The sequence below is a fragment of the Lithobates pipiens genome, unplaced genomic scaffold (assembly GCF_037356315.1).
Source record: "Lithobates pipiens isolate NorthernLeopardFrog02 unplaced genomic scaffold, aLitPip1_a1.2 Scaffold_23, whole genome shotgun sequence".
Classification (NCBI taxonomy): domain Eukaryota; kingdom Metazoa; phylum Chordata; class Amphibia; order Anura; family Ranidae; genus Lithobates; species Lithobates pipiens.
Window position 1 is genome coordinate 333,587,209 of NW_027507785.1, and position 144,179 is coordinate 333,731,387.

The 144,179-nt window shown below is 47.9% G+C and overlaps 3 protein-coding genes, 1 long non-coding RNA gene, 4 other non-coding genes and 1 pseudogene across 9 annotated transcripts in view; 2 read left to right on the forward strand and 7 right to left on the reverse strand.

Annotated features, from left to right (window-relative positions):
• The first annotated feature begins 840 nt into the window (after nt 1-840).
• CCDC24 (coiled-coil domain containing 24) lies at nt 841-97,068 on the forward strand. Of its 2 annotated transcripts, none has more exons than XM_077450741.1 (9): nt 841-1,124; nt 7,586-7,774; nt 22,957-23,132; nt 36,278-36,418; nt 39,319-39,423; nt 85,634-85,688; nt 93,425-93,488; nt 93,560-93,671; nt 96,398-97,068. In XM_077450741.1, the coding sequence occupies exons 2-9, from the start codon at nt 7,607-7,609 to the stop codon at nt 96,876-96,878; spliced, it is 1,302 nt and encodes a 433-aa protein (XP_077306867.1). In that variant the 5' UTR covers nt 841-1,124; nt 7,586-7,606; the 3' UTR covers nt 96,879-97,068. The 2 variants fall into 2 exon arrangements, with proteins under 2 accessions (XP_077306867.1, XP_077306866.1); XM_077450740.1 differs by lacking the exon at nt 841-1,124 and adding an exon at nt 6,645-6,877.
• On the reverse strand, nt 17,876-25,826 carry LOC143926736 (uncharacterized). Its single transcript, XR_013262143.1, has 2 exons — nt 25,596-25,826; nt 17,876-18,190 (listed from the first exon to the last, which is right to left on the reverse strand). It is a non-coding gene; the product is annotated as an uncharacterized LOC143926736 (long non-coding RNA).
• On the forward strand, nt 40,832-40,915 carry LOC143928568 (U2 spliceosomal RNA; annotated as a pseudogene).
• A 6,142-nt stretch (nt 97,069-103,210) lies between the features above and the next one.
• LOC143928687 (small nucleolar RNA SNORA35) lies at nt 103,211-103,339 on the reverse strand. Its single transcript, XR_013262515.1, has one exon. It is a non-coding gene; the product is annotated as a small nucleolar RNA SNORA35 (small nucleolar RNA).
• Nucleotides 103,340-103,504: 165 nt separating this feature from the next.
• On the reverse strand, nt 103,505-112,450 carry RPS8 (ribosomal protein S8). Its single transcript, XM_077450757.1, has 6 exons — nt 112,337-112,450; nt 110,403-110,509; nt 109,945-110,044; nt 106,108-106,283; nt 104,188-104,317; nt 103,505-103,663 (listed from the first exon to the last, which is right to left on the reverse strand). Exons 1-6 carry the CDS (start codon nt 112,338-112,340, stop codon nt 103,554-103,556), a joined length of 627 nt encoding a protein of 208 aa, XP_077306883.1. The 5' UTR covers nt 112,341-112,450; the 3' UTR covers nt 103,505-103,553.
• LOC143928649 (small nucleolar RNA SNORD38) lies at nt 105,957-106,027 on the reverse strand. Its single transcript, XR_013262481.1, has one exon. It is a non-coding gene; the product is annotated as a small nucleolar RNA SNORD38 (small nucleolar RNA).
• On the reverse strand, nt 110,118-110,222 carry LOC143928650 (small nucleolar RNA SNORD46). Its single transcript, XR_013262482.1, has one exon. It is a non-coding gene; the product is annotated as a small nucleolar RNA SNORD46 (small nucleolar RNA).
• Nucleotides 110,598-110,671, reverse strand: LOC143928635 (small nucleolar RNA SNORD55/SNORD39). Its single transcript, XR_013262470.1, has one exon. It is a non-coding gene; the product is annotated as a small nucleolar RNA SNORD55/SNORD39 (small nucleolar RNA).
• Nucleotides 112,451-132,371: 19,921 nt separating the features above from the next.
• KIF2C (kinesin family member 2C) overlaps nt 132,372-144,179 on the reverse strand; it is a 31,747-nt gene continuing 19,939 nt past the window's right edge. The window contains 9 exon segments of the mRNA XM_077450761.1: nt 132,372-133,305; nt 135,598-135,721; nt 136,137-136,250; nt 137,232-137,343; nt 137,463-137,530; nt 138,546-138,656; nt 140,920-141,124; nt 141,547-141,689; nt 142,746-142,837. Of these exon segments, the coding sequence (XP_077306887.1) occupies nt 133,220-133,305; nt 135,598-135,721; nt 136,137-136,250; nt 137,232-137,343; nt 137,463-137,530; nt 138,546-138,656; nt 140,920-141,124; nt 141,547-141,689; nt 142,746-142,837 (1,055 nt within the window). The 3' untranslated portion in view covers nt 132,372-133,219.

The window sequence follows — 144,179 nt, forward strand, 5'->3', positions numbered from 1 at the left end:
CAGCTTCTGACCTGCTGCTGTCCTTCTTCTAACCAGCTTCTGACCTGCTGCTGTCCTTCTTCTGACCTACTTCTAACAGTTTTTTGTCCTTCTTCTGACTTTTTTGTCCTTCTTCTGACCTTCTTCTAATCAGCTTCTGACCTGCTATTGTCCTTTTTGATTAACTTCTAATGCCACGTACACACGACCGGATGAACGGACTTGGCCACACACAATCACACCAAAGTCTGACAGATTTGAACTTGGTGACGTACGACCGGACTAGAATAAGGAAGTTCATCGCCAGTAGCTGCCCTAGCGTCGGTTTTTGTCCATCGGACTAGCATGCCCACGAGTGGATTTCTCTAAAGGATCTGGGTCCGATGGAGTTCCGGCCCAAAAAATTTGAAACATGTTCTGTTTCTAAAGTCCGTCAAATTTTTCGACAGCAAAGGTCCGATGGAACCAATCCCTCTGACAATTCGATCGTGTGTGGGCTCCATCGGACCTTTGCTGTCCAAAAATCTGACGGACTTTAGAAACAGGTCATGTTTCAAATTTTTTGGGCCGGAACTCCATCGGACCCAGTTCCTATCGAGAAATTCACTCGTGGGTATGCTAGTCCAACGGACAAAAACCGACGCTAGGGCAGCTACTGGCGATGAACTTCCTTATTCTAGTCCGGTCGGTCATACGTCATCACGTTCAAATCCGTCGGACTTTGGTGTGATTGTGTGTGGCCAAGTCCGTTCATTCGGCGTATTTAGGAGAGTAATGTCAGTGGTTCTGGGCTCCACCCCTCCGAGGAGTCCATGTGGTTGCATTAGAGCAGCCAGAGGTGTGCCCGTCTGCATGGTGCAGTCTGGGAGAGGACAGAGGCCTGAGCTAGAGGAGAGAGCGGCAGGCGGTGCAGCGTTTGTAGACGAGCTCAGGAATGTTGTGTTAGATGGTCAGGAGGACTGAGGCACCGGGCCTGAGTAGCGGTGATACTAAAAAGAGCCAGGAGGCTGAATGTTACTGTGCTCAGTGTTGATGGTGGAAACCCCTGCGAGGGAGACTCACTGCACGGAACGTTTCCTTTGTGTTTCAATAAAACTGGCCAACAGGCCCTAAAAAGGCAGATCTGGTGTGTGCCGGACCCACTGGTGAGCAAAAACCTCCTACATCACAGGACATCATGTATATCATTGAGGAAGAGTCACCGGAGGGGGGTCACATAATCTGCTTCTCTCCTTCTTATGGCCTACTTCTCTCTTTCTTATGGCCTGTTTCTGTCCTTCTAACCTACTTCTCTCCTCCTCCTGACCTACTTCTCTTCTTCTTATCACCTGTTTCTGTCCTGACCTACTTATTTCCTTCTTATGGCCTGCCTCTGTCCTTCTTCTGACCTGTTTCTCTCCTTCCTCTGACCTACTTCTCTCCTTCTGACCTACTTCTCTCCTTCTTCTGACCTGTTCCCGTCCTTCTGACCTACTTCTCTCCTTTTTATGGCTTGCTTCCATCCTTCTTTTGACTGTTTTTTTATCCTTCTTCTGACCTACTTCTCTCATTCTTATGGCTTGCTTCTGTCCTTCTTCTGACCTACTTCTGTCCTTTTGAACTGCTTCTCTCCTCCTTCTTTCTGCTTCTTCTGAACTGCTTTTGTACTTCTTCTGACCTACTTCTCTTTTTCTTATGACTAGCTTCTGACCCATTTCTGTGCTTCTTCTGACCTACTTCTCTCCTTCTTCTGACCCGTTCCCGTCCTTCTGACCTACTTCTCTCCTTGTCGTGGCCTGCTTCCATCCTTCTTTTGACCTGTTTTTTGTCCTTCTTCTGACCTACTTCTGTCCTTTTGAACTGCTTCTGTCCTTCTAACCTGCTTCTCTCCTTTTTCTGACCTGCTTCTGACCTACTTCTCTTTTCTTATGACCTTTTTCTCTACTTCTTCTGACCTGTTTCTGTTCTTCTTATGGCCTGCCCCTGTCCTTCTTTGGAACTATTTCTCTCCTTCTGACCCAATTCTGTCCTTCTTCTGACCTACTACTCTCCTTAGTACCTGCTTCTTTCCTTATGACCTGCTTTACTCCTTCTTTCTTCTGACCTGCTTCTCTTCTTCTTACTTCTGACCTAATTCTCGCCTTCTTCAGACCTGCTTCCATCCTTCTTCTGTCCTACTTCTCTCCTTCTTTTGACCTGTTTCTGTCCTTCTTCTGTCCTACTTCTCTCCTTCTTTTGACCTGTTTCTGTCCTTCTTCTGTCCTACTTCTCTCCTTCTTTTGACCTGTTTCTGTCCTTCTTCTGTCCTACTTCTCTCCTTCTTTTGACCTGTTTCTGTCCTTCTTCTGACCTACTTCTCTTCTTCTTATAACCTGCTTCTTTCCTTCTGACCTGCTTTACTCCTTCTTTCTTCTGACCTACTTCTCTTCTTCTTATAACCTGCTTCTGTCCTTTTTCTGAATGGCTTCCGTCTCAATTATCTTCCTCTTATGACCTGCTTCTTTCTTCCCTTCTTCTGACAGGGGTTCTAATTTCTCGCCACTCCATCCAAAACTAAATAAAAAAAGTGTTTCTGTCAGATATACTTTAAATGCTGAGAAAAGTTTAAAGCTTTCTCTTTGCAGAAAAAAAATATTGAACAAGAAGTGTGTCAACAAGGGCCCCAAAAGGGTCCGCCTGACAATCCTGGTAGGACATTCTCCAGGGACTAATTGGGGCCCTTGAGGACACATCTCGGCCCTCGGGGGGTGGCTGTTTTTATTTTCTTATTTTCATCACATCCGTTATTTTGTAACAATGTAACGAGCAGAGGAGACGAGGTGAGGAGACGAGCAGAGGAGACGAGGTGAGGAGACGAGCAGAGGAGACGAGGTGAGGAGACGAGCAGAGGAGACGAGCAGAGGAGACAAGGTGAGGAGACGAGCAGAGGAGACGAGCAGAGGAGACGAGGTTTGGAGACGAGGTGAGGAGACGAGCAGAGGAGACGAGCAGAGGAGATCAGGTGAGGAGATGAGCAAAGGAGACGAGGTGAGGAGATGAGCAGAGGAGACGAGCAGAGGAGATGAGCAGAGGAGACGAGGTGAGGAGACGAGCAGAGGAGACGAGGTGAGGAGACGAGCAGAGGAGACGAGCAGAGGAGACGAGGTGAGGAGACGAGGTGAGGAGACGAGCAGAGGAGACGAGCAGAGGAGACGAGCAGAGGAGATCAGGTGAGGAGATGAGCAGAGGAGACGAGCAGAGGAGACGAGCAGAGGAGATCAGGTGAGGAGATGAGCAGAGGAGACGAGCAGAGGAGACGAGGTGAGGAGATGAGCAGAGGAGACGAGCAGAGGAGACGAGGTGAGGAGACGAGCAGAGGAGACAAGGTGAGGAGACAAGGTGAGGAGACGAGCAGAGGAGACGAGCAGAGGAGACGAGTAGAGGAGACGAGCAGAGGAGACGAGGTGAGGAGAGGAGGTGAGGAGACGAGCAGAGGAGACGAGGTGAGGATTTCTGGCAGAGGCTCTGAACTCGCCGCGGGATATTTTCTGGATGTGGCGCTCGGCTCCTCATAGATCTCGGACCCTGATGAAGGTTTCCTGTGCGGGAAGGCGGTATGTATTCGGTGAGTCTCCGATGGGTCTGGACTTGTCTTTGTAGGAATGAGAGGACCTCGTTGGGTCGATGGACGCCCCCAGCGCCAAGCCAGGAATCTGGGACACAATGCCAAAAACCTCATCTTCCCAGAAGTCACTGCTCTGATTAACTCTTCCACCCGGGAACATGCGCCATGACGTCACCCGCCTGGCCGGGAACACCTTGCCTTGTGACCAGCCTGTGCCAGCCAGGAAAGTCGCACCGAGCTGCCATGTTATTAAATCTTCTTTCCAGGAATCGAATGTCTCCATGATCAGTCCCCCCCTCAGCACACTGTACATTAGATCTCGCCTTCCCTGGTAACCCCCTATACCCAGAGCTACAGAGAGTCTTGTGTCTCCAGAGCTACAGAGAATCTTGTGTCCCCAGAGCTACAGAGAGTCTTGTATACCCAGAGCTACAGAGAGTCTTGTGTCTCCAGAGCTACAGAGAGTCTTGTATACCCAGAGCTACAGAGAGTCTTGTATACCCAGAGCTACAGAGAGTCTTGTATACCCAGAGCTACAGAGAGTCTTGTGTCTCCAGAGCTACAGAGAATCTTGTGTCCCCAGAGCTACAGAGAGTCTTGTATACCCAGAGCTACAGAGAGTCTTGTGTCTCCAGAGCTACAGAGAGTCTTGTATACCCAGAGCTACAGAGAGTCTTGTATACCCAGAGCTACAGAGAGTCTTGTGTCTCCAGAGCTACAGAGAGTCTTGTATACCCAGAGCTACAGAGAGTCTTGTGTCCCCAGAGCTACAGAGAGTCTTGTGTCCCCAGAGCTACAGAGAGTCTTGTGCCTCCAGAGCTACAGAGAGTCTTGTGTCCCCAGAGCTACAGAGAGTCTTGTGCCCCCAGAGGTACAGAGAGTCTTGTGTCTCCAGTGCTACAAAGAGTCTTGTGTCTCCAGAGCTACAGAGAGTCTTGTGTCTCCAGAGCTACAGAGAGTCTTGTGTCTCCAGAGCTACAGAGAGTCTTGTGTCCCCAGAGCTACAGAGAGTCTTGTGTCCCCAGAGCTACAGAGAGTCTTGTGCCCCCAGAGCTACAGAGAGTCTTGTGTCTCCAGAGCTACAGAGAGTCTTGTGTCTCCAGAGCTACAGAGAGTCTTGTGTCTCAAGTGCTACAGAGAGTCTTGTGTCCCCAGAGCTACAGAGAGTCTTGTGTCTCAAGTGCTACAGAGAGTCTTGTGTCCCCAGAGCTACAGAGAGTCTTGTGTCCCCAGAGCTACAGAGAGTCTTGTGCCCCCAGAGCTACAGAGAGTCTTGTGTCTCCAGAGCTACAGAGAGTCTTGTGTCTCCAGAGCTACAGAGAGTCTTGTGTCCCCAGAGCTACAGAGAGTCTTGTGTCCCCAGAGCTACAGAGAGTCTTGTGTCCCCAGAGCTACAGAGTCTTGTATACCCAGAGCTACAGAGAGTCTTGTGTCCCCAGAGCTAATAACTAATCCCCTCAAAATAACTCAACACACAGCCATTAATGTCTAAACCGCTGGCCACAAAAGTCAGGACACCCCCTAAGTGAAAATCTCCAAATTGGGCCCAAAGTGTCAATATTTTGTGTGGCCGCCATTATTTTCCAGCACTGTCTTCACCCTCTTGGGCATGGAGGTCAGCAGAGCTTCACAGGTCACCACTGGAGTCCTCTTCCCCTCCCCCATGATGACATCACAGAGCTGGTGGATGTTGGAGACCTTCCCCTCCTCCACCTCCCGTTTGAGGATGTCCCACAGATGACCAATAGGGTTTAGGTCTGGAGACATGCTTGGCCAGTCCATCACCTTTACCCTCAGCTTCTTTAGCAAGGCAGTGGTGGTGTTGGAGGTGTGTTTGGGGTGGTTATCATGTTGGAATACTGCCCTGCGGTCCAGTCTCTGAAGGGAGGGGGTCATGCTCTGCTTCACTATGTCACAGTACATGTTGGCATTCATGGTCCCCTCAATGATCTGTAGCCCCCCCCAGTGCCGGCAGCACTCATGCAGCCCCAGACCATGACACCCCCACCACCTGACTGTAGACAAGACACACTTGTCTTTGTCCTCCTCACCTGGTTGCCCCCACACACGCTTGTCACCATCTGACACCAAATACGTTTATCTTGGTCTCATCAGACCACAGGACATGGTTCCAGTAATCCATCTCCTTAGTCTGCTTGTCTTCAGCAAACTGTTTGTGGTCTTTCTTGTGCATCATCTTTAGAAGAGGCTTCCTTCTGGGATGACAGCCATGCAGACCAATTTGATGCAGTGTGCGGCGTATGGTCTGAGCACTGACAGGCTGACCCCCCACCCCTACAACCTCTGCAGCAATGCTGGCAGCACTCATACGTCTATTTCCCAAAGACAACCTCTGGATATGACGCTGATCACGTGACCTCAACTTCTTTGGTGGATCATGGCGAGGCCTGTTCTGAGGGGAACCTGTCCTGTTATACCGCTGTATGGTCTTGGCCCCACCGTGCTGCAGCTCAGTTTCAGGGTCTTGGCAATCTTCTTATAGCCTAGGCCATCTTTATGTAGAGCAAAAATTCTTATCTTCAGATCCTCAGAGAGTTCTTTGCCATGAGGTGCCATGTTGAACTTCCAGTGACCAGTATGAGAGAGTGAGAGCGATAACACCAAATTTAACACACCTGCTCCCCAATCACACCTGAGACCTTGTAACACTAACGAGTCACATGACACCGGGGGGAGGGAAAATGGCTAATTGGGCCCAATTTGGACATTTTCACTTAGGGGGTGTACTGACTTTTGTGGCCAGCGGTTTAGACATGAATGGCTGTGTGTTGAGTTATTTTGAGGGGACAGGAAATTTACACTGTTATACAAGCTGTACACTCACTACTTTACATTGTAGACAAGTGTCATTTCTTCAGTGTTGTCACATGAAAAGAGAGAAGACATGTGACTGAGGGGTGTACTTACTTTTGTGACATAGAACGCCCCCTATAGGAGGGGGAGGGGAGGTCACATTCTCTGGGTATCTATGGGGGGCCCTCACTGGTAGAGCTCCGTACATGGGGGGAGGGGGAGGGGTCTCCACAGGCTCCCGGGATAATCCCATGTTTAGCTCCCCGGTCATGTGATCACGGTAAGTACCAGGGATGGGGGAGGGGCTCCGGCTGGAGATCTGAAGGTCCCCGCCCCTCTCCGTGACGTCACTGTCTGTCACCCGGACCCTCCGTTGTGCGAGTGTTAGAAGGCGGGACCAGCATCGGCGGGGGGGGCGTGTCCGGTTTCCATGGTGACGGCAGAGTTTACATCAGAGAGAGAAAACCAGGAGGAGAGTCACGTGACCGGAGGGGACACCGGGTGTGTAGAGACCCCTCCCCCACCCTGCACCCCTCTACTACCCCCCTCCCCCACCCTGCACCCCTCTACTACCCCCCTCCCCCTCCCTGCACCCCTCCTCTACTACTACCTCTCGCCCTCCCTGCACCCCTCTACTACCCCCCTACCTGCACCCGTCTACTGCTCCCCCTCCCTGCACCCCTCTACCACTCCCCCTCCCCTGCTCCCCCACACTGCACCCCTCATCCCCTCCCTGCACCCCTCTACTACCCCCCACCCCCTCTACTACTCCCCCTCCCCCACACTGCACCCCTCTACTACTATCACCCCTCCCCCCCACACTGCACCCCCCACCCCTAACCTCCGCTCAATCTCCCCCTCTACTCTGCACCCCAATACCCACCTTCAGCCCCCTCCACCCCAAACTCCACCCTCCCCCCCCCCCCACCATATACAGTCACATCTCAGGGTTCTCCCATAGAGAGTTTTGCATGTGTCTCCCAACCAGCCAATCAGATGGCAGCTCTCACTCCTCCTGGGATTGGTTGTTTGGGGCCACGTGATTTGCCCCCCCCCCCCCCCCCCATGGCATTGATACATTACAGAATATTATAAGTCAAATACGTGACCGGTGGGGGAAGATTTAGGTCGGGGTTCTGCTTTGTGTCCCCCATTATATTCTGTCATACTGGAGCCCCCCACTAACTGTCTTCATTCCCCTCCCCCCAGGTCCATGTGGAACCCTCTGACATGTTTCAGGCACTGAGTGACCGGGACAGCGGCTATGGAGAGATGGGTGACCCCCCGCCGTCACTCTGGAGGATGGTGGAGGACCAGGTGCCCCCCGGTGAGCGGGCCGAGATGCGGAGGATTCTGGGAGAGACCGCCGTGGACCTGAACCTGGACCTGCACGCCGAGGTGTGTGACCACTGATATCACCATGGCAACCCACCGGAGAGGGTGGGGCCAAGCCCAGGGGCCCCAAGGTGGAAGGGGTGATTGGTAGAATGAGGGTCAGGGGTCCTCCTGTCCCGGTGACACCCGCACCCCACATTTCCTGTACAGGTGTCACAGGGACAGGAAGTTAAAGGAGATGTTCCTGATGGGGTCACCTGCAGAAATAAAATGGCTGCTCCACCCAAAACCGAAAAATCTAAAACTGAGTGACAGAAGAACAGATGACTCTATACGTAAAGCTCCGCCTCCTCGCCCAGTGCATTGTGGGAGGGACAAAAGGTTGGACTGACTTTTCTTACTTAAAGCCCCACCTTCTTACCCGAGGCATTGTGGGAGGAGCAGTGGGCTCAGCTGGCACTTTAGGCCGGGGGTAGGAAACCTTAACCACTTGACCACCGGGCACTTAAACCCCCTTCCTAACCAGACCAATTTTCAGCTTTCGGTGCTCTCACATTTTGAATGACAATTACTCAGTCATGCAACACTGTACCCATATGAAATGTTTGTCCTTTTTTTCACACAAATAGAGATTTCTTTTGGTGGTATTTAATCACCGCTCGGTTCTTTATTTTTTGCCCTATAAATCAAAAAAGACTTAAAATTCGGTAAAAAAAAAAATTATTTGTTTCTGTTAAATTGGCAGAGTATAGGCAAGTATTGACGAGTATTGGCAGAGTATGGGCGAGCATTGCAGAGTATGGGCGAGCATTGCAGAGTATGGGCAAGTATTGGCAGAGTATAGGCAAGTATTGACGAGTATTGGCAGATTATCGATGAGTATTGGCAGAGTATGGGTGAGCATTGCAGAGTATGGGCAAGTATTGACGAGTATTGCAGAGTATTGGCAGAGTATGGTCAAGTATTGGCAGAATATTGCAGAGTATGGGTGAGTATTGGCAGAGTATGGGCAAGTATTACAGCGTATTGGTGAGTATTGCAGAGTATGGGCAAGTATTGACGAGTATTGCAGAGTATTGGCAGAGTATGGTCAAGTATTGGCAGAATATTGCAGAGTATGGGTGAGTATTGGCAGAGTATGGGCAAGTATTACAGCGTATTGGCGAGTATTGCAGAGTATTGGCAAGTATGGGCGAGTATAGAAGAGTATTGGCAGAGTATGGGCAAGTATTGGCAGAGTATGGGCGAGTATTGGCAGAGTATGGGTGAGCATTGGCAGAGTATGGGTGAGCATTGCAGCGTATTGGCAGAGTATGGGTGAGTATTGGCAGAGTATGGGTGAGTATTGGCAGAGTATGGGCGAGTATTGCAGAGTATTGGCAGAGTATGAGTGAGTATTGGCGGAGTATGGGCAGGTATTGCAGAGTATGGTCAAGTATTGGCAGAATATTGCAGAGTATGGGTGAGTATTGGTAGAGTATGGGCGAGTATTACAGCGTATTGGCGAGTATTGGCAGAGTATGGGTGAGCATTGCAGAGTATTGGCAAGTATTGCAGAGTATTGGCAGAGTATGGGTGAGTATTGGCAGAGTATTAGTGAGTATTGGCAGAGTATGGGTGAGCATTGGCAGAGTATGGGTGAGCATTGCAGCGTATTGGCAGAGTATGGGTGAGTATTGGCAGAGTATGGGTGAGTATTGGCAGAGTATGGGCGAGTATTGCAGAGTATTGGCAGAGTATGAGTGAGTATTGGCGGAGTATGGGCAGGTATTGCAGAGTATGGTCAAGTATTGGCAGAATATTGCAGAGTATGGGTGAGTATTACAGCGTATTGGCGAGTATTGGCAGAGTATGGGTGAGCATTGCAGAGTATTGGCAAGTATTGCAGAGTATTGGCAGAGTATGGGTGAGTATTGGCAGAGTATTAGTGAGTATTGGCAGAGTATGGGCGAGTATTGGCAGAGTATGGGTGAGCATTGGAGCGTATTGGCAAGTATTGCAGAGTATGGGCGAGTATTGGCAGAGTATGGGCGAGTATTGCAGAGTATTGGCAGAGTATGGGTGAGTATTGGCGGAGTATGGGCAGGTATTGCAGAGTATGGTCAAGTATTGGCAGAATATTGCAGAGTATGGGTGAGTATTGGTAGAGTATGGGCGAGTATTGCAGCGTATTGGCAGAGTATTGGTGAATATTGACGAGTATTGCAGAGTATTGGCAAGTATTGGCAGAGTATGGGCGAGGATTGCAGAGTATTGGCAGAGTATGGACGAGTATTAGCAGAGTATTGGCAAGTATTGGCAAGTATTGGCAGAGTATGGGCGAGGATTGCAGAGTATTGGCAGAGTATGGGTGAGTATTGCAGCATATTGGCGAGTATTGGCAGAGTATTGAGTATTGGCAGAGTATTGAGTATTGGCAGAGTATGGGTGAGTATTGCAGCATATTGGCGAGTATTGGCAGAGTATTGAGTATTGGCAGAGTATTGAGTATTGGCAGAGTATGGGTGAGTATTGCAGATTATTGCAGAGTACTGCAGAGTATTGGCACTGAGAAGCACTGTGGGCACTACAGATCCAGCCCACAGCGCCGCTACAAACGATCTCTCCCCTCTCCCCTCGCACTGTACAGGTACAGAGAAGGGAGTGATCACGTGGTAAATGGCCGCTACCAGCAGACATTTACAGTGATTCGTGATGCGCCGGGTCTTCTGGACCCGGTGGACGCCCTCCCAAAATACGCCGCCCGTGCTGTGGCCGTCTTTTGGCTACGGCCCGGTGGACAGGTGGTTAAAGAGGTGGAGATCTACCTGTACAACATGGGAGAAGATCACCGGGCACAATCGGACGGCAAGCACGGGTTTAAATCAGGTGGTGAGAAGGCGACATATTGTCTCCTCACCACCTGTCATACACACTCAGAACGCTTTTCAGAGGAGCAGCGGTGCCTGCTTCACTTGTGAATGAGTTGCATTCGGCAGCGGCCCCTTTGATGCTCATTCACACGTAAAAGTTGGCGGTGGCAAAACCCCCCTTGGTTGAGTTGTAATTTTACCGCCCCCAATCAAAGGCGTACGTGAGGTGCAACAGGAATTAAGCCCCCCCCCCCGTTGCTTTTTACCACCTGCCAATCACACCCAATTAAATTAGGCCACTCTGCAGCTAAAGAGGGTGCGGTTGGGGAAGGGGTGATAAAAACACATCTTAATTATGGTGTTTTATCACCCTCCACACTGCAATATATAAATAAACCCTTACTGTTCTGAGCCCTTTTATAAGGTTTCTTTCATACTAATGTGCTGCGGTTTACCTGCACCGCCGGGGCAGCGCAGTGCATCTGCAACCTTCCTGGGTTAGCTGCACTTTGCCATAGACTTCTATTCTATCCCGCGGGTGTGGTGCACTTTCTGAATGCGCACCGAAACTCAGAAAGTGCAGCAAACCCCGAAGGATATAATAGAAGTCTATGGCTAAGTGCAGCAAATCTGCAGGAAAGCTGCAGGTACAGTGCGCCCGAGGTGCGGGTAAGGCGCAGCAGATCAAGGTGAAAGCAGCCCTATGTTATTATACTCAGTGTATTGCTTCACACTGACCTGAAGATCTGAATAAATGAAATACTTGTATAGCGCACAATGCGAACTGAATCGCCTCTAGGCGCTGTGGCGAGCTTTGATCATCTGCTAAAAGAGGAAGGTCTTGAGTTTTTTCCTAAAAGCCAGGTGATTTTCTTCCAGGCGGATGTTGATTGGTAGAGCATTCCATAGCCGAGGCCCTTGGACAGGGAATCTCCGATCCCCCTTGGATTTATACCGGGCTTTGGGCACGAGGAGGAGGTTTTTGTTGGCTGATGGAAGACTGCGGTTTGGTGTGTAATGATTTATTTTCTCCATTAGGTATTGCGGAGCTTCTCTATGCACGCCTTTGTGGGTGAGGCACAGGGTCTTGAACGTGATCCGATTTTTTACGGTTAGCCAATGTAAGCTCCTCAGTGAAGGAGAGATGGATTCCCAGGGTTTTTTTCCTGTTATCAGCCTTGCCGCCGTGTTTTGGATCAGTTGTAATCGCGCAAGTTGATATTGTGGTAATCCTATGTAAAGCGAGTTTGCGTAGTCCAGTCGTGAATTAATGATTGTTCCAACTACCACTGCTTTGTCATTCTTTGGGATAAAAGGGAGGAGTCTGCGGAGCATGCGCAGCAGATGGTGAGATCCACTGACTACAGATCCTATTTGCGCATCCATTGACATTTGTGCGTCTAAAATAACCCCGAGACTCTTCGCTTTGGTCTTTGGGGAGATAGTCTGCCCAAAGACGGTTGGTGGAGACCAGGAGGTTTTGGTTGCGGGCTTATGATTTGGGTGTAAGATAAGAAGCTCTGTCTTTGATTGGTTCAGCTGGAGGGAGTTGGTGGTCCTCCAGTCCTCTATTGATTTGAGGCAGTTTTCAAGTTGTTGTTGGTGATCTTTTTTTCCATTGATCCGGAAATAAAGTTGCGTGTCGTCAGCGTAAGAGTGGAAGCCGAGATCTGAGCATCTGATGATTTAAAGGAGTGGGCGAATGTAAATGTTGAAGAGAACGGGTGACAATGGAGAGCCTTGAGGGACTCCGCAGGTGACTGCCCGAGTTTCGGAGAGGAATTTTCCTAGTTTCACTGTCTGTGACCGATTTCCTAGGAAGGACGTGAACCATTGGAGATCTATGTCTTGGACTCCGGCTACTTCTGTGAGGCGGACGAGTAGAGTATTGTGATCTACTGTATCAAACGCTGCACTTAGGTCTAGCAGTACGAGGAGACACGGCTCTCCGTCATCTGCCGCTTCGAGGGCGTCATCCCAAATCTTGAGGAGAGCTGTTTCTGTTCCATGACCCGGGCGGAAGCCTGATTGCAGCGGGTCCAGGAGTTTGTGAGTATCCAGGTGAAGTTGTAGCTGATGTACTACAGCTTTCTCCATGATCTTAGAAATGGTGTTGAGGCTTGTAATCGGCCTACGGTTGTTTGGATCCTGAGGGTCCAGGTTTGGTTTCTTGAGTAGAGGTTTGACGATGCCTTGTTTGAGGATGCTGGGAACAATCCCTTCGTGGAATGATCGGTTTATGAGGTGGGTTATGGTTGGAGCCACGATGTCGGAGCATTCTTTCAGTAGTTTTGTGGGGATGATGTCAATAGGTGAGGTACTGTCACGCAGTTTATTAATGATGTTTTTTGCGGTGTCTACGGTAATTGGGGATAGTGAAAATTTTGGCGGTTGCGGTATGTTGGTGCGGACATCCTCTTTATGTATTTGCTGGCTGAGGTTGGATGTTTTCTTCTGACAAATTGTTTCCCTGATGGTTTTGACTTTATCGATGAAAAAATCTGACAGTTTGTCACAGTAATCCTGGGATTCGCTTTCTGGGGGTTCTAGGCACACCGGATTCATTGATTGATTAACCAGTTTAAACAGTTCCCGTGGTTGGTTTGCGGCCGTTGAGATTGTATATGAGAAGTGATCCTTTTTGGCTTTGAAGATCTGAACAACCCTGTGGGGTGAATTGGGAGGCAGATGGTGAGCCAGATCTTTTTTTGGTGCCCAACATGTGAGCCAGGTCTTCTCACTCATCCAACAGCAGTACCTGACCTGACAACTGGGCACAAATTCCCACAGACACCCTCCAAAACCTTGTGTTAATTCTTCCCAGAAGAGTCGAGGATGATGTAGACACAAGGGGGAGGGGCAACTTTATATCACTGGCCATGGAGGGGGGTTAAAGCGGAGCAATTTTAGTGTGAACCCCCCCCCCCCCCCCCGATGTCACATTTGGCACCTTTCGGGGGGGGGGGGGTTCAGATACCTGTCTAATACACCTATTTTCACCCACTTCCGGGCATAGACTCTATGCCTCTTTCTGTCCTGCCGTGCCATCTGCTGGGCCACACACGGGTCCCAGAGACAGCGCGGACCATTCGGATTCCTCCGCACGACTCGCGCATGCGCAGTAGGGAACCGGGAAGTGAAGCCGCAAGGCTTAATTTCCTGATTCCCTTACCGAAGATGGGGGTGGCAGCACCCGAGGACCAAGGGAGGGTTTGGTCTCGGGTGCCGACATCGCTGGACCCTGGGACAGATAAGTGTCCTTATTTTAAAAGTCAGCAGCTGCAGTATTTGTAGCTGCTGACTTTAAAAAAAAGATTTTTTTTTTGCGGGACTCCCGCTCTAAATCCTTATTATTGGCCATAGTTTTGGCTCGAGACGTCCACCGAGCTCATATAGGTGTGATGGTTGGGCGTCCGCTGGCAGACCATTGTGTGTGTGTGTGTGTATATATATATATATACAGTGACGAGCCAAGTGACCCTCCTGGTGTATTTGTGGAGGTTTTCTTGCTGGTCTCTGTAGTTCCTCCATCGGACCCCCGGGGACCAGCCTGGCTGAGATATGGAGATGGTGGAGGATGATTGGTTTAGTGTGCGCGGATTTCTGCATTGGCCTCCAGCTATACATAGAACTGCAAACAGTCCGGATGTTCTCTAACAAACTTCACATTGTCCGACCCCCCCCAACCCCCCACCCCCCGAAACACCCCCCAGCCCCCGATAGGGGTAGTAAAGTTAAATAACTCATCCTAATGGGAGTGTAAACAAGTCATGTCGTCCTACCAAACATTGTACCAGCTTTGTCCTCATCCCAGAGCCCCACAGTCCTCTACACTCATTGTGGTCCCAACAATTCACCAGACCCTCTACTTCTATCCTGCCTCTTTCACTTCTCTCCAAGTCTCTTCTCCTTCCCTTCTATCCCAGTCTCTTCTCCTTCCATCATTCTCTCCCAGTCTCTCTTCTCTTTCCCTTCTCTCCCAGTCTCTCTTCTCTTTCCCTTCTATCCAAGTCTCTTCTCCTTCTCTTCTCTCACAGTCTCTCTTCTCTTTCTCTTCTCTCGCAGTCTCTCTTCTCTCTCAGTCTATCTTCTCCTTCCCTTCTCTCCCAGTCTCGTCTCCCTCGCTTCTCTCCCAATCTCTTCTGCTTCCCTTCACTCCCAATCTCTTCTCCTTCCCTTCTCTCCTAGTCTCTTCTCTTTCCCTTCTCTCCTAGTCTCTTCTCCTTCCCTTCTCTCCCATTCTCTTTTCCTTCCCTTCTCCTCTCCCAGTCTCTTCTCCTTCCCTTCTCTCCCAGTCTCTTCTCATTCCCTTCTCTCCCAGTCTCTTCTCATTCTCTTCTCTCCCATTCTCTTTTCCTTCCCTTCTCCTCTCCCAGTCTCTTCTCCTTCCCTTCTCTCCCAGTCTCTTCTCATTCCCTTCTCTCCCAGTCTCTTCTCATTCTCTTCTCTCCCATTCTCTTCTCCTTCTCTTCTCTTCCAGTCTCTCTTCTCTTTCCCTTCTCTCCCAGTCTCTTCTCCTTCTCTTCTCTCCCAGTCTCTCTTCTCCTTCCCTTCTCTCCCAGTCTCTTCTCCTTCCCTTCTCTCCCAGTCTCTTCTCTTTCCCTTCTCTCCCAGTCTCTTCTCCTTCTCTTCTCTCCCAGTCTCTCTTCTCTTTCCCTTCTCTCCCAGTCTCTTCTCTTTCCCTTCTCTCCCAGTCTCGTCTCCTTTGCTTCTCTCCCAGTCTCTCCTCATTCTCTTCTCTCCCATTCTCTTCTCTTTCCCTTCTCCCCCAGTCTCTTCTCCTTCCCTTCTCCCCCAGTCTCTTCTCCTTACCTTCTCTCTCAATCTCTTCTAATTCTCTTCTCTCCCAGTCTTTCTTCTCCTTCCCTTCTCCCCCAGTCTATTCTCCTTCCCTTCTCTCTCAGTCTCTTCTTCTTCTCTTCTCTCCCAGTCTCTTCTCCTTCCCTTCTCTCCCAGTCTCGTCTCCTTCCCTTCTCTCCCAGTCTCGTCTTCTTCCCTTCTCTCCCAGTCTCATCTCCTTCCCTTCTCTCCCAGTCTCGTCTCCTTCGCTTATCTCCCAATCTCTTCTCCTTCGCTTCTCTCCCAGTCTCTTCTCCTTCCCTTCTCTCCCAGTCTCTTCTCCTTCCCTTCTCTCCCAGTCTCTTATCATTCTCTTCTCTCCCATTCTCTTCTCCTTCTCTTCTCTCCCAGTCTCTCTTCTCCTTCCCTTCTCTCCCAGTCTCTTCTAATTCTCTTCTCTCCCAGTCTCTTCTCCTTCCCTTCTCTCCCAGTCTTGTCTCCTTCGCTTCTCTCCGAATCTCTTCTCCTTCCCTTCTCTCCCAGTCTCTTCTCTTTCCCTTCTCTCCCAATCTCTTCTCCTTCCCTTCTCTCTCAATCTCTTCTCTTTCCCTTCTCTCCCAGTCTCTTCTCTTTCCCTTCTCTCCCAGTCTCTTCTCCTTCCCTTCTCTCCCAATCTCTTCTCCTTCCCTTCTCTCCCAGTCTCTTCTCTTTCCCCTGGTTGGGGGTTAAGCGATTCAGAATTCACATGAATGGTTCTCAGAATGAATTTGCAGCATTTTCCTAGAAGAAGCCCTGAAACCTGACACTGCGGAGGTCTGTAGTGACGGTTCCCGTATACAGGGGCTCCTGTACAGGTAATCCCTTCCCCCACCATGGGCTTCTCAGACCACACACAGCCTGTGCGCCCAGTTCCCATTATATGGAATGAAATCCGGAGGAACCGCTCACTGGAAACCCAGCATGTCCTACCCACTGTAAGGACCATGGGCCTCCTCTCCTGGACTTAAATGGCTTCCTCTAATTTCCCCCGCACACTGTGAGCTTCTCACAATGTGCATCAGAAGCTGCAGCCAGTCAGAGCCCCACCTCATTTCCTGGCAGGAGAACATCCAGCATCATCTAGCCCTTCATTCCCCTGTCTGACTTTCCCTGGCCACGCCCCTTTCATTCATTGGATTTCAGTTCCTGCAATCGTGCAGGCTCAGCAACACATGTGGTGGGCGTTACCTATGCAAATTCAGCTTGCCTAGGAACGCCCACTCCTCCAGACTGACACCCACTCATCAACCAACTGTGATAATTGGCTAAAGTGCCAGCTGAGCCCTCTGCTCCTCCCACAATGCACTGAACAAAAAAGGGTGGGGCTTCAGGTATATGATGACAGCTGAGCCCTCTGCTCCTCCCACAATGCACTGAACAAAACTCCTCCCACAATGCACTGGGAAAAAAAAGGTGGGGCTTCAGGTATAAGATGACAGCTGAGTCCTCTGCTCCTCCCACAATGCACTGAACAAAACTCCTCCCACAATGCACTGAAAAAAAAAGGTGGGGCTTCAGGTATAAGATGACAGCTGAGTCCTCTGCTCCTCCCACAATGCATTGAAAAAAAAGGGTGGGGCTTCAGGTATAAGAGAACAGCTGAGAACTCTGCTCCTCCCACAATGCATTGAAAAAAAAAGGGTGGGGCTTCAGGTATAAGATGACAGCTGAGTCCTCTGCTCCTCCCACAATGCATTGAAAAAAGGAGGCGGAGCTTCAAATATAAGATGACAGCTGAGCCCTCCGCTCCTCCCACAATACACTGAAAAAATAAGGCGTGGCTTTAAGTATAGAGTCCTCTGTTCTGGGGTCACTTCTGGATTTTTTTCAATAACATTTGAAGTGTGGCCCCACTCAGCGACCAGACCGGTCCCTGGCTCCACCCATAATATTCATTGGATGTGGGCGTCACCTATGCAAATACAGCCTGCCTAGGAACGCCCACTCCCCCCAGACTAAACACCCACCCATCAACGCTAAAGTGCCAGCTGAGCCCTCTGCTCCTCCCACAATGCACTGAGAAAAGGGGGCGGGGCTTCCCGTATAGAATGACAGCCAAGCCTTCTGTACCTCCCACACTGAGGACAGGAGGCGGAGCTTCATCATTTCACGCTTTTCTCTCCCGCCCCTTTCATTCATAGTTACATAGTAGGTGAGGTTGAAAAAAAAGTCCATCATGTCCGACACGTGTGTGTGGATTGGATTTTACTTTCAATCATGGAAGCTCAACACCACATCTGGGCGTTACCTATGCAAATACAGCCTGCCTAGCAACGCCCACTCCTTCAGACCGACCCCGCCCATCAAGGCGTTTTGATATTTGCATAGGTCCTTCAGGACTGAGGAGTACTGAGGCAGGGCCCTTTGATGTTGTCAAGAAGCTCTATTCCGCCCCCTGCTGGCTCCACCCACCAGCTATGATCTGCCTGCATTGCATAGAGAAGCACAGAGACCCGGTGATGACATCACCAGGACTATAATATAGCATGCAATGTAAATGCAAAGATTTAATTATATAAATGCAATTATCACATCGATGGAGGAGGGAGGGGCTGTGGATTCTGAACTCTCATGGACCCGCTTCATCTTCACGCTCTAATTCTTCCTTCTTCTTTCACACTCTGTAGAGAAGGATAGAGATCTGTCTGAGAATTCGCTGGACTGACGTTTGTTTTGTCTGCTGACCGATGGGAGCCGCGTCCTCCATGGACACAGACCCCGTCTGTGTGGATTCCAGACCCGTGTGCAGGAAATGACTGGCTGGGGGGATGGAATCTCCAATTAATGAGCCAATTCTTTACCGCAACTCCTGAAAAAAATAAAATAAACCCCAAATGTTGGCTACTTAAAGCAGAACTCCAGACAGAAACATTCCCGCCACTTACCGGGGTGGGGGGGGGGGGCGACTGGGCAGCTCAATAGCCGTAAATAATATAAATGTATTTCATGTGCATCGAACGTCTTTACAATCCCAAAATTCCAGGAGCATCAAAGCCAACGCAGGTTTACACTTCATTTCCTTCACCACTTGCTGGCCCCGCCTTCTCTAACACTTGTTATTCACATACATCATTTTTTTTTTTTTCGCTTGAAAATTACTCAGAACTCCCAGACATTTTTAGCAGAGACCCTAGAGAATAAAATGGCATTTTTTTGCTTTTTGTCACCGTTTTTGCACAGCAGTTTTTCAATTGCAATTTTTGGGAAAAAAAAAAGACACTTTAACTGCTTGACGCCCGCCCCGCCCTCAAATGACCAGCAAAGGCCCCCGCGGCGCTGCAATCGGCATTGCTAGGACACGGCAAAGATAAAGAGGCATGTCCGTGGCTCTTTAACCATGCGATTGGCTGTGTCCAATCACAGCCGGTCACATGTAAACCTGGAGATGCCGGTAATTGTCTCTCCTCACCTCACTTTGACAGAGTGTGTGGTGATAAGAGCTGCTCAGCGGCATCTCCACACAGGGGGAGGACATCTAGGAATGTAATCAGGGCACTAATTACAATAAAGCAATACAGTGTCACCAATCAGTGCCCACAATCGCCCACCTATGCCAGCAATCAGTGGCCACCGGTGGCAGCAATCAGTGCCCACCACTGCCCAAAAGTGCCACCAATCAGTGCCCATTAGCAATGCCAGTCAGTGCTGGCAATCAGTGCCGCCTATCTGTGCTGCCCATCACTGCTGTCAATCAATGCCCATCAGTGCCCATCTGTACCGCCTATCCGTGCTGCCTATCAGTGCCCATCAGTGCAACCTAACAGTGCTCATCAGTGCCGCTTATCAGTGTCCATAAGTGCAGCATATTATTGCCTCCTCATCAGTGCTACCTCATCAGTGCCCATAAGTGCCGCCTCATCAGTGCCCATCAGTGCTGCCTCATCAGTGTTCACCAGGGCTGGACTGGGACGAAAATTTGGCCCTGGACTTCATCCAGACTGGCCCACTTTAATTTTGCAAACACGCAAAAAACAGTAGATAAACTGTACGCAATTGCGCAAAAAAGCCCCCAGAGAGCCCCCCTTACATCAGGGTCCCCATATAGCCTTCCCCTTACATCAGGGTCCCCATATAGCCTTCCCCTTACATCAGGGTCCCCAGAGAGCCCCCCACTTACATCAGGGTCCCCAGAGAGCCTCCCCCTTACATCAGGGTCCCCATATAGCCTTCCCCTTACATCAGGGTCCCCAGAGAGCCTTCCCCTTACATCAGGGTCCCCAGAGAGCCTCCCCCTTACATCAGGGTCCCCATATAGCCTTCCCCTTACATCAGGGTCCCCATATAGCCTCCCCCTTACATCAGGGTCCCCAGAGAGCCTCCCCTTACATCAGGGTCCCCATATAGCCTTCCCCTTACATCAGGGTCCCCATATAGCCTTCCCCTTACATCAGGGTCCCCAGAGAGCCTCCCCTTACATCAGGGTCCCCATATAGCCTTCCCCTTACATCAGGGTCCCCATATAGCCTTCCCCTTACATCAGGGTCCCCAGAGAGCCCCTCTTACATCAGAGTCCCCAGAGATCATCCGCCTTACATCAGGGTCCCTAGAGAGCCAACCCCTTACATCCGGGTCCCCACAGAGCCCCCCCCCTTTACATCCGGGTCCCCAAAGAGCCCCCCCTTACATCCGGGTCTCCACAGAGCCCCCCCTTACATCAGGGTCACCAGAAAGATGGCAGGTAGTAGGCCGGGACCCTGTGGTTGGGGACTCCTGGACTGACTCGGGGCTATGGGCCCCAGATTCGGGGGCTATAGCTCCAAAAGTCCCCCCCAGCGATGCCACTGGCTGTCTCTGAAACCGGCCCACTGAGCTATCGGCCCACCGGGAAACTCCCTATAGTCCCTATGGCTAGTACATGCCTGGTGTTCACCAATGAAGGTGAAAAATTTACTGACAGAAAAAAAGTAAAAAACATTTTTTTTAACATTTTTGGTCTTTTTTTTTTTTGTAAAAAATAATTAACCCAACAGTGATATTTTTTTTTTGTATAATATGAAAGATGATGTTACACCGAGTACATAGATACCTAACATGTCATGCTTTAAAGTTGCGCGCGCTCGTGGTATGGCGCCAAATTACATTACTTAAAGTGAAGGTAACCTTCCGTCTTTTGCTTTTTCCCCATAGGTACTCTTATAATAAGTTTTACCTATACTGTAAGTAGTGTAAATATCTCCTAAATGTGCACCGTTTAGGAGATATTTAGTGTACGTGCAGCTAGTGACATCACTGGCTCATGCGCTCTGAAGGAATGGCCATCCGTGCCGTTTCTTCAGAGCCCCGTGCGGTGAACGGCGACGCGCATGCGCGGGAGTGACGTCATCGGGGCTCCAGGCAGTCACAGAGCTGGAATCCGCAAACCGGGTAAAGATGAGAGCGCCTGCAGCCGCGATGCATGCTAGCACATTATACCTTTACCTAGTAGGTACAAAAAAAAAAAACTGTCCAGCGGTTTATAAATCTCCACAGGCGATGCTTTAAAAATTTCTACAGCTTACCGGTTTAGATTTACAGAGGAGGTCTAGTGCTAGAATTAATGATCTCGGGCTGATGTAACCTCACACGTGTGGTGCGAATACTGTTTACACATGTGGCAAAGGTATGCTCACACACATACCTTTGTATGCGTGTGAGCATGTGGGGATGGGGGGCGCATTTAAAAAAAAAAAAAAAAGTTTTATTTTTTATTTTTACACTATCTCTTGAAAAAAAAAAATGTGATTACATTCCTTTTGCAATAGCAATAAAAGTGAACATCCCTTGCGATAACAATACAGTACAATACGGTACTCTTTGTGGAGAGATCTGGGGTCTAAAAGACCCCAAATCTCTCCTTTACCCTTAAAAAGCAAAAGATCAAAAAAAAAAATGTTGATCCTTTGCTTTAAAATGGAAAAAAATGGCCTTGTTTACATGTGGCCAGAACCGGAAGTGACATCACTCCAGTCCTCCTAGACCATAGAGATGAAAAAAATGGCTTTATTTACATGTGGCCGGAAGTGACATCATGACATCACTCCAGTCCTCCTAGACCAGTGATGGTGAACCTTGGCACCCCAGATGTTTTGGAACTACATTTCCCATGATGCTCAACTACATTGCAGAGGGCATGAGCATCATGGGAAATGCAGTTCCAAAACATCTGGAGTGCCAAGGTTTGCCATCACTATCCTAGACCATAGAGATGAAAAAATTGCTTTATTTACATGTGGCTAGAACTGGAAGTGACATCATGACGTCAATCTGGTCCTCCTAGACCATAGAGATGAAAAAAGGGCCTTGTTTACATGTGGCCAGACCCGGAAGTGACATTGTGACGTCACTCTGGTCCTCCTAGACCAGTGATGGCGAACCTTGGCACTCCTGATGTTTTGAAACTACATTTCCCATGATGCTCCACTACACTGCAGAGTGCATAAGCATCATGGGAAATGTAGTTCCAAAACATCTGGGGTGCCAAGGTTCGCCATCACTGTCCTAGACTATAGAGATGAAAAAATTGCCTTGTTTACATGTGGCCAGAACCGGAAGTGACATCATGACGTCATTCCGGTCCTCCTAGACCAGGGATCTCAAACTGGTGGCCCTCCAGCTGTTGCAAAACTACAAGTCCCATCATGCCTCTGCCTGTTGGGAGTCAGGCTTGTAACTGTCAGCCTTGCAATGCCTCATGGGACTTGTAGTTTCGCCACAGCTGGAGGGCCACCAGTTTGAGACCTCTGTCCTAGACCATAGAGATGAAAAAATGGCCTTGTTTACATGTGGCCAGAACCGGAAGTGACATTGTGACGTCACTCTGGTCCTCCTAGACCATAGAGATGAAAAAATTTCTTTATTTACATGTGGCCAGAACCGGAAGTGACATCATGACATCATTCCGGTCCTCCTAGACCATAGAGATAAAAAAATGGCCTTGTTTACATGTGGCCAGAAGTGACATCATGACGTCACTCCGGTCCCCCTACATCATAGACATTATTTACATGTGGACAGATGTCAAGATGTCGCTCTGGTCCTCCTAGACCATAGAGATGAGCAGAGGCCATCGCTCCTTCACTCATTTCTGTGCGTAGCTGCCGCCAGCGCCAGATCAGTTTTTTGGGGGTCCCAATCCGCCAGGTAAGCCCGAAAACCACAGAAAGACCAAAAACCACGCCGCTTCTAAAAGTGACCCAGCGGCGAATTCGCTGCTTGGGCCACTTTTAGGAGAAAGGCCGGCGCCTGAAGGGAAGAATGATACCAGGGTAATGGTGGCATCTAGCTTCAGCCATAACTCTGGTATTTAACATCAAAGTAATGATGAATTTTGCCAGTTAGGTGGTCAGCAAGTGGTTATTAAAGCAGCCACAGCCTGAGTAGAAAAGCCTGTCCCCTTCCAGCATGCTGCAGAGAAGGACCCTTCCCCCCCGCTATGTGGAAGCAGAGGTCTGCCTGCAGAGATGTGTATTTTTTTGGTTTCTCCGCCAAGTACTAAGTCATGTTTTGCTTGGGGATCAAATACTTATTTTACTCACTGTATAAACATCCTCTTCTTATAATTGTTGGATTTCTGATTTTTCCTTCTTGGTGTTGCAGGTTGAGGTTCTGCTGGAGCTGTGCAGAGAGATTCGATCCAGCAGCCCTTCCTCCCTACAGAGACCCCCCCGCAGCTGCTCCATCCTGGCCGACCCCCCGGTGATCAAGGAGATGGTGACGCAGGAGATCCGAATGTTACTGCTGAGTGTGAGGAGCAAAGCGAGACGTCAGGGACTGTGAGTCTCCCCCTCCCCCCCCCCCGCTTCTTGTATTAGAGGACGAACATTACAGGTGGCGATCGCCCCGATCACATCCACCTGGCAGGTTTTCAGGCTGAGCGGGAGCTCAGTGTTTGGCCCCTTTCACACTGGGGGGCTTTGCAGGCGCTAAAGTGCTAAAAATATCACCTGCAAAGCGCCCTGAAAGAGCCGCTCAGTGACCTCCAATGTGAAAGCCCTGAGGGCTCTCACACTGGAGCGGTGCGCTTGCAGGACGGACAAAAAAGCCCTGCAAGCCGCATCTTTGGAGTGCTGTATTTACCGCTCCTAAAGCGCCCCTTCCCATTGAAAACAATGGGGCAGCGCTGCAAACCCGCCTGAAAAGTGCCGATGCAGCGGCGCTTTGCGGGCGGTTTTAACCCTTTTTTGGCCCGCTAGCGGTCGATCAGCCCTGCTAAGCTAAAACTACGGTAAAGTGACACTAAATATAGCGGCGCTGAGCGCCCCAGTGTGAAAGGGGCCTTAGTCTGTAGGGAGGGGGATGGAAACAGACGTGCATCTGTATGCATCCCACTACTTCCCACTCTGTCTAGATCCAATAAAAGTCTGCATCCATTTCCATTTTTTAGAACCTCAATGCATCAGAACAGTGACTTCTGCTCCACTGTTCACTGACCACCAACGATGGGGCACTATTCCTCCACTGACACCAATGACGGGGCACTATTCCTCCCACTGATACCAACGATGGGGCACTATTCCTCCCACTGATACCAATGATGGGGCACTATTCCTCCCACTGATACCAACGATGGGGCACTATTCCTCCCACTGACACCAATGATGGGGCACTATTCCTCCCACTGACACCAATGATGGGGCACTATTCCTCCCACTGATACCAACGATGGGGCACTATTCCTCCCACTGACACCAATGACGGGGCACTATTCCTCCCACTGATACCAACGATGGGGCACTATTCCTCCACTGACACCAATGACGGGGCACTATTCCTCCCACTGATACCAACGATGGGGCACTATTCCTCCCACTGATACCAATGATGGGGCACTATTCCTCCCACTGATACCAACGATAGGGCACTATTCCTCCCACTGATACCAACGATGGGGCACTATTCCTCCCACTGACACCAATGATGGGGCACTATTCCTCCCACTGACACCAATGATGGGGCACTATTCCTCCCACTGATACCAACGATGGGGCACTATTCCTCCCACTGACACCAATGACGGGGCACTATTCCTCCCACTGATACCAACGATGGGGCACTATTCCTCCCACTGACACCAATGATGGGGCACTATTCCTCCCACTGACACCAATGATGGGGCACTATTCCTCCTACTGACACCAATAATGGGGCACTATTCCTCCCACTGATACCAACGATGGGGCACTATTCCTCCCACTGACACCTGCTTGGTGATGGTGTAATGTATGGGGCCCTGGTAGTTGCCTGTTTGGTGATTGTGTTATGATTGTGGTCCTGGATGTTGCCTGTTTAGTGATGTAATGGATGGGGTACTGGTAGTTGCCAGTTTTGTGATGGTGTAATGACTGGGGTCCTAGTAGTCCCCTGTTTGGTGATGGTGTTATGACTGGGGCCCTGGCAATTGCCATTTTTGTGATGGTGTTATTGCCGGGGCACTGGCAGTTGCCTGTTTGGTGATGGTGTGTTGGCTGGGACCCTGGATGTTGCCTGTTTGGTGATGGTGTTATGCCTGGGGTCCTGGATGTTGCCTGTTTGGTGATGGTGTGTTGGCTGGGACCCTGGATGTTGCCTGTTTGGTGATGGTGTTATGCCTGGGGTCCTGGATGTTGCCTGTTTGGTGATGGTGTGTTGGCTGGGACCCTGGCAGTTGCCTGTTTGGTGATGGTGTTATGCCTGGGGTCCTGGATGTTGCCTGTTGGGTGATGGTGTAATGGCTGAGTGTCTTAGGATAGTAATGGGACCTGCACTGTCCGTGCGTCACTCTGGGACCACTGTTCCACAGACGGCCTGAATACAGCCCAGGCTCTCCCCCATCTGGATTGTTCTCTGGTTAATCCCACCTGACCCGACCTATTCAGCATCTCCAGAACAACTTCATGTGTCCGAGGAGAATTTTCCGGAGAGGGTCTGTAAATGCTGCCCACCTCCAATACAATGGGCCTCTAATTGGCGATTTCATAGCAACTGGGCTGCCTTGTGAGGCATGCAATGCAAGCCGGAGGGGGCCGCTTTGTTGGCAGAACAATAGAGCCATTCCTGTGTGTGTCTCCCGCAGTGTCAGCCCATCCATCCCTTGTCTGCTATGCCCCCAGCACAGATAGAGGGCCACCTTCTATTGTCTCTGCTCTTGTAACTGGCTGGGTGACGTACTTCACCCAAATTCCTAACATCACACAGCTGGGTGCTGACACTCCCCCCCCCCGGTGATGGATTACTACCAGCTACTCATATATTTTAACCTCCAATCAGAATAAGAAGGAGAAATGTACAGAAGTGTGAAAATGTTGAAGAAGACTTCCACCAGACTTCCACCGGACTTCCACCGGACTTCCACCGGACTTCCACCGGACTTCCACCGGACTTCCACCGGACTTCCACCGGACTTCCACCAGACTTCCACCACACTTCCACCGGACTTCCACCACCGGACTTCCACCACACTTCCACCACACTTCCACCAGACTTCCACCGGACTTCCACCAAGCTCTCCATGTTCATATAGTGAGATGTGACCTCCCAGACTTTGCAGAAATCTGACAACACTTTTTATTATATGGAAAATGTTGTGAAATCTTCATGTGTGAGGAGCACAGACCAGGCCGGATGTATGGCTCTGGTGCTCTGTGTCTGATACGTTGTAGAAGAGAACTCTCTATTCTAACGGTTGTAGATCGCTGACGTAACCCACAGTCCTAAACTGACAACATCTGCAGAGGTTTGCCGATGGCCGGATTGGGAAATGTCTGTGACAGAACCTGGCCAAGCATTTTTGGGGGATGATACGATTGGCTGTAATGAGCTGATTGCAGTTGTTTTTCCCAAGATAAGGGATTTTTTGGGTTCTTCTCCATTCCTCCTCTGTAGGCATGAACATCTTCGTTCATGGGATGTCCCAACTCTACAATGATCTTCATTACTTGAGGGGCCAGATTGCGTGTACATGGCTGGCCACCACCTAAAGTCTGCACGTACCTGATACAGTGGATCCAGAAAGTATTCACATCGCTTCACTTTTTCCACGTTTTGTTATGTTACAGCCTTATTCCTAAATGGATTAAATTCAATGTTATCACAGGCTCCTCCCATGTACATAAGTATCACAGGCTCCTCCCATGTACATAAGTATCACAGGCTTCTCCCATGTACATAAGTATTACAGACTCCTCCCATGTACATAAGTATCACAGACTCCTCCCCATGTACATAAGTATCACAGGCTCCTCCCATGTACATAAGTATCACAGACTCCTCCCACGTACTTAAGTATCACAGGCTCCTCCCACGTACATAAGTATCACAGGCTCCTCCCATGTACATAAGTATCACAGGCTCCTCCCATGTACATAAGTATCACAGGCTCCTCCCATGTACATAAGTATCACAGACTCCTCCCATGTACATAAGTATCACAGACTCCTCCCATGTACAGAAGTATCACAGGCTCCTCCCATGTACATAAGTATCACAGACTCCTCCCCATGTACATAAGTATCACAGACTCCTCCCCATGTACATAAGTATCACAGACTCCTCCCCATGTACATAAGTATCACAGGCTCCTCCCACGTACATAAGTATCACAGGCTCCTCCCACGTACATAAGTATCACAGGCTCCTCCCATGTACATAAGTATCACAGGCTCCTCCCATGTACATAAGTATCACAAGCTCCTCCCATGTACATAAGTATCACAGGCTCCTCCCATGTACATAAGTATCACAGGCTCCTCCCATGTACATAAGTATCACAGGCTCCTCCCATGTACATAAGTATCACTGACTCCTCCCATGTACATAAGTATCACTGACTCCTCCCATGTACATAAGTATCACAGCCTTTCCTCAATACTTTGGTGAAGCTCCTTTGGCACCAATTACAGCCTCCAGTCTTGGTGAGTATGATGTATGATGAGTATGATGTATGATGAGTATGATGTATGATGAGTATGATGTATGATGAGTATGATGCTACAAGCTCGGCACGCCTATTTTTGGGCAGTTTCTCCCATTCTTCTTTGTAGGACCTCTCAAGCTCCATCAGGTTGGATGGGGAGGGTCGGTGCACAGCCATCTTCAGATCTCTCCAGAGATGTTCAAGTCCGGGCTCTGGCTGGGCCACTCAAGGACATTCACAGAGTTGTCCCGGAGCCACTCCTTTGTTATCTTGGCTGGGTGCTGAGGGTTGTTGTCCTGTTGAAAGATGAACCTTCACCCCAGTCTGAGGTCCAGAGCACTCTGGAGAAGGTTTTCATCAAGGATGTCTCTGTACATTGCTGCATTCATCTTTCCCTCCATTCTGACTAGTATCCAAGTTTCCACCACTGAAAAACATCCCCACATCCCCATGCTGCCACCACCATGCTTCACAGTAGGGATGGTATTAGCAAGGTGATGAGCGGTGCCTGGTTTCCTCCAGACATGACACTTGGCATTCAGGCCAAATAGTTCAATCTTTATTTCATCAGACCAGAGAATTTTGTTTCTCATGGTCTGAGAGTCCTTCAGGTGCCTTTTGGCAAACTCCAGGCAGGTTGTCATGTGCCTTTTACCGAGGAGTGTCTTCTGTCTGGTCACTCTACCATACAGGCCTGATTGGTGGAGGGCTGCAGAGATGGTTCTTCTGGAAGATTCTCCTCTCTCCACAGAGAAACGCTGGAGCTCTGTCAGAGGGACCATCGGGTTCTTGGTCACCTCCCTGACTAAGGCCCCTCTCCCCCGGGCGGCCGCTCTAGGAAGAGTCCTGGTGGTTCCAAACTTCTTCCATTTACAGATGATGGAGGACACTGTGCTCATTGGGACCTTCAATGCTGCAGACATTTTTCTGTACCCTTCCCCCCGATCTGTGCCTCCATACAATCCTGTCTCCAAGGTCTACAGACAATTCCTTGGACTCCATGGCTTGGATTGTGCTCTGACATGCACTGTTACCTGTGGGACCTTCTATAGACAGGTGTGTGTGTTCTTCCCACTGATCACCAATGTAAGGAACATTCTTCCCACTGATCACCAATGTAAGGAACATTCTTCTCACTGATCACCAATGTAAGGAACATTCTTCTCACTGATCACCAATGTAAGGAACATTCTTCCCACTGATCACCAATGTAAGGAACATTCTTCCCACTGATCACCAATGTAAGGAACATTCTTCTCACTGATCACCAATGTAAGGAACATTCTTCTCACTGATCACCAATGTAAGGAACATTCTTCTCACTGATCACCAATGTAAGGAACATTCTTCTCACTGATCACCAATGTAAGGGACATTCTTCTCACTGATCACCAATGTAAGGAACATTCTTCTCACTGATCACCAATGTAAGGAACATTCTTCTCACTGATCACCAATGTAAGGAACTTTCTTCTCACTGATCACCAATGTAAGGAACATTCTTCCCACTGATCACCAATGTAAGGAACATTCTTCTCACTGATCACCAATGTAAGGGACATTCTTCTCACTGATCACCAATGTAAGGAACATTCTTCTCACTGATCACCAATGTAAGGAACATTCTTCCCACTGATCACCAATGTAAGGAACATTCTTCTCACTGATCACCAATGTAAGGAACATTCTTCCCACTGATCACCAATGTAAGGAACATTCTTCCCACTGATCACCAATGTAAGGAACATTCTTCTCACTGATCACCAATGTAAGGAACATTCTTCTCACTGATCACCAATGTAAGGAACATTCTTCCCACTGATCACCAATGTAAGGGACATTCTTCCCACTGATCACCAATGTAAGGGACATTCTTCTCACTGATCACCAATGTAAGGAACATTCTTCTCACTGATCACCAATGTAAGGAACATTCTTCTCACTGATCACCAATGTAAGGAACATTCTTCTCACTGATCACCAATGTAAGGAACATTCTTCTCACTGATCACCAGTGTAAGGATCATTCTTCTCACTGATCACCAATGTAAGGAACATTCTTCTCACTGATCACCAATGTAAGGAACATTCTTCTCACTGATCACCAATGTAAGGAACATTCTCCCGACTGACCCCGGATTAATTAATTTGAGTAGGGATCCCCTGAGACCTGAGAATTACTTCTGGGGTAAAACATTTGAGAAAAGCTGATTTAGACTAATGTGAGGTCTTGCATCATCCAATAATTCTAACCAACCAGAATCCAGCTTTCAGTAATCAGGACAGTGATGGGTGGCTGTTGATTGGTTGCTGTGGGTCTCTGTATCCTCTCTGTGTGGATTTTCATCTCTCTTCTGCTGGTAAAGGTCATTCCCATTCAGTAAAGTGAGGCCGGCTCTGATGAAATCTCTGATTGTGAAACACTTTTGTCTCTTCTGTGAATTAACAATAAGATGGCAAACTGCGTCCATCTGGGGTATTGAGGATGTTTGTCTCTGCTGGAGAGAGAAAGCCGAGAATGAACAAAGGCAGCACATTCCTGAGTCTGATGAGGGGGGCGGAGGGGTAAATAATGGAGGTACTTTCCTGGGTGTGTAATGACTACAACAGAGACACTGAGATCTATTCTGATCCAATACAACCATCAAATAATGATAATCCAGAGCAGCCAATCAGAGTTCAGTTTTCTGCTGTCCGATCTGTCAGACGATCCCTACATGTCCCTGCACCTTTCACCTAATTTACATAAATAGATGGAGACATGGATGGATGGAGACATGGATGGATGGATGGAGACATGGATGGATGAATGGAGACGTGGATGGATGGATGGATGAATGGAGACATGAATAGAGACATGGATGGATGAAAACATGGATGGATGGATGAATGGAGACATGGATGAATGGAGACATGGATGGATGAATGGAGACATGGATGGATGAAGACATGGATGGATGAATGGAGACATGGATGGATGAAGACATGGATGGATGAATGGAGACATAGATGAAAGGAGACATGGATGGATGAATGGAGACATAGATGAAAGGAGACATGGATAGATGGATGGATAAATGGAGACATGAATCGATGAAGACATGGATGAATGGAGACCGGGTTTGATGGAGACATGGATGGAAGAATGGAGACCTTGTTTGATGGAGACATGGATGGAAGAATGGAGACCTGGTTTGATGGAGACATGGATGGAGGAATGGAGACATGGTTTGATGGAGACATGGATGGATGAATGGAGACATTGTTGGATAAATGGAGATGTTAATGGAGTCAAATAAAACCAATGGAGACATGGATGGATGGATAAATGGAGACTTGGATGGATAAATGGAGACATGGATGGATGGAGACATGGGTGGATGGAGACATGGGTGGATGGAGACATGGGTGGATGGAGACATGGATGGAGACCTGGATGGATGGAGACATGGAAGGATAAATGGAGACATGGTTGGATGAATGGCTACATGGATGGATGAAGACTTGGATTGATGGAGACATGGATTGATGGAGACATGGATGGATGAAGACTTGGATTGATGGAGACATGGATGGATGAAGACTTGGATTGATGGAGACATGGATGGATGAAGACTTGGATTGATGGAGACATGGATGGATAAAGACTTGGATTGATGGAGACATGGATGGATGAAGACTTGGATTGATGGAGACATGGATGGATGAAGACATGGATTGATGGAGACATGGATTGATGGAGACATGGATTGATGGAGACATGGATGGATGAAGACTTGGATTGATGGAGACATGGATGGATGAAGACTTGGACTGATGGAGACATGGATGGATGAAGACTTGGATTGATGGAGACATGGATGGATGAAGACTTGGATTGATGGAGACATGGATGGATGAAGACATGGATTGATGGAGACATGGATTGATGGAGACATGGATGGATGAAGACTTGGATTGATGGAGACATGGATGGATGAAGACTTGGATTGATGGAGACATGGATGGATGAAGACTTGGATTGATGGAGACATGGATGGATGAAGACTTGGATTGATGGAGACATGGATGGATGAAGACTTGGATTGATGGAGACATGGATGGATGAAGACTTGGATTGATGAGATTGATGGAGACATGGATGGATGAAGACTTGGATTGATGAAGACATGGATGGATGAAGACATGGATGGATGAAGACTTGGATTGATGGAGACATGGATTGATGGAGACATGGATGGATGAAGACTTGGATTGATGGAGACATGGATGGATGAAGACTTGGATTGATGGAGACATGGATGGATGAAGACTTGGATTGATGGGATTGATGGAGACATGGATGGATGAAGACTTGGATTGATGAAGACATGGATGGATGAAGACATGGATGGATGAAGACTTGGATTGATGGAGACATGGATTGATGGAGACATGGATGGATGAAGACTTGGATTGATGGAGACATGGATGGATGAAGACTTGGATTGATGGGATTGATGGAGACATGGATGGATGAAGACATGGATGGATGAAGACTTGGATTGATGGAGACATGGATTGATGGAGACATGGATGGATGAAGACTTGGATTGATGGAGACATGGATGGATGAAGACTTGGATTGATGGAGACATGGATGGATGAAGACTTGGATTGATGGGATTGATGGAGACATGGATGGATGAATGGAGACATGGATGGAGGGATGGATGGATGGGGGAGTTTTCTTTGAATATTAAAAATGAATTAAATAGTGATTTCATATTGTGGTGTTTAGATGCAGTTTAGTTCCTCTTTAAGTTTTTTTTCCGGCACTTGCTCCTCATGCGCTAGGTCAAGACCCTGGCAATTTTTGTTACCGGACTGCAAGACCTAGCCAATGCACCGGTACTGGCACCTTTTTGTATTTTGTTTTTATTTATCTTCTTGTCTTCGTGTCCCTGAAATTTAGGGGGGATGGTGTGTGACCCTCACATTCCTTTTTCCCCTGCCTTGAAGGGGTCCTTCTTTGGGGCAGCCCCCCCCAGTCAATTTTTGTTGGTTAGATTTGGCTGATCACAAGGAGAGGGGTCTGCCGGGCCTTTTTGGCTAGATGGACCCAAGTGGACCTTTCACCCATCAGGAGTCTTGTGTCCTGGGGGGGGAGGGGTCAGGGAAGGGTCCTTACTCTTTGAGGGGGAGGGGACCCGATGACACACCCCAAGTGCACTGTTTCTGTTTCTGTGTGTTCACATGCACTTTTTTGGTTCACTGTTGGTGTTTTTGCGCACCACAGGCTCCAAAAAGAAAGGATGTAAACTGAGGACATTCCGTGTCTTCTCCACAGACACCGAACCTCCATGATGTCGCTGTAATTAGATTAGTGGTTGTTAAGTATCCTTATGCGGTCTGATTCCTCTGATCGCCTTCACCGTCGTCTAATCTCTTTATCCTCTTTGAGGTGGTAAGTGATCCAGAAAGATTCTATTCCACTGCACAGGACCTGCATGGAGGGACACAGCCGATAACTCTGTCCTGTAGGCTGTGGCGCTGCCCCGCGGGTTCTGGTCTCATGATGGCCACCAGCATAGAGCACCAGATTTGTGCCAACTTTAGTGGTGCATGTGGTTTTTTGTTTTTGTTTATTTTGGCTTGTGGCTTTCAGTGCTGAAAACAAATGTGAGTGAATGTTAGTTCCATGCCCTTATACTTAGACCCCTTTCACACTGGGACGTTTTTCAGGCGTTTTTCAGGCGCTTTAGCGTTAAAAAAAGCGCCTGTAAAGCGCTTGAAAGAAGCCTCATCTGCAATCCCAATGTGAAAGCCTGAGTGCTTTCACACTGAGATCCCTTTCACACTGGGGCATTTTTCAGGTGCTTTAGCTTTAAAAAAAGCGCCTGTAAAGCGCCTGAAAGAAGCCGCAGCTGCAATCCCAATGTAAAAGCCCCGAGTGCTTTCACACTGAGACGCTGCGCTGGCAGGGCATCAAAAAAAGTCCTGCAAGCAGCTTCTTTGCAGCATTTTTGGAGTGGTGAATACACCGCTCCTAAAGCACCCCTTTGGGAAGCGCCTGCAAAACGCCTGAAAAGCACCTGCAAAGCGCTTTTGGCAGAAGCGCTTTATGGCTACTTTTAACCCTTTATTTGGCCACTAGCAGGGGTTAAAAGCGCCCCAATAATGCTTGAAAAACGCTGGTAAAGCGCTGCTAGTTTAAGCAGGGCTTTACGAGCGTTTTTCGGGCGCTGACATTGTGAAAGGGCTCTTAAAGCACTCGGGGCTTTCACATTGGGATTGTAGTTGCGGCTTCTTTCAAGCGCTTTACAGTCGCTTTTTTTAACGCTAAAGCGCCTGAAAAACGCCCCAGTGTGAAAGGGGTCTTAGAATGTAGAAAGGGACCAACTAGTTTGGGTCCAGTAGGTCTTTATTGTATTTTGGCGAGATAAAAAGCCAACACAGTTCAGGGGCTCAGAGATCTCCCCTTCATCAAGGCCTATAGCAGAACTGAGGCCCCATTCACACCTCAGCGTTTTGTACCTTGAAGCTTCAAAACGCCGGAGGAGTAAAAAAATAAATCAATGATTCTCTATGGAGACGGCTCACATCTCCACTACAAGTCACCCGACGTCAAACGCCTGAAGCTAAAAAAAAAAAAGTTCTGGAGGTTTTTCTGTAGCTCGAATTGGGCAGATTGGTGTGTTTTTCAAGCGGTTTTTGTTCCAAAGAAATTCACCGAACTGCTTGATTTGAACATCTTTGAGCGTTTTGGCATGTTTTTCTGCATAATTGCAAAAATTTTATAAAAATAATAATAATAATTAAATAATAAACAACATAAATGAATAATAAATTAAATAACCATATCAGCAACCCCCCCGACCTTAATATTAACCCGTATTCCTAACCCTAACCTAACAAAATAAATAATAAAATAAATAAATTAACCCTAAACACTTCCAAAAAAAAAGTTACAAATGTAATATATAATAGAAAAAAGTGGATGAAAAGCTGAAAAACATAGCAACAAATAATGGAACAGATATTTTTTTCTCTATTTGGCTAATAAAACAACAACAGAGCTCTGAAAATGCTTCAAAAATGCTCAAAAACTTCTAAAAAAAACTCTCAAAATCAACGCTCAGGTGTAAAGGCAGCCTAAACCTTCCTATTTTTTACAGCCAAGGAAGCTGCCATCTTTGTCTCACATACTTGGTAGACTATGAGTCCATAATAGGGCTTCCTTTAGGTCAGCCATACACGGTTCAAATCTCAGTCTGTGATTTAAACCATTAATAGCCCGGCTGAATGTACCAAGTTGATCGATCAAAGCCTTCTGGATTCTCTTGTGATTATTGCTAGCGATAATCACTGTTGTCTCCCAGTTGGGATGGCTTCTTCCACGCCCCTGCCGGGGGAAAGAAATTTGTACCGTGTGTGGCTGGCCTTACATTTGCTGTCCTGTTTCCCCTGCAGTTGATGAGAGGGTGTAACAGCCAGGGCACAGAGCGGGACAGGGGCCTATAGAAGATCCTGGCCAGAAGACGCTCTGGGTAATGCAGGAGATGCAGTGATCCCAGGACTGGCAATCCAGAAGCTTGCAGATGCAGGATCTTGAAGTGTAGTCAGGCAGAAAGGGGTGAGCAACAACCAGGCAGCAGAAGTGCAGAATTAGGAAACAGAAGCAGAGTCAGGGCCAGGCCAAGGTCAGTCTCAGGTGAGCAGACAAGGTACCAAAACAGCAGACTGAAGACCAGGTCAGGTTACAAGCCGGGGTCAGCAACACAGTGTAGAGGTCAAGCAGAGTAAGGAGGAAGCCGGGTCAGAGTACAGATGTGAGCAAAGATGTGAGCACAGGGTCTGGTCACAGGTCACAGAAGCTGACAACCACCCAGCAATTGCCTTGAATTCCACCATGCTTTAAATCGGAACCTAGACGCCAAAGTTTATTCCATGTGAACACGAATGTGTACATGCCCAAGTTCATGCACTGGTCGGTGGCCTTGCTATAAGAGATGGGCAGGGTGCGGACATGCTGTAGGAGAGGGTCAGAGAATACAGCTTTGCTATAAGAGATGGATGGGGTGCGGACATGCTGTAGGAGATGGTCAGAGACTACAGCTTTGCTATAAGAGATGGTCAGGATGCAGACATGCTGTAGGACATGGTCAGAGACTACAGCTTTGCTATAAGAGATGGGCAGGGTGTGGACATGCTGTAGGAGATGGTCAGAGACTACAGCTTTGCTATAAGAGATGGACAGGGTGTGGACATGCTGTAGGAGATGGTCAGAGACTACATCTTTGCTATAAGAGATGGGCAGGGTGCGGACATGCTGTAGGAGATGGTCAGAGACTACATCTTTGCTATAAGAGATGGGCAGGGTGCGGACATGCTGTAGGAGATGGTCAGAGACTACAGCTTTGCTATAAGAGATGGGCAGGGTGCGGACATGCTGTAGGAGATGGTCAGAGACTACAGCTTTGCTATAAGAGATGGACAGGGTGCGGACATGCTGTAGGACATGGTCAGAGACTACAGCTTTGCTATAAGAGATGGGCAGGGTGCGGACATGCTGTAGGAGATGGTCAGAGACTACAGCTTTGCCATAAGAGATGGGCAGGGTGCCGACATGCTGTAGGACATGGTCATAGACTGTGAACACGCTATAGGAGATGTTGGAGATTGGGGACATGCTTTGGGAAACAGGGGCTAGGCAAAGGGCAATAAGAAAACACAGACTACAGCCTGCTGGGGCCCTAAGGGCCCCAGAAAATGCCAAAATGCCTAATGCAACCATTGTGTCACAGGTTGGGCATCAAGCCCCTATATTTATTCTTAAACAAACCTAACACCCTTAATACTGGTTATTTCTAGTTGGTGGTGCCAGTATTCCATTGTGTATCCTTACAGTCCCTACAGTGCCAACATCTTGGTGCCTAAACAAAATGATTTAAGATTTTTGTACCTTTTTTCATTTATGGAAGTGTCTGTAAGGAAATGCGCATGTGTTGGCCATTTAATAACTCATCGGGTATCATTATATTGCAGTGATGAGGACCAGGCCCTTTCCAAGTACAACCCCAAGGTGGTGACATATGTGATGGGGCCCGGCCGGCCGGAGAGCAGAGCCCAGTCCAGAGAGAGCCGATGGGGCCGACCAATGAGTGCAAGCCGAGCTGGAGATGGGCGGTGAGTACTGAAAAGAGTCACGAGTGTCAATGAATCTACTAGAAAACATGTCAGTCTCCAATACCCGACGCCGGAGAGCACGCTTTGGCTGGGGGGATGAGAGAGGTATGCAGTATAACCCGCAAAGCCATAAACACTGGCATTTTGAGGCCTTGGTACTAGAACTACCCTACTTTGTCTGGGATTGTGGATGTATGTTGAAGTGGTCCTATATCTGTCCATAGGACCACTATAACTGTCCACAGTAAAGAGCAGGCCACCATGGAAGAGTGGCCAGAAATTAGCTGAAAAAAATAGGAGTGCAGTACACATTCGCAGTTCACCATGAAGGGTCTCTGGTCAGATGTTGGCCATCATAGCAAACTCTATGTGGGGCACAAACCCAGCACTTCCCATCACCCTGAGAACACCATCCCCACAGTGAAGCATGGTGGTGGCAGCATCATGCTGTGGGGATGCCTTTCATCTGCAGGGTGTAGAAAACCGGTTAGGATTAATAGGAAAAGATGGATGACTCTAAATAGGGGAAATTCTTGAAGAACATCCGTTTCAGTCTGCCAGAGATTTGAGACTGGGATGGAGGTCCACCTTCCAGCGGGACAAACTGCCCGGAAATGTCATATTTTTTACAGGCAGCTGCTGTCTGTAACAGATATTTATGGACCCTTTACATCGGGGTCTGCAGAGTTCTCCCTTATACTGTAAGGGGGAACCCTGTGGACTCTGATGTAAAGGGGAGCTCCGTGGACTCTGAAGTAAGGGAGAACTTTGTGGACTGTGATGTGAAGGGAAACTCTGTGGAGTCTGAAATAAGGGGAGCTCTGTGGACTCTGATCAGGGTTCCCCTTTTTACCAGAGTCTGCAGCATCCCCCTTTACATCAGAGTTCTACTTTACATCAGAGTCCACAGAGTCCCCCCTTGTAAAGGTCACTGTGAAGGGGAACCCTGCAGATTCTGATGTAAGGGGGAACTCTGTGGACGCTGATTTAAATTAGTACACTGATGTAAGGGGGGATGCTGCAGATTCCGATGTAAGGGGGAACTCTGTGCTGGGTTATAGTAACCTGACCTTCCTTTAGATAGAAAAATATGTTTTTTGGCTTTTTTGTATACCTTAAACTAGAGGTGCACCGAATGGATATTTTGGTGCCGAAACTGAAACCAAAGATGCAGGAGGCGCTTAGCTGAAAACCGAAACTGAAAATGACGGTTTTGAAAAAATATTTATATTTTTAGATATACTTGTATTATATTTGATTTTTAATTAATACTATCAATTTAGATTAATATGAATTTATTGTTGGCCATTATTGGCATCTTTAGTGCAAGAAAAGCTCAAAAAAATGCAGTCTTCAGTCTTTGACCATTTGTTGTATCATGTCCTCAGTCTCTAACCATCTCTTGTATCATGTCCTCAGTCTCTAACCATCTCTTGTATCATGTCCTCAGTCTCTGACCATCTCTTTTTATCATGTCCTCAGTCTCTAACCATCTCTTGTATCATGTCCTCAGTCTCTGACCATCTCTTGTATCATGTCCTCAGTCTCTGACCATCTCTTGTATCATGTCCTCAGTCTCTGACCATCTCTTGTATCATGTCCTCAGTCTCTAACCATCTCTTGTATCATGTCTTCAGTCTCTGACCATCTCTTGTATCATGTCCTCAGTCTCTAACCATCTCTTGTATCATGTCCTCAGTCTCTGACCATCTCTTCTATCATGTCCTCAGTCTTTGACCATCTCTTCTATCAGGTCCTCAGTCTCTGAACATTCTCTTGTATCATGTCCTCAGTCTCTGACCATCTCTTCTATCATGTCCTCAGTCTTTGACCATCTCTTCTATCATGTCCTCAGTCTCTGAACATTCTCTTGTATCATGTCCTCAGTCTCTGAACATTCTCTTGTATCATGTCCTCAGTCTATGACCATCTCTTGTATCATGTCCTCAGTCTATGACCATCTCTTGTATCATGTCCTCAGTCTCTGACCATCTCTTGTATCATGTCCTCAGTCTATGACCATCTCTTGTATCATGTCCGCAGTCTCTGACCATCTCTTCTATCGTGTCCTCAGTCTTTGACCATCTCTTCTATCATGTCCTCAGTCTCTAACCATCTCTTCTATCATGTCTGCAGAGGTCAGATACAAGGGATCAATGCAGCCTCGCCAGTGCCCATCAGATGCAGCCTTGTCAGTGCCCATCAGATGCAGCCTACCAGTGCCCAGATCACACAGGGCGGTGCACCTCATTGCTAATCACACTAGCTATAGGTTTGCAGCTTAATATTGATATTTGCACTGAAAAACATTTTTTTTGTGTGTTGTGTCAGTAAATTTCACTTTGGAAGGTTTAGCAACCCTGTACAGCAGGGATATGCAATTAGCGGACCTCCAGCTGTTGCAGAACTAAAAGTCCCATGAGGCATAGCAAGACTCTGACAGCCACAAGCATGACTCAGAGAGGCAGAGGCATGATGGGACTTGTAAATTTGCATCTGGCGGAGGTCCGCTGATTGCATATCCCTGGTGTACAGTATTGAGTTTTGGTGGAAAAGGGGTGGGGTGGTGCTGAATACATACAACAATACTCAACTGCATACTCAAGATTCCTATTTTTATGGTTTTTGTCACAATCACAAATTCCCTCTTCAAAGTCATTGGCATGTTGTGTACATCATATGGTACAAAACCCCAAAAAGTCCATTGTAACTCCAGGTTGTAATGCAGCAAAATGGCAAAAACACCAGGGGGGGGTGATTACTTTTACAAGGCATTCCATGTCCCATCCCGATCTCCCGTGCAGTGCAATATTTCTTTAAATTCTTTGTGTTTTATTCCTTATGTTCTTTGATGATGATGATGATGATGGATAGGTGATCCAACTCCCCTTCCTCCGCAGGCCCCTCTCCTCTCTGTCCTCTGGCTCCAGCATAGAGGAAGAACTGGAGGAACTTAAGGACAAACTCAAGATTGCCGACGTTGATGAGGTCATACAACACCTTCAGTAAGTGCTGGGACCCCCCAACCCCAATTTTGGACTATTGTACTTGAGTCAAATACATTCTTTGAGTTTAATTTTTGATTGTAAACGACTCTTTTGTACTTGAGAACATGGTGAAGTAGATGTGAACACAATCGCTAAAATCTTGTAATCGTTAACATGTTAATGTAATTTCAAGAGTCATTATAAATACTTTTAAATCTGCAGTTTTTGATAAAATAATCCCTGGTGATCCCGCCATGAAGATCTTTGTTCAGGCACTTCTGCTCTGCCCCATCTCACAATTGTGCTCCTGAGGTTTCCAAGTGGCCGTTTCAGCACATATTACACAGGCATGGTTTGCTGTTGTCACCATCAGGAAACCCACCCTGAGAAATGCGTTGTAGGCATTGCATGGTTCATGATAGAGCGTGCAATAAACAAACTAAATGTCATTCAGTTTAGGGCGTACATCTACTTTAAGGTTTCCTTGGGCTCTCCTGCTACTGTGGAGGGAGGTCCAATGGAAGGTATAGGGGGACCAAGATAAAGCCTCCTTACACCGGATGTAGAGGGATGGAGGATGGCCATGCAAGTGTCTTTCCGCCAGGTTTGGAAGGGATGAGGGAACCAAGATAAAGTCTCATTACACAAGACTTGCAGGACGAGGGAAAATTATCAAGCAGGGATCTCTCTCTACCAGGTCTGGAAAGTTTGGGGGACCAAGAAGAAGTCATACACTAGACCTGGTGAGGTGGAGGGTGACCTAACAAGGGTCTCCCCTCACCAGACCTGGAGGTGATGAGGGGACCAAGATAAAGTCTCCTTACACTAGACCGGGAGGATGGTGGAAAATGACCAAGCAGGGTCTGTCTGCACCAGGTCTGGAAGGTTTGAAGACAAAGATAAAGTCTCCTTACATTAGACCTGGAGAGGTGGGGGGTGGCCAAGCTGGGGTTCCTTTCCACCAGTTGTAGAGGGGGTGAGGGGACCAAGATAAAGTCTCCTTGCTTTTAACTGGGATAATGGAGGAAAATTACAAAGCAGAGGTCTCTCTCCACCAGGTCTGGAAGGTTTGGTGAAGCAAAATAAATTCTCCTTTCACTAGACCTGGAGGGATGTTGGTGACCCAGCAAGGATCTCTCTCCGCCAGGTGTACAAGAGACGAGGAGACCAAGATAAGATCTCCTTACACTAGACCGGGAGGATGGGGGAAAATGACCAAGTACTGGGCTCTTTCCACCAGGTCTAGAAGATTGGGGACAAAGATAAAGTCTCCTTACTTTAAACATGGAGAGGTGGGGGTGACCAACCAGGGGTTCCTCTCCACCAGTTGTAGAAGGAATGAGGGGATCAAGATAAAGTCTACTTACATTGGACTGGGAGAATGGAGGAAAATGAACCAAGCAGGGTTCCATCTCCACCAGGTCCGAAAGGTTCTCTGCCTTTTGGCTAAGATCAAGTGTAGTATCTGTTCTTATCAGTTACCAGGAGGTGGCGCTTTCTTCCATCCCTGTTCTACGGCGAGGTGGAGCAGGGGTGGCGGTTTGCCATGCAAAACCTGCTGGTGTAAAGGTGACCCAGAGCGGTTCGTAGCCGAAAGGGAAGCCTTCTGATGGAGATGGAGAACCACTGGCCGGCGCCAGGGGAGGGGACCCTGGCCTTCTGGCTTGGATTGTGGCAGCTTTAGCTCCGGTCAGTTTTTCGGGAGGGAACCCTGTCTCCCACCGGGGGAACGTCCTGTACTTCCCGAATGTAATTAGGTAGGAGTGATGGGAGCGAGGGTGAGGCCTGATGGCAAAGGGCTCTCGCTAAGCTCCTGGATCTCCATGCCTTTTTGGCTGGGGTGGGGGCTGTCGTGGTCTGGGCGCGGGGGGTCGGGGGATGCTTCTGTTGAAAAGCCTATGGTGATGTGGCCCTGAAGTGGCAGTTCAGGGGTGCCTTATGCTCACTGTGATTTATCACTTTGAAGTTTGGCACCATGGACACCGATAACAAGCTTTTTTACACCTGCCTCTAGGGCCGGGCCTTTTGGCTAGGACCAGAGGAATTTTTGATTCCTGCCCGGAGGGCCTGGTCATTGTATCACACAATGGCCACCTTTTCACTCTCCTCTCCACTATCCCTTTCCTCACTTTTTATTTATTTTATTTGTGTGATTTGTCACGTTTTGTGTTGTCACTGCACGTGTGGCGAGTAGGGTGTCGGTCCTCTGACCTATCCTGAAAGTCTTGTGGGAGGGTGGACATAGGCCTTCTGGCTTGGTTTGCCCTTTCTTTGGGGGGTCTCCCTTCGGGGGAGCCCCTAACTTAGTACCTGGGTGGGTCTGTTTCGGCAGACCTTCCGGAGAAAGGCGGTCGTCTGGCTTTGGCTGGATGGCCATGAATCTGGTGCCTCAGTCCCCGTCTGGAGCCTAACGCCCCAGGGGGATCAGGGTAAGGTCCTTCCTAGTGGAGGACCGCAGACCCCGTGGCATGGTTTTGTGTTTCACTCTTTATGTGTGTGCACTTTTTTTGGCACTGGGTGGAAGTTTTTGGGTGTGTTTTGCACGCCATAGGCTACAAAAAAGAAAAAAAACAGGTCCGAAAGGTTTGGTGGAATAAGATAAAATCTCCATACGCTAGACCTGGAGAGATGGGGGTGACCAAGCATGGGGTCTTTATCGACCAGGTCTGAAAAGTTTGGGGGACCAAAATGAAGTCTTCTTATACTAGACCTGGAGAGATGGAGAGTGACCAAGCAAGGATCTCCCCTCACCAGATCTGGAAGGGATGATGGGACAAAGATAAAGTCTACTTACATTAGACCAGGAGGACGGTGTAAAACCACCAAGCAGATGTAGGTCTCTCCACCAGGTCTGGAAGATTGGGGACAAAGATGAAGTATCCTTACATTAGACATGGAGAGGTGGAGGTGACCAACGAGGGGTCCCTCTCCACCAGTTGTAAAAAGGGGTGAGGGGACCAAGGTAAAGTCTCCTTACACTGGACTGGGAAAATGGAGGAAAATGACCAAGCAGGGGTCTCTTTCCACCAGGTCTGGAAGGTTTGTTGGAGAGAGATGAAATCTCCTTACACTAGACCTGGATAGATAGGAATGACCAAGCAGGGGTCTCTATCCACCAGGTGTGGAAGGAATGAGGGGACCAAAGTAAAATCTCCTTACACTAGACTTAGAGGAAGGGTGGAAATGACCAAGTGGGGTCCTTTTCTATCAATTCTAGAAGAAGGTGGGGGGGAGTAACAATTTGGGGTCTGTTGTCATGGAGGCCCCCCGCCTGAGCTACCGCTAGAAAGTTGTTTTACTGCTAATTCTAAAAACACAACTACAACAGACTACACAGCGAATCAGCCAAACGCCTGCATCTGATTTACTCCATGTGTGGAGATCAGGCCGCTGACTGACCTTCATGAGGAAACCTGACTTCTGAACTACGCACCCCCCTCCACCCCCACCCCCGTGCTGCGTCAGTACATTTCTGGTTTCAGGCGTGTGGATGGGATTTTCTGGGTGACACAACAAGAAAGAATGATTTCAGTGTTTTATTAATGTGCGGACTTGGCTGATGGGGAGAACTTTTATCTCACAATTGAGGAAATACTGGAATGGAGAAAGGTTTTTCAGGACTTTAATGGTCAAGGCAATTGTATAGCAGTTTGTTTTTTTTCTTATGTTAAGTAATAAATAAATATTTTTATCTTTTTATTCTGGTAAATAAGAAATAGAACATAAAAATACTTCATATTTACAATTTGCTGCCAGCAGGTGCCAAGTCTAACTAGTTCAGGCCCCCCCCACCCCGTACCCCCCCGTACCCCCCTATAGAGCAAAGTAATCTTTACATCTTTGCTATAGGATGTTCATTCAGCGATAATGGCAACAAAGTGATGCCCCGTACACACGAGAGGAATTAAGTCTGACAGACCTCCAAAGGAGTTCCGCCGGAGTTCCGACGGAGTTCTGGCGGACTTTTCGACCGAACGGACTTGACCACACACCATCACACCAAACTCCGACGGAGTCGAACGTGATGACGTACGACTGGATTCGACGTAGGAAGTTCCTAGACAGTAGCCAATAGCTGCCCTAGCGTCGGTTTTAGTCCGTCGGAGTAGCACACACACGAGCGGATTTTTCAAAGGGGACCGGGTCCGGCGGAGTTCCGTCGGGAAAATTTAAAGCATGCTTCATTTCTAAAGTCCGTCAGACTTTAGCTTCGCTAAAGTCCGTTGCAGCCCACACACGATCGGATAGTCCGCCGGACTCAGTCAGTCGGAGTTTGGATGTCGAAAAGTCCGCTCGTGTGTACGGGGCATAATACATCCATCTTTTTATAGGACAAACAAAGCTTTCTTTTGGTGATACTTTGTTACAATTTTTATTTATTTTTTGCAATCCATAGACAAAAATTTCACAAAACTATTTATTTCCTATTATAATCAGTGTTTGTTTATTATTATATTATTATCATTATTATTATTATACAGGATTTATATAGAGCCGACAGTTTACGCTGGCGCTTTACAACATTAGGGCAGACAGTACAATTACAATACAATTCAATACAGGGGGGAATCAGAGAGCCCGGCTCCTTAGATCCTTAGAGCTTACCATCTAGGAGTTAAAAAAAAAAATCTTGTTACTCTTCCGCTTCAATATCGGTGGTATAAATCAGTGGTCACCAACCTTTCGGACCTCACGGACCACTAACATTCATTTTACATGCCTTATACACATAATGCTCCGGCTTTGTGATGCCAAGACGTTCTGAGTCATCTCTGCTAGGACTGGGTGGAGGTGAGTCCCTCCTTTGGGTCATCTCTGCAAGGACAGGGTGGAGGTGAGTCCCTCCTTTGGGTCATCTCTGCTAGGACTGGGTGGAGGTGAGTCCCTCCTTTGGGTCATCTCTGCTAGGACTGGGTGGAGGTGAGTCCCTCCTTTGGGTCATCTCTGCTAGGACTGGGTGGAGGTGAGTCCCTCCTCTGGGTCATCTCTGCTAGGGCAGGGTGAAGGTGAGTCCCTCCTCTGGGTCATCTCTGCTAGGGCAGGGTGAAGGTGAGTCCCTCCTCTGGGTCATCTCTGCTAGGACAGGGTGGAGGTGAGTCCCTCCTCTGGGTCATCTCTGCTAGGACAGGGTGGAGGAGAGTCCCTCCTCTGGGTCATCTCTGCTAGGACAGGGTGGAGGTGAGTCCCTCCTCTGGGTCATCTCTGCTAGGACAGGGTGGAGGTGAGTCCCTCCTCTGGGTCATCTCTGCTAGGACAGGGTGGAGGTGAGTCCCTCCTCTGGGTTATCTCTGCTAGGACAGGGTGGAGGAATGTCCCTCCTCTGGGTTATCTCTGCTAGGACAGGGTGGAGGTGAGTCCCTCCTCTGGGTCATCTCTGCTAGGACAGGGTGGAGGAATGTCCCTCCTCTGGGTCATCTCTGCAAGGACAGGGTGGAGGAATGTCCCTCCTCTGGGTCATCTCTGCTAGGACAGGGTGGAGGTGAGTCCCTCCTCTGGGTCATCTCTGCTAGGACAGGGTGGAGGTGAGTCCCTCCTCTGGGTCATCTCTGCTAGGACAGGGTGGAGGTGAGTCCCTCCTCTGGGTTATCTCTGCTAGGACAGGGTGGAGGTGAGTCCCTCCTCTGGGTCATCTCTGCTAGGACAGGGTGGAGGTGAGTCCCTCCTCTGGGTCATCTCTGCTAGGACAGGGTGGAGGTGAGTCCCTCCTCTGGGTCATCTCTGCTAGGACAGGGTGGAGGTGAGTCCCTCCTCTGGGTCATCTCTGCAAGGACAGGGTGGAGGAATGTCCCTCCTCTGGGTCATCTCTGCTAGGACAGGGTGGAGGTGAGTCCCTCCTCTGGGTTATCTCTGCTAGGACAGGGTGGAGGTGAGTCCCTCCTCTGGGTCATCTCTGCTAGGACAGGGTGGAGGTGAGTCCCTCCTCTGGGTTATCTCTGCTAGGACAGGGTGGAGGAATGTCCCTCCTCTGGGTTATCTCTGCTAGGACAGGGTGGAGGTGAGTCCCTCCTCTGGGTCATCTCTGCTAGGACAGGGTGGAGGAATGTCCCTCCTCTGGGTCATCTCTGCAAGGACAGGGTGGAGGAATGTCCCTCCTCTGGGTCATCTCTGCTAGGACAGGGTGGAGGTGAGTCCCTCCTCTGGGTCATCTCTGCTAGGACAGGGTGGAGGTGAGTCCCTCCTCTGGGTCATCTCTGCTAGGACAGGGTGGAGGTGAGTCCCTCCTCTGGGTTATCTCTGCTAGGACAGGGTGGAGGTGAGTCCCTCCTCTGGGTCATCTCTGCTAGGACAGGGTGGAGGTGAGTCCCTCCTCTGGGTCATCTCTGCTAGGACAGGGTGGAGGTGAGTCCCTCCTCTGGGTCATCTCTGCTAGGACAGGGTGGAGGTGAGTCCCTCCTCTGGGTTATCTCTGCTAGGACAGGGTGGAGGAATGTCCCTCCTCTGGGTTATCTCTGCTAGGACAGGGTGGAGGAATGTCCCTCCTCTGGGTCATCTCTGCTAGGACAGGGTGGAGGAATGTCCCTCCTCTGGGTCATCTCTGCAAGGACAGGGTGGAGGAATGTCCCTCCTCTGGGTCATCTCTGCAAGGACAGGGTGGAGGAATGTCCCTCCTCTGGGTCATCTCTGCTAGGACAGGGTGGAGGAATGTCCCTTTTCTGTGCCTTATACGCACAATGCTCCAGCTTTGTAAAGCCATGACATTCTGAGTCATCTCTGATAGGACGGGATGGAAGAATGTCCCTCCTCTGGGTCATCTTTGATAGAACAGGGTGGAGGAATGTTCCTCCTCTTTGTCATTTCTGATAGGACAGGGTATGGGATTGTCCCTTTTCTGGGCCATCTCTGATATGATGGGGTGGAGGAATGTCCTTCGTCTGGGTCATCTTTGCTAGGACAGGATGAAGAAGTGTCCCTCCTCTGGGTCATCTCTGATAGGATAGGGTAGAGGACTGTCCCTCCTCTGGGTCATCTCTGATAGGATAGGGTCGAGGAATGTCCCTTTTCTGTGCTATCTCTGATAGGACGGGATGGAGGAATGTCCTTCCTCTGGGTCATCTCTGATAGGAAAGGGTGGCGGAATGTCCTTCCTCTAGGTTATCTCTGCTAAGAAAGGATGGAGGAATATCCCTCCTCTGGGTTATCTCTGCTAGGACAGGATGAAGGAGTGTCCCTCCTCTGGGTCATCTCTGCTGGGAGAGGGTGGCGGAGTGTCCCTCCTCTGGGTCATCTCTGCTGGGAGAGGGTGGAGGAATGTCCCTCCTTTGGGTCATCTCTGCTGGGAGAGGGTGGAGGAATGTCCCTCCTTTGGGTCATCTCTGCTGGGAGAGGGTGGAGGAATGTCCCTCCTCTGGGTCATCTCTGCTGGGAGAGGGTGGAGGAATGTCCCTCCTCTGGGTCATCTCTGCTGGGAGAGGGTGGAGGAATGTCCCTCCTCTGAGTCATAGGCTTCTGTCAGAGGTGGATTTGTTCAGCACCCTGCCGGCCATTATCTGCCCGCATTGCATAGAGAAGTATAGAGACCCAGTGATGACATCACTAGTACTGAAATAAGGAATATTATGGTACTGGGGCCGTCGGGGGAGGGTAAATATAAGCAGATGAAACTTCAGCTGTAATGTAGAGCGCCCTTTTAATATGTGGTGTAGATCCGTGGAGTCGCAGAGTCGGTCCAAGCTCCGGCGGTCTCTTCTTCCGAATGTGGTGCCACAGCCCCTGACCACACTACCAGGGTGGGGGAAGGGGGGGGGGGGGTCAGCTTGTGGTCAGCTGAAAAGTATAGCGGTCTGCCTCCGCCTCTCCCATCCTATCATTATGACCCCCGCTCTGGGGGGAGGGGCTGCCGCTGGTTCTGGATATTCGCTCGATCTTTAGATGATGTTTATGATGTCGTCTCTCTGGGGGAATCACCACAGCAGGAAATCCTCCGTGTGACGTCATTGTATCACCTGGTGATCCTGCCAGGAGATCCGTTATTTTTCCACTTCCTGACACAGACCGAGCTTTTAGCGTGGGGGGGAGAGAGGGCACAATGGTCAGATTTCTTCTTTATCCTAATAAAATATATAAATAATCCTCTGTGCTACCAGATAATCGTGAAAAATATAATCAAATTAATGGAAATGCTGCAAAACCTTAAAGTGTTCACAACCACACATGTAAAGATATATATAATGTGCGGTCATCTTGTGCATAACCTCCAATATCGCACCATAATAAGTACATGAATCATATGAAAGATGAGAAATCCATCAAATATAGGAGATAAAGTCCAATGGCGCTCATCCAGTGTTCCAAATAGTGAAAGAAAGTCTATTAGTGGTTCTCAGAAGAACAAATTGCCGTCACCAACACCTCTGTTCTCCCAGAACTCTCACCTCATAGGTAGAAAACATACAGTGCTTGCAAAAGTATTCACCCCCCCCCTGGCATTTTTCATGTTTTGTTGCCCCACGCAGGACCGTTTTTAAGGCAGGGCAAAAGGGGCAGCTGCCCTGGGCCCCATCATTGTAGGGGGGGCCCAAAGCAGCTGCCTCATACTTGCCAACTATCCCAGTTTAAATTCCCTTATCCCTTGAAGTTTTAGTCCTGTGCTGTGTCCCGATATCTCAGTGTAAACTTCTGCTGCTGCTGCCCAGCTCTGCCCTATTGCCATGTGCAGACGACTCACCGGCAGACCCTGTGTTTACATGTAAATAACCTGCATTACTATGTAAATAGAGGCAGCATTCATATGTATAGCATGTCCCCCTGAGGTCACATCCACCATTACTTCTGCTGAAATGCTGCCCACTGGGGAGGTAAAGGGGCATACTTGAAAGTCCTGCCTACAACTGTGGTCATTAAGCCCAACTTCAGCCTGTTCTGCAAAAGTAAGCAAATTAGAGGTGAAACCCTTCTGCAAAAGAACATGGTGCAACAGCACCCTGATTTTTGGTGAATGTGAATACGCAGGCAGGCAGTGAGGACATGATGTGCTGTAACCTTTAGCAACCAATCAGTGAGCAGTAATGCTGTGCACTAACCTCTTGCAATCCAAACAGTGAGCAGTAATAATGTGCACTAACCTCGTACAACCAATCAGTGAGTAGTAATAATGTGCGGTAACCTCCAACAACCAATTAGTGAGTGGTATAGATGTTCAGTAACCTCTAACAACCAATTAGTGAGTGGTATAGATGATCAGTAACCTCTAACAACCAATTAGTGAGTGGTATAGATGTTCAGTAACCTCTAACAACCAATTAGTGAGTGATATAGATGTTCAGTAACCTCTAACAACCAATTAGTGAGTGGTATAGATGATCAGTAACCTCTAACAATCAATCAGTGAGCAGTATTGATGTACAGTAATCTCCAGCAACCAATAAACAAGCAGAAGTCATGGTAGACGGGGGCCCAGTCAATATTAAAGACGGCCCTGGCCTCACAACCTGGAATTAACATGTATTGTTTGAGGATTTGCATCATTTCATTTACAGAACATCAACTTTGAAGATGTTTTTTTTTTGTATTGTGAAGCAAAACATCAAATAGGTCAAAATAACAGAAAAAGTCAATGTGCATAACTATTCACCCCCCTAAAGTCAATTCCAATGCCACCTTTTATCACAGCTCCAAGTCTCTTTGGATAAGTCTCTGAGTCTTGCCACATCTCACCACTGGGATTTCTGCCCATTTCTCCTCCTTGCAAAGCTGCTCCAGTTCCTTCAAGTTGGATGGTTTACACTTGTGAACAGCAATCTTTAAGTCTGACCTCAGATTTTCTATTGGATTTAGGTCTGGGCTTTGACTAGGTCATTCCAACACATTGACATGTTTCCCCTTAAACCACTCAAGTGTTGCTCTAGCAGTGTGTTTGGGGTCATTGTCCTGCTGGAAGGTGAATCTCCGTCCTATCCTCACATCACACACAGAGGGGTACAAGTTGTGCTCAAGAATATCCCTGTATTTATCACCATCCATCTTTCCCTCAACTCTGACCAGTTTCCCAGTCCTGACTGCTGAAAAACATCCCCACAGAATGATGCTGTCACCATCATGTTTCACAGTGGGGATGGTGTTCTTTGGGTGATGTGTTGGGTTTGCTCCAGACATAGCGTTTTCTTTGATGGCTAAAAAGTTAAATTTTAGTCTCATCAGAGCAGATCACCTTCCTCCATACATCAGAGCAGATCACCTTCCTCCATACATCAGACCAGATCACCTTCCTCCATACATCAAAGCAGATCACCTTCCTCCATACATCAGAGCAGATCACCTTCCTCCATACATCAGACCAGATCACCTTCCTCCATACATCAGAGCAGATCACCTTCCTCAATACATCAGAGCAGATCACCTTCCTCCATACATCAGAGCAGATCACCTTCCTCCATACATCAGAGCAGATCACCTTCCTCCATACATCAGACCAGATCACCTTCCTCCATACATCAGAGCAGATCACCTTCCTCCATACATCAGAGCAGAGCACCTTCCTCCATACATCAGAGCAGATCACCTTCCTCCATACATCAGACCAGATCACCTTCCTCCATACATCAGAGCAGATCACCTTCCTCCATACATCAGAGCAGATCACCTTCCTCCATACATCAGAGCAGATCACCTTCCTCCATACATCAGAGAAGATCACCTTCCTCCATACATCAGAGCAGATCACCTTCCTCCGTACATCAGAGCAGATCACCTTCCTCTGTACATCAGAGCAGATCACCTTCCTCCATACATCAGACCAGATCACCTTCCTCCATACATCAGACCAGATCACCTTCCTCCATACATCAGACCAGATCACCTTCCTCCATACATCAGACCGGATCACCTTCCTCCATACATCAGACCAGATCACCTTCCTCCATACATCAGAGCAGATCACCTTCCTCCATACATCAGAGCAGATCACCTTCCTCCATACATCAGAGCAGATCACCTTCCTCCATACATCAGAGCAGAGCACCTTCCTCCATACATCAGAGCAGATCACCTTCCTCCATACATCAGACCAGATCACCTTCCTCCATACATCAGAGCAGATCACCTTCCTCCATACATCAGAGCAGATCACCTTCCTCCATACATCAGAGCAGATCACCTTCCTCCGTACATCAGAGCAGATCACCTTCCTCCGTACATCAGAGCAGATCACCTTCCTCCGTACATCAGACCAGATCACCTTCCTCCATACATCAGAGCAGATCACCTTCCTCCGTACATCAGAGCAGATCACCTTCCTCCATACATCAGACCAGAGCACCTTCCTCCATACATCAGAGCAGATCACCTTCCTCCATACATCAGAGCAGATCACCTTCCTCCATACATCAGACCAGATCACCTTCCTCCATACATCAGAGCAGATCACCTTCCTCCATACATCAGACCAGATCACCTTCCTCCATACATCAGAGCAGATCACCTTCCTCCATACATCAGACCAGATCACCTTCCTCCATACATCAGACCAGATCACCTTCCTCCATACATCAGAGCAGATCACCTTCCTCCATACATCAGAGCAGATCACCTTCCTCCATACATCAGACCAGATCACCTTCCTCCATACATCAGAGCAGATCACCTTCCTCCATACATCAGAGCAGAGCACCTTCCTCCATACATCAGAGCAGATCACCTTCCTCCATACATCAGACCAGATCACCTTCCTCCATACATCAGAGCAGATCACCTTCCTCCATACATCAGAGCAGATCACCTTCCTCCATACATCAGACCAGATCACCTTCCTCCATACATCAGACCAGATCACCTTCCTCCATACATCAGAGCAGATCACCTTCCTCCATACATCAGACCAGATCACCTTCCTCCATACATCAGAGCAGATCACCTTCCTCCATACATCAGAGCAGAGCACCTTCCTCCATACATCAGAGCAGATCACCTTCCTCCATACATCAGACCAGATCACCTTCCTCCATACATCAGAGCAGATCACCTTCCTCCATACATCAGAGCAGATCACCTTCCTCCATACATCAGAGCAGATCACCTTCCTCCATACATCAGAGCAGATCACCTTCCTCCGTACATCAGACCAGATCACCTTCCTCCATACATCAGAGCAGATCACCTTCCTCCGTACATCAGACCAGATCACCTTCCTCCGTACATCAGAGCAGATCACCTTCCTCCATACATCAGACCAGATCACCTTCCTCCATACATCAGACCAGATCACCTTCCTCCATACATCAGAGCAGATCACCTTCCTCCATACATCAGACCAGATCACCTTCCTCCATACATCAGAGCAGATCACCTTCCTCCGTACATCAGAGCAGATCACCTTCCTCCATACATCAGAGCAGATCACCTTCCTCCATACATCAGAGCAGATCACCTTCCTCCATACATCAGAGCAGATCACCATCCTCCATACATCAGAGCAGATCACCTTCCTCCGTACATCAGAGCAGATCACCTTCCTCCATACATCAGACCAGAGCACCTTCCTCCATACATCAGAGCAGATCACCTTCCTCCATACATCAGAGCAGATCACCTTCCTCCATACATCAGACCAGATCACCTTCCTCCATACATCAGAGCAGATCACCTTCCTCCATACATCAGACCAGATCACCTTCCTCCATACATCAGAGCAGATCACCTTCCTCCATATATCAGACCAGATCACCTTCCTCCATACATCAGACCAGATCACCTTCCTCCATACATCAGAGCAGATCACCTTCCTCCATACATCAGACCAGATCACCTTCCTCCATACATCAGACCAGATCACCTTCCTCCATACATCAGACCAGATCACCTTCCTCCATACATCAGAGCAGATCACCTTCCTCCATACATCAGAGCAGAGCACCTTCCTCCATACATCAGAGCAGATCACCTTCCTCCATACATCAGACCAGATCACCTTCCTCCATACATCAGAGCAGATCACCTTCCTCCATACATCAGAGCAGATCACCTTCCTCCATACATCAGACCAGATCACCTTCCTCCATACATCAGACCAGATCACCTTCCTCCATACATCAGAGCAGATCACCTTCCTCCATACATCAGACCAGATCACCTTCCTCCATACATCAGAGCAGATCACCTTCCTCCATACATCAGAGCAGAGCACCTTCCTCCATACATCAGAGCAGATCACCTTCCTCCATACATCAGACCAGATCACCTTCCTCCATACATCAGAGCAGATCACCTTCCTCCATACATCAGAGCAGATCACCTTCCTCCATACATCAGAGCAGATCACCTTCCTCCATACATCAGAGCAGATCACCTTCCTCCGTACATCAGACCAGATCACCTTCCTCCATACATCAGAGCAGATCACCTTCCTCCGTACATCAGACCAGATCACCTTCCTCCGTACATCAGAGCAGATCACCTTCCTCCATACATCAGACCAGATCACCTTCCTCCATACATCAGACCAGATCACCTTCCTCCATACATCAGAGCAGATCACCTTCCTCCATACATCAGACCAGATCACCTTCCTCCATACATCAGAGCAGATCACCTTCCTCCGTACATCAGAGCAGATCACCTTCCTCCATACATCAGACCAGATCACCTTCCTCCATACATCAGAGCAGATCACCTTCCTCCATACATCAGAGCAGATCACCTTCCTCCATACATCAGAGCAGATCACCATCCTCCATACATCAGAGCAGATCACCTTCCTCCATACATCAGACCGGATCACCTTCCTCCATACATCAGACCGGATCACCTTCCTCCATACATCAGACCGGATCACCTTCCTCCATACATCAGAGCAGATCACCTTCCTCCATACATCAGACCAGATCACCTTCCTCCATACATCAGACCAGATCACCTTCCTCCATACATCAGACCAGATCACCTTCCTCCATACATCAGACCAGAGCACCTTCCTCCATACATCAGAGCAGATCACCTTCCTCCATACATCAGAGCAGATCACCTTCCTCCATACATCAGAGCAGATCATCTTCCTCCATACATCAGACCAGATCATCTTCCTCCATACATCAGACCAGATCACCTTCCTCCATACATCAGAGCAGATCACCTTCCTCCATAGATCAGACCAGATCACCTTCCTCCGTACATCAGAGCAGATCACCTTCCTCCGTACATCAGAGCAGATCACCTTCCTCCGTACATCAGAGCAGATCACCTTCCTCCATACATCAGACCAGATCACCTTCCTCCATACATCAGATCACCTTCCCCCATACATCAGACCAGATCACCTTCCTCCGTACATCAGACCAGATCACCTTCCTCCATACATCAGACCAGATCACCTTCCTCCATACATCAGACCAGATCACCTTCCTCCATACATCAGACCAGATCACCTTCCCCCATACATCAGAGCAGATCACCTTCCTCCATACATCAGAGCGGAGCACCTTCCTCCATACATCAGACCAGATCACCTTCCTCCATACATCAGACCAGATCACCTTCCTCCATACATCAGAGCAGATCACCTTCCCCCATACATCAGAGCAGATCACCTTCCTCCGTACATCAGAGCAGATCACCTTCCTCCGTACATCAGAGCAGATCACCTTCCTCCGTACATCAGACCAGATCACCTTCCTCCGTACATCAGAGCAGAGCACCTTCCTCCATACATCAGACCAGATCACCTTCCTCCATACATCAGACCAGATCACCTTCCTCCATACATCAGAGCAGATCACCTTCCTCCATACATCAGAGCAGATCACCTTCCTCCATACATCAGAGCAGATCACCTTCCTCCATACATCAGAGCGGATCACCTTCCTCCATACATCAGAGCAGATCACCTTCCTCCATACATCAGACCAGATCACCTTCCTCCATATATCAGAGCAGATCACCTTCCTCCGTACATCAGACCAGATCACCTTCCTCCATACATCAGACCAGATCACCTTCCTCCATACATCAAACCAGATCACCTTCCTCCATACATCAGACCAGAGCACCTTCCTCCATACATCAAACCAGATCACCTTCCTCCATACATCAGACCAGATCACCTTCCTCCATACATCAGACCAGATCACCTTCCTCCATACATCAGAGCAGATCACCTTCCTCCATACATCAGAGCAGATCACCTTCCTCCATACATCAGAGCAGATCACCTTCCTCCATACATCAGACCAGATCACCTTCCTCCATACATCAGAGCAGATCACCTTCCTCCATACATCAGAGCAGATCACCTTCCTCCATACATCAGACCAGAGCACCTTCCTCCATACATCAGACCAGATCACCTTCCTCCATACATCAGACCAGAGCACCTTCCTCTATACATCAGAGCAGATCACCTTCCTCCATACATCAGACCAGATCACCTTCCTCCATACATCAGAGCAGATCACCTTCCTCCATACATCAGACCAGATCACCTTCCTCCACACATCAGAGCAGATCACCTTCCTCCATACATCAGACCAGATCACCTTCCTCCATACATCAGAGCAGATCACCTTCCTCCATACATCAGAGCAGATCACCTTCCTCCATACATCAGACCAGATCACCTTCCTCCATACATCAGAGCAGATCACCTTCCTCCATACATCAGAGCAGATCACCTTCCTCCATACATCAGACCAGAGCACCTTCCTCCATACATCAGACCAGATCACCTTCCTCCATACATCAGACCAGAGCACCTTCCTCTATACATCAGAGCAGATCACCTTCCTCCATACATCAGACCAGATCACCTTCCTCCATACATCAGAGCAGATCACCTTCCTCCATACATCAGACCAGATCACCTTCCTCCACACATCAGAGCAGATCACCTTCCTCCATACATCAGACCAGATCACCTTCCTCCATACATCAGAGCAGATCACCTTCCTCCATACATCAGAGCAGATCACCTTCCTCCATACATCAGACCAGATCACCTTCCTCCATACATCAGACCAGAGCACCTTCCTCTATACATCAGAGCAGATCACCTTCCTCCGTACATCAGAGCAGATCACCTTCCTCCATACATCAGAGCAGATCACCTTCCTCCATACATTAGACCATATCACCTTCCTCCATACATCAGACCAGATCACCTTCCTCCATACATCAGAGCAGATCACCTTCCTCTATACATCAGAGCAGATCACCTTCCTCCATACATTAGACCATATCACCTTCCTCCATACATCAGAGCAGATCACCTTCCTCCATACATCAGAGCAGATCACCTTCCTCCATACATCAGACCAGATCACCTTCCTCCATACATCAGACCAGATCACCTTCCTCCATACATCAGACCAGATCACCTTCCTCCATACATCAGACCAGATCACCTTCCTCCTTACATCAGACCAGATCACCTTCCTCCATACATCAGAGCAGATCACCTTCCTCCATGCATCAGACCAGATCACCTTCCTCCGTACATCAGAGCAGATCACCTTCCTCCGTACATCAGACCAGATCACCTTCCTACATACATCAGAGCAGATCACCTTCCTCCGTACATCAGAGCAGATCACCTTCCTCCATACATCAGAGCAGATCACCTTCCTCCATACATTAGACCATATCACCTTCCTCCATACATCAGACCAGATCACCTTCCTCCATACATCAGAGCAGATCACCTTCCTCTATACATCAGAGCAGATCACCTTCCCCCATACATCAGACCAGATCACCTTCCTCCATACATCAGAGCAGATCACCTTCCTCTATACATCAGAGCAGATCACCTTCCTCCATACATTAGACCATATCACCTTCCTCCATACATCAGAGCAGATCACCTTCCTCCATACATCAGAGCAGATCACCTTCCTCCATACATCAGACCAGATCACCTTCCTCCATACATCAGACCAGATCACCTTCCTCCATACATCAGACCAGATCACCTTCCTCCATATATCAGAGCAGATCACCTTCCTCCATAGATCAGACCAGATCACCTTCCTCCATACATCAGAGCAGATCACCTTCCTCCATACATCAGAGCAGATCACCTTCCTCCGTACATCAGACCAGATCACCTTCCTCCATACATCAGACCAGATCACCTTCCTCCATACATCAGACCAGATCACCTTCCCCCATACATCAGACCAGATCACCTTCCTCCATACATCAGACCAGATCACCTTCCTCCATACATCAGAGCGGAGCACCTTCCTCCATACATCAGACCAGATCACCTTCCTCCATACATCAGAGCAGATCACCTTCCTCCATACATCAGACCAGATCACCTTCCTCCGTACATCAGAGCAGATCACCTTCCTCCATACATCAGAGCAGATCACCTTCCTCCATACATCAGAGCAGATCACCTTCCTCCATACATCAGAGCAGATCACCTTCCTCCATACATCAGACCAGATCACCTTCCTCCATACATCAGACCAGATCACCTTCCTCCATACATCAGACCAGATCACCTTCCTCCTTACATCAGACCAGATCACCTTCCTCCATACATCAGAGCAGATCACCTTCCTCCATGCATCAGACCAGATCACCTTCCTCCATACATCAGAGCAGATCACCTTCCTCCATACATCAGACCAGATCACCTTCCTCCGTACATCAGAGCAGATCACCTTCCTCCGTACATCAGAGCAGATCACCTTCCTCCATACATCAGACCAGATCACCTTCCTCCATACATCAGACCAGATCACCTTCCTCCATACATCAGAGCAGATCACCTTCCTCCATACATCAGAGCAGATCACCATCCTCCATACATCAGAGCAGATCACCTTCCTCCATACATCAGACCGGATCACCTTCCTCCATACATCAGACCGGATCACCTTCCTCCATACATCAGACCTGATCACCTTCCTCCATACATCAGAGCAGATCACCTTCCTCCATACATCAGAGCAGATCACCTTCCTCCATAGATCAGACCAGATCACCTTCCTCCATACATCAGAGCAGATCACCTTCCTCCATACATCAGAGCAGATCACCTTCCTCCGTACATCAGACCAGATCACCTTCCTCCATTCATCAGACCAGATCACCTTCCTCCATACATCAGACCAGATCACCTTCCCCCATACATCAGACCAGATCACCTTCCTCCGTACATCAGACCAGATCACCTTCCTCCATACATCAGACCAGATCACCTTCCTCCATACATCAGACCAGATCACCTTCCTCCATACATCAGACCAGATCACCTTCCTCCATACATCAGACCAGATCACCTTCCTCCATACATCAGAGCGGAGCACCTTCCTCCATACATCAGACCAGATCACCTTCCTCCATACATCAGACCAGATCACCTTCCTCCATACATCAGAGCAGATCACCTTCCTCCGTACATCAGACCAGATCACCTTCCTCCATACATCAGAGCAGATCACCTTCCTCCGTACATCAGACCAGATCACCTTCCTCCGTACATCAGAGCAGATCACCTTCCTCCATACATCAGACCAGATCACCTTCCTCCATACATCAGACCAGATCACATTCCTCCATACATCAGAGCAGATCACCTTCCTCCATACATCAGACCAGATCATCTTCCTCCATACATCAGACCAGATCATCTTCCTCCATACATCAGACCAGATCACCTTCCTCCATACATCAGAGCAGATCACCTTCCTCCATAGATCAGACCAGATCACCTTCCTCCGTACATCAGAGCAGATCACCTTCCTCCGTACATCAGAGCAGATCACCTTCCTCCGTACATCAGACCAGATCACCTTCCTCCATACATCAGAGCAGATCACCTTCCTCCGTACATCAGAGCAGATCACCTTCCTCCGTACATCAGACCAGATCACCTTCCTCCGTACATCAGACCAGATCATCTTCCTCCATACATCAGACCAGATCACCTTCCTCCATACATCAGACCAGATCACATTCCTCCATACATCAGAGCAGATCACCTTCCTCCATACATCAGACCAGATCATCTTCCTCCATACATCAGACCAGATCATCTTCCTCCATACATCAGACCAGATCACCTTCCTCCATACATCAGAGCAGATCACCTTCCTCCATAGATCAGACCAGATCACCTTCCTCCGTACATCAGAGCAGATCACCTTCCTCCGTACATCAGAGCAGATCACCTTCCTCCGTACATCAGACCAGATCACCTTCCCCCATACATCAGACCAGATCACCTTCCTCCGTACATCAGACCAGATCACCTTCCTCCATACATCAGACCAGATCACCTTCCTCCATACATCAGACCAGATCACCTTCCTCCATACATCAGACCAGATCACCTTCCCCCATACATCAGAGCAGATCACCTTCCTCCATACATCAGAGCAGATCACCTTCCCCCATACATCAGAGCAGATCACCTTCCTCCGTACATCAGACCAGATCACCTTCCTCCATACATCAGAGCAGATCACCTTCCTCCGTACATCAGACCAGATCACCTTCCTCCGTACATCAGAGCAGAGCACCTTCCTCCATACATCAGACCAGATCACCTTCCTCCATACATCAGACCAGATCACCTTCCTCCATACATCAGACCAGATCACCTTCCTCCATACATCAGAGCAGATCACCTTCCTCCATACATCAGAGCAGATCACCTTCCTCCATACATCAGAGCGGATCACCTTCCTCCATACATCAGAGCAGATCACCTTCCTCCATACATCAGACCAGATCACCTTCCTCCATATATCAGAGCAGATCACCTTCCTCCGTACAGCAGACCAGATCACCTTCCTCCATACATCAGAGCAGATCACCTTCCTCCATACATCAAACCAGATCACCTTCCTCCATACATCAGAGCAGATCACCTTCCTCCATACATCAGACCAGATCACCTTCCTCCATATATCAGAGCAGATCACCTTCCTCCGTACAGCAGACCAGATCACCTTCCTCCATACATCAGACCAGATCACCTTCCTCCATACATCAAACCAGATCACCTTCCTCCATACATCAAACCAGATCACCTTCCTCCATACATCAGACCAGATCACCTTCCTCCATACATCAAACCAGATCACCTTCCTCCTTACATCAGAGCAGATCACCTTCCTCCATACATCAGAGCAGATCACCTTCCTCCATACATCAGACCAGAGCACCTTCCTCCATACATCAGACCAGATCACCTTCCTCCGTACATCAGACCAGATCACCTTCCTCCATACATCAGACCAGATCACCTTCCTCTATACATCAGACCAGAGCACCTTCCTCTATACATCAGAGCAGATCACCTTCCTCCATACATTAGACCAGATCACCTTCCTCCATACATCAGAGCAGATCACCTTCCTCCATACATCAGACCAGAGCACCTTCCCCCATACATCAGAGCAGATCACCTTCCTCCATACATCAAACCAGATCACCTTCCTCCATACATCAAACCAGATCACCTTCCTCCATACATCAGACCAGATCACCTTCCTCCATACATCAGACCAGATCACCTTCCTCCATACATCAGAGCAGATCACCTTCCTCCATACATCAGACCAGAGCACCTTCCCCCATACATCAGAGCAGATCACCTTCCTCCATACATCAAACCAGATCACCTTCCTCCATACATCAAACCAGATCACCTTCCTCCATACATCAGACCAGATCACCTTCCTCCATACATCAGACCAGATCACCTTCCTCCGTACATCAGACCAGATCACCTTCCTCCGTACATCAGAGCAGATCACCTTCCTCCATACATCAGACCAGATCACCTTCCTCCATACATCAGACCAGAGCACCTTCCTCCACACATCAGACCAGCTCACCTTCCTCCACACATCAGACCAAATCACCTTCCTCCATACATCAGACCAGATCACCTTCCTCCATACATCAGAGCAGAGCACCTTCCTCCATACATCAGAGCAGATCACCTTCCTCCATACATCAGAGCAGATCACCTTCCTCCATACATCAGAGCAGATCACCTTCCTCCATACATCAGAGCAGATCACCTTCCTCCATACATCAGACCAGATCACCTTCCTCCATACATCAGACCAGATCACCTTCCTCCATACATCAGACCAGATCACCTTCCTCCATACATCAGAGCAGATCACCTTCCTCCATACATCAGACCAGAGCACCTTCCTCCATACATCAGAGCAGATCACCTTCCTCCATACATCAGAGCAGATCACCTTCCTCCATACATCAGACCAGATCACCTTCCTCCATACATCAGACCAGATCACCTTCCTCCATACATCAGAGCAGATCACCTTCCTCCATACATCAGACCAGATCACCTTCCTCCATACATCAGAGCAGATCACCTTCCTCCATACATCAGACCAGATCACCTTCCTCCGTACATCAGACCAGATCACCTTCCTCCATACATCATACCAGATCACCTTCCTCCATACATCAGACCAGATCACCTTCCTCCATACATTTTGGGAGTCTCCCACATGCCTTTTCCAAAACTCATAACGCTCCATTTAGTTTTTTGGTGAAAGTAATGTCTTTCTTCTGGCCACTCTACCATAAAGCCCAACTCTATGGAGCGTACGGCTTATTGTCCTCCTATGTACAGATACTCCAGTCTCTGCTGTGAAGCTCTGCAGCTCCTCCAGGGTCACCTTAGGTCTCTATGCTCCTCTCTGATTAATACCCTCCTTGTCTGGGCTATGAGTTTTGGTGTGCGCCCGTCTCTTGGCAGGTTTGCTGTTGTGCCATGTTCTTTCCGTTTGGTTATGATGGATTTGATGGTTCTCCTAGGGATCATCAAAGATTTGGATATTTTTATTAATAACCCAACCCTGACTTGTACTTCTCAACAACATTGTCCCTTAGGGCCGGTTCACACTGCGGCGCGAGGCGAGGCGACACGGCTCGCCTCGCCTCGCTCCCGCAAGTTGTCCCCATTGAGTACAATGGAACCGTTCTGAGAGGAGCGACTCGAGTCGCTCCGACTCAGAAAAAAGGTTCCTGTACTACTTCGGGGCGACTTCGGGGGCGACTTGCATTGACTTCTATGCAGAAGTCCTCTGCAAGTCGCCGCTGACCCCCCCTGCAAGTCGCGGCGAGGAAGTCGGAGACGCCTCGCCGCGGCTCGCAGTGTGAACCGGCCCTTACTTGTCTGGAGAGTTCCTTGGTCTTCATGGCAGTGTTTGGTTAGTGGTGCCTCTTGCTTAGGTGTTGCCGCCTCTGGGGCCTTTCACAAAGGTTTGTATATGTAATAACAGGTCATGTGACACTTAGATTGCACACAGGTGACATCATTTCACTAATCATGTGACTTCAGAATGTAATTGGTGGCACCAGAGCTTTATATGGGCTTCATAACAAAGGGGGAGGGGGGTGAATACATACACACATGACAATTATCAGTTTTTTATTTCTGAAAAGTAGTCTTATGTATAAATTTTTCTAATTTTACTTCACTAACTTAGAGTGTTGTGTTCTGATCATCACATATAATTCAGATTAAAGAAACATTCAACTAAAGGCTGTAATGTAACAAAATAGGTAAAAAGCCAAAGGGGGGGGTGAATACTTTTGCAAGGCTCTGTATAATAATCACGTATTGAAGGTTATACACCTGATGACTGTACATTATAGAATTCTTCTTTATCCTCCTTTCAGATAGAAATAAATGTTTCTTTAGAGGCTTCAGCTGTTGGGTTGGGCTTTAATGTTTGTTTTTTAGCCAATTAAAGGAGAACTCCGGGTCTGGATGTGGTCACATGATTACATGGTTGCAGATTGGACCCCCTCTGTACGGTGCTGTGATAAAGTATTTGCCCCCTTCCTGATTATTTTTGCATATTTGTGACACTGAAATGATTCCGATCATCAAACGAATATTATTACACAAAGACAACCCGAGGAAAGACAAAATGCGATTTTTACCCCCTTCAGTACCGGCACCTCCCCCCTTCCTGCCCAGACCAGTGTTCAGCTTTCAGCTGTCACACTTTGAATGACAATTACGCGGTTATGTAACACTGTATTGTATTTGACACAAATAGAGGTTTCTTTTGGTGGGATTTAATCACCACTCAGGTTTTTATTTTTTACTAAACAAATGAAGAAGGACCTATAATTTGGCTTCTGTTGCAAACTTTTGCAAATAAGTCATTTTTCTTTTTCACTGATGTGCACTGATGAGGAGGCACTAATGAAGCTGCACTGATGGGCACTGATGAAGAGGCACTTATGAGGCTGCACTGATGGGCACTGATGAAGAGGGACTGATGAGGCTGCACTGATGGGCACTGATGAAGAGGCACTTATGAGGCTGCACTGATATGCAGTACTGATGGGCACTGATGAGGCTGCACTGATGAAGAGGCCATAATGAGGCTACACTGATGGGCACTGATGAAGAGGGACTGATGAGGCTGCACTGATATGCAGTACTGATGGGCACTGTTGGGGCTGCACTGATAATCGGTGTAAATGTCACCACAGGAAAGCTGGTTATTGCTTTCCTTTCCTTAGCTGACATCCCTGAGGGAAGGAAATGCTGATAAATGGCATTTGTTTATATGCGATCATCTGTGATTGGACACAACTGATCACATGATAAAGAGCCAACGTCATCACCCACGGGTGCGAATATGCGGCAAGAATGGGAGGACGTCATATGACATCCTCACATAACATGAGTGGACTCACCCGACCGTTATTCTACAACATGGCGGGCGGGAACCTGCTAAATTATGGTTTTATTTATAAAGGGAGTGTATTCCTCATGTGGTGAGTGTTTAGTATATTCCTCATGTGGTGAGTGTTTAGTATAATCCTCATGTGGTGAGTGTTTAGTATATTCCCCATGTGGTGAGTGTTTAGTATATTCCCCATGTGGTGAGTGTTTAGTATATTCCTCATGTGGTGAGTGTTTAGTATATTCCTCATGTGGTGAGTGTTTAGTATATTCCCCATGTGGTGAGTGTTTAGTATATTCCCCATGTGGTGAGTGTTTAGTATATTCCTCATGTGGTGAGTGTTTAGTATATTCCTCATGTGGTGAGTGTTTAGTATATTCCTCATGTGGTGAGTGTTTAGTATATTCCCCATGTGGTGAGTGTTTAGTATATTCCCCATGTGGTGAGTGTTTAGTATATTCCTCATGTGGTGAGTGTTTAGTATATTCCTCATGTGGTGAGTGTTTAGTATATTCCTCATGTGGTGAGTGTTTAGTATATTCCTTATGTGGTGAGTGTTTAGTATATTCCTCATGTGGTGAGTGTTTAGTATAATCCTTATGTGGTGAGTGTTTAGTATATTCCTCATGTGGTGAGTGTTTAGTATAATCCTTATGTGGTGAGTGTTTAGTATATTCCTCATGTGGTGAGTGTTTAGTATAATCCTCATGTGGTGAGTGTTTAGTATATTCCTCATGTGGTGAGTGTTTAGTATAATCCTCATGTGGTGAGTGTTTAGTATAATCCTCATGTGGTGAGTGTTTAGTATAATCCTCATGTGGTGAGTGTTTAGTATATTCCTCATGTGGTGAGTGTTTCATTTATTTGTGATCGCTGTGCTACATTCTATCCTGTTATATCGGTTCATCAATATTAAAGGGGTTGTAACCAACCCCCCCCCCCCTTTTACTCTCCTGAGCCCTTTGTTACCTCGGCGGAGACGCGCTCTTCCCCTCTGCCCGCAGTTCTCGCCTCTTGATTGGATAGATTGATAGCAGCACAGCCATTGGCTCCCGCTTCTGTCAGTCAAATTCAATGCCCGGGAGGGGCGGGGCCAAGTCCGGGATTCTGTGTCTATTTATGCAAATGTTGGACTTGGGAGCGCGCCGCCGCCGGGGGGACCCCAGAAGACGATGATCGGGGGGGCCACACTGTGCAAAACAAACTGCACAGTGGAGGTAAGTATGACATGTTTGTTCTTGTTTTTTTTTTTTTCTTTAAACACGAATGTTTACAATCACTTTCAGTGTTCAGTTTTAGATGCGGAGTTTTATTTTTTGGAAATCTATCATTTTTTTATAATTACACCTCCGGCCAAAACACAGTAAATCCGGAGCCGTCGTCGGTTTGTGTTTTTGGCGGAATGTATCGGCGCGTTCCCCGATCCAAGTCACGGCTACACCCCACCCCCCCCCCACCCCCCCTTTATATTCGGCATGTAATGGGATAAACAGTCAGTGGAGGGATCTGCAGAGACGTCATCCTTGGCGGAGATTTTCCACAGAAGTGAGATGAAATCAGAGGAATTGGGGAACGATGTTCTCTCGTTATTATAGCAGGTATTCCTATACATCACATCAGTCCCTGCCCCAAGGAGCTGACAATCTAAGGGCCCTACCTCACATACACATACTGGGGGCCATTTATCCCACCAGCATGTCCACACCAGCACAGGGAGGAGGACATGCAAACTCCATGCAGATGGTGTCCTGGCCCGGGATTTGAGCCGAGGAGCGCGGTGCTGCAGGACAGAAGTGCCGACCACGGGGCCGCTGTGAATGTTCTGCGTGGAATGTGGACACGGATCATCACTTTCCTCTTCCAGTTTAATGTTTCATGGAATTCAATGTCAGGACATCTGGCTGCGTTCAGGGAGCGTGCCCCCCCCCCCTCAGAAGAAGTGGCCCCCGAGGGCCTCCAGCCTGGATGTGTTTTGCTCTTTTGTTTGCGTTTTGTTAGGGGGAAAGTGCTGATCCGGTGAAAACGGCGCTCAGCTCCGGCCCCGCTGGGATTTCACTGCTGGCCGCATCTGTTTCTGCTTTGTCCAACAAAACGCCGAGCCAGAGAGCTGCGGCTTTCCAAGAATCGGCGACGCCGCCCTGGGAGAGAGGAGTGCGGGGAGACCTGCCAGATTCACCGGGTTCAGCCAATGTTTTTCTGCCTCCTCAGCATCCGAGCGAACAGTTCACGGTAGAAGTTTAACTCCTCGTATCGGGGGCAGGGAATAGATGACCTTCTATGCTGGTATTTCCTTAATTACTCCCATAGCCACATGGATGTAGCGCCCTGGTGTTTAGGCAGGGTTGCTAAGTACATTTAGTTTGCCAGGTGGTAGTTGCCCCGGGTAATTGTTAGTCGATCCACGGATTCCTCTCCAGTTCTGCTGCACCTTCTCTCTTCTGTCGCTAGGTGGCGCTATGCTGGTGACAATTAGATAGACAAGGGCTTAGCAAGGTCAGGCTATGAATGGTTGGGGTATCTCAGCCGATTGGCGGGGGGTTTCTTTAGCCCCTTGGCCTGCTGGGAGAGCCTATTTATTTGGGTGGAGTCAGGTGATCGGGGGTTCTTTGCCACCTGGATGGCTGTCTGGGTGGACGTGTGTTATGCTGCCCCGGGTTGCTAGGGCGGAAGCCTGAGGCTTATCCCGGGGGACACCTGGCTGCGAGGCTGTCTGAGGCCTATCCAGGAGCAAGAGAAGCAGCACAGGGTTGGGACTGCAGGATTGGAGTCCAGCCGAAAGTAATGGTTCAGCCGGACGGGGAGCCACTTGTGGTTGGAGGTAGAGGGGAAGCTGTCGCCACTAAGGAACCATCCACCTCGTTACCAGAGACCATTGTGAGTGAGCTGAGGCCAGTACCAGAGAAGGCTTCTCACCAGCTGGGGAAGGAGAAGAAGTGGGAAAACTTCAGCAAGTGCCCCAAGTCAGGGACCCAGCGGGACGGCAGAGGCCACGCCTGTGGAGCATCAGAGGGTGCCAAGCCAGGGATCCAGCGGGACAGCAGAGGTGACTCTTGAGGAGCATCGGTGGGTGCCACGCCAGGGACCGAGGGGGACAGCAGAGGTGACTCTTGAGGAGCATCGGTGGGTGCCACGCCAGGGACCGAGGGGGACAGCAGAGGGGACTCTTGAGGAGCATCGGTGGGTGCCACGCCAGGGACCCAGCGGGACAGCAGAGATGACTCTTGAGGAAGATATTGAGTCATGGAAGTGGAAGAGCTCAGGCGATCCAGTGGTGATTGGGCCTGAGAGTCTAATGAGAGACTGTAGTGTAAGAGGAGAACTGTTCTGTGTTACTAATAGTTGAACAGGGCTCAAGATTTCTGAGCTACTAGCCAGGCCTTAAGGGTTACTCGCCACCAGTTGCCCCACCCAACCCCTACCCTGCACCGCCCCTAATTCCTAAACACACCCTCATAGATTATCTCATCAAATGACACTTAAATGTTTTATGCAGAATTAAAGTGGTTGTATAGTCATTTTTTTAACTTTTACCTACAGGAAATCCTATAATAAGTCTTACCTGTAGGTAAAAAAAATATCTCCTAAACCTGACTGCAGCGGCGCATGCACACAAGGGGATTCTCGGCTGAAAGTCCGGCAGTGGCCGGCCCGGCCGGGATGAAATCTCCCGCACGCATGCGCGGGAGTGACGATATCGCGGCTCCAGCCACTCACAGCGCCGGAGCCACGATACCCGGAAGAAACGCAGAGGGAGCATGTCAGCTCCCTCGGCGTGGATCGGGCCAGATGTCGGGGCCTCGTTCTAAGGTAAGTATTTTATAATGAGCAAGTATGCAGTGCATACTAGCTCATTATGCCTTTTGCTTTGCAGGTGGTAAAAAAATAAAAATAAATTGCAGGTTTACTACCGCTTTAAGTTACAAGTATTAACAACAACTTTATCAATGCATCCTCACCAGTGCCCATCAATGCAGCCTCACTAGTGCCCATCAATGCAGCCTGATCAGTGCCCATCAATGCAGCCTGATCAGTGCCCATCAATGCAGCCTCATCAGTGCCCATCAATGCAGCCTCACCAATGCAGCTTGATCAGTGCCCATCAATGCAGCCTCATCAGTGCCCATCAATGCAGCCTCCTCAGTGCCCATCAATGCAGCCTCATCAGTGCCCATCAATGCAGCCTCACCAATGCAGCCTGATCAGTGCCCATCAATGCAGCCTCATCAGTGCCCATCAATGCAGCCTCACCAATGCAGCCTGATCAGTGCCCATCAATGCAGCCTCATCAGTGCCCATCAATGCAGCCTCACCAATGCAGCCTGATCAGTGCCCATCAATGCAGCCTCATCAGTGCCCATCAATGCAGCCTCACCAATGCAGCCTGATCAGTGCCCATCAATGCAGCCTTGTCAGTGTCCATCAATGCAGCCTTGTCAGTGCCCATCAATGCAGCCTCATCAGTGCCCATCAATGCAGCCTCACAAATGCAGCTTGATCAGTGCCCATCAATGCAGCCTGATCAGTGCCCATCAATGCAGCCTGATCAGTGCCCATCAATGCAGCCTCCTCAGTGCCCATCAATGCAGCCTCACCAATGCAGCTTGATCAGTGCCCATCAATGCAGCCTCATCAGTGCCCATCAATGCAGCCTCCTCAGTGCCCATCAATGCAGCCTCATCAGTGCCCATCAATGCAGCCTCACCAATGCAGCCTGATCAGTGCCCATCAATGCAGCCTCATCAGTGCCCATCAATGCAGCCTCACCAATGCAGCCTGATCAGTGCCCATCAATGCAGCCTCATCAGTGCCCATCAATGCAGCCTCACCAATGCAGCCTGATCAGTGCCCATCAATGCAGCCTCATCAGTGCCCATCAATGCAGCCTCACCAATGCAGCCTGATCAGTGCCCATCAATGCAGCCTTGTCAGTGTCCATCAATGCAGCCTTGTCAGTGCCCATCAATGCAGCCTCATCAGTGCCCATCAATGCAGCCTCACAAATGCAGCTTGATCAGTGCCCATCAATGCAGCCTGATCAGTGCCCATCAATGCAGCCTGATCAGTGCCCATCAATGCAGCCTCCTCAGTGCCCATCAATGCATCCTCACCAATGCAACCTGATCAATGCCCATCAATGCAGCCTCATCAGTGTCCATCAATGCAGCCTCGTCAGTGCCCATTAATGCAGCTTGACCTGTGCCCACCAATGCAGCTTCACCTGTGCCCACCATTGCACCGTGACCTGTACCCACCATTACAGCATGACGTGTGCCGAGAAAGAGAGAGGGCTGCCAGATCATGGGGAAAGAGCGCGGAGGAAGAGGAGAGCCGTCGGGTCACAGAGCGGGGGATATTGCCGGCTGTAACAGCTTACATTACAATTGGCGTGTGCTCGTGGTTACACACAGCCCCGCCTCCTGACCTGCGCCTGTGATAGGCATTGGACCGGCGTTCTGTCTATCACAGGCGCGGGTCAGGAGGCGGGGCTGCACTGCGCCACTTTCACTGACAATTGCGCGGTCGTACGGCGCTGCACCCCAAATAAAATTGACCTCCTTTTTTTTCCCACACATAGAGTTTTCTTTTGGTGGTATTTGATCACCTCTGCGTTTTTTTTATTGCGCTATAAACAAAAAAAAAGAGCGACAATTTTGAAAAAAAAAAAAAACAATATTTTTTTACTTTATACTATAAAACACGTCCAATGAAAAAATGTAAAAATCTATCTTATTCATCCATTTAGGCCAATATGGATTATACATATTTGAGGTAAAAAAAAAAAATCCCAATAAGAGTATATTGATTGGTGTGCGCAAAAGTTATCATGTCTCCCTCCCGCCGCCGCCCTCCGGTGCTTCTACCGACTCACCGTTTCCATCAGTGAGTCGGTCACAGGATCCGCCGGCCCCAGCAAGTAATCATAGAGATTTCCGGCGGACCAGATCGTCCCCGGAGTCTCTATGGTCGTTAGGAGGCCGGGCGCGATGTTATGACGTCACGCCCGGCCTCTGTATTCAAATTAACGGCACCGATCTGGCTAGAAAGCCATGATCGTTTTTTTTTTTTATTCTTCCCAGCCTAGAGGTTAGATGTGAGGTCTTATTGACCCCCCCCCCCCCATATCTCACTGTAAATAGATCCGATCGTGCCATATTCCTATTACAAGGGATGTTTACATTCCTTGTAACAGGAATAAAAGTCATCAATTTTTTTAAAAAAAATTTTTAAGTGTAAAACTAAAAAAATAAAAATAAAATTAACAATAAAAAAAAAAAAAAAAATTTAAAGCGCCCCTGTCCCCGTGAGCTCGCACACAGAAGCGAACGCATACGTAAGCCCCGCCCACATATGAAAACGGTGTTCAAACCACACATGTGAGGTATTGCCGCGAACGTTAGAGCGAGAGCGATAATTCTAGCCCTAGACCTCCTCTGGAACCCAAAATATGTAACCAGTAAAAAAATTTAAAGCGTCGCCTATGGGGATTTTTAAATACCAAAGTTTGGCGCCATTCCACGAGCGCGTGCAATTTTGAAGCGTGACATGTTTGGTATCTATTTACTCGGCGTATCCTCCTCTTTCACATTATGCAAAAAAAAATTGGGCTAACTTTACTGTTTTTTTTTTTTAAGCATGAAACAGTTTTTTTTCTGGAAAAAAACGCGTTCGAAAAATTGCTGCGCAAATACCGTGCGAGATAAAAAGTTGCAACGACCGCCATTGTATTCTCTAGGGTCTTTGCTAAAAAAAAACATATATAATGTTTGGGGGTTCTATGTAATTTTCTAGCAAAAAAAATAGGAATTTTACATGTAGGAGAGAAATGTCAGAATTGGCCTGGGTCCGAAGTGCTTTAAAAAAAAATGCACTGTCACTGTACTAATGATATTGGCATGGAAAGGGTTTAACATTAGGGGCGATCAAAGGGTTAAGTGTTTCTCTAGGGGGTGCTTAGTGACTGTGTGTGGGGGGGAGGGGTTGTGGGGCGGGGGGGGGGGTGGAGGTGCTTTGACTGGGGGAAAACAGAGATCCGTGTTTCTGCTTAGCACAAAATCTCCATCTTCCCTTCTGACAGAACGGCGATCTTCCTTGTTTACATAGGCAGACCGCCATTCTGCCTCTCAGCAGAACGATCGGTGGGTCCTGGGGAACATGGTGCCCACCAGACCCGCTGATTAGCTCCCGTTGAGTGCAATCACAGTGGGAGCGGGTCACCGGCGGCGCATGCGCCCCCCCCCCCCCAAGCCCGTACAAGAAATCACATACAGGGGTGGGATTTTACGCAGGAGGGTCCGCCCTGCTTCAGGAGAGGTTAGAAAATAATAAAATAGAAAATAATAGAATAGAAAATAATAGAATAGAAAATAATAGAATAGAAAATAATAGAATAGAAAATAATAGAATAGAAAACAAAACGATAGAATAGAAAGAATATAACTCTTTTACCAAAATAAAATCTAAATTCGATTTGAATTTTCCGAAAACAAATTTAACCAAACAAAATGATTTAAAATAACGAATAACGCCTGTTCCTTATGATGATGACAACAGAGGACCACGTCTGGGCAAGGTGTGTCAAGCTGCCCATACATTACACAATTTTCCTTTAGATTTACCTTCAGCTACGTAATGTAAGGTCCTGGCTGATTGGACACAATATGTGGTTAGGTGTGACATCATATCATACGGTTTAAATCTAAAGTGAAATTTGTACAAGAAAATTGTATAATGTGTGGCCATACAGCCTTTGTGTCCACCAGGGGGAGCATGGGAGAGGGTGACGACATAGAAGACCCAGGGGAGGACTGACTCAGAGTGTTGCCACCTTGTGGTGATAATGGTGAACCACACCTGTTTAATGGGTGTTGGTGTGACCACTTGTAGCCTCTACCAGGGGAGGAGCGTATGATGGGGAGGAGCGTATGATGGGGGAGGAGCGTATGATGGGGGAGGAGCGTATGATGGGGGAGGAGCGTATGATTGGGTGACAACACAGAAGACCAATTGGAAGATGAGGACAGTGTGTTGTCACCTTTATGGTGACAACGGTGGGAGCCGTACCTGTGTACTTTGTTGGCATGGCAACTCGAATTCTCCACCAGGGGTGTAATGTCAGGGATGTGCGGGGGTCACCATTTCTAAACCCAGCCCCCCTTTATACTTGGATAGGAGGGTGACGGGGGGACCGACCCCTCTGCTAAATACCCCCTTCCCCTCTCCCTCCCGCAGACATTCAGCGGCTGCAGGAAGGAAACTGAGGATTTCTCTACATGGCGGTCCCACCGCCTCCCTATCCTTGTCCTGCTGCCCCTGTGTGCTTTCCTGAAATACTGCAAGAGCCGGTACATAATATAGAGAGCCCGAATACTGCAAGAGCCGGTACATAATATAGAGAGCCCGGATACTTCAAGAGTCTGTATATAATATAGAGAGCCCTGATACTGCAAGAGCCGGTACATAATATAGAGAGCTCGGATACTGCAAGAGTCTGTACATAATATAGAGAGCCCGGATACTGCAAGAGCCGGTACATAATATAGAGAGCTCGGATACTGCAAGAGTCTGTACATAATATAGAGAGCCTGGATACTGCAAGAGTCTGTACATAATATAGAGAGCCCGGATACTGCAAGAGCCGGTACATAATATAGAGAGCCCGAATACTGCAAGAGCCAGTACATAATATAGAGAGCCCGGATACTGCAAGAGCCTGTATATAATATAGAGCGCCCAGATACTGCAAGAGCCGGTACATCATATAGAGAGCTCGGATACTGCAAGAGTCTGTACATAATATAGAGAGCCTGGATACTGCAAGAGCCTGTACATAATATAGAGAGCCCAGATACTGCAAGAGCCTGTACATAATATAGAGAGCCCGGATACTACAAGAGCCTGTACATAATATAGAGAGCCCGGATACTGCAAGAGCCTGTACATAATATAGAGAGCCCGGATACTGCAAGAGCCTGTACATAATATAGAGAGCCCGGATACTGCAAGAGCCGGTACATAACATAGCGCGCCCGGATACTGCAAGAGCCTGTATATAATATAGAGAGCCCGGATACTACAAGAGCCTGTACATAATATAGAGAGCCCAGATACTGCAAGAGCCGGTACATAACATTGAGCGCCTGGATACTGCAAGAGCCTGTATATAATGTAGAGAGCCCGGATACTGCAAGAGTCTGTACATAATATAGAGAGCCCGGATACTACAAGAGCCTGTACATAATATAGAGAGCCCGGATACTGCAAGAGCCTGTACATAATATAGAGAGCCCAGATACTGCAAGAGCCTGTACATAATATAGAGAGCCCGGATACTACAAGAGCCTGTACATAATATAGAGAGCCTGGATACTGCAAGAGCCTGTACATAATATAGAGAGCCGGATACTGCAAGAGCCTGTACATAATATAGAGAGCCCGGATACTGCAAGAGCCGGTACATAACATAGAGCGCCCGGATACTGCAAGAGCCTGTATATAATATAGAGAGCCCGGATACTACAAGATCCTGTACATAATATAGAGAGCCCGGATACTGCAAGAGCCGGTACATAACATTGAGAGCCTGGATACTGCAAGAGCCTGTACATAATATATAGAGCCCGGATACTGCAAGAGCCGGTACATAACATAGAGAGCCCGAATACTGCAAGAACCGGTACATAATATAGAGAGCCCGGATACTTCAAGAGTCTGTACATAATATAGAGAGCCCTGATACTGCAAGAGCCGGTACAAAATATAGAGAGCCCTGATACTGCAAGAACCGGTACATAATATAGAGAGCCCAGATACTTCAAGAGTCTGTACATAATATAGAGAGCCTGGATACTGGAAGAGCCGGTACATAATATAGAGAGCCCAGATACTGCAAGAGCCGGTACATAATATAGAGAGCCCGGATACTGCAAGAGCCGGTACATAATATAGAGAGCCAGGATACTGCAAGAGTCTGTACATAATATAGAGAGCCCCGATACTGCAAGAGTCTGTACATAACATAGATAGAATGTATTATGTACCGGCGCTCTCTATATTATGTACAGACTCTTGCAGTATCCGCGCTCTCTATATTATGTACTGGATCTTGCAGTATTCGGGCTCTCTATAGTATGTACCGGCTCTTCCAGTATTCAGGCTCTCTATATTATGTACAGACTCTTGCAGTATCCGGGCTCTCTATATTATGTACAGACTCTTGCAGTATCCAGGATCTCTATATTATGTGCCAGCTCTTGCAGTATCCAGGCTCTCTATATTATGTACTGGTTCTTGCAGTATTCTGGCTCTCTATATTATGTACCGGCTCTTCCAGTATCCGGGCTCTCTATATTATGTACAGACTCTTGAAGTATCAGGGCTCTCTATATTATGTACCGGTTCTTGCAGTATCCGGGCTCTCTATATTATGTACAGACTCTTGCAGTATCCAGGCTCTCTATGTTATGTACTGGCTGTTGCAGTATACAGGCTCTCTATATTATGTACCGGTTCTTGCAGTATCCGGGCTATCTATGTTATGTACCAGCTCTTGCAGTATCCCGGCTCTCTATATTATGTACCGGCTCTTGCAGTATCCGGGCTATCTATATTATGCATCAGCTCTTGCAGTATCCGGGCGCTCTATATTATGTACCGGATCTTGCAGTATCCAGGCACTCTATATTATGTACAGGCTCGTGCAGTATCCAGGCTCTCTATGTTATGTACCGGCTCTTCCAGTATCCGGGCATTCTATATTATGTACCGGCTCTTCCAGTATTTGGGCTCTCTATATTATGTACAGACTCTTGCAGTATCCAGGCTCTCTATATTATATACCGGCTCTTGAAATATCCTGTCTCTCTATATTATGTACCGGTTCTTGCAGTATCCGGGCGCTCTATATTATGTACTGGCTCTTGCAGTATCCTGGCTCTCTATATTATGTACAGACTCTTGCAGTATCCAGGCTCTCTATATTATGTACAGACTCTTGCAGTATCCGGGCTCTCTATATTATGTACCGGCTCTTGCAGTATCCGGGCTCTCTATATTATGTACAGACTCTTGCAGTATCCGGGCTCTCTATATTATGTACCGGCTCTTGCAGTATCCGGGCTCTCTATATTATGTACAGACTCTTGCAGTATCCGGGCTCTCTATATTATGTACAGACTCTTGCAGTATCCAGTCTCTCTATATTATGTAAAGACTCTTGCAGTATCCAGGCTCTCTATATTATGTACAGACTCTTGCAGTATCCGAGCTCTCTATATTATGTACCGGCTCTTGCAGTATCCGGGCTCTCTATATTATATACAGGCTCTTGCAGTATCCGGGCTCTCTATATTATGTACCGGCTCTTGCAGTATCTGGGCTCTCTATATTATGTACCGGCTCTTGCAGTATCCGGGCTCTCTATATTATGTACCGGCTCTTGCAGTATCCGGGCTCTCTATATTATGTGCCGGCTCTTCCAGTATCCAGGCTCTCTATATTATGTACAGACTCTTGAAGTATCCGGGCTCTCTATATTGCAAGAGCTGGTACATAACATAGATAGCCCGGATACTGCAAGAGCCAGTACATAATATAGAGAGCCTGGATACTGCAAGAGCCAGTACATAACATAGAGAGCCTGGATACTGCAAGAGTCTGTACATAATATAGAGAGCCCGGATACTTCAAGAGTCTGTACATAATATAGAGAGCCTGGATACTGGAAGAGCCGGCACATAATATAGAGAGCCCGGATACTGCAAGAGCCGGTACATAATATAGAGAGCCCAGATACTGCAAGAGCCGGTACATAATATAGAGAGCCCGGATACTGCAAGAGCCTGTATATAATATAGAGAGCCCGGATACTGCAAGAGCCGGTACATAATATAGAGAGCTCGGATACTGCAAGAGTCTGTACATAATATAGAGAGCCTGGATACTGCAAGAGTCTTTACATAATATAGAGAGACTGGATACTGCAAGAGTCTGTACATAATATAGAGAGCCCGGATACTGCAAGAGTCTGTACATAATATAGAGAGCCCGGATACTGCAAGAGCCGGTACATAATATAGAGAGCCCGGATACTGCAAGAGTCTGTACATAATATAGAGAGCCCGGATACTGCAAGAGTCTGTACATAATATAGAGAGCCAGGATACTGCAAGAGCCAGTACATAATATAGAGAGCCAGGATACTGCAAGAACCGGTACATAATATAGAGAGACAGGATATTTCAAGAGCCGGTATATAATATAGAGAGCCTGGATACTGCAAGAGTCTGTACATAATATAGAGAGCCCAAATACTGGAAGAGCCGGTACATAATATAGAATGCCCAGATACTGGAAGAGCCGGTACATAATATAGAGAGCCCGGATACTGCAAGAGTCTGTACATAATATAGAGAGCCCGGATACTGCAAGAGTCTGTACATAATATAGAGAGCCAGGATACTGCAAGAGCCAGTACATAATATAGAGCGCCCGGATACTGCAAGAACCGGTACATAATATAGAGAGACAGGATATTTCAAGAGCCGGTATATAATATAGAGAGCCTGGATACTGCAAGAGTCTGTACATAATATAGAGAGCCCGGATACTGCAAGAGTCTGTACATAATATAGAGAGCCCGGATACTGCAAGAGCCGGTACATAATATAGAGAGCCCGGATACTGCAAGAGTCTGTACATAATATAGAGAGCCCGGATACTGCAAGAGCCGGTACATAATATAGAGAGCCCGGATACTGCAAGAGTCTGTACATAATATAGAGAGCCCGGATACTGCAAGAGTCTGTACATAATATAGAGAGCCAGGATACTGCAAGAGCCAGTACATAATATAGAGCGCCCGGATACTGCAAGAACCGGTACATAATATAGAGAGACAGGATATTTCAAGAGCCGGTATATAATATAGAGAGCCTGGATACTGCAAGAGTCTGTACATAATATAGAGAGCCCAAATACTGGAAGAGCCGGTACATAATATAGAATGCCCAGATACTGGAAGAGCCGGTACATAATATAGAGAGCCTGGATACTGAAAGAGTCTGTACATATTATAGAGAGCCCAGATACTGCAAGAGCCGGTACATAACATAGAGAGCCTGGATACTGCACGAGCCTGTACATAATATAGAGTTCCTGGATACTGCAAGATCCGGTACATAATATAGAGCGCCCGGATACTGCAAGAGCTGATGCATAATATAGATAGCCCGGATACTGCAAGAGCCGGTACATAATATAGAGAGCCGGGATACTGCAAGAGCCGGTACATAATATAGAGAGCCTGTATACTGCAACAGCCAGTACATAACATAGAGAGCCTGGATACTGCAAGAGTCTGTACATAATATAGAGAGCCCGGATACTGCAAGAACCGGTACATAATATAGAGAGCCCTGATACTTCAAGAGTCTGTACATAATATAGAGAGCCCGGATACTGGAAGAGCCGGTACATAATATAGAGAGCCCGGATACTGCAAGAACCAGTACATAATATAGAGAGCCTGGATACTGCAAGAGCTGGCACATAATATAGAGATCCTGGATACTGCAAGAGTCTGTACATAATATAGAGAGCCTGAATACTGGAAGAGCCGGTACATACTATAGAGAGCCCGAATACTGCAAGATCCAGTACATAATATAGAGAGCGCGGATACTGCAAGAGTCTGTACATAATATAGAGAGCGCCGGTACATAATACATTCTATCTATGTTATGTACAGACTCTTGCAGTATCGGGGCTCTCTATATTATGTACAGACTCTTGCAGTATCCTGGCTCTCTATATTATGTACAGACTCTTGAAGTATCCGGGCTCTCTATATTATGTACTGGTTCTTGCAGTATTCGGGCTCTCTATGTTATGTACAGACTCTTGCAGTATCGGGGCTCTCTATATTATGTACAGACTCTTGCAGTATCCTGGCTCTCTATATTATGTACAGACTCTTGAAGTATCCGGGCTCTCTATATTATGTACTGGTTCTTGCAGTATTCGGGCTCTCTATGTTATGTACAGACTCTTGCAGTATCGGGGCTCTCTATATTATGTACAGACTCTTGCAGTATCCTGGCTCTCTATATTATGTACAGACTCTTGAAGTATCCGGACTCTCTATATTATGTACTGGTTCTTGCAGTATCCAAGCTCTCTATGTTATCTACCGGCTCTTGCAGTATCCGGGCTCTCTATATTATGTACAGACTCTTGCAGTATCCGGGCTCTCTATATTATATACAGGCTCTTGCAGTATCCAAGCTCTCTATGTTATCTACCGGCTCTTGCAGTATCCGGGCTCTCTATATTATGTACAGACTCTTGCAGTATCCGGGCTTTCTATATTATGTACCGGCTCTTGCATTATCCGGGCTCTCTATATTATGTACCGGCTCTTGCATTATCCGGGCTCTCTATATAATGTACCGGCTCTTGCAGTATCCAGGCTCTCTATATTATGTACAGACTCTTGAAGTATCTTGCCTCTCTATATTATGTACCGGTTCTTGCAGTATCCTGGCTCTCTATATTATGTACAGACTCTTGCAGTATCCGGGCTCTCTATATTGTGTACAGACTCTTGCAGTATCCGGGCTCTCTATATTATGTACCGGCTCTTGGACTAACCTGTCTCTCTATATTATGTACCGGTTCTTGCAGTATCCGGGCTCTCTATATTATGTACCGGCTCTTCCAGTATCCAGGCTCTCTATATTATGTACCGGCTCTTGCAGTATCAGGGCTCTCTATATTATGTACAGACTCTTTCAGTATCCTGGCTCTCTATATTATGTACCGGTTCTTGCAGTATCCGGGCTCTCTATATTATGTACAGACTCTTGAAGTATCCGGGCTCTCTATATTATGTACCTGTTCTTGCAGTGTCCGGGCTCTTGCAGTATCCAGGCTCTCTATATTATGTACCGGCTCTTGCAGTATCCGGGCTCTCTATATTATGTACAGACTTTTTCAGTATCCGGGCTCTCTATATTATGTACAGGTTCGTGCAGTATCCAGGCTCTCTATATTATGTGCCGGCTCTTGCAGTATCCTGGCGCTCTATATTATGTACCGGCTCTTCCAGTATCCAGGCTCTCTATATTATGTACCGGCTCTTGCAGTATCAGGGCTCTCTATATTATGTACCGGCTCTTGCAGTATCCCGGCTCTCTATATTATCTACAGGCTCTTGCAGTATCCGGGCTCTCTATGTTATGTACCGACTATTGCAGTATCCGGGCTCTCTATATTATGTACCGGCTCTTCCAGTATCCCGGCTCTCTATATTATGTACCGGTTCTTGCAGTATCCGGGCTATCTATATTATGTACCGGCTCTTCCAGTATCCCGGCTCTCTATATTATGTACCGGTTCTTGCAGTATCCGGGCTCTCTATATTATGTACAGACTCTTGAAGTATCCGGGCTCTCTATATTATGTACCTGTTCTTGCAGTGTCCGGGCTCTTGCAGTATCCAGGCTCTCTATATTATGTACCGGCTCTTGCAGTATCCGGGCTCTCTATATTATGCACAGACTTTTTCAATATCCGGGCTCTCTATATTATGTACAGGTTCGTGCAGTATCCCGGCTCTCTATATTATGTACCGGCTCTTGCAGTATCCTGGCGCTCTATATTATGTACCGGCTCTTCCAGTATCCAGGCTCTCTATATTATGTACCGGCTCTTGCAGTATCAGGGCTCTCTATATTATGTACCGGCTCTTGCAGTATCCCGGCTCTCTATATTATGTACAGGCTCTTGCAGTATCCCGGCTCTCTATATTATGTACAGGCTCTTGCAGTATCCGGGCTCTCTATATTATGTACCGGCTCTTCCAGTATCCCGGCTCTCTATATTATGTACCGGTTCTTGCAGTATCCCGGCTCTCTATATTATGTACTGGTTCTTGCAGTATTCGGGCTCTCTATGTTATGTACAGACTCTTGCAGTATCTGGGCTCCCTATATTATATACAGGCTCTTGCAGTATCCAGGCTCCCTATATTGTGTACCGGCTCTTGCAGTATACGGGCTCTCTATATTATGTACCGGTTCTTGCAGTATCCCGGCTCTCTATATTATGTACCGGTTCTTGCAGTATTCGGGCTCTCTAAGTTATGTACAGACTCTTGCAGTATCCAAGCTCTCTATGTTATATACCGGCTCTTGCAGTATCCGGGCTCTCTATATTATATACAGGCTCTTGCAGTATCCAAGCTCTCTATGTTATATACCGGCTCTTGCAGTATCCGGGCGCTCTATATTATGTACCTGTTCTTGCAGTGTCCGGGCTCTTGCAGTATCCGGGCTCTCTATATTATGTACAGACTCTTGTAGTATCCGGGCTCTCTATATTATGTACCGGCTCTTGCATTATCCTGGCTCTCTATATAATGTACCGGCTCTTGCAGTATCCGGGCTCTCTATATTATGTACCGGTTCTTGCAGTATCCGTGCTCTCTATATTATGTACCGGTTCTTGCAGTATCCGGGCTCTCTATATTATGTACTGGCTCTTGCAGTGTCCTGGCTCTCTATATTATGTACAGACTCTTGCAGTATCCGGGCTCTCTATATTGTGTACAGACTCTTGCAGTATCCGGGCTCTCTATATTATGTACCGGCTCTTGCAGTATCCTGGCTCTCTATATTATGTACCGGCTCTTCCAGTATCCAGGCTCTCTATATTATGTACCGGCTCTTGCAGTATCAGGGCTCTCTATATTATGTACAGACTCTTTCAGTATCCTGGCTCTCTATATTATGTACCTGTTCTTGCAGTGTCCGGGCTCTTGCAGTATCCGGGCTATCTATATTATGTACAGGTTCGTGCAGTATCCGGGCTATCTATATTATGTACCGGCTCTTGCAGTATCCGGGCCCTCTATATTATGTACCGGTTCTTGCAGTATCCAGGCTATCTATATTATGTACCGGCTCTTGCAGTATCCCGGCTCTCTATATTATGTACCGGTTCTTGCAGTATCCAGGCTCCCTATATTGTGTACCGGCTCTTGCAGTATACGGGCACTCTATATTATGTACCGGTTCTTGCAGTATCCGGGCTCTCTATATTATGCACAGGCTCCTGCAGTATCCGGGATCTCTATATCACGTACAGGCTCTTGCAGTATCCGGGCTCTCTATATTATGTACAGGCTCTTGCAGTATCTGGGCTCTCTATATTATGTACAGGCTTTTGCAGTATCTGGGCTTTCTATATTGTGTACAGGCTCTTGCAGTATCTGGGCTCTCTATATTATGTACAGGCTCTTGCCGTATCCGGGCTCTGTATATTATATACAGGCTCTTGCAGTATCCGGGCTCTCTATGTTATGTACCAGCTCTTGCAGTATCCTGGCTCTCTATATTATGTACAGACTCTTGCAGTATCCGGGCTCTCTATATTATGCACAGGCTCTTGCAGTATCCGGGATCTCTATATCATGTACAGGCTCTTGCAGTGTCCGGGCTCTCTATATTATGTACAGACTCTTGCAATATCCGGGCTCTCTATATTGTGTACAGACTCTTGCAGTATCCGGGCTCTCTATATTATGTACCGGCTCTTCCAGTATCCCGGCTCTCTATATTATGTACCGGTTCTTGCAGTATCCGGGCTCCCTATATTGTGTACCGGTTCTTGCAGTATTCGGGCTCTCTATGTTATGTACAGACTCTTGCAGTATCCGGGCTCTCTATATTATGCACAGGCTCTTGCAGTATCCGGGATCTCTATATCACGTACAGGCTCGTGCAGTATCCGGGCTCTCTATATTATGTACAGGCTCTTGCAGTATCCGGGCTCTCTATGTTATGTACCGGCTCTTGCAGTATCCGGGCTCTCTATATTATGTACAGGCTCTTGCAGTATCTGGGCTCTCTATATTATGTACAGGCTCTTGCAGTATCTGGGCTTTCTATATTGTGTACAGGCTCTTGCAGTATCTGGGCTCTCTATATTATGTACAGGCTCTTGCAGTATCCGGGCTCTCTATGTTATGTACCGGCTCTTGCAGTATCCAGGCTCTCTATATTATGTACAGACTCTTGCAGTATCCGGGATCTCTATATCATGTACAGGCTCTTGCAGTGTCCGGGCTCTCTATATTATGTACAGACTCTTGCAGTATCCAGGCTCTCTATATTATGTACCGGCTCTTCCAGTATCCGGGCTCTCTATATTATGTACCGGCTTTTGCAGTATCCGGGCTCTCTATATTATGTACAGACTCTTGCAGTATCCGGGCTCCCTATATTATATACAGGCTCTTGCAGTATCCAGGCTCCCTATATTGTGTACCGGCTCTTGCAGTATACGGGCACTCTATATTATGTACCGGTTCTTGCAGTATTCGGGCTCTCTATATTATGTACAGACTCTTGCTGTATCCGGGATCTCTATATTATATGCAGGCTCTTGCAGTATCCGGGCTCTCTATCTTATGTACAGGCTCTTGCAGTATCCGGGCTCTCTATATTATGTACAGACTCTTGCTGTATCCGGGATCTCTATATTATATGCAGGCTCTTGCAGTATCCGGGCTCTCTATCTTATGTACAGGCTCTTGCAGTATCCGGGCTCTCTATATTATGTACAGGCTCTTGCAGTATCTGGGCTTTTTATATTGTGTACAGGCTCTTGCAGTATCCGGGCTCTGTTTATTATATACAGGCTCTTGCAGTATCCGGGCTCTCTATGTTATGTACCGGCTCTTGCAGTATCTGGGCTCTCTATGTTATGTACAGACTCTTGCAGTATCCGGGATCTCTATATCATGTACAGGCTCTTGCAGTATCCGGGATCTCTATATCATGTACAGGCTCTTGCAGTATCCGGGCTCTCTATATTATGTACAGACTCTTGCAGTATCCGGGCTCTCTATATTGTGTACAGACTCTTGCAGTATCCGGGCTCTCTATATTATGTACCGGCTCTTGCAGTATCCAGGCTCTCTATATTATGTACCGGCTCTTGCAGTATCAGGGCTCTCTATATTATGTACAGACTCTTTCAGTATCCTGGCTCTCTATATTATGTACCGGTTCTTGCAGTATCCGGGCTCTCTATATTATGTACAGACTTTTGAAGTATCCGGGCTCTCTATATTATGTACTTGTTCTTGCAGTGTCCGGGCTCTTGCAGTATCCGGGCATTCTATATTATGTACAGACTCTTCCACTATTTGGGCTCTCTATATTATGTACAGACTCTTGCAGTATCCGGGCTCTCTATATTATGTACAGACTCTTCCAGTATCCGGGCATTCTATATTATCTACCGGCTCTTGCACTATTTGGGCTCTCTATATTATGTACAGAGTCTTGCAGTATCCGGGCTCTCTATATTATGTACCGGCCCTTGCAGTATCCTGGCTCTCTATATTATGTACCGGCTCTTCCAGTATCCCGGCTCTCTATATTATGTACAGACTCTTGCAGTATCCGTGCTCTCTATATTATGTACCGGTTCTTGCAGTATTCAGGCTCTCTATGTTATGTACAGACTCTTGCAGTATCCAGGCTCCCTATATTACATACAGGCTCTTGCAGTATCCGGGCTCCCTATATTGTGTACTGGCTCTTGCAGTATACGGGCACTCTATATTATGCACAGGCTCTTGCAGTATCCGGGCTCTCTATATTATGTACAGGCTCGTGCAGTATCCGGGCTCTCTATATTATGTACAGGCTCTTGCAGTATCCGAGCTCTCTATATTATATACAGGCTCTTGCAGTATCCGGGCTCTCTATGTTATGTACCGGCTCTTCCAGTATCCGGGCTCTCTATAATATGTACATGCTCTTGCAGTATCCGGGCTCCCTATATTATGTACAGGCTCTTGCAGTATCTGGGCTTTCTATATTGTGTACAGGCTCTTGCAGTATCTGGGCTCTCTATATTATGTACAGGCTCTTGCCGTATCCGGGCTCTCTATACTATATACAGGCTCTTGCAGTATCCGGGCTCTGTATATTATATACAGGCTCTTGCAGAATCCGGGCTCTCTATGTTATGTACCAGCTCTTGCAGTGTCCGGGCTCTCTATATTATGTACAGGCTCTTGCAGTATCCGGGCTCTCTATATTATGTACAGGCTCTTGCAGTATCCATGCTCTCTATATTATGTACAGGCTCTTGCAGTATCCAGGCTCTCTATATTATGTACAGACTCTTGCAGTATCCGAGCTCTCTATATTATGTACCGGCTCTTGCAGTATCCGGGCTCTCTATATTATGTACATGCTCTTGCAGTATCCAGGCTCTCTATATTATGTACCGGCTCTTGCAGTATTTCAGGAAAGCACACAGGGGCAGCAGGACAAGGATCGGGAGGCGGTGGGACCGCCATGTAGAGAAATCCTCAGTTTCCTTCCTGCAGCCGCTGAATGTATAGAGAGCCCAGATACTGCAAGAACCGGTACATAATATAGGGAGCCTGGATACTGCAAGAGTCTGTACATAATATAGAGATCCCGGATACTTCAAGAGCCTGTACATAATATAGAGAGCCTGGATACTGCAAGAACCGGTACATAATATAGAGAGCCCGGATACTGCTAGAGCCGGTACATAATATAGAGAGCCCGGATACTGCAAGAGTCTGTACATAATATAGAGATCCTGGATTCTGCTAGAGCCGGTACATAATATAGAGAGCCCGGATACTGCTAGAGCCGGTACATAATATAGAGAGCCCGGATACTGCAAGAGCTGGTACATAATATAGAGATCCTGGATACTGCATGAGTCTGTACATAATATAGAGATCCTGGATACTGCAAGAGCTGGTACATAATATAGAGATCCTGGATACTGCATGAGTCTGTACATAATATAGAGAGCCAGGATACTCCAAGAGCCTGTGTTTAATATAGAGAGCCCCGATACTGCAAGAGTCTGTTCATAATATAGAGAGCCCAGATACTGGAAGAGCTGATACATAATATAGAGAGCAAGGATACTGCATGAGCCAGTACATAATATAGAGAGCCCGGATACTGCAAGAGCGGTACATAATATAGAGAGCCCGGATACTGCAAGAGCCTGTACATGATATAGAGATCCCGGATACTGCAAGAGCCTGTGCATAATATAGAGAGGCAGGATACTGCAAGAGTCTGTACATAATATAGAGCCCGGATACTGCAAGATCCAGTACATAATATAGAGAGCCCGGATACTGCAAGAGCCGGTACATAATATAGAGTGCCCGGATACTGGAAGAGCCGGTACATTATATAGAGAGCCCGGATACTGCAAGATCCAGTACATAATATAGAGAGCCCAGATTCTGCAAGAGCCGGTACATAATATAGAGTGCCCAGATACTGGAAGAGCCGGTACATTATATAGAGAGCCCGGATACTGCAAGATCCAGTACATAATATAGAGAGCCCAGATTCTGCAAGAGCCGGTACATAATATAGAGAGCTTGGATACTGCAAGAGTCTGTACATAATATAGATAGCCTGGATACTGGAAGAGCCGGTACATACTATAGAGAGCCCTGATACTGCAAGAGCCGGTACATGATATAGAGAGCCCGGATACTGCAAGAGCCGGTACATAATATAGTAAGCCCGGATACTGGAAGAGCCCATATATAATATAGAGAGCCCAGATACTACAAGAGTCTGTACATAATATAGAGAGCCCGGATACTGCAAGAATATGTACATAATATAGAGAGCCCGGATACTGCAAGAGCCGATATATAATATAGAGGGTCTAGATACTGCAAGAGCCAGTACATAATATAGAGAGTCCGGATACAGAAAGAGCTGGTACATAATATAGGTAGCCTGGATACTGTAAGAGCCGGTACATAATATAGAAATCCTGGATACTGTAAGAGCCGGTACATAATATAGAGATCCTGGATACTGCAAGAGCTGGTATATAATATAGAGAGCCTGAATACTGCAAGAGCCGGTACATAATATAGAGAGCCTGAAAACTGCAAGAGCCGGTACATAATATAGAGATCATGGATACTGGGCCATCTTTAACACACAGCAAAAGGAGCAGCTACCCGTTGAGCTCACACTGCCTGCGCAGTGTCATAGATCCGCCACAAAGTAACAATTAATAACAATAAATATACTGTTATCAATACATTTATCAATAGTAATCAATGGCAGCACAGTGGTCAGCACCCCCGCCTATCAGCACTATGATCCCAACCACAACACCACCTGCATGGAGTTCGCATGTTCTCCCTGCGCCTGCGTGGGTTTCCTTCAGTTTCCTCCATGCTGGGAGGTTTTATTGGTCCACACAGGAGACAGAATCACACAAACCGCCACTCCCGATGGGCATGATGATGTCACCAGCTAGGCCCCGCCCAACATGTTTCACTAGCAGTGAGCGTCCTCAGGGGAATGACCCCCCAGTCTTCTCCTGTCAGCATGGAGTGTGTCTGGAAACATTTCCTGATATCTCCGGATCTATTCCCAGAAAACGGGGACTTACAATTAACCTCCTCTGTGATTGGTCCAATCAGAGGAGCTAAAAATCTGTTTACAGAATAATTCCACATGTGAGTGACTCTGACCTTCTTCTTCCCCCAGATCACTGCTGGAGGAGGAGTGTCAGTCCCTGAAGAGAGAGATCACCGACCTGCAGGTAAGTCACCCCGCGAGCCACCAACCACTAGTGTGCATTCAGTGAGAGGAGGGACATTAGAGTGTAAGCTCCTCTGTACAGAGACTGATGTGACTGTGTGGGGAGGGGACATTAGAGTGTAAGCTCCTCTGGTACAGAGACTGATGTGACTGTGGGGGGAGGGGACATTAGAGTGTAAGCTCCTCTGGTACAGAGACTGATGTGACTGTGGGGGGGAGAGGATATTAGAGTGTAAGCTCCTCTGTACAGAGACTGATGTGACTGTGGGGGGGGGGGGAGGGGACATTAGAGTGTAAGCTCCTCTGTACAGAGACTGATGCGACTGTGGGGGAGGGGACATTAGAGTGTAAGCTCCTCTGTACAGAGACTGATGTGACTGTGGGGGAGGGGACATTAGAGTGTAAGCTCCTCTGTACAGAGACTGATGTGACTGTGGGGGGGGGGAGGGGACATTAGAGTGTAAGCTCCTCTGTACAGAGACTGATGCGACTGTGGGGGAGGGGACATTAGAGTGTAAGCTCCTCTGTACAGAGACTGATGTGACTGTGGGGGAGGGGACATTAGAGTGTAAGCTCCTCTGGTACAGAGACTGATGTGACTGTGGGGGGGGGGGGGGGACATTAGAGTGTAAGCTCCTCTGGTACAGAGACTGATGTGACTGTGGGGGAGGGGACATTAGAGTGTAAGCTCCTCTGTACAGAGACTGATGTGACTGTGGGGGGGAGGGGACATTAGAGTGTAAGCTCCTCTGTACAGAGACTGATGTGACTGTGGGGGAGGGGACATTAGAGTGTAAGCTCCTCTGGTACAGAGAGTGATGTGACTGTGGGGGAGGGGACATTAGAGTGTAAGCTCCTCTGTACAGAGACTGATGTGTCTGTGGGGGAGGGGACATTAGAGTGTAAGCTCCTCTGTACAGAGACTGATGGGACTGTGGGGGAGGGGACATTAGAGTGTAAGCTCCTCTGTACAGAGACTGATGTGACTGTGGGGGGAGGGGACATTAGAGTGTAAGCTCCTCTGTACAGAGACTGATGTGACTGTGGGGGGAGGGGACATTAGAGTGTAAGCTCCTCTGTACAGAGACTGATGTGACTGTGGGGGGGGGGCATTAGAGTGTAAGCTCCTCTGTACAGAGACTGATGTGACTGTGGGGGTAGGGGACATTAGAGTGTAAGCTCCTCTGTACAGAGACTGATGTAACTGTGGGGGGGAGGGGACATTAGAGTGTAAGCTCCTCTGTACAGAGACTGATGTGACTGTGGGGGGAGGGGACATTCGAGTGTAAGCTCCTCTGTACAGATACTGATGTGACTGTGGGGGGAGGGGACATTAGAGTGTAAGCTCCTCTGTACAGAGACTGATGTGACTGTGGGGGGAGGGGACATTAGAGTGTAAGCTCCTCTGTACAGATACTGATGTGACTGTGGGGGAGGGGACATTAGAGTGTAAGCTCCTCTGTACATAGACTGATGTGACTGTGTGGGGAGGGGACATTAGAGTGTAAGCTCCTCTGTACAGAGACTGATGTGACTGTGGGGGGAGGGGGCATTAGAGTGTAAGCTCCTCTGTACAGAGACTGATGTGACTGTGGGGGGGGGGCATTAGAGTGTAAGCTCCTCTGTACAGAGACTGATGTGACTGTGGGGGTAGGGGACATTAGAGTGTAAGCTCCTCTGTACAGAGACTGATGTGACTGTGGGGGGGAGGGGACATTAGAGTGTAAGCTCCTCTGTACAGAGACTGATGTGACTGTGGGGGGAGGGGACATTCGAGTGTAAGCTCCTCTGTACAGATACTGATGTGACTGTGGGGGGAGGGGACATTAGAGTGTAAGCTCCTCTGTACATAGACTGATGTGACTGTGTGGGGAGGGGACATTAGAGTGTAAGCTCCTCTGTACAGAGACTGATGTGACTGTGGGGGTAGGGGACATTAGAGTGTAAGCTCCTCTGTACATAGACTGATGTGACTGTGGGGGGAGGGGACATTAGAGTGTAAGCTCCTCTGTACAGATACTGATGTGACTGTGGGGGGAGGGGACATTAGAGTGTAAGCTCCTCTGTACAGAGACTGATGTGACTGTGGGGGAGGGGACATTAGAGTGTAAGCTCCTCTGTACATAGACTGATGTGACTGTGGGGGGAGGGGACATTAGAGTGTAAGCTCCTCTGTACAGATACTGATGTGACTGTGGGGGGAGGGGACATTAGAGTGTAAGCTCCTCTGTACAGAGACTGATGGGACTGTGGGGGGGGGAGGGGACATTAGAGTGTAAGCTCCTCTGTACATAGACTGATGTGACTGTGTGGGGAGGGGACATTAGAGTGTAAGCTCCTCTGTACAGAGACTGATGTGACTGTGGGGGTAGGGGACATTAGAGTGTAAGCTCCTCTGTACATAGACTGATGTGACTGTGGGGGGAGGGGACATTCGAGTGTAAGCTCCTCTGTACAGATACTGATGTGACTGTGGGGGGAGGGGACATTAGAGTGTAAGCTCCTCTGTACAGAGACTGATGTGATGTGGGGGGGAGGGGACATTAGAGTGTAAGCTCCTCTGTACAGAGACTGAGGTGGCTGTGGGGGAGGGGACATTAGAGTGTAAGCTCCTCTGTACAGAGACTGATGTGACTGTGGGGGGGAGGGGACATTAGAGTGTAAGCTCCTCTGTACAGAGACTGATGTGACTGTGGGGGGGAGGGGACATTGGAGTGTAAGCTCCTCTGTACAGATACTGGTGTGTCTGTGGGGGGAGGGGACATTAGAGTGTAAGCTCCTCTGTACAGAGACTGATGTGACTGTGGGGGGGGGGGGGGGGGGCATTAGAGTGTAAGCTCCTCTGTACAGAGACTGATGTGACTGTGGGGGGAGGGGACATTAGAGTGTAAGCTCCTCTGTACAGAGACTGATGTGACTGTGGGGGGAGGGGACATTAGAGTGTAAGCTCCTCTGTACAGAGACTGATGTGACTGTGGGGGGGAGGGGACATTAGAGTGTAAGCTCCTCTGTACAGAGACTGATGTGACTGTGGGGGGGAGGGGACATTAGAGTGTAAACTCCTCTGTACAGAGACTGATGTGACTGTGGGGGAGGGGACATTAGAGTGTAAGCTCCTCTGTACAGACTGAAGTGACTGTGGGGGGAGGGGACATTAGAGTGTAATGGGGGACGTTTTGTTCTAGAATACATTGTAACATATCAGAGAAATGTAATAACAGATGATAATAATATTCTCATTTCCTGCGGATTTCGCACCTCCCGTGCCACTCTTATAACTCGGATTAGGGTGGGGGTGGGGGGATGGGGGATTAGGATGGGGGGTGGGGGGGGATGGGGGGGTAATGACTTCAGATATCATTCTATGGCTTTGCAGTCTGGTCTGTGCAGTCATGTCGCCCTCTGCTGGTCTCTTCACAGAACAACCTTTTCTTCACCATCTCTCACACACTGTGGGGTTGATTTACTAAAGGCAATGGATTGAGCACTTAAGCTGCAAAGTTTATTAAAATGAAGAGAAGTTTTACTTTGCAAAAAATACCCAATCACATGCAAGGAAAAAAAAAAAACATTTTTGCTTGCACATGATTGGATGATGGAAGTCAGCAGAGCTTCTGCTCATTTACTAAGCTTTGGAGCAACTGTACTGTGATGGGGACACCTGATGTAGGGGAGCGCTGTGATGGGGACACCTGATGTAGGGGAGCGCTGTGATGGGGACACCCGATGTAGGGGAGCACTGTGATGGGGACACCTGATGTAGGGGAGCACTCTGATGGGGACACCCGATGTAGGGGAGCACTGTGATGGGGACACCCGATGTAGGGGAGCACTGTGATGGGGACACCTGATGTAGGGGAGCGCTGTGATGGGGACACCTGATGTAGGGCAGCACTGTGATGGGGACACCTGATGTAGGGGAGCGCTGTGATGGGGACACCCGATGTAGGGGAGCACTGTGATGGGGACACCTGATGTAGGGGAGCGCTGTGATGGGGACACCCGATGTAGTCGAGCACTGTGATGGGGACACCTGATGTAGGGGAGCGCTGTGATGGGGACACCCGATGTAGGGGAGCACTCTGATGGGGACACCTGATGTAGGGGAGCACTGTGATGGGGACACCTGATGTAGGGGAGCACTGTGATAGGGACACCCGATGTAGGGGAGCGCTGTGATGGGGACACCCGATGTAGGGGAGCGCTGTGATGGGGACACCCGATGTAGGGGAGCACTGTGATGGGGACACCCGATGTAGGGGAGCACTGTGATGGGGACACCCGATGTAGGGGAGCACTGTGATAGGGACACCCGATGTAGGGGAGCACTGTGATGGGGACACCCGATGTAGGGGAGCACTGTGATGGGGACACCCGATGTAGGGGAGCACTGTGATGGGGACACCCAATGTAGGGGAGCACTGTGATGGGGACACCCGATGTAGGGGAGCACTGTGATGGGGACACCCGATGTAGGGAAGCACTGTGATGGGAACACCTGATGTAGGGGAGCACTGTGATGGGGACACCCGATGTAGGGGAGCACTGTGATGGAGACGATGTAGGGGAGCGCTGTGATGGAGACACCTGATGTAGGAGGCCGCTGCGATGGGGACTACCGATGTAGGGGACCGCTGCGATGGGGACACCCGATGTAGGGGACCGCTGCGATGGGGACACCCGATGTAGGGGACCGCTGCGATGGGGACACCCGATGTAGGGGACCGCTGCGATGGGGACACCCGATGTAGGGGAGCGCTGCGATGGGGACACCCGATATAGGGGAGCGCTGCGATGGGGACACCTGATGTAGGGGAGTGCTGCGATGGGGACACCCGATGTAGGGGAGCGCTGCGATGGGGACACCCGATGTAGGGGAGCACTGTGATGGGGACACCCGATGTAGGGGAGCACTGTGATGGGGACACCCGATGTAGGGGAGCACTGTGATGGGAACACCCGATGTAGGGGAGCACTGTGATGGGGACACCCGATGTAGGGGAGCGCTGTGATGGAGACAATTGATGTAGTGGAGCGCTGTGATGGAGACACCTGATGTAGGGGAGCGCTGCGATGGGGACACCCGATGTAGGGGAGCACTGTGATGGGGACACCCGATGTAGGGGAGCACTGTGATGGGGACACCCGATGTAGGGGAGCACTTTGATGGGGACACCCGATGTAGGGGAGCACTGTGATGGGGACACCCAATGTAGGGGAGCACTGTGTTGGGAACACCCGATGTAGGGGAGCACTGTGATGGGGACACCCGATGTAGGGGAGCGCTGTGATGGAGACAATTGATGTAGGGGAGCGCTGTGATGAAGACACCTGATGCAGGGGAGCACTGTGATGAAGACACCTGATGCAGGGGAGCACTGTGATGGGGGACACCTGATATAGGGAAGCACTGTGATGGGGACACCTGATGTAGGGGAGCACTGTGATGGGGACACCTGATGTAGGGGAGCGCTGTGATGGAGACACCTGATGTAGGGAAGCACTGTGATGGGGACACCTGATGTAGAGGAGCACTGTGATGGGGACACCTCATGTGGGGGAGCACTGTGATGAAGACACCTGATGCAAGGGAGCACTGTGATGAAGACACCTGGTGCAGGGGAGCACTGTGATGGGGGACACCTGATATAGGGGAGCACTGTGATGGGGACACCTGATGTAGGGGAGCACTGTGATTAAGACACCTGATGCAGGGGAGCACTGTGATGAAGACACCTGATGCAGGGGAGCACTGTGATGGAGACACCTGATGCAGGGGAGCACTGTGATGGAGACACCTGATGTAGGGGAGCACTGTGATGGAGACACCTGATGTAGGGGAGCACTGTGATGGATACACCTGATGTAGGGGAGCACTCTGATGGGGACACCTGATGTAGGGGAGCGCTCTGACGGGGACACCTGATGTAGGGGAGCGCTGTGATGGGGACACTTTATGTAGGGGAGCGCTCTGATGGGGACACCTGATGTAGGGGAGCGCTGTGATGGGGACACCTGATGTAGGGAAGCGCTGTGATGGGGACACCCGATGTAGGGGAGAACTGTGATGGGGACACCCGATGTAGGGGAGCGCTGTGATGGGGACACCCGATGTAGGGGAGCGCTGTGATGGGGACACCCGATGTAGGGGAGCGCTGTGATGGGGACACCCGATGTAGGGGAGCGCTGTGATGGGGACACCCGATGTAGGGGAGCGCTGTGATGGGGACACCCGATGTAGGGGAGCGCCGTGATGGGGACACCCGATGTAGGGGAGCGCTGTGATGGGGACACCCGATGTAGGGGAGCGCTGTGATGGGGACACCCGATGTAGGGGAGCGCTGTGATGGGGACACCCGATGTAGGGGAGCGCTGTGATGGGGACACCCGATGTAGGGGAGCGCTGTGATGGGGACACCCGATGTAGGGGAGTGCTGTGATGGGGACACTTTATGTAGGGGAGCGCTGTGATGGGGACACTTTATGTAGGGGAGCACTCTGATGGGGGACACCTGATGTAGGGGAGTGCTGTGATGGGGACACCTGATGTAGGGGAGCGCTGTGATGGGGACACCTGATGTAGGGGAGCGCTGTGATGGGGACACCTGATGTAGGGGAGCACTGTGATGGAGACACCTGATGTAGGGGAGCACTGTGATGGAGACACCTGATGTAGGGGAGCGCTCTGATGGGGACACCTGATGTAGGGGAGCGCTGTGATGGGGACACCTGATGTAGGGGAGCACTGTGATGGAGACACCTGATGTAGGGGAGCGCTGTGATGGGGACACCTGATGTAGGGGAGCGCTGTGATGGGGACACCTGATGTAGGGGAGCGCTGTGATGGGGACACCTGATGTAGGGGAGCGCTGTGATGGGGACACTTTATGTAGGGGAGCGCTGTGATGGGGACACCCGATGTAGGGGAGCGCTGTGATGGGGACACCCGATGTAGGGGAGCGCTGTGATGGGGACACCCGATGTAGGGGAGCGCTGTGATGGGGACACCCGATGTAGGGGAGCGCTGTGATGGGGACACCCGATGTAGGGGAGCGCTGTGATGGGGACACTTTATGTAGGGGAGCGCTGTGATGGGGACACCTGATGTAGGGGAGCGCTGTGATGGGGACACCTGATGTAGGGGAGCGCTGTGATGGGGACACCTGATGTAGGGGAGCGCTGTGATGGGGACACTTTATGTAGGGGAGCATTCTGATGGGGACACCTGATGTAGGGGAGTGCTGTGATGGGGACACCTGATGTAGGGGAGCGCTGTGATGGGGACACTTTATGTAGGGGAGTGCTGTGATGGGGACACCCAATGTAGGGGAGCGCTGTGATGGGGACACCCGATGTAGGGGAGCGCTGTGATGGGGACACCCGATGTAGGGGAGCGCTGTGATGGGGACACCCGATGTAGGGGAGCGCTGTGATGGGGACACCCGATGTAGGGGAGCACTGTGATGGGGACACCTGATGTAGGGAAGCACTGTGATGGGAGCACTGAAACGCGTCGGCAGTGAAGGCGTCATTAATATTTGGGAATCATTTGGATGTTTTCGGGGAAGAAGACGCGTCGCTCTGATGGTGGAGGGTGAAGAATAAAACGTTTCTTCCAATAACATCCAATCAGATTCTTTATTCTGTTCACTGGGGCAACCAGCTCAGCTGTTTGCTCCGCCCCCCTGGGATGGGTGTATCTCTCGGGATCTGACGTCTCCTCCCCCTGTTCTCTAGGAGCTCCTGGAAGACGACTATCTGTTCGCCGAGGAGATCCAGACGCCGGAACCGTCTCTGACAGGTAGGTGGATCCTACCGATCGCCTGGCCGCCATCACCCTGGAAACGTTTCTGACTTTTTCTCTCTTCGTAGAGCTGAAGGAGGCGAGACGGATCATTGAGAGAGATCTGCAGACCGATCGGCCGCCAGTGACACCCGTACAATCAGCCAAGATGGCGTCTGCCAGGATAACGCCCCCGCCCAGGTGAGGGGGGAGGGGTCTTTATTGGGTGTGTGTGTACTGCCCCCTTCAGGAATTACACTGCGAAAGCAGATCAGGAGTTCTGATTGGCTGCAGGCTCATACCTGTTGGGTGACTCCAAAGACTGCCAGGCATTGAGCATTTTCTGAAAGAAAGTAATGGCAGCCTTGACATCCCTCTAGAGGGGATTTCTTAAATTGCATCTCCTAACCAAAATTTATTTTTAAGGTTTAGATAGCAGGCGCAGGAACCGGACCCCCTCACCCCCCGTCAGGTTTTTTATTGCTGCCTGTGTCCTCCCGGGGGGGGGTCGCCCAGACAGGAAGTGATGGGAAATCTAAGATTTTATGGTTGTCACCAGAACAGGTATAGAGGGGAAATCTTCCAATGGGGACACCTGTTCTGGTGATAACTGGATTTATTGTCACTTCCTGTTGTGCCTAACAAGACAGGAAGGAGAGGAAAACCTCATCAAGGGGACACAAAGGATAACAAAAATGACACATTTTAACCCTTTTCCTGAATCATGTTTTTAAATGCCTAAACACAAACTGCTAAATATATACAGTATCTGACAAAAGTAAGTACACCCCTCCGTGACATGTGTGTGAATCTTTTCTTCTCTCTTTTCATGTGACAACACTGAAGAAATGACACTTGTCTACAATGTAAAGTAGTGAGTGTACAGCTTGTATAACAGTGTAAATTTCCTGTCCCCTCAAAATAACTCAACACACAGCCATTAATGTCTAAACCGCTGGCAACAAAAGTCAGTACACCCCTAAGTGAAAATGTCCAAATTTGGCCTAAAGTGTCAATATTTTGTGTGGCCGCCATTATTTTCCAGCACTGCCTTAACCCTCTTGGGCATGGAGGTCACCAGAGCTTCACAGGTTGTCACTGGAGTCCTCTTCCCCTCCCCCATGATGACATCACGGAGCTGGTGGATGTTGGAGACCTTCCCCTCCTCCACCTTCCCTCTGAGGATCCCCCACAGATGATCAATAGTGTTTAGGTCTGGAGACATGCTTGGCCAGTCCATCACCTTTACCCTCAGCTTCTTTAGCAAGGCAGTGGTGGTGTTGGAGGTGTGTTGGGGTGGTTATCATGTTGGAATACTGCCCTGCGGTCCAGTCTCTGAAGGGAGGGGATCATGCTCTGCTTCAGTATGTCACAGTACATGTTGGCATTCATGGTCCCCTCAATGATCTGTAGCCCCCCCAGTGCCGGCAGCACTCATGCAGCCCCAGACCATGACACTCCCACCACCATGCCTGACTGTAGACAAGACACACTTGTCTTTGTCCTCCTCACCTGGTTGCCCCCACACACGCCTGACACCATCTGACACCAAATACCTTTATCTTGGTCTCATCAGACCACAGGACATGGTTCCAGTAATCCATGTCCTTAGTCTGCTTGTCTTCAGCAAACTGTTTGTGGTCTTTCTTGTGCATCATCTTTAGAAGAGGCTTCCTTCTGGGATGACAGCCATGCAGACCAATTTGATGCAGTGTGCAGCGTATGGTCTGAGCACTGACAGGCTGAACCCCCCACCCCTACAACCTCTGCAGCAATGCTGGCAGCACTCATACATCTATTTCCCAAAGACAACCTCTGGATATGACGCTGATCACGTGACCTCAACTTCTTTGGTGGACCATGGCGAGGCCTGTTCTGAGGGGAACCTGTCCTGTTATACCGCTGTATGGTCTTGGCCACCGTCCTGCAGCTCAGTTTCAGGGTCTTGGCAATCTTCTTATAGCCTAGGCCAGTGATGGTGAACCTTGGCACCCCAGATGTTTTGGAACTACATTTCCCATAATGCTTATGCACTCTGCAGTGTAGGGGAGCATCATGGGAAATGTAGTTCCAAAACATCTGGGGTGCCAAGGTTCACCATCACTGGCCTAGGCCATCTTTATGTAGAGCAACAATTCCTATCTTCAGATCCTCAGAGAGTTCTTTGCCATGAGGTGCCATGTTGTACTTCCGGTGACCAGTATGAGAGAGTGAGAGCGATAACACCAAATTTAACACACCTGCTCCCCATTCACACCTGAGACCTTGTAACACTAACGAGTCACATGACACCGGGGGAGGGAAAATGGCTAATTGGGCCCAAGCTGGACATTTTCACTTAGGGGTGTACTGACTTTTGTTGCCAGTGTCATTTCTTCAGTGTTGTCACATGAAAAGAGAGAAGAAAAATTTACACAAATGTGACTGAGGGGTGTACTTACTTTTGTGAAATACTGTATATAATATATATATATATATATATGATCTATTTTAACTGCCAAAGGATTTGCAGTTGTTTATCCAATCCTGAGATTTACACAGCTCTGCCACAAAGCACAGTTCTATCTGACAGGGCAGGAGACCTGCTTTTTCTCAGCTGCCGTTCTTCAACGCTTACAGGTCTTGTCCCTCCCCCCAGTCTGTGATTGGATTGTGAATGGAGAAGCAGCAGACAGATTAACTCCACTCTCTCTCCGTCACTCTGCTCTCTCCTCCTATAACCATGTTCCTGTTAGCACAGCCACACAACTGATTGGCTCCTAGTGCTGCTTCCCGCATCCCTAGTCTGAGCTCTGCTGTACAGAGAGGGCGATTTGCATATAAAACATAATAATCCATTCAGCAATGAGCTGCACTGTCTTTTATGTCTGGCGGGGGTGCCGCACACTGTGCATGTCCCCTAATGTTGTGCTTTCCGTGTTCCTCAGGTCTCTGGAGGCTGTAAAGAGGGACTTGTCGGGGGATCCGGAGCGCCGGGCACCTCTACAGACACCGGAATCTCCCGAATTACACCGGTACACTCGGACGCCGTGCCCTCCACACCCAAAAGTGAGGACCGTAGTGAGGACACAGGAAGCCCTCTGCTCCACCCCTCCCCCACCCTCACTAAGGGGTCCGGGGAGGATTCCCTCTGCTGGACAAGAACTGACTTCAGATCACCCCCACAAACCCGCTAATGCACCCGGCAGTCTGGAGCACCTGTCCCGGGTGTACGCCCCTGGCAGGAGTACCGGAATGTCCACCATGAACTGTGTCCCTGCAGAGAGCAGTCAGTCTACACATGGCGTGAAGCCACCAGACACTCTGTATGTTCCTGCCCCTCCCCTGGCTCAAAGACCACCCAGCGGTGCCAACTCTGCACCAGAATTCCGCAGGGCGAGGGCAAAGGTGCCGACCATTCCACGGTGATCCGCAATGGAATGTCCGAGAGTGGGAGGAGCACAGTAGGAGAATCGCAGTCACATGACTCAATGCAATTCTACCGACTCTGAATGTTTAATCTGAACCCCTGGGATAATAATTCCATCGGTCATGTGACTTGCCCCAGAATCCAGTGTGAGACTTCCTGTAATAAAGACCGCCCACTGCTGCTTTCTTACTGTGTGCAGGGGGACTGGTCTTGTCTCCGCCTACCTCACAGCTCTTATCTTGTCTCTGCACTTCCCTTTAGTGGGTGGAGCCTATTGGGCTCCTCCCACAGCTCTGCTAATTTACCTTGTGCAAGGTGACTAATCTTGTCTCCCCCCTTAATAGGTGGAGCCTGTGGGGCCCCTCCCAAAGCTCTCTCTCCTTGTACAGGGGGGGCTGTAGAGATCTGCAATTAGTGGACCTCCAGCTGTTACAAAACTACAAGTCCCATCATGCCTCTGGGTGTCATGCTTGTGGCTGTCAGAGTCTTGCTATGCCTCATGGGACTTGTAGTTCTGAAACAGCTGAAGGTCCACTAATTGCGTATCCCTGCTGTAGTGGGTGGAGCCTGCTGGGCCCTTCCCACAGCTCTCTCTCCTTGTGCAGGGTGACTGGACTTGTCTCTGCTCCCCCTGTAGTGGGTGGAGCCTGCTGGCCCCTTCAGCAAAAAGTAAAAAAAAAAAAGATTTTTTTTCCAAAATTGTCGCTATTTTTTGTTTTAAGCGCAAAAAATAAAAACCGCAGAGGTGATCAAATACCAACAAAAGAAAACTCTATTTGTGGGCAAAAAAAAGGACGTCAATTTTGTTTGGGAGCCACGTCGCACGACTGCGCAATTATCAGTTAAAGCGACGCAGTGCCGAACCGCAAAAAGTGCTCTGGTCAGGAAGGGGGTAAATTCTTCCGGGGCTGAAGTGGTTAACGTTTTTTTTTTTTTTTATACATGACATACTTGCCTTCTCTGGGCAGTTTGTTTTGCAGTGACCCCAATCCTCTTCTTCTGGGGTCCCTCAGCGGCGCTCCTGGCTCCTCCTCCTTCTCGAGCGCCCCGTTGAAGAGCCTCTCTCCCTTGGGGGCACTCATGCGGGCACGCTCCCGAGTCATGCTGCATCTGTAGACTCAGATAGAAGGACTCTGCCCCACGTCATTGGATTTGATTGACAGCGGTGGGAGCCAATGGCTGTGCTTCTATCAATCTATCCAATCAGGACCCCTGACACCGGCTGTAGTGGGTGTGCTTGTTGCTGGAAAGGCCGGGTTCAGGTAAGTAAAGGGGGGGGGCTCTGGGGGCCTGCTGCATCACAGGAGGTTTTTTGCCTTAATGCATAGAACGGGGTGGAGGATTTACAACCCTTTAAGCCCAAATTCCACTTTAACCCCAGAAGATTTTTCCCCTTGATGACCAGGCCATTTTTTGTGATTCGCCACTTTGTTGCTTTAACTGACAATTGCGCGGTCGTGCGACGTACCAAAACAAAACTGACGTGTTTTTTCCCCACAAACAGAACGTTGTATTGGTGGGATTTGATAACCTCTGCGGTTTTTATTTTTTGCGCTTTAAATTAATAAAAAAAAAACTTTACTTTTTGCTATAATAAATAACCCCAAAAAAAACCCCCCACCCCCCAAAAAAATGTCTTCAGCAGTTCTTCATATTTTTGGTTAAACAAAAAAAAAAATCGCAATAAGTGTATATTGATTGGTTTGTGCAAAAGTTATAACGTCTACAAAATAAGGGATATATGTATGGCGTTTTTTTTTTTTTTTTTTACTAGTAATGAAGGTTATCTGTGATTTTTAGCGGGACTGCAACATTGCAGCGGACAGATCAGACACTTTTGTTGGACCATTGACATTTATACAGCGATCAGAGCTAAAAATAGCCACTGGGGTTACTGTGTAAATGTCACTGGTAGGGAAGGGGGTTAACGCTAGGGGGACAATCAAAGGGTTAAATATGTTCCCTAGGGAGGTGTTTCTAACTGTATGGAGGCTGGGCTGACTGGAGGAGAGAGATCGCTGTTCCTAATCACTAAGAACAGCAGATCTCTCTCCTCACGGGGATCTGTCTGTTTACATTGACATATCCTCCGTTCTGTCTCTCATTCCCACGATCGCGGGTGGCCGCGTGCATCAGGTCCCCCCCCCATACAGCGGGCGCATGCGTCTGCTACGGCTCCCTAAGAGGAGCCGCCGTACACCTGCAGCCAGTTTGTGGGAACCTGCCACGGTATAATGATGGCGGCTGGTCAGTCAGGTCGTTAACCACTTCCCCACCTGGCCACCGCACATAAACGGCTGGGTGGGCGCTTCCTCCTTCATGTACGTCCCTCAGAAGGAGCGGGAGCGTGCACATGCGCTCGTGTCACGTGGACGTGGCCTATCTCGGATCGGAAGGAGGGCTCTGCGATTGGCTCTCTTGATCACTGTGTCCAATTACAGCAGTCATGTGATGTAAATAGAGCGCCTGTTGCTAGGCTGTGATCACACAAACCAATTATCATACATTTTTATACCAGATGTAGCAGCAAGGGGTGTTGCTGGGTCTACAGAAGATCTGGGGGTAGAGCCCACAGCAGCGAAGTAAAGAAAGTCATACGCTTGGGCGGCCATACACATGTATATATATATATATATATATATATATATATATATATATATATACTGTATATTACATATAGTATCATTACATCAGAGTCCCCAGGGAGCCGCTCCTTACATCAGGCTCACCAGAGAGAGGGCAGGCAGTGAGAGATGATGTCATCTCTTTGCTGCCTGCGGCTGCACAGTGAGAGCGGAACAGCGACGATGCAGAACGGGTGGTGAGAGATGATGTCATCACTCTGCTCTCTCACCCACCTCTCCCGTGCTGCCCGCCGCACTCGCGGCCCGGCTGCAGAGAGGACATGACCGTCTCAGAGACTCGGGGCTATGGGCCCCAGATTCAGGGCTATAGCCCCAAAAGCCACCCCCTAGCAACACCCCTTTGTAGCAGAATATATATTGGCCTAAATTTATGATGAAAATTTTACGTCGATTTTATTGGATTTCTTTTAAAACAAAGACATTTTTTTTTTTTTAATCTTCGCTTATATCGCCGAGAAAAAAAACAAAGTTGTGAATAAATATCACCAAAAAAAAAAAAAGGTCTATTTGTGTGAACAAACTGATAAAAATATAATTTGTGTACAATGTAGCATGACTGAGTAATTGTCATTCAAAGTGTGAGAGCGCTGAAAGCTGACAATTTGGTCGGGGGTGAAAGTGTCCGGTATTGAGGTGGTTAAAGACTTCCTCAGTGGGATGAGAAATACCCATTGATCCTGCCAAAAAAGGTGCCGTGTCTTTGCCACTTCCTATGTACTGAATTGAAATCTTAGACAATGTTATCTTCCTGCCAGGCTACTTTGCATAAAATTACAAACCCCTGTCCCAATATGGAGGGGGGAGGGGGTTATGCAGTCCTGGTGAAACTTAGCACCCCCGAGATGTTTTGGAACTACATTTCCCATGATGCCCATGCACTCTGCAGTGTAGTGGAGCATCATGGGAAATGTAGTACGAAAACATCTGGGGTGCCAAGGTTCCCCATCACTGCCCTAAGGTGAAAGCGCTGCTCCATAGATACAGTATAGTGCAGTGATTGCTTCCTGTCCTAGAGTGACATCACTCACTATACCAGTGATGGCGAACCTTGGCACTCCAGATGTTCTGGAACTACATTTCCCATGATGCTCTGGTACCTTGCATTGTAGTGGAGCATCATGGGAAATGTAGTTCCAAAACATCTGGGGTGCCAAGGTTCGCCATCACTGGTATAGTGAGTGATGTCACTCTAGGACAGGAAGTGTGTTACTGGCAGGATCACCAGGTGCCGACAAGGTAATGCAACCAGTACATCTAAGGACTGGTAACCAGCAATGCGTGACATTTTTATTCTAGGGTTTAGCCAGACTGGTTCATTGATCAGTTCAGACCTCACATCTTCTGTACTTGTCCTAGGACAGCAACAGCCATAACATATATATTTATTCTATCTCTATTGCACTACAATGTATGTAAAGGCAATTACTGTTGGATGTAGTGAAGGGTTAGACACACTGTCAGGTTTTTTATTGCCATGTCTCCATTTGGGATTCCCTATTTCCTCTCATTATCGGGAGATTTCCACTCACTTCCTGTTGTGTCCTCTGCCCAGGAAGCGATCTCCCACCAGAAAAATAAGTATCCTGGTGGGCGTTTTCTCATCTGGAGACCTGTAAATGGTCTGGCTCAAAATCTTTCTATTTTTCTCCTAGAATTTTGTGCATTTAAAAAAAAAAAATAAAAAAAAAAAATCTTTATATATAAAATGTTCTGGGGCCCACACCCACTAGGCCTACATCAGTGATTGGTGTAAAAGATCCAATGACAGCGGCCATTTACCACGTGATCGTTCCGTCCAATGACTGAGCCATCATCTGTCACCAAACCGACACATGTTCTGCTCAATGCGCTCTCTTCTCCTCACACCGATGGGTACAGCGTGTGAGGAGAGGAGGGAGCCAGTGCAGCACAACTGGGTTGGATCTGGAGGGGGGCACAGCTGATCTGCGCCTCATCCATGCCACTTTCTCCATTCACAAAATGTAATCGGCAGTCAGGAAATTAGATGTGTAATTTATATCCCTAGAACCCCTGGTGGTGCTCCCTGAATGTTGGGCCTCTGCTATGCTGTGTAAAAGTCTCACCCATGGGTTATCGTCATACCCAAGAGTAGTAGAATGAGTTGTGGGGTGTAATTTGTTGTATTGCATCTGCCATGTGAGAGAAAACCTGTGAATATGACAATTTTGCAGAAAAATAAATCTTAATTGTGCTTTTTACTAACAATCAAAACAAAAATGGGTAATTTTGTTGGGGGGGACATCCTGACTTGTCAGTGGTTCAAGAAATGGGCCATCAGTAGTGATCAATTTTCAATGATTAGCAGCACAGCTTGTAGATGCTATAAACTAAAAAAAGACCAAATAGACACTCATTTTGGTTCTTTTTAAACCAAAAAATTGTAGCATATAAGAAAAATTACTCCTTTGCAAAATAAAAAAAATGCAGCTGCAGGCATCACCGAAAGCCAAGGACACCATGACAGCCTGCAGTATGGAAGTGACTAAATACCACCAAAAGAAAACTGAGAAAACATAAAAAAAAAAAATCATACGGGTACAGAATTGCATGACTGAGTAATTGTCATTCAAAATGTGAGCATTGAATGCTGAACATTGGCCTGGTTAGGAGGGGGGGGGGGGGGGTTATAACTGCCCAGTGGGCAAGTGGTTAACCACCTTGTGCCACAAGCACGCGAGGCCCATCAGTGGGTGGAGTTTTTTTTTTTTTTTTAGCAACAATACTGTGCCGATAATTCACTTCTAGCAACCACAGTGACAGATCGCTGCTGACGCATTACCTGTGTGCAAAATATCACAGCCAACCACATGATCCGAATACCCGTCTTCCAGTATTTAGATTCCCATAACCACCTGTTTCGAGCGATATCCCCCTCTTCCTGCGCAGGCCGTTTTATGTGATACGGCACTGCATTATTTTTAAACTGATAATTGCGCAGCCGTGCAACATTGTACCCAAAATGAAATTTATACAAAATTATATACTGCACAGGTACCCCAAGAGGGGCTTCTCCGAGGGGGGCACTCGCCAAAGAGGAGGAGCCAAGAGTGCCACAGAAAAGGATAAGGGCCGCTCTGTGCAAAACCCCGGAGGAGGAATATAACAGGTTTGTTTTTCTTTCAACATGAACCTTTACAAGCCTGTGTGCAATCAGGAGGAAATCAACCCAACAGACAAGGCTCATTTTAAATTTTCCTTTTATTTGAGAATCCTTCTAAAGTAGAACAGAAATGTCATTAAGGACAAAAAAAAAAAAAAACACAAAATGTAAATTTGAAAATATTGGCGCACCCCACTATCAGAGATCTGGGAATTCTTCATTAGGTGACCACGATGGAGCCAAGTACAACAACGGAACCCCCGCCCTAGGGGTACAACGTCTAGAGACATACAATGGATGGGTGCAGCATGTCAGGCTCCAGTCATACGGGCGCCAACGCCTCTACAGCATGAATGAGGCGGTCAGAGTGGCCTGGAGCCGCGTGTCGACAGCCTGCGACTGAATGGAGGTGCAGCAACTATACAGACAGCAGAATGTCTGAGTCAGTCACAGAGCCCACGGCCACGGAAGGAGGGAGGAGCGAAGATGGATCCGGCCACCAGCAGAGACATCGCAGGTAAAATGCCACATAATGGGCTAGTATGCATTAAGCTTTTACTTTAGTGGGTGTTCCCAGCTATCGGAAGGGTCGGCCCACAGCAGAGTCCGGCCTTTCTGCAAGAAGGGGATTATTCTGGCACCGGAATGAGACCCCAGAGTCAGAGGAAGACCAAGGAGACACTTAACAGTGCGGACAGCAAGATAGTGAGACCCCCCCCCCTCGCCCCAGGGCAGCCACCCCCATAATGACCCCAAACACCACCCCCAAAAGTGCAGCCACCATAATGACCTCAAATCAGAGCTAACCACCCCCCAGTACTCACTATAGCGTCACCTCAGAAAGAAGAGCACACAGACGTCGTGTTTAATAAAGTTCTGTTTATTAGATGCCGGGGAGGGGGAGGAGTTTATTTGCCCTTCTTGGCTTTGATCTTCCTCAGGTAGAACTCCAACTCCTTTCCTTCAAGAACGTATCCGTCCGCTCGGCCGCACTGTCCTGGCCTAGAGGCGATGCATGCTGCAAGTAGAATGCATCATTAGAGACCCCGGACCCCCAAAGACAATTATATTCCTGAACAAGAAATGATTTCCCCCCACTGTTCATGTGTATAGAAAGAGGGAAAGTGGCATCTAGTGGGCAGTTTATTATAAAATGTTCGAATTCTGCATAGGTGTCCCGGTTCCCAAAGATGCAAGTCAGGTGCTCACAGGGATGGAAGAGATGTAGAGGTGGTCCACCCCCCCAGCCCTTCATTATTAAGGCTTGTGATTCCGACCCCCACACTGTCTGCAATGGATTAGGAGGATGACACCACTCTACATTCAGCATCACTGCCCCATATCCTGCATGACACAGGAGCAACACCCATAGCCAAGGCCTTGCCTCCTCCACCCAAGTACCTCTGCTGCCCTTCGCCTTTTATCCCACCTAAGTAACCCCCCCCCCCCCCCACCACCATGATAACTCCCACTGCAAGCCTGATTTTTATCTGGGGCTCACAGCAGGCCAGGCGGTCACATCTAGCAGCTGCAGATACTCACCAAGTAGTTTTCCCTGTTGAAACTGTTCCTCCAGCAGAGGGCTGATCTTTGCCGTCTTTTTGCGATCGTCATATTTTTTCTGGGTTTTCTTGGATCTTTTCTTGTTGAGGATTTCTTCTTCCTCAGGAGTCTAGATGAGAAAGGGGGAGGGGACAAGGTTAGAATACCAGACAGCGCCCGCCATCTACAATGCAGAGTTTACAAACATGTGAAAAAAAAGGAAGACAGCAATAAAGTGAAGCCAAGCGTGCACTTTGTCTAAAATGCCACAATCTAACCCCTTCCCCCCCCCCTCTTACAAGGAGTGCCATGACATTTACAGAAGTAGTACAGGAACCTTTTCTGAAGTCGGAGTGACTGCAGTAGTGTGCATTAAGACGTATCCATTCACTTACATTGATTTTTTTTCAAGTAGTGCGACTTGAGGCAACTTGAAGGAGACGGGATCTCACTGCTCCAGGAGCACACATGCAGGCTGTAAACTGTCTCTTTGGCTGGGAAGCCACAGGCGCCGGCTATTACCACTAGCAACAGACTAAAAACAAGCTCTGGACTGCCGCACTCTTCAGAAGACCACTTTCTTTTATTGGAAAAATCACATCACAGCTCAATAAAATGAGGAAAAATTGCTGACGTGTCGCACTAGCTGTAGCGCTTATTCACAGCCCTACAGAATAAGCACCAAAGCTAGTGCGAAACATCAGCAATTTTTCCTTGTTGAGCTGTGATGTGATTTTCCAATAAAAGAAAGTGGTCTTCTGAAGAGTGCGGCAGTCCACAGCTTTTTTTTTTTTTTTAGTCTGTTGCTGGGGGCAACTTGAAGTCTGATCCAAAGTTGCCCCTGTGGGAATGGAGTCTAAAGCTGAACACAAATCTCCCCCTTCCATAAGCAACTAAAATATTTCATCTTTGTCATTACTGGCAGGATCAACCAGGTTTTTTGTTTGTTTTTTTTTAGAACAGAGAGGGGTAAATGTGTGCTGTCTATGATGTTTTAAAGGATCAAGATTTTTTATTATTTTAGGGTTACAACCACCAAGTTTTGATAAAACCTGTAAGCCGAGTGGTTGCTTTAAGGGAGCTGCACCGGATTCTGAGTGCTCCAGGTTTTAGTAAGGCTCGGTTTACATCGGGGAGACCTGTCAGGGGACTAAGTCGTCTGGTTAGAACGGTTCCACTGCACTGAAAGGGTGTGATTTGTCAAAGTGACTCAAGTCGTTTCAGCTTTAAAAATAAAAAAGTTCCTGCACTACTTGGGGGGCGACTTCAGAGCGACTTGCATTGACTTCCATTAAAGAAGTCGATAGCAAGCCATGATGAATTCACGCTAGTATGATCCGAGACTTAGTAACTCCCCACCAGTATGTGTGCCACATTGTATCCAAGTGAAGATCTGTCATCTTGCATAATTCTTAATTGCTGTATAAAATTTAGTGTGGATGTAAGTTTACATAAACGATGGTGGTTGTACAGAATAATGCAACTTTATTACCAAAGAACTTTGGGATGATTTAACTGAAACTAGGAGTCCAAAATCTGGTGCTGCAAAGAAACCAATCAGCTTCCAGTTTTTATTTTTTTTGTCAAAGCTTCATTGAAGAAGCTGAAGGTAGAAGCCAATTGGCTCCCATGCACAGCTGCACCAGATTCTGCACCCTCCAGTTTTAGTAAATCTCCCACCCAGTATATAGATGTGGTGACAGCGAAGGAAAGAACTGAAACCCCAAGAAGCACCAGTGGCCGCGCCGTCGGACAGACTTCCTCCTCATCTTCCTCAGATCTGAAGTATCACCACTTGCACTCAGTAGCAGAACTGGACAGAAGTTATCATCACTGGAAGAGCGGGGGAGGGAGTCTGAACGACCTCTGGCTGGAGTGTGAAGCCCACCCACAGGGCACAGCAGCCCCTCCCACACTTACCAGTTTGGCTCCCTTCTTGCGCCCGAGCGGTGTGGCGTAGTGCGCCTCGTACCACTGTCTGTAGGGGGTGCTGTCGATCAGGAGGATGCAGTTCTTCACCAGAGTCTTGGTTCTCACCAGCTCGTTGTTCGATGCGTTGTAGACGACATCGATGATTCTGGTCTTCCGGGTGCAGCCTGCACGGGGGAGGGGAGTACAAGTGTCAGAATGGCTGAAAATAAAACCAGATCTATCCGTCTATTGCGGGAGGAGGACGCAGGACTCCGCCACGCACTGCCAGATTAAAGGAGACTGCTGCCAAGAGAGGCCTTTACGCTGCCAGCGACCTTCTGAACACACCGACTGTCCCAGGCTTCAACTCCGACCCTGAACAAGCATGCTGCAAGTGAACATCCGATATGTACAAACTGAAAGATTGACATCGGAGCAGCCAGACAGATCCAGAAGGAGTGGCCAGCAATGGCGGTCTATGTAGCTCCAGGTATAGGATTTAATTTACACCCAACACCAGCTTCAGTGTTACTTTAATTGGTTCGGGCCAAACGGTTTGAAATTATTTCCTTTGCATGCGATCGCTGTGTCAGTCCTGCATAGACTGTACAGAGCATCAGCTACATTCTCTACACAGCGGGGGTGTCACACTCCGTTATATCAAAGACCACATCAGCATTATAGTTGCCCTCAAAGGGCCAGTTGTATTGGGGGGGGGGGGGGGGGGTGCATGAAGTGTGCAACCCTGACCTCAAAATTTGCCAGATCACAGGCACTGCATACTACAGGTTATACATGTACTAGTAAAGGAAATAATTTGGGTCAGCTTGGCCCGAAAAAAAAAATAAACAAAATAAGTTAGTTAAGCTTTCATCCGCCTCTCAGGAGATCTCACTGCTGAACACCAAATACTCACATGGCAAGCACAATACTGAGAGGAGCTCCTATAGAGTTGTCTGTTGTATGCAAAGCGCAATCAGAGTAACTATGACGAATCCCGGCACGGCGAGGGGTCCAAGGTCAGAATGACCGAACCTCCTCACATAGGGACCAAGTTATCATCACATGCGCAGAGCCAAGTTCAGACACTTCTATTACATTGGGTTCTATCAGAAGCTTATGACTGCCCACTACCCTGCCACCCCCCCCCCCGAACCCCATTTCTACACCTACTACCCCAGTCCAGTAAGGTCAAATATTAATGAGCCAATAGTAGACAGACCCGTAAAGATCTTAATTGTAACAATTACCCCTCATCAGGAGAAGGTAAACAGTCACATGACATCTTCAGCATCATGGCTCAAGTCACATGGACCCAGCCAGATCTTCTGGGGTTCAATGTTAAGGCAGCCAATCAGCATCTCGTCCTCCAATGAGACATTAGTGTACAGCAGTGGTCTCCAAACGACAGCCCTTTGCCTTTATCCTGCCCTCGGGGGACCATCATTGCTCCTCCCAATACCAAAGACGGGGCACTCTTGACTCGCAGGGACCCCAGAACATTTTCTGTCCACGCTCCAGCCCAACCCCCCCCCCAAAGTCTGAAGGACAATAAGCTGGCCCTTTGTGTAGAAAGTTTGGAGACCCCCCCCCCCCCCCCCCCCCCCCCCCGCTAGGCTTGGCTACTGAATCAAATCAGTGAATAGACTCCCTACAGAGTTTGAATGAATCGAATCATGAAAGTGAATCCGATTCAATTCATTGTCAGAGATCTTCCCTTTCAGGCTGTGTAGGGAGCTGAACAAACAGCAGCCTCAGCTCATGATTTGTAAAATGAGCTAAAACATGATGATTGTGTGAGCGATCGAGACTTCCAAAGTTTCTGAATAAATCACAGAGCACACACGGTTCTCTTGTATGTGTGTGTGAATCAGGCAGCAACTAGTAGAGTCTGTGATGACACCGTCAGGAAGAGCACAGAAGTATCAACATTATGTTTTGTAACATGAGGTGTGCGAGCCAACAGCATGGCTCCTGAATCTGAGGAACTCATTAGGGTCATGAGTTGTGTGAGTTAGAGCAGTACAAACTCCTGAATCTACGAGTGACTCATCAGGTCACATTAGAGTCATGAGCTGCTGTGAGAAGTCTTTGAATGAGGCTGGGGGTTCACACATTGGTGCGATCATGCGGGGAAACCCTGCAGTCCGCGCATCGCACCACACTGCCCTATGCGACTGCAAACTGCTGGAACTACCAATACAAAAAAGTTAATGATCTATGCACATCGCAGTGCAAACCGTCCATTCAGACAGGAATCAAATCACATGGGGGTGCGAACACCCATACGAGTCGATTCAGGTGTAGAAAAAAAAAAAAAGTGATGCACGACTGATCCAAATGTGAGGCAAATTCAGCCATACAAATCATCGCGTGCGATTTGCACAGAACGCAGCACTGTGAAGCCAGCCTAAATCACAGAGCACACAATCATACTGCATTTTAAAATGCACAGTGCATACATGAGCCAACAACACGACTCTTCATTCTATGAATGATTCACAGTCTAGAGAGCTCAGTGCTCACAAGCTAGAGTTTGTATTTTTGGTTATTGTAATATTTTTGCATAATTCAAGGTATCTGCTGCTTTTTTTTGGGGGGGGCTGTATTGCAGTTTATAGAATAGTTACTGCAGCAAAATAAAGTTATTTAAAGCGGTTGTAAACCCTTACAAACCGCTTTGACCTACAGGTAAGGCCTAGATTAAAGCGGGATTCCACCCTAAAGTGGAACCTCCGCTGATCGGAACCCCCCCCCCCCCCCTCCGGTGTCACAATTGACACCTTTCAGGGGGGAGGGGGGTGGAGATACCTGTCAAAGACAGGCATTTTCACCCACTTCCGGGCATAGACTCCCGTGGGAGTCTACGCCATTTCCTGCCCTGCCGCGCTGTCTGCTGGGACACACACGGGTCCCAGTGACAGCGCGGAGATTTCCTATTGCGTGGCGCGGCTCGCGCATGCGCAGTAGGGAACCGGGAAGTGAAGCCGATTCGCTTCACTTCCTGATTCCCTCACCTAGAATGGTGACTACAGCAGCCGAGAGATCGATCGGCCTCGGCATCGCTGGAACCCGGGACAGGCGAGTGTCCATTTATTAAAAAAGTCAGCAGCTGTAGTATTTATAGCTGCTGGCTTTTAATTTTTTTTGGTGGAATCCCTCTTTAAGGCCTTCCTGTAGGTCCAAGAAATATCTCCTAAACCTACACGGTTTAGGAGATATTTACTAAGAGACAGGCACAGCTGTCTATGGCGCGTGCGCCGTAGACAGCGACGTGCAGGCGCACTATCGCCGTTAGCAGCATGCAATATGCCATTAGTGGCGGCTCCCATGCGCATGAGTGACGTCATCGCTGCTCTGGCGCTGTGAGTGGCCGGAGCAGCGATACCCGGAAGAAGATGGAGGCGCCGGACTACAGGGGACATCGCTGGCTCCTGTGTCAGGTAAGTGACACATAATGGGCTGCGATGCGATGCATAGTAGCCCATTATTCTTTACCTTTACAGGGAGACAAAGTTAACCCATCAGGGTTTAATTCCTCTTTAACATCTAATAAGCTGCCTGTACTGAGCGTATCGAAGGACTGCAGTTATGATCCTTTTAGCTTTGAAGGAAATGAGTCGTGTCGATTCAGCGATTCGAATAATTTCACTGAACCAAATGATTTGACCGACTAAAATGAAATCACTCTGCCCAAGTCCACCCCCCCGCTGTACAGAGCGAGTTTCCCCAATACAGGGGACTCTGCAGGAAAGGCTGTAATCCCGGACAGACGCGCTGGCAGTACCGGAGAACGGGGCACACGCCATCATTGCCTCCGTGCCTCAAAACGGTAATTTCACTTACACTCAGATCCCCAGGAGAAGTTTCCGGCGTCCAACCTCAGAGCGCGGTACTTCTTATTCCCTCCCCGGACTCTCACGGTGTGGATGCGGCGCGGGCCGATCTGAAAAAGGAAACAAAAAAAAAAAGTTAATAAAAATCCTAAAAACACAAAACAAGCGCTCTCTATAAATGGCGGCACATCAGAGTAACTATGACAAGCCTATCACTGGCCGGCAGAGCTGAGATGACCAAGACAATCCACTCTGCCAGCCTAAGGTCCGTATTTCATCACATGTGCTGCCAGGGGGCGCCGCTGAGCTGCAATTTAAAGGTCCTGTCACAGCGGAGACCGAGTGACTACAACTTCGCCAACACCTGTGTGTGCCCAGGACATGGCGCCTCGGTTGTGCCCGGACACCAGACAGATTCTCCAATAACCCGTTCCTGAGCGCCCCCCTTCTGATCACAGCCTATAGTACCTTGGTGTTGGCGGCGGGGCGGCCCAGCTCATACTTCCTCTTCTTGTGGTACGGCTTCCTTTTGCCTCCAGTCTTGCGGCGCTTGTGCCAGTTATCCCTGGAGATACCTGAGGGGGGGGGAAGAGACAAGTGATGGGGGTGAGTGATGTAGTGAGCAATGGTGGGACCCCCTTTAACAGGGGAGGTGGGGGGATGGGAGTGCTCAGTTCTCCAAGGAGATTTCCACACAGCAGCTTCAGGAACAGCAGCGTGTCTCATCATCGCACTCCCCCCCTCCCCCAATACACAAATCTCCCCCCCAATACACATATAGGATTAAACATTCTAGAAAGTAAATCTCTCCCACTCCATATATCCCTGTGCTACACCCCCCCATACATTAGGATTAAATCTCCCCCTCCATATATAAAACACCATGCTACCCCCCCCCATACATTAGAAATTAAATCTCCCCCTCCATATATAAAACACCATGCTACCCCCCCCCATACATTAGAAATTAAATCTCCCCCTCCATATATAAAACACCATGCTACCCCCCCCCCCATACATTAGAAATTAAATCTCCCCCATCCGTATTTATAAGTAATGTCCACATAGAGATCACTTGTATATTTATATTACTTATTTTACATATACACAGCAGTTGTCCCCTTTAATTGGTTGTCCCAGATGATAGATTATATATATATATATATATATATATATACACACAGAGAGTCCTATGAGGTGAAATATATACGGGAAGGACGGAGACGCGGCTCGTGTTGCTCTCGCCTTCTGTGGCTCCTCCAATCCCCTCATAGAACGTCCTATATACTTGATGTTCTGCATCTCCCCCATCATCTCTATACCTTGCTCTGTATTCTATGATCTCCATACAACAGATAGTAAACCCCCCACATTATACATGGGAGGAGCTCCTCCGCACACGTCTCTGATCTCCGTACTGTACATACAATGTATGACATGTATGACATGGAGGATCCCCTCCCACCCCCCCCCATGTGATCTATACATCCCCTCTGTATACAGATATACGAGGAGCCCCTCTCTATACATTAGAGAAGATAGAATACATTCTATGGATCTCACCCTCTCTATACACAATAGACGGGACATCCCCTCCCCCAAGCTGGGGTCTCTATACTCACTGAGGGGGTGTATGGATGGAATATGGGGGGGGGGGGGGGAGAAGGGGGTGGCATCTGGTGATCTCTAGAGGGGTGATATGACGTTGTCAGAGGGGCAGCTCTGCACACAATTTGGGGGGCAGAAATCTGTGGGGTATACAGGTAGCATGGTGGTGGGGAGGGGGTAGATTGTGTAGTATGGGGGGGGGGGGGGGGTGTAAGTAATACTATTCCAGCAATCCATGGTGTGTGCAGAGCATTGGGGGCATTATTGGGGGGGGGGTAGATTGTGTAGTATAGAGGGGGGGGGGGGTGTAAGTAATACTATTCCAGCAATCCATGGTGTGTGCAGAGCATTGGGGGCATTATTGGGGGGGGGGTAGATTGTGTAGTATAGAGGGGGGGGTGTCTGCTCTGCACACACCATGGATTGCTGGGATAGTATTGGGGGGTTTTATTGGAGGGGGGGGTATTTGGCACAAACCTTTCTGGGGGGGTGTCTGTCAGCGGACATGTGATGCCCAGATAGGAGGGGGGATAATGTGCGGCACACGGGGAGCACACAGAGTCCGGGGAGAGGTCAGTCCGGTACCCGGGGAAGGAGGGTCTCGGTGCGGCCTGTCAGGCCGGCTCTATCCTCCATGGTGGCGGTCGGTTCCCTCCCCTCCCCCCGGCACCGGAGATCTCCCCTCCTGTCGGTGCCCCGGTCCCCCACTATCATCACCCGGGCAGGGTCCGGGCGGAGGGGAGGCTCCCCGAGGAGGATGGCGGCGGATGAGCGGAGAGGACGGTAAGACGTACCCATGTCTCAGGCGCTGGCTGGAAAGAGGAAGTCGCAGAGGATCTCGGGAGAGTTTGTTCCCGGGGAAATCTCGCGAGAGGACCGGCGCCGTGACGTCACTTCCCGCGCGACGCCGAGACTGCCCGGGAAACCATGGCAACAGTGCGCGGGGCTCAAAGTGTCATCATCACCCCAACACAGAACACGCCGTTATCATCTTCATCCCCTTATTATTATTATTATTATTATTATTATTATTATTATTATTATTATTATTATTATTAATAAAAGTCTGACCGTCATCATCCTCATCCCCAACACATCATTCCTACCATCATCATCATCCCTCTCCATAGTCATGATTCATTATTATCATCCTCATCCTCACATAATACACATCTGTCTGTCCTCATCTCTCTCAACATTTTAATCCCATCATCCTCATCCCCGTCCACAGTCATCGTTATTACCAACTTCACTCTCCATATTCATCTTCATCCCCAGATTATCATTACACATCTGTCCTCATCACCAACATACCATCATCCTCATCCTCATCCCTCTCCACAGCCATCCCTATCCCCAACATCCCCCTCCAAGTCATTCTCCATTATCATCATCCTCATTCCTCTTTATAACCATCTTCATCCCTCTCCAGAGTCATTCTCACCCCCCTCCACACTGTAATCCCATCATCACCCCAGGTTATCATTGCATGTCTGTCGTCATCACCGTCACCCCCCTCAGTCATCATCCTCATCATTCCCCTCAGTCATTATCATCATCCTCATCTCCCATTCCTCTTCACAGTCATCCTCGTCATCCTTCTCCAGAGTCATTCTCACCCCCCTCCACACTGTAATCCCATCATCACCCCAGGTTATCATTGCATGTCTGTCATCATCACCGTCACCCCCCTCAGTCATCATCATCCTCATCTCCCATTCCTCTTCACAGTCATCCTCGTCATCCCTCTCCAGAGTCATTCTCACCCCCCTCCACATTGTAATCCCATCATCCTCATCCCCAGGTTATCATTACATGTCTGTCCTCATCACCATCATCCTCATCATCCCCCTCAGTCATCACCCTCATCCCTCTTCACATTTTAATCCCATTTTTATTCTTTTACATAATTAAGCTCATCCCCAAGACTCCTTTTCATAATTATCATTCTCATCCCTCTCCAGAGTCATCCTCACCCCATTCCTCTCCACATTGTAACCCCATCATCCTCATCCTCCCCAGATTATCCTTTCACATCCCCAACATTCCTCTCCAGACTCTTCATCAATTATCATCATCATCATTATCCCTCTCCACAGTCATTCTTTATTATCATCATCCTCATCTTCACCATCCCTCCACATTGTAGTTCCAATATCCTCATCCCCAGGTTATCATTACATGTCTGTCCTCATCACTGTCATCCCCCTCAGTCATCATCCTAATCATCATCCCCCTCAGGCATTATCATCATCCTCATCTCCCATCCCTCTCTACAGTCATCCTCATGCTCAACATCCCTCTCCAGAGTCATTCTCACCCCCCTCCACATTGTAATCCCATCATCCTCATCCCCAGGTTATCATTGCATGTCTGTCCTCATCATCATCATCCTCATCCCTCTTCACATTGTAATCCCATTTTTATTCTTTTACATAATTAAGCTCATCCCCAAGAAATCCTTTTCATAATAATCATTCTCATCCCTCTCCAGAGTCATCCTCACCCCCATTCCTCTCCACATTGTAACCCCATCATCCTCATCCCTCTCCATAATCATCCTCCTCCTCCCCAGATTATCCTTTCACATCCCCAACATTCCTCTCCAGACTCTTCATCAATTATCATCATCGTCATTATCCCTCTCCACGGTAATTCTCTATTATCATCATCCTCATCTTCACCATCCTTCTACAGAGTCATTCTCACTCCCTCCACATTGTAATTCCAATATCCTCATCCCCAGGTTATCATTACATGTCTGTCCTCATCACTGTCACCCCCCTCAGTCATCATCATTATCATCATCCTCATCTCCCATCCCTCTCTACAGTCATCCTCATCCTCAACATCCCTCTCCAGAGTCATTCTCACCCCCCTCCACATTGTAATCCCATCATCCTCATCCCCAGGTTATCATTACATGTCTGTCCTCATCACCATCATTATGAATGAATGAATGAATGAATGAATGAATGAATGAAATACTTGTATAGCGCACAATGCGAACTGAATCGCCTCTAGGCGCTGTGGCGAGCTTTGATCATCTGCTAAAAGAGGAAGGTCTTGAGTTTTTTCCTAAAAGCCAGGTGATTTTCTTCCAGGCGGATGTTGATTGGTAGAGCATTCCATAGCCGAGGCCCTTGGACAGCGAATCTCCGATCCCCCTTGGATTTATACCGGGCTTTGGGCACGAGGAGGAGGTTTTTGTTGGCTGATCGAAGACTGCGGTTTGGTGTGTAATGATTTATTTTCTCCATTAGGTATTGCGGAGCTTCTCTATGCACGCATTTGTGGGTGAGGCAAAGGGTCTTGAACGTGATCCGATTTTTTACGGTTAGCCAATGTAAGCTCCTCAGTGAAGGGGAGATGGATTCCCAGGGTTTTTTTCCTGTTATCAGCCTTGCCGCCGTGTTTTGGATCAGTTGTAATCGCGCAAGTTGATATTGTGGTAATCCTATGTAAAGCGAGTTTGCGTAGTCCAGTCGTGAATTAATGATTGTTCCAACTACCACTGCTTTGTCATTCTTTGGGATAAAAGGGAGGAGTCTGCGAAGCATGCGCAGCAGATGGTGAGATCGACTGACTACTGCTCCTATTTGCGCATCCATTGACATTTGTGCGTCTAAAATAACCCCGAGACTTTTCGCTTTGGTCTTTGGGGAGATAGTCTGCCCAAAGACGGTGGGTGGAGACCAGGAGGCTTTGGTTGCGGGCTTATGATTTGGGTGTAAGATAAGAAGCTCTGTCTTTGATTGGTTTGGCTGGAGGGAGTTGGTGGTCATCCAGTCCTCTATTGATTTGAGGCAGTTTTCAAGTTGTTGTTGGTGATCTTTTTTTCCATTGATCCGGAAATAAAGTTGCGTGTCGTCAGCGTAAGAGTGGAAGCAGAGATCTGAGCATCTGATGATTTGAAGGAGTGGGCGAATGTAAATGTTGAAGAGAACGGGTGACAACGGAGAGCCTTGAGGGACTCCGCAGGTGACTGCCCGAGTTTCGGAGAGGAATTTTCCTAGTTTCACTGTCTGTGACCGATTTCCTAGGAAGGACGCAAACCAATGGAGATCTATGTCTTGGACTCCGGCTACTTCTGTGAGGCGGACGAGTAGAGTATTGTGATCTACTGTATCAAACGCTGCACTTAGGTCTAGCAGTACGAGGAGACACGGCTCTCCGTCATCTGCCGCTTCGAGGGCGTCATCCCAAATCTTGAGGAGAGCTGTTTCTGTTCCATGACCCGGGCGGAAGCCTGATTGCAGCGGGTCCAGGAGTTTGTGAGTATCCAGGTGAAGTTGTAGCTGATGTACTACAGCTTTCTCCATGATCTTAGAAATGGTGTTGAGGCTTGTAATTGGCCTACGGTTGTTTGGATCCTGAGGGTCCAGGTTTGGTTTCTTGAGTAGAGGTTTGACGATGCCTTGTTTGAGGATGCTGGGAACAATCCCTTCGTGGAATGATCGGTTTAGGAGGTGGGTTATGGTTGGAGCCACGATGTCGGAGCATTCTTTCAGTAGTTTTGTGGGGATGATGTCAATAGGTGAGGTACTGTCACGCAGTTTATTAATGATGTTTTTTTGCGGTGTCTACGGTAATTGGGGATAGTGAAAATTTTGGCGGTTGCGGTATGTTGGTGCGGACATCCTCTTTATGTATTTGCTGGCTGAGGTTGGATGTTTTCTTCTGACAAATTGTTTCCCTGATGGTTTTGACTTTATCGATGAAAAAATCCGACAGTTTGTCACAGTAATCCTGGGATTCGCTTTCTGGGGGTTCTAGGCACACCGGATTCATTGATTGATTAACCAGTTTAAACAATTCCCGTGGTTGGTTTGCGGCCGTTGAGATTGTATATGAGAAGTGGTCCTTTTTGGCTTTGAAGATTGCTTTCCGATAATTCTCTGTCAGACCTTTGTAGTTAAATAGGTTTTCCTCGGTGGGATTTCTTCTCCATGTTCTTTCCGCTCTTCTGCGTTCTTGCTTTAGTACGGAGAGGGAGCTATTAAACCATCCAGCATTTTTCTTCCAGATGAGAGCCCTGCGTTTTGGTGCTACCGAGTCTGCTGATTGCAGTAATGCCTTGTTCAGGGAGTTGAGTGTTTCCTCCGTAGAGTGGTTTAAGGTTATTGTAGATATTTTTTTGGACAGAGTGGTTTTGAAGGCTTCGGAGTACAGTTTTTTATGCGATCTGGTCCAGTGCGTTGTTACAGGTTTCCGTTTTGCGTTGGTGATGTTGGTAGTGATTTTGAATTTGATGGCGTGATGATCTGTCCATGGCAGAGTTATGTTGTCGAGTATGTTGACGTCGATGTTCTGTTTGAAAATGAGGTCCAGGGTGTGTCCTGACCCATGTGTGGGAGTCTTTATCAGTTGCTGTAGACCCAGTTCTTCTAGTTGATTGATGCAGGCAGTCGCGATGGGGTCTTTAGGCTCGTTTGCCCAAAGGTTGAAATCTCCGAGTGCCAGGAAATTTTTGAATTTTAGGGTGTGCATTGCAAAGGATTCCGTGAGGGGTGAAAGAAGATTGGACTTTGGTCCCGGTGGTCTGTAGCACAGTAGTATATGAGTGGTGTCATGGGGTGTTGGTTGAAAATGTAGCGTCAGGGTTTCCATAAAAGACACTGGGTTCTGAGATGATGGTTTAGTGAGATCCAGGTGAGCTTTAAAGATCACTGCTAGGCCTCCTCCTTTTTTCCCTATCCGGTGTTCGGTTAGGATCCTGTAGTTTTCCGGCACCAATTCGGTGAGGATGGTGTTGCAGTCAGAGGTTAACCAGCTTTCGGTGATGAAGAGGCAGTCTACATTGTTCTCGATGATGAAGTCGTGTACTTCCAGTCTATGTTTGACTGCAGACCTGGCGTTAATCAAGGCGCAATCTAATTGTAGTGGTCGAGTAGATGTCTTCCTGTGGTTGGGAGCTGCTTGTCGTCCGGTTTTTAATAGTTGTTCTCTTTGAAGTATTTTTTGTATGGAAGATGGCAATGTGGTGTTGATGTTTCTTAGTCTGTGCAGAACTTCAGCTGAGTATTTGAAGTAGCACATGGTTTGTGGATGCTGTTGATGGTACTATGGGCCTAAGATTATGATCCTGATCAGGGTATTGATCCTAAGGTGGGGCTAGGTATCAGACTTGCCGCCGTGCTTGAGGCTATTAGCGCGCAAGTTGATCAGGGGATGCCTATATGGATGCGGAAGGAGTTGTTGTATTCGGTTGCTGGCTGTTCCAGCTGCCTTTACTTAAGGTGGAGGTCTCCGCTTAGAAAAGAAGTCTGGCTGTGATCTGGAATAGTCGTCCTAGGATAGCGTAAAAAATGGAAAGGAGGCCGGAGGTAGGGGTATGCTAACCTATGGTTGTTCCAGAGGAAGGCAAAAAACCCCCTGACAGTAGCAGCCAAATGCACCAGTGGGGCAAAAATTCCTTCCTGATCCCCGTAGGCGGTCGGACAGAGTCCCTGGAACAATCACTGGGGGGGGGGGGGGGGGGGGAGTGGAGGTGCGAGCTTACCTGGCTGCGGTTGTCCCCTTAAAACACTCTGATCCGGTGAATCTGGCTTGCTGTCAGCCTGACATTTCTGGAAAGCTGTCTGGTTGCCCCTTGCAGTGGGATCTTTAAAATGGAGGGGAGGATGGATGTAGGATAGAGGTTAGAGACTCCTGTCTTAACTCCTGTTTTCAACTCCTGGTTATTAACTCTCCACTTTAGTTCAGAAAATCCACATGCAAGCCACACAATCAGGGAGCAAGCTCAAGGGGGAGTTTGTATAACTACCTTTATACACCTGTGAACAATTAACCCCTCCCCTAATTTGGGAGGAAGAAAGAAGGGAGAAAAAAAAACGCTGTTTAAAAAGTGTCAGCAAAAAAGGTCTTTTAAAAACTGCTAGCAAATGTATCAAATAAAGGAGGGGAGAAAATAAAACACCCCCAAAAACAACACTTGCAAGCAGAAGCAGTCAAGCAGAAGCAGTCAAAGCACAACTCCTGGTTATTAACTCTCCACTTTAGTTCAGAAAATCCACATGCAAGCCACAATCAGGGAGCAAGCTCATCCTCATCTCCCATCCTTCTCCACAGTCATCCTCAACATCCCTCTTCTTTTTTTTTTTTTTCAAAAGGTGTTGCGTCATAACCATAACAGTAAATAAAGAAACATTTCTCCGTTGCAGTAGACAGTATGGATCACAGCCAAACAAAGTCATAGCACATACATGTCATTTACTTCAACATTACATCAAAGTTCCTGATTACACGTGGCAGCCTCTTGCAACCATCTATCCCAAATTTTATTGTATTTAGCTGGGCATCCCCTATTTTTATATATGAATTTTTTATATGGGAGCGTGAAATTAACTTCCTGTTTCCAGTCCTCCACCCTGGGCGGAAGTGGTCTCATCCACTGTCTAGCTATCACTTTTCGAGCAGAAAACAAGGTTTCCTGCAGAAAAGTTTTGGTAAATTTATCCAATACTTCGGGAAATATCCCTAGGAGACAGGGTTTGGGGTCGAGGGCCAAGGGTGAGCCCATAACGTCATGTAGAAATGATACTACTTGTTTCCAAAGTTCCTGCAGTTTGGGGCAAGACCAGATAAGGTGGAAGAATGTCCCAGTCTCAACAGTACATATCAGGCAGAACACAGATTGATTAGTATTATATTTGGCGGTCCTAAGGGGGGTGAGGTACGCTCTGTGCACTATGTAAATTTGGGAAAGCCTGTCTTGGAGCCTAGGGGACACCAGCTTGCACGTCTCCAGAGCCTCCTCCCATTGCTCGTCTGTCAGCTCACCTACATCACCCTCCCAGCGGGACTTTAGAGCATATGCCAGTCTCGCCGAGATGGGGGCCGTAAGCATACCATAGAAGCACGAGATAAGCTTTTTGGGATCAGTATCCTTCACTATGGCGACAATAGGGTTGGGAGCAGGCTGAGGCAATGACTGCGGAAATTGTGCCCTAAGTGCATGCTGAACCTGAAGGTACTGAAATAGCATAGTGTTTGGAATACCAAATTCCTACTGCAGCATCTGGAATGTTTTAATAGTGCCATGGTGAATCAGGTGATGCATGTAGTATATTCCCCTCGATACCCATAACTGAACACTCTGGATCTTTTGAAGTTCTGGCAATTGTTTGTTATGCCAAAGTGGTGTATAGTCATTTGGTGACATAACATTCAATTTAGTGGATGCCAGATCCCAAATCCTTCTGTAGTGAAAAAGCATGGAGTGTTTACCTGGCTCTAGTGCAGAGCTCCCAGCCCCCGTCGAGACAGCAGCTATCAGATCATCTGCAATTTGAGCCCAGGTGGGGCAGAGAAGGGTAAGAAAACGTTTATCAGTCTTGTCCACATGAAAAAGTTGAGACAGTTGTGAGGCAACATAGTAGTGATTTAGATCTGGAAGAGCCATGCCCCCCATATCAGTCGGGCTTTTCAAAGCCTGCCAAGCAAGCTTGTGCCTATTATTCCCCCATACAAAGGGTCTAAGAAGACTTCCAAGGGATTTAAAATATTTTAGCGGTAAGTATACCGGGGCGTGCCACAGCACATACAGTATTTTAGGTAATAAAACCATTTTAATAAGATTAACGCGCCCCCCAAACCCCAAGGGGGAGACGAGACCAGGCTTGAATCTTGGTGCGCACTAGGGAGAATAAAGGTTCTATATTCAGTACAATATAATCTGCCGGAGTCCTAGAGATATATACACCCAGATATTTAATAGTTCCCACTCGCTGAAGAGGCAGACTGGCCTGAGATTCTGACTGTGGAAAACTGTCAATAGGTAAGATTTGGGATTTTTTCCCAGTTTATACGAAGACCGGAAAAGCTACCAAACCACTCTATCATGTGCAGGGCCTTTGCGAGGGAAGGGCCAGAGTCTGCCAAGTATAACAGCATGTCATCAGCGTATTGACTGATTTTCTCCGTTAGTTGACCCACCGTCAGTCCCCTGATCTCAGGGTCTGTACGGATCGACACCGCTAAAGGTTCTGCAGCCAAGGCATAAAGTAGTGGGGACAGTGGGCACCCCTGCCTGGTACCCCTACTGAGGTCAAACGCCCGGGAGGACCACCCATTTGCCACCACCCTGGCCGTTGGGTGATGATACAATAGCTGCACCCACCGAATAAAGTTAGGGCCAAAGCCGTATCCTTCGAGACACCTCCACAAATACCCCCATTCCACAGAGTCAAATGCCTTAGCCGTGTCAAGTGACACCACCACCCGCTCACCCACCGCCTCATGCGTTGCCTGTAAATTAATATAGAGCCTGCGTAGATTGAACGACGTATTCCGACCCGGCATAAAGCCCGCTTGATCAGCCTGGATCAGGGTAAGGATCACTCCGTTCAATCGAGTAGCAAGTAGCTTAGCTAAAATCTTAATATCAACCTGTAATAGGGAGATTGGGCGGTAGGATTCTGGGAAACCTGGATCTTTTCCAGGCTTGGGTATTAAAACTATCGTTGCCTCCCTCATGGATGGAGGCAGTGTCAGTGTATCAAAAAGACTCCTGTAGAGGGCGAGAAGCCGAGGCGCCAGTATTTCTTGGTAACGGGAGTAAAATTCAATGGGAAGACCATCTGACCCCGGTGACTTGGATCTTGCAAATTCCGCAATAGCACACACTATTTCATCAGTGGTCAGGGGGGCCTCCAAAGCCTGCACCTGTTCCTCAGTGACTTGGGGGAGGGAAACCTGAGCTAGAAAGCTGTCCATCTGAGTGGTGTCGTCAGATACTGTAGTGGTGTATAAGTCCGCAAAAAAGTCCCGAAATCTAGCTGCTACCTCAGAAGGGTCCGTGATCATTGTATCTCCTTGTCCACGCAAAGAGATAACAATCGGGGGTCTGTCTTCCTTATGCACTAAGTATGCTAGCAACTTACCAGCTCTTTCCCCGGATTCAAAATATTTTTGTTTGGTAAAAAAAAGTTTCTGTCGGGCCTTGTCATGGTGCAGTTGGGAAACCACTCTCGACTGTAGTCTAAGTGCATCGGCGTTTGCCGTAGACGGGTCGTTTATGTAGGTGTGTTCCATGGAGCTCAAATCCGCCTCAGCCTCAGTAAAGGCAGTAGCCGAATCAGCCTTGAGCCTATTAATGTGGGTAGTCAGTACCGAACGAGCATGTAGTTTAAATGCATCCCGCTCAACATCCCTCTTCAGAGTCATTCTCACCCCCTCCACATTGTAATCCCATTATCCTCAAACACAGGTTATCATTACATGTCTGTACTCATCACCCCCCTCAGTCATCATCATCATCATTCCTCTCCACATTATAATCCAATTTTATCCCTTTCCATAACTAAGCTCATCCCCAACACTCCTCTTCATAATCATCATCCTCATTCCTCTCCATAATCATCCTCATCATCCCTAGATTATCCTTTCACATCCCCCTCCTCTCCTCATCCATTATCATCACCCTCATCCCTCTCCACATTGTAACCACATGAGTCATCGTCACCCTCATCCCCACATAATAAAAACACATCTATCCTCATCTCTCTCCACATTGTAATCCCATTATCCTCATCCCCTTTCCATAATCATCATCCTCATCCTTGTATTCTCTATGTGCACTTTCCTCATCCCTCTATTATTACCCCATGAGCCATCTTCATCCCTCTCTCCATCATCATCCTTATCCCTCCAGCAGTCTCTATCTTTCCCTCTCTCCATAATCCCCCATCATCCTCATCATAGTTTTCACCATCATCATCTTCATCCTTGTACTCCCCTCATTCCTTATCCCTCCATTTGTCTTTACCATTTTTCTCTCCATCATCATCATCATCATACCTCCAGCCTTGTCCTCCAGGAATAGTGAAGAGGACTGGTTACACTTCTCTGGACTCGTCCGCAGGGACCCCCTATGTCCAGTGGAGGGTTGAGGTCTCCATTATACAGTATGGAAAAAGTTTGGGACTTTACATGAGGCCCACATAGACATGGGCCTCCAGCCCTGCAGAAATGCCCTTTATTTTTTTGGGGTCTGCATCATACCAGGAATTGATGGATGAAGGTTTGTTGATCGATCAGATTCCCTTAAACTGATCCTCATCTTTGCTGTTCATAGATTTCTGAGATAACGATCCTCAGAATTCCGCTCTGAGCACAGCCTGATCCGTCCAATCAGAGATGAGTATGTGTCACAATGACCTCCCAGGTATATACAGGCGGGATGATAAATCTCTATATAATAAATATATTGTTCTGCTCAGATCTCACTGGCTGCATGCTGGCTCCAGATTCGGGTCTCACCAGAACCAGAGGAAGTCATGGTGGCCATCATATTTCCATTATTATGAGTTTCTTCAAAGCCCAACTCTGCTCCCCCCCCCCCAACACTTCCTGTGTACTCTCTAGGACAGGAAGTGGGAGGGAAATCCACCCATGGGGACACAGTTTATAGCAACAGCTTAGCAGAGGCACTGGCTTTTCCCTGTTGTGGAGTCGGGGGCTGGATCTTGCCCCCAGGTGGACAGACAGAACCATTCCCAGGGATGTTCTCCATAAAGATGGCAGCTGAACACGGGATCCCAAATTTTCTGGGTGGAGACCCCTGTAGAGGAACATTTTGTGGAGCTGCTACACATGTAGAGACCCTGAGCAACCAGAGTGCACTCAGGGGGATCAGGCCAGACCATGGTGCCTCCTGATTGGCTGCTTTGGGTTGAACTGAATTAACCAATAGGAATTAGTATTTCTATTCATCATCACAGGAAGAACTTTTGTGTCCCCAAACATGGCTGATGTGACTTAAAGCAAAACATTTTTCTTCATTTTGGATGGAGTAACGGAGAGGTATAAGCCTCCCCCGTCATGTGTTCCCATTGGGTTGACTTCCCTTCACAGTATCACCGACTAAGGCTGGGTATTGCAGGGTATTTCCGAGTATGGCAATTTATGGCAGGGTATTGCAGAGTATTGGCTGGAATTTTACTGCAGAGTATTGGCGGGTAGTGCAGAGTATTGGAGGGTAGTGCAGAGTATTGGCTGGTAGTGCAGAGTATTGGCGGGTGTTGCAGAGTATTGGCGGGTGTTGCAGAGTATTGGCGGGTGTTGCAGAGTATTGCAGAGTATTTGCGGGTATTGCAGAGTATTTGTGGGTATTGCAGAGTATTTGCGGGTATTGCAGAGTATTTGCGGATATTGCAGAGTATTTGCTGGTACTGCAGAGTATTGCAGGGTATTGCAGAGTAATGGCAGGGAATTGAGGGGTTAAATTTGGTGAGCAGCGATGTGGTCACTGAAGATGCAGCCCACATCGCTGCTGACACCGATCTCTTCCCCCTCTGCTGTACCGATCGGTACAGAGAGGGGGAGGGAGGAACCAGCGTCATAACATGATGCCGGTTTGTTTACAAGTGATCACTCCGTCATTTGACGGAGCGATCACGTGGTAAACGGCCGCGATGAACGGCCGTTTACCGTGATCCACCGGATCCACACGGATACCCTTGAGTGCACGCCCCAGGGGGCGCACGAGAGCGGAATTCTGGGAGGACGTCATATGACGGCCTCCCAGAGTTAAACAACCGCCCTGTAGCCGTCATTCGGCTATGGGCCAGTTGTTAAGTGGTTAAAAAACAAAGAGAAACAATTCATTATACTGCATTAATTAGAATAAAATGATTATTATAGAAAAAAATATAATAAGGCAAAGAAGAATAAAGGAATATAAATAGAGGGAATAAATAAATAAATGTGTATAATATGAAAGAAAAAAACAAAACACCTATCCTCCCACAATGACCGTTTTGGCGGGAGCACTGATTTTAATGACGATTAAAGTGAAAAAAAAAAAGTGAAATATTCCTTTAAATATGGTGCCTGGGGGGTGTCTGTAGTAGGGTTGCCACCTTTTCTTCAAGCCAAACCCGAACACTTTATGGGCATTCTTTTTTTTTCTTTTGTAGAATAAACTATACATATATTTTGCTATTAAATAACATTTCTAATCATATGAAGTTACATCAGAGTCCACAGAGTTCCCCCTTTTATATCTGAACTTGTAGAGTTTCCTTTCACTGTAAGGGGGGACTCTGCAGCCTCTAATGTAAGGGATAACTCTGGGGAATCTGACATTAGGGATCCTCTGGGAACCCTGATTTAAGGGGGGACACTGAGAACTCTGATGTATGGAGCAGACTCTGATTGAAGGGGGAACACTGTGGCCTCAGGTGTAAAAGGGAGTTCTGATATAAGGGGTGCTCTGAGAACCCCGATTTACCTTAGTGTACCCACTCAGAGGCAGGAGATAGAAGGAGGAGACTTCAGTCACAGACAGGGATGGATGGTGAGCTCACTCACCCCTTGGCAGTCAGCACCTCTCATCCAGGTGTATCTGAGGCTGCTGAACTTCAAATTTCCAACCCACACTTTCCTTTTCTGAGAAGTGTGGGCAGACCCAGAGGGGTAGAGCCGGGAGGAAGAGGTGCAGATCAAGCCCTCTCTCCTATCCCATCTATATGTGGGGGGATTGTTAGTTCTGGCTTTGGGCAGCATGAAAGAGAGTGTAATAGACACACTCAGCTTAGACAACTGCAGCCAGCAACCCTGCTGGGAAGCCATAGTCCAGTCTAAATAATGTGTCCGGGTTTCAGGCAGTCTGAAACCCGGACACATGATTCCAAACCCGAACTGTCCGGGTGAATCCTGGACAGGTGGCAACCCTAGTCTGTAGTATGCCTGTGAAGTGCCACGTGTTTCCCGTGTTTAGAACAGTCCCTGCACAAAATGACATTAAACGGAAATAACACCATTTAAAACTGCTTGCGGTTTTAATGTTATATCTGGTTCCTGCAATATGGTTGAAAATCATTGAGAAAAATGGCATGGGTAGCCCTCCCTGCCCATTACCAGCCTATTTGGGTCTTGTACGCATATTAAGGGGAACCCCGTACCCATATTAAAAAAAGGAAATGCGTGTGGCCCCCCAGGCCCTATATACTCAGAACAGCAGTATACAGGCGGTGCAAACAAGACAGGGACTGTGTAGGTTTGTTGTGTTAAGTTGAATCTGTTTGTCATTTTCAACCGGTACATTTTTAAAGTGTAGCTCCAGTCAAAAAAACTATTTTTAAGCTTTTTGGAAAACATAGGGAAGGGTTATCACCCCTGTATAATTTGTTTTGTCGTCCATCTTTTTTCATCTCACTTGCTGCTGTCTCCTTGCGTTTGCAAGTAGGAGATGTTTGTAAGTTGGATGTTTGAAAGTAGGGGCCTGCCCTATATTATAGCGGTATGTACTGGGTACAGAGCACGCAGACAGCACGCACTATCTCCTAACACTACTGACTGCAAGCTCTATTATTAACCACTTGTTAGCCCAATGTTTGCATAAAGTGAAAGATGAAGTTATGCTGAGTAAATAGATATCAAACATGTCACTCTTCAAAATTGCACATGCCCGTGGAATGGCGCCAAACGTCACTACTTAAAAAATCCCCATAGGCGACGCTTTAATTTTTTTTTTACTGGTTACATGTTTTGAGTTGCAGAGGAGGTCTAGGACTAGAATTATTGCTCTCGCTCTAACATTCTCGGCGATACCTCACATGTGTGGCACATGCGAGCACATGGGGACATGGGCGCTTTCATTTTTATTTTATTTTTTTATTGTTCATTTTACTTTATTTATTTTAGTTTGACATTTTTTTCCCCAAAAATATATTTTTGATCACTTTTATTCCTATTACAAGAAATGTAAACATCCCTTGTAATAGGAATATGGGATGACAGGTCCTCTTTACAGTGAAATCTGGGGGGTCAATATGACCCCACATCTCACCTCTAGGCTGGGAAGCCTGAAATAAAAAATAAAAAAAAGATTCTGGCTTTGATCGTACTGGCGAGTTGGTAGAAGCACCGGAGGGCGGTGAGGGGTGGGGGGCGTCTATGGCTGGGTATTTCAGGGTATCACCGAGTATGGCTGGGTATCTCTGAGTATGGCTGGGTATGGCAATTTATGGCAGGGTATTACAGAGTATTGGCGGGGTATTGGCAGGGTACTACAGAGTAATAGCAGGGTACTGCAGAGTATTGGGGGGTACTACAGTGTAATGGCAGGGTACTGCAGAGTATTGGGGGTACTGCAGAGTAATGGCGGGTACTGCAGAGTATTGGGGGGTACTGCAGAGTATTGGGGGGTACTGCAGAGTATTGGGGGGTACTGCAGAGTAATGGCAGGGTACTGCACTGCAGAGTAATGGCAGGGTACTGCAGAGTAATGGCGGGTACTGCAGAGTAATGGCGGGTACTGCAGAGTATTGGGGGGTACTGCAGAGTAATGGGGGGTACTGCAGAGTAATGGGGGGTACTGCAGAGTAATGGGGGTACTGCAGAGTAATGGCAGGGTACTGCACTGCAGAGTAATGGCAGGGTACTGCACTGCAGAGTAATGGCGGGGTACTGCAGAGTAATGGCAGGGTACTGCAGAGTATTGGGGGGTACTGCAGAGTAATGGGGGTTACTGCAGAGTAATGGGGGGTACTGCAGAGTAAAGGCAGGGTACTGCAGAGTAATGGGGGGTACTGCAGAGTAAAGGCAGGGTACTGCAGAGTAATGGGGGGTACTGCAGAGTAATGGCAGGGTACTGCACTGCAGAGTAATGGCAGGGTACTGCACTGCAGAGTAATGGCGGGGTACTGCAGAGTAATGGCAGGTTACTGCAGAGTATGCACTGGTATTGCAGAGTATTGGCAGGGAATTGAGGGGTTAAATTCGGTGAGCAGCGATGTGGGCACTGCAGATGCAGCCCACATCGCTGCTGACACCGATCTCTTTCCCCTCCGCTGTACCGATCGGTACAGAGAGGGGAGGGAGGAACAGGCGTCATAACATGACGCCGGTTTGTTTCCAAGTGATCACTCCGTCATTTGACGGAGCAATCACGTGGTAAACGGCCGATATGAGCGGCCGTTTACCGTGATCCGACCCGGCGGTCACGGATGCTCTCGAGTGCGCACACCTCGGGGCACGCGAGAGCAGAATTCTGGGAGGCCGTTAATTAACGGCCTCTCAGAGTTAAAGAGGAGGGCCGGTTATACAAAAAAAAAAAAAAAAAAAGTCGGCAGCTGCAAACACTGCAGCTGCTGACTTAATCAACACACTCACCTGTCCAGGGTGCCCGCGATGTCGGCCGCCCGAGGCCGACCCGTCCCTCGGCTCTCGGGTCCCGGTGCTGCCATTCCTTGTAAGGGAAACAGGCAGTGGAGTCTTACGGCTTCACTGCCCGTTTCCTACTGCGCATGCGCGAGTCCCGCAGCTACTGCACATGCGCGAGTCCCGCAGCGCTTTCTGAATGGGACGCGCTGTGTTCTGGAACACACAGTTCCCAGAACACAGCGCGACTCATTACCCAGAAGACGCCGCGACGAAGACAGAAGATCTCCGCGGAGGAGGAAGAGGAAGATTAGGAGAAAGTGCCTAGCAACAGGCATTTCTGGTAAGTAAAAAAAAAAATTTTTTTTCATTTTTTTTTTTTATATTTTTTTGTAATTTTTAATATTTTTTTTGTTTTCAGGGTGGCCCTCCACTTTAAACAACCGCCCTGAAGCCGTTAATCGGCAATGGGCAGTTGTTAAGTGGTTAAAGCTAGATCACTAGCTATATAGGTGAGGTGAATATAGTGGTGTATACTGCAGTCAGGGCACGCAGACAATAACCACTACACAGCAGCAAGATAGGAAATCAGCCAAAAACGATTGGTGTGTACTGTGTTGAAGGTACACAGAACACCCACTGCTTCAGATGCTAAGTAACACACTACACGAAGCCGCCTCAAAGGCGGCCTTATATAGTGTGGGGCGTGCACTACACAGCCTGAGCTATGATTGGCCACAGGCAGGATGCCTGTGGCCAATCATGGCTCTCCCCGCTGCCGGCGCTGCGATTGGCCAAGCATGCGGGGTCACAGTGCATGCTTGGCCAATCATCGGGCAGCAATGCACTGCGCCAACGCAGTGCATTATGGTCCGCGCGCGCGTCACACGAATTTTGACGCGAACGGCCAAAACGTTCGGAATTCGCCGAACGCATGAACAGCCAATGTTCGAGTCGAACGTACGTTCGACTCGAACAGGAAGCTCATCCCTAATGCCAACATGTCTGCTGATGGATGTAACCATCTTTTTATTTAATATTGGTTTGATGTGATCCCTCATGCGTATGAAAAATGGTCTTTGTTTTGCCCATGTAAAAGCCCCCACATGGGCACTGTGCCAAATAGACAATGCCAGGTGTGGATTTAGAGAAATGCCATTTGCCATCCTAAATTTATATAGATCGATAATATATGGGCACATATCGCAGTGTCCACATGAAAAAGTTCCCAATCTTTTGGAAATAGTAGTTGTTTCAGAATTAGAAAAAATGACTACGAACTAAACGATCTCTTAAAGATGGTACTCGTTTATATGTAACTTCAGGGCAATTTTTGATATACTTATTGGCGATAGGATCTGCCAATAATAGAGGCCAGAATGCATTTAAAAGGTCCCTAAAAATCTTATGTTGGTTGGAATATCTTGTTATTACTCAGACAGTATTGCTGTTCTCGTGTGATTTGGACGAGCAAATTAGAGTATTCCTGTCTTTTGCTTTATTGTATGCTCTCAAAGCATGTATGGCTATATCCTCGAGTTTTGAGTCTCGTATATAAATCCCTAGCTGCAATTCGAAAGTCAATTTCTTGGCTACAGTTTCATCTTAATCGTAGGTATTGGCTGTATGGTATGCTGCGTAATAGCGAATCTGGATGGAAGCTTTTGGCATGCAGTATTGTGTTACCAGCCGTTGGTTTCCTAAATAGTGAGGAATAAAGGGTACCTTTTTGATTGATTGAGTTTCTGGACTTAAAAATAAAAATCATTCCAATCTCTTCTCTACTGTATTTAAGCGTAAAATGAAGGTTGAAGTCATTAATGGAAATTAGGTGAAAAAAATTGTTTGAGTTCAGATTCAGTCCCCGACCAAAAAAAAATAAAAAAAATCAAGACATAGTCTATATATCTATACCATGCTATAATCGAATCGAGAAAAAGGGATAAGGTCCTCGCGCGCAAAGATGTCTTTTTCCCATCCCCCAGGTATAGGTTGGCATACGATGGGGCACATTTCGTCCCCATCGCAACCCCCTGCACCTGGAGGTAATGGGTCTGATTGAATTGGAAGACGTTATGTCTTAAAACGTACTCAAGGAGTTCAATCACAAATTCACTGTATTTGGTGAAGACTGGGCCCCTTTGGTTTAGATAGGTTCGTACAACCTTGACCCCTTTTTGATGTGGGATCGCGTTGTATAGACATTCAACGTCAATCGATACAAGCCACGAATTGGAGGGTAAAGACATATCTTCAATGGTTTTTTAAAAGGTCAATAGTATCTTTTATATAAGAAAAAAGGGAGGTTACATAGGGGCTCAGATAATTGTCAATTAGGGAACTAGCATTTTTTGTAAGGTTTGGACAGCTGGAAATAAGTCGTCCTGGGGGTTCTACCAGGCATTTGTGCACTTTAGGAAGTGCGTAAAACGTGGGGAGTTTTGGATCTTTGATGTTTAAATAATCCCAGGTGTTTTTATCAATAATCCCTGACTTGTAGGCCTTAAAAATTATTTGCCGATATTCTGCTTCAAAATTAGGGATTACTGTAGTAGAGATGGGCCGATACCATCCTAGATTTTTTTTAAATGTTTTGACACATAAGGATGTATTGTGGGATATCCATAATAACTAGATTCCCACCCTTGTTAGCTGGCTTGATAATTATATTGGAGTTAGTTTGCAAAGATTTAAGTGCATCTTTTTTTCTGACCTGTAAGGTTAGACGATCCTGTAGAGGTGAAAGCATTTTTCTATAGTTTTGCATACTTGTTGGGTGAATGCCCAAACATTGGGATTTGAATTCAAGAAAGGGAATAGTGTCGATTTGGGTTTATGGGGGGGGGGGGGGGAGACACGGCCCTTATAGATAGACCAATAGGGTCAATGGATCCTGGATCCTCCAAAGTGTCATGTCCCTCCTCCCATAACACCATTAGATCCTGTATGGCTTGATGTTCAGCTATACTATCGTCTAAGGAAAAAAAAGTTGGGTAGAGGTAGGGCAGGTTCTGTACTTGGTTTATCAAAAATAGTTTTAAATAATAGCCTGCGAGCGAATAAGTGTACATCTTTTATTAGGCTAAATTTATCTATATCAGCGTCTGGGCAGAAAGTTAAGCCTAACTTTAGGACTTCATTCTCGGATTCTGTAAGGGAATAGGACGACAAATTATGGATAATTCGGTGTTTCACCACATTATCAGGATAATGTTGTAATCGCAATTCATATCGACGCTGGACGTCCAATTGTTTGATACGGGGGTCACGCACACTTTTACATCAAGACTGGCGCTTTGTGCATTGGATATTAGATTTGACGGGGGGTAAGCACTCCTTTGGAACTCTTTGCGTGGAAGGTTGTACTACTTTGTTATTCATACAAATCGTGTATATGATATAATTAACTGATGTGTAAAAGGCTATTGTTAATTATTCATTATTCCTTTTTGATGTGACTTATTACTAGCTTGTATATCCCCTGAGGAAGCTATTGCGAAACATGTCGGGATAATCTACTACAAGCACCCCAATTTTTCTTCCTCCAGGACCCCTCTTTATATGCAATTTGTATATGTAGATGTCTACTTAATACACCAATGTGTGTTATTTTAAATGCATTGTAATAAAATAAATTGTTTATATTTTCTGTATTTTTCATTTTGTTATATGTATTAAGTTATCTATACGCACCGCAAAAATCCCTCCTCTGGTTTATTCAATTATAAAATATATCTTTAATTGGGATGAGGTGCCTTACCCTATGGGTGCTGATGGCGGCTAGAACCAAACTCTAAAAAAAAAAATTCTACTTTATAGTATAGTAGTGATAATGTTAAATACCAGGAGAGTAAATGAGGGGAATTTTTTTGTTTTTAAATTTGCAATAAAATCACTTGGGGTTCTAATTATGGAGGGGGGGGGGAGTGCCTTTTATAGAAATCTATATACCGGGCTTGTTTGGATCTCTAGAACACCATCTAGTGGTAAGATCCGTGTATTCTGCTACATTAAATGATTTGTGGCCTTCTGTGCTGGGCAGCCTTCCAGAAGCACCATGCGATTTCCCAGCTGCTGCGTTTTTAGAATGTGCAGGAACCTCATTTGAATGGGCAGTCATGACCACACAAACCTGCATAGATGTGAACCAGGCCCAGGGAAAGCTCTCCATGGAAAAGGTGTAAGGATTACAAGCTGGTAGGCCATCTATTGTTCTTTCATATGTAAATATTGTTATAGATCTGTTCAAACTTTAGATACAGATTTTATATGATGTTCAATTGTATTAATATATTTACAGAAGTGTGTATAAGTTCCTAAAAAGTCCCTAATAGCCAATCATATACTAGTCTACATATGGGACGTGGCACCCAGTATGATCACTTACAGAATTGCTGCAAACCATCCTCCTTACTTAAGCCATCTGCTTGATTATACCCACCTTGCCTCCCCCCGGGCAGACTGGCCCCCCTCCACCGACCTTGCCCCCCCCCCCCCCCCCCCCCTGGGCAGACTGGCCCTTCGCCAAACAATTTAGATGACTAAAACCAAATTAACACTGCAGCATTGTATGGTGTTGAGTACATCTCCTAGTCTGGTTGATGGGTACAGAAGTCCACAGATGTAACTCAGCATGTCTGAATTTGTATATGAAGATGTCAAACTGTAATGCACACAACGTAGTGAAGCGACGCACACAAGTAGTAAGGAGGACACTGCTAGTAATAATCAAGGCTGTTTATTGTTTAATAAAACAGACTGCTTTCAGTCAATGTTCTGTCTTTATAGACACATATTAAACACAAAACTTTAAAACTGTACATAATGCGCCTCCAGAAAGGAAGCACCAAGCATGGGGGGGGTGGGCACAGAGCTTGTTGTGCTCCCTCTGCTGGTCAGGTGAGGGAGAGCCGATACCGAGACCCTTCTGTACATAAACTGGAGAAAGGACAGATGGGGCGCCACCCAAACAGAATCTTCAGCGATCTTCTATTGCTGGCCAGAAATACAAAAGGTGACCTGATGGCGATTTATAGACAAGACCTTCATCCATTTTTAGGCTTCGAACAGTGTACATATTTACCACAGCAGCCCATAATCCACATAAAGGTCAACTCCACCCATTCCAAACAAACAAGTTCATCCAAAATTACAAAACCAAACGCAACCTGAAAGATTGGAACTCAGACTATATGGGCCACTTTGAACCCAATGGGTGGTGTCACTCCCCCCTGATGAACTCCATGTAGTGTAGGATACAGGCCTTAAAGTGACCACTCAATTATGGCCTTCTAAGAGGAAGCAATGACAGACCACCAATAGGGATCTATGAGTCTTTCCAAAAGATGCCCAGAAAAAGAGTTCTAGGTGGAGCGGTCCTTCAAGAAATACAACTGGAGGGTTCTGTAGTTGGGTAATTAATCCTCAGCTTGTCCTCCGTATAAAAATAAAACGTTATACAGAATTTAGCTCTATAGCACAACAAGTCTGAAAAAAGGGACAAACATTAAAAAAGACAAACTATTTATAACAGTGCTTAAAGTACAGGGGGCGCTGTACACGGGGAGCCGTCATTTCACAGGCCGCCTATTCTTGGAGATCTGCTGGCTGGCCTGTTCCTCCAACTGCATCGCCGCACGCAAGGACGTCACACATTCTGTGAAGGGGAAAGAATAAAAAAATTATATAGTGGGTCTCCAGGACAATAAAAACCCAAACAAGCCATAAGCAATGAGGAGGTATTTGTTAGTTTCAGGTGCATCCATATGAAATGATCTGCCTATCCAATTCACTGTCCTTCAAAACTTTAAGTGCCCCAGTGCCAAGGGAGAGGGAATACTGCCCCAGTGCTGCCAACAGTGGGGAGATTGCCCCAAGGGCCAGATAATGCAACAAAAGGCCACATTGCAGCCCCCCTGGCTGATATTAAACCCCATCCCAGACCCAGTGCCAAAAGGAAGCTGCCACTGGGGGGGGGGGGGGGGGGGAATCTGTTAGTCGATAGAGCTGGTCAGTGCTCCTCCCATTAGGAGCAAACTAGTCGCACCCCAATGACATAAGCTTCACCCAAAAGATGCGATTAGAGAATTTTGACGAAACCCTTTAGGCGATACTGTAACGGGAGTCACTTTGGAAGGGGGGTGGCTTGTGGAACCCAGCTTACCTTGGAGAGCTCTGGAATCTCCTTGTCCAGCTCCCCCGGCCCCTCCTATGTGCAATTTACCCTGTGTCTATTAGGGGCACAGGGTGACCAAGAACCCCAGTCTGATCTGCACTAGTCAGACTCGATGTACAACACTGGAACAGTCTCATACTGTTGTAGACTTTACTAAATCTTTTGAGGTGTGGCTGTATCCTATGGTTTGTCTGCCTAGGGAGCAAAATAGTGTCCTGTCCCCTCAATTACTGTGACCACCTTCCCACATCTTCAACCTCTCCCTCTCCTCCAGCACCTTCCCATCTCCGCTCAAAACATGCATCGTTACCCCCCCCATAATAAAAAAACATCACTAGACCCCAACTGTTTTAATAGCTTAAGACCCATCTCCCTGCTCCCATTTGCCTCCAAGCTTACCAAACACCTTGTCCAAAACCGAATGAGGCGCTACCCTCACAAACAACTCTCTTGACCTCCTACAGTCGAGCTTCTGTCCACAACATTCCACTGAAACTGCCCTACTAAAGATTCACCAATGACCATTACTCCATACTCTTACACCTCTCTGCTACCTTCGACAGTGTTAACCACCTGCTGCTCCTCAGCAAACTACACTCCCTTGGCCTCTGGATTCTACTTTATCCTGGTTCTCCTACCCATCTCAGTGCACTTTCAGTGTCAATTAAAACTCCATCTCCTCTGCCCTCTTCCTCTCTGGCTGGAGTACCCCAAGGCTCCATCCTTGGGCCCTTCCTATTGTCGCTCTATACCTCTTCCCTGGGCCAGTTGATAACCTCCCATGGCTTTCAGTACCACCTCTACACCGATGACACCCAGATCTATCTCTCCACTCAACTCACCCCCTCCATCTTCTTATGGATCTCAAACTTGCAGAATGACACCAGTATGGATGTCATACCACTTCCTCAATCGGAGCTTGTTATATTTCCTCCTTCCCGGTCCCTTCCCCATGACTACCATTAAGATCAACAGCACAGCCATTGGTCCCTCCACACATGCCAGGGTGCTGGGTGTAATCTTTGACTGACTTTTCCTTCAGCCCTCACACCCAATCACTGGCTAAATCCTGCCGCCGCAACATCTCCAGAATTTAAACCCTGCCTGACACTACAAAGTAACTTATTCACTCCTTGACTACTGCAACTCATTAATGACCTACCCTTACGCAGGCTAGTGATAGCTACATTGACAGGAGGAAGCGGTATACGGCGGAAACACTCAAGCGGAGTGGAAAGATGTCCATTACAAGCCATAGGATTTTCTTGCAGTGGGATGCTTCCTGTAGTCTGGGACAGCCAAATCTCCCCCCCCCCCGAGGCTTACTCTTGTCCTGGAGCAATAAAGTTGTGTACCGTCATTGTCATGACGGCAGCTTGCTTGTTAATTCAGCACCTAGAGCCGGCCATTATGAGAAGTGCCCATCACCCTCGCTATGGCCAATCTCAGGAGAAGACTTCCTGCTTTAGGTCAATGTGCCTTTAGTTCCATTATATTTTAGTGATCAGGTTTACATTTACTTTAACAGTCTTTGCACCTGATCCCAAAGTATTCTCAGAAGGGACGAGTGGGGACAATCCTTCACACTGCTATGGAAAAGAGCAGCTGAACACGAGTAATCCATGCAAAATCAGCATCAAGTGAGGGCTGCATCACGTCCCAGTGATAGAATGCTGCGAGGACCGATGAAAAGGTTCCTGGGGATAGTCACACCTGTGCCCACTGATGGACAATGTTCCCCTCAGGGAGACTTGGGTCACAATGAGCACTTACCGCCCAATGAGATGAGGGCCTTGGAGCTCTCCTGGATGAGATATTCCGCCCGCGTCACAAAGTTCTCCAGGTCATAGTCTGGCTGCTCCGTCACCTCCAGCAGGTTGGACCATTCCGGAGCTTTCTGCAATGAGAGAACCAAAATATAAACCCCAGAGATCTCCATCCCATCATTTCTGAGCTGCAGCCTGAAAATTACCTCTACTCCCCATTAAAGTACTCCTTCCCCACCCCCCAAAAAAAAAAAAAAATCCTAAAACTATTTTCAGAAATGGGTCAGGCAATGTCAGATGGAACCTGGAACGTTGTCAGCTTTGGACACATTGGAAGGAAAGCAGTAGTTTGGGATCATTATGTTTTCAACCCAACTCCAGCCAAAACTATCTTTTGAATAGACTGGTGAAGGGTTGGAGTATCTAGCAGGTGGTCTCCGTCCCCATCCACTATGGGGGCTATTAGCCAGAGGATAAAAAAAATAAAAAAAAAAAAAAAAAAAAAAGTTTGCCTTTGTGAAGTGCCATCGTCAGCTTGGATCTCACCTGCACCAATTCCCGGAGCTCCTCCACAGCCTTCTCCTCCAACTCCCCCATCCGGCTCATGGCATCCTGGAAACTGTTCAGAGAGGAGAGTTCCTCTTCATCCTTCAGCGAGAGCTACAGGGACAGAAAAACCAACAAGTCAGAACCATCCGCAGCCTATTCCTGCATGAGGGCAGGATCCCTTCTATCGTTCAGGAGAAACGTGTCTGAAGACCATAACGACGAATAGAATAGTGCAAGTTAGAATCCAAAGCAAAAATCTCTCTAAAAGTCCTTAAAGGGATAGTAAAGTCAGAAGGCTCCCCCCCCCCTGCTTGTGTGCAGCAGCCCCCTCATACTTACCGGAGCTCCATCCCTGTCCACGAGTCTCCCTCCTGATTGGCTGAGACAGCAGTGGCGCTATCAGCTCCCGCTGCTGTCAAAGCCAGGTAAGCTGACCTGCAGCTCCATGTCCGAATGGACACAGCTGCAGTTCAGGTCTGGTGCCCACATAGCAAGCGGCTTGCTGTGGTGGTACTCAACCGGAGGGAGAGGCCAGGCCCTCTGAAGAGGGACCCGAGAAGATGAGGATCCAGGCTGCTCTGTGCAAATCCATTACAGAGCCGGCAAGTATAACAGGTTTGTTTTTTAGAGGAGAGGGGGGGGGGGGACACCAAACACTTTACAAGCACCGTAAGGCTGCAGAGAGCGGCACCCGAGACAGTCACTACTCTGCAGCATTGTCCTGCAAGTTCAGAGCAAGGCCCTCTTTGGGTTCACAGGAGTAGAATAATGATTTCTACAGGAGCCGGCTACCTGCACCACACGTGACGTCCTTCATTAAAGCTTGAAAATTTAAAAGCTAAACCAGCTCAGAAGGTATCAATAAAACTAAACTATACGCCCATCCGCAATACCAGTGATGCGATGGTAAAACAGTCAATTTTGTCTGTCATTACACAAGGTGAAGTTAGAAGTCTTCAAAAAAAATAAAAAAAAGTCTGCCTGCTCGTAATTAGTCAAAATTTTTAAAAACGATCCATAACCTTAGTAAAAAGGAAAGCAGTGCACAGCTATGAGCTGAACTCCAAGAATACAAGATCTGTCATCACTTACATCATCCTGGAAATCCAACCCTCCAATGGAGGACTGAGAGCCGTCACTGAACTCCGTCTCCATTTGCTGATTATCGTCAGGCTCTGACCTGTGAGGATTCAGTTCCTTCACCCTGACAAGAGGAAAAAGGTCAATATTACCAGACAGAGCAACGGGCACCATCAGCATTCAATACCAGGCAGAGGAATGGGCATTAGTACTGGGGAGATGAGATGCACCCCAGGAACCCACCTGTCTGCGTATCGCAGTGTGTTCAGCGTGTACTCACAGGAGCTGAATCCCGGGGACAGCATAGCGATCTGTAACAGCACAAATACTCAATTACACACACAAAAAGACATCACAGCCAATATATAAAATTGCATCTTACAAAACACTTTTTTTAAGATAGGAGCAGTACCAGGACAGGGTGGGCCATCAACCAGGGCAAGGATCCAGAACTGCAGCCACCACCCACCATTAAACATGCCATAGAATGGGTGTGCCACCCTGTATTTTCCCCCTTTGCTTCACCGAGTCCAGGATAACTAACCCTCCTGCTGACCCAATGTCCCAGCCCCGTTTAGGAGATCAGATATAGATTTTATGGGAAGTACAAAAATTCTCTTGGAGAAGGAGACCCCAGAGATAAAACTAGAATTCTACCACTTTACAGGACTCTGGTCTGGCATTAGACTGACCAGGTTGTAGTTGGGTGTCCTCTGTACTTGATGTATACACTGTATGCTCTCCTTTGACAGAGCGTGGAATGTTATTGTGTTACTATGCAGACTTGTTTTTCCATTGTATATTCCATGTTTCTTTACGAATTAACTTACACTTATAATTTTTCCATAGGTTATCACTTTTTTACTGCCATACTTTGGATTTCCTTTCTATCTTTATATTATATCATATCACCAGTACACCTCATATCTAACGTCTTCCTCCAACTGCTGCCGTTTTCTTTCCATTACTGATCCTTGAAAGAACTAAAACACTTCCCAATATCAAAAAGTCACTACACAGCTCCCATTAGAAGTATTCTTCAGGTGTTCTGAAGAAGTCTACAAGTTTCACCACCATTACTGGCTTCATCAGGAGTAATAGTGCAATAGCTCTAGTGCATTAAAAAAGGACAGTGTAACCACTCCATCTTTATATGGACATTCAACCATCTCCATCAGCCGCGTCCACTTTCAGGCAACCTGTACTACCAAAAGGGAGGTGGTTTTGGTAGTGCTGCCCAATGGTACAAACTATCACAATGGTGGACGGCAGATGTCATGTGTGTATAAACCATGTACAACAACAATGCACGGAGTGCCTCATTACCATGCAAGTCCTTGAGTTCTCCCCAATGAAGGAATCTCGGAGGATTTGGGTCAGTTTACTCTCCCGGAATGGGGTGTGAGCCTTGTTCTGTCCTAACGCACGGATACATTCCTGGAACATAAAAATGATAGCATTTAGAAAAAGTTTCCAAAATCAGATTTTGATAAGATCAGCTAAAAGGTTATACACAAATAAAAACATGAGAGCCCATCTGTAACAGAAGTAAAAAAGCAATGAACATACTTCACATGACGTCCTGAGCTATAGCACCCCCCAGGTTCAATGAAAGGCTGGGAGGAAAATTCAGTTATCTGAGCTCCTCTAATTAATGGAGCGGTTGCCAATTGCTTTGGCCTGATAAGAGTCTCAAAGGCTACAGGTTTGATTGTTTCCCCCAAGCTTTCTGAAAAGCTTCAGTACATAGAAGTGGAGCAGGTCCAACAAGCAGCCTGTATATTTATGGGGTTCTCAGCCAATCCCTGGGGAGGAGTGCCCAGTAAGTGGTTGCAGAGCAAATAGTCTGGTTGGAGCAGTTCATGTTCTTGTGCAGTAGAAGCACCTTCCCTGGATAGGATGCTGCCCTCTTGGGCATCCCAGAAATTCTAACAAGACCACAGCAATGTCCCAGCCAAGCCAAGGATAGGGTTCCTACTAAAAAGATGGATTCCACCTAGGGTCTGGAGTGCCCACTAACTGTCTGCCCGATTCTGAAGGAGGTATCCTAGTATCCAAGGACTTGTGGGTAAAGACCTGAGGCCAGGATCTGGGCGATTGATGCTGCCAACCCCTGATGCACAAAGACTGGGGCTTGCCTGTCCTGGATTACTACTTGTGTCCCAGCATCCATTCCCAGAGCCATTGCTCAGGGATATTTCTAAGTAGCTGCAAGAGAAAGAGCGTCCTCCATTACTGGGCAACATTGAGTACCCCACATCTCCCTGCCCTATCCAAGTTATACAGCAATAAATAGAAAGTTTGGAGACCATTGGTCAAGGGGTTGGCTTTTTTCAAAGCAAGGAGCCAACTTTATGCCCTTGAGACTTTTGGGGGCCGGACTGGCTGGTGGGAATAGGAAGCATCTTGGCGTCAGTTGAAGTAAAACGATTCCGCATCTTTAGTGGGAGGAATTGTGCTCCATTGTTTGCGTTGGTGGCGAGAATTATGCCCCCAGTGTTGGTGTCCGTAGAAGGAATAGTACCCCAAGGGCCAGAACACCGCAAGCATACTTGCCCCAGAGCTCCAGCTTCGAGACCACTGCCCTAGACTATTCATTGAGCCAGAAGTGTGGATGCTGCCGTGTGCCTGGCTGCCATTACACTGGTGGGAAGAACTTGGGACAAGATAACAGGACCAGTCATAGGGTCTGCAATGAAGGGGGACACCTTTTACATCCTGTAGACTAATCAAACCAATATCACTCGTTTAATGGCCATCGCTGGACAGAGGGGGCTCAGGAAGTATTAGGGGGTGCTGGAGGGGCTGCTACACACAGGCAGCTTTTTATCCGTCTTTGCAACTCGATAAAAGCCATGACCTGTTTAAGCCACTAACATGGTGGCATGGGTATCTTGTAACACCTGGACTTGCACCTATTAAAATCTTCCATGTTCTTGTGAAACCCCCTACATCCTCGCCCCCAGGCTGCACATACAGCTTCAGCTTGTAGACAAGTCAACAGCAAGCCTTCCCTATGCAGCTGCCAAAAAAAAAAAAAAAAAGGCCTATTAGCCAGGAGAGGTTCTGCCATGTGATTATTGGGCAGGGGGTTTGGGTTACCCTATAGACAGGGCTGCTGTTAGAAATCACAGGACCCTGTACAGCCTACCCGTTCATAAACTGAAACATAGTAAACCGTTTACCATGCTTCAGTTTTGAACAGACACGAACGATCTGCACCAAATCGCTCACTGGGCCCAATAAATGACATTTACCACCCCTTTCCCTGTGTACCCATAGCAGCCGGTGGGAGAGGGAAGTTGGCAGTGCTGCAGAGGAGCCAGGCACATGGGGCAAACCAATATGGGCAGCATGCAAAAGGGGTCAATAGAAGGAGGGGGGAGAGAGAAAAAAATAAAAATAAGGGGGGGGGGGGGCTTAGGGGCTGAGGAACGGGAAAACCATTACAAAATGACGGCCTGCATTTCCCTCCCAGCAGCTGAAAGGGAGAGGGGGGGGGACACCATGCATAGTCCTGCAATTGTTCTCACCGCTGCACCAATCCCCCTGCTGTCCAGGCCACCTTACAGCAGGCCAAGTGATACCGTTACCTGGCAGCAGCCCTGCCTACAGACCAGGATCAGTTGACCTTTTATGCAGATCACAAAGCAATTCACCACCTTGGCAGTGAAAGATGCCAGCCCCTCCCCCACATTACCTTTAGGGCAAGTAAACTGCGGTTGATCTCAGCCCCCTCCATACGGGTGATTCTGTCTGCGCTGGCAGTGTCGGCACCTCGCTCGTTCCCAGCCAGGTCTACTAAGGAAAACTTGCCGTGAAGCTTCCCTCGTCGTCTCAGAATGATCTGCAAGCAAGCGTGAGAACGCGAGGAGCTGCTGTTGGCAAACGTCTGACCGGAAGTCCTGAAGGGGAACAAATCCAATTTATAAAGACGATCACTGTAGGCAAGGTCTTTGCCCAAAAACGAGACAAACACAGAAGTATATGGTCAATAAAAGACGTTCAGAAGTGTGTTCACATGGGATGCACGGAACACCTGTACATCTGTGTGGGCATGTTGTCCCATTCATGTCAATTGGGATGCAACGGCTGCATGGACACAGCTGCTGCCTCCAATCTGACAGCTATGCAGGTGCACAGCCCAGAGTGTCCTTAGGCCATGCAGCCACACTGATGTCAAATCAGGAGCAGCGATTGCATCTCAATCAACACGAATGGAACTGCCTATGCAGGGAATGCACAGAACACCTGTGTATCAGTGTGCAAGCACGAGCATAGGCTGGAGTGCAACAGAACGAGGCCTAAGAGGGAAAAGGGCACTCACCTACAGGCACTGCCGACCTCAATCATCTTAAAGACATCCTCCGCACACGTGACTTCTCTCTCCATCAACCCCACCACCTGCACCTCCTGCTTAGCATCCTCCAGCACACGGAGCTTCGCCTTTTTGTTTAGGAGATCAAATACCTGAATACAGAGACAGAGGAGTTCAATTATTCAAAGCCGATAGAAAAACCACACAAATCACAGTGCAGAAGATTTGGACATTTGATTTTTTTGGATAAAAAAATAAATAAAAGAGTTTCCTCTAAATTGTCACTTGTTTATAGCGCAAAAGAAAGCCATGTGTGAGGGAAAATATAATTTTTTTTTTTATATATATATATATATATATATATATATATATATATATATATATATATATATATATATATATATATATATATATATATATATATATATATATATATATATACACACACACACACACACACACACGGTATGCGGTCGCATGGCCACGCAATTGTCAGTTAAAGCGACGCAGTGCCGCATTGCAAAAAAAAAAAAAAAAGGCCTGGACATTAGGGGGAAAATCTTCCGGTCCTTAAGTGGTTAACAAGCAGCAGAACTTGTCATACTCTCCCATTAAATGCATTGGGGGCCACAAATGCATACGATTGCTGTGCGGTAGTGCAGCTGGAAAGGAGGGAATAGAACATCTCCTCACTGCCTGTCTAATGTCCCCTTAAAAAGCACTGAATGGAACTAGAGAGACCGAGATGGGCACAGCGGGGACAGCTGCAGATCCTGACCTGGAGTGAACAGGTGGAGAGGGTTTGCAGTGCGAAGGCACTAAGGAAGGAATTGGCCAGGTAGCAGAGTGAGGGGGACGTCTTCCAGGCCAGGGGTAGGTATTCTTGGCACGCCAGCTGTGGAGGAGTCATGCCTGTGATTGTCAGGGTCTTGTAGTTTCAAAACTGGAGGGCTGAGGTTGCCTACCTCTGTTCTAATCAATGCCACCAGGCCGGAGCCTACCTGTTATACCGATCAGCTCCTCAGGCTCTCCTAGTTTCTGCAGCTCTCCATACGGGAGATCAGTCGGCTTCCTCAGTGGGGATCAGAGGTATGCTGACAGTGGAGACGAGGGCCAAAAAGGGGACAGCCAAAGGGCCAGATTTTGCCTAGAGGCCAAAATTTGCCCAGGTCTGATGTACACAGTTCCCAATGCATTGGACAACTCACCTTCCCGTTATATATCTCAAAGAACGTCACAAACACTTCCAGATCCAAATCCTGGTAGCGGGGTTGGGAGAGGAGAAGGAAGACGTCACGAGCTGCCAAGAGATAACAACCTTAGCACACACATCTAAGAGGGTTAGAAGTTATAATTGGCATGAGGTTGGCGCTTCTACTTTTCAACTTATGGATCCCCCTGCTCTATGAGACCAAAAGAGAGAATCTGCTGAGGCCAGGCACAGCGCTGGATCAATAGAGGACTCAGTGAGGCTTTGAGGGGGCGGGGGGGGGGGGGGGGAGGGGGATTACTTTAATACCCAGGAGGATAGTATTTAGAATCGCATGACACAGGACAGTTGGATGCTATACAACATTAGAAAAAACCCCTTATTCATTTTACAGTTTTGAGGAAGGAGCTGCATTCTGTCCTCCAAGGCCCTTCTACATGGGGCGGACTCGGTAAAGCAGATCCACCCTCTCGGGGGGGGGGGGGGGCAGGACAGACCTGTCGTCCCCCTGCCCAGTCCTGATTCCCACTGGGCAGGGGGACGACAGGTCCGTGTGTGCTTAACTACACAGAGCGGACCGTCCGCTGATCTATGGGGCAGCTGGAGGAATGAGTTATAGTTGCACAATAAAAAAAATAAATAAAACCCACCCACACAGATGGACCACCAACCAACAAACCCTTCCACCTGCAAACAGCAACACGCAATTCATCAACATTAGGAAAAAACTCCACCTTTTTTGTTCAATGTTACATCTGTATTTTGGGTGCAATGTAACCCCCCCCCCCCCCCTCCCTTTGGAAATGGCTACATTTTTGGCTGCCACAGCCCTGACATTCACAAATATATATGGGGAGGGGGGACCCACACCACAAAATTCCCATTGCATAGGTACCTGGAGTAGGGCAAGTAGGTGGGTGCTGCAGCAATTACCAATTGTTTTATTCAACATGATCACATGACAAAAGGGTGCAACGTTTCGAGGCCATGCAGTGCCCCTTCGTCAAGCATGCCTGCAGTCTTCTGCTGCCTGACAAAGGGGTACCGTGAAATGCTACACTCGTCTGCAGTGATGAAATAACTTTGCACAAAATGGTCAAAGTTTAGATCTGTGGTGTGTTGGAAATATGTACATGAATGAATTACAAGTCCCATCTGCCACCCCAGCAGATGTGTTCATTTGAAGTCCAAGTGCAGCAATCACTACATTCAGAGTCCATTGACACCTTTCAGCTCTAAAGGCCCCTTTTCACACTTGTGCGACCTCAAAAAGGTGCACAATTTTTTTAAAAAGAAGAAGCAATGGCTGTGTAATGTTGAGGTCTATAGACCTCAAGTCGCATCAAAGTCGGCCCAAAGTAGTGCAGAGACTACTTTGAAATCGCACAGACATGAACAGTACTCATTGGAAATTGGGTACGACTTGTCCTGT

What these genes read in the sequence shown, in the direction of transcription:
- RPS8 (XM_077450757.1), bottom strand. An exon ending in CTTCTCCTGGGGATCTGAGT is followed by an intron (nt 106,284 to 109,944) that starts GTAAGTGAAATT and finishes TCCCCCGTGCAG; the next exon opens with GCTGCACCCGGAAGACCAGA. An exon ending in TCAACAGGGAAAACTACTTG is followed by an intron (nt 103,664 to 104,187) that starts GTGAGTATCTGC and finishes TTCTACTTGCAG; the next exon opens with CATGCATCGCCTCTAGGCCA.
- CCDC24 (XM_077450741.1), top strand. Translation starts at nt 7,607, where the DNA reads ATGTTTCAGGCACTGAGTGACCGGGACAGCGGCTATGGAGAGATGGGT. An exon ending in ACCTGGACCTGCACGCCGAG is followed by an intron (nt 7,775 to 22,956) that starts GTGTGTGACCAC and finishes TTGGTGTTGCAG; the next exon opens with GTTGAGGTTCTGCTGGAGCT. An exon ending in GAGGTCATACAACACCTTCA is followed by an intron (nt 39,424 to 85,633) that starts GTAAGTGCTGGG and finishes TTCTTCCCCCAG; the next exon opens with ATCACTGCTGGAGGAGGAGT.